Source organism: Rhipicephalus microplus, chromosome 3, assembly GCF_043290135.1.
Source record: "Rhipicephalus microplus isolate Deutch F79 chromosome 3, USDA_Rmic, whole genome shotgun sequence".
Lineage (NCBI taxonomy): Eukaryota > Metazoa > Arthropoda > Arachnida > Ixodida > Ixodidae > Rhipicephalus > Rhipicephalus microplus.
Genome location: NC_134702.1, coordinates 178,367,390 through 178,511,568, shown reverse-complemented (window position 1 = coordinate 178,511,568; position 144,179 = coordinate 178,367,390). Strand labels below are relative to the sequence as shown.

General features: G+C 47.3%; 1 protein-coding gene across 1 annotated transcript; it reads right to left on the bottom strand.

Moving 5' to 3' along the window:
- Positions 1-39,868: 39,868 nt before the first annotated feature.
- LOC119160954 (uncharacterized) lies at positions 39,869-126,357 on the bottom strand. The gene is made up of 3 exons (XM_037413235.2): positions 126,083-126,357; positions 98,405-98,630; positions 39,869-41,702 (listed from the first exon to the last, which is right to left on the bottom strand). The coding sequence occupies exons 1-3, from the start codon at positions 126,191-126,193 to the stop codon at positions 40,531-40,533; spliced, it is 1,509 nt and encodes a 502-aa protein (XP_037269132.2). The 5' UTR covers positions 126,194-126,357; the 3' UTR covers positions 39,869-40,530.
- Positions 126,358-144,179: the final 17,822 nt, after the last annotated feature.

The window sequence follows — 144,179 nt, the reverse complement described above, 5'->3', positions numbered from 1 at the left end:
CCTCATCAAGTAGAGGCTGATCTCGCAGCCAATACCATAGATGTATTTAATTTGACACCAACGAGAATGGTGCATGGGAAACGTTCGCTCAGAACACAAACTCCATTTAAGCTGTACCCCTCGACGTACTTCGTCCAGTGCAAGCGATGACGTGAGAAAGAACGGGTACTGAAATCGAGAAATGAAAGACTGAGCAAAACAGTGGATTCCTTCAGAGAGGAACTGCTCAAGCTAAAGGAAGTCGCACACGTGAGTGCATTTCTAAAAGTCATGTCCGACGCCGAGAAGGGAAATGCCAAGGCACTCCTGATTGTGGATCAGGTGAGAAATTGCAAAAAAAAGCTGCAGTGGTCAGAAACTACGCTGAGGCATAGCATCATCTTGAGAAATTTGTAGACGAAGTCTTACGAATATTTGCGCTCAGAAGACTTCCTGAGATTTCCATGCGATAAGACTGCAAAAGTATGTCGGTGCGGTTTCAGGGAAAATTGGCTTTACTCAGCTAGTTCGTTGCCTCCTTGAAACCAAATTATTGGCCCTTGAAACACCACAGTCAAACGTTCGTTCACTGATAATTGATGAAATGACAATACGCCAGAAGTTACAGTACCATAAACAACGGGACGCATCCATTGGCGACGTGGACTTGGGCGCCGAGTGTCAACATCTTGTTTGACAGCTCTCAGAATGAGTGCCTGGCAAACTCTGTCCTCTGCTTTTTGCTATGTGGCCTCCACGATTGATACAAGATACCCGTAGGGTATTTTTAACGAAGGGGTGTACAGGGGAGCAGTTGGCAGAAGTCACCCGCCATGTGATACAAAAAACATCGGAGGATCGGCTTTGATGTAGTCCGGGTGGTAACGGACAACCACAAGATTAACGTGAGAGTGATGGAAGTTCTATGTGATGAGCCGCGGCACGTACGCGCGCAACACCCTGCGTTTGTAACGAAGAACATCTTCCTTGCTTTTATTCAGAGCCGTATAATGAAAATTTTAGATCCCAGTTCTTGGCAAAAGACATAGGCGGAGAACAAGAAATATCGACAGTGTACCTAAAGAAGATCTGCTAATTTCAAGAGAACTCAGCCAATAAGCTTTCTTTGAAGAAAGCACCTCTACTGTTCAAATATTGAAAATATGAGCGTTCAACTAGCCGTGCAGTTGCTGTCAGACGCGATAATTGCAGCCTTAAAATATTTCAAAGAGTAGGTGAGGCACACTACCGATGTTGAATTCGCATCGGAAGGTCCTACGATTCGATTCCCGGAGATAATGCAAATATTGTTCACTTTAAGGGACGAAGCAATTGCCACCAGTACGTTCACTGCAAAAACACTGATTGCCGTCCATTCACAGATGCAGGCGACGCAAGACTCGATTGGCTGGAACAAGCTTTCATCGCATATGTAGAAAACCTGAGGTATGCAAGCAAAACCGAAAACTTCTTCAGCAAAAAAATCTGCCATGCCCTGCTTTTCACAACGCAATCAAATGTTGCCTGCATATGATACCTGCTGACTGAGAAAAAATTCAAGTTTGTTCTGACCCGGAAAATGTCAAGTGACCCTATTGAAGAAATGTTAAAACTCCTGAGGCGGAGTGCAGGATGTGACGATGTCTTGGTCGTCAGGAGCACAATATGTGGCCTCGAAAAAAACGCTGAAGACAAGAATCATAGCCGCTTCCAGTAACAGCAACGTGCAGAGCTCGGTGACATTCTCGTCGACGCAGCTTCTGTCAATTCAGCAGGCACGCCGCACGAGCTCATCCACCGCAGCTAACCGTATTTTGAACACAGCAGCAATGCGACTAAGGGAACACTTGCTGACAGACAAGCCAATTTTCTCGAACCCCGACGTCGCCAGCCTGGCAATAATCGCAGGTATTGTTCGCATTGCAAGTGAATGCATTGCCTGTGCTGAGTGCATCGCATTGCTTCAAGCACCAAACAGCAGTGCTCCAAATCGTGGCCTCATAAAGCACCTAGAGCGCGGCGGCCTTAATTTACTACCCGACGCAAGAACTTGTCGAAGTCCTTGGAGGTCCGCGGAGATTTGTGGACTGCGTACTTCCGCAACTAAGGTCACTCAAGAAACCTCTTGACGTATGCGTTGAGAGGTCGGTAGAAGAGCTTGTGAGCCGGCCCGTGTTGAGATGCGGCAACACCGATTCGGATCATCACAAAGTTCTGCTGGAGGTGATCACACGGAAGTTCATCAAACCACTTTTTGCTAACTGTGCCCCAAGAAAAAAAACGACATGAACACTACTGGAAAGTTTCTTCAGAGAAGCCCCCTTTCAAGAAAAATTCTCAAATTGTAGCTCGTACAGTCCCCACAGTACTCGGGACATCGTGCCGCAGTGCCGTCCTCCTGTACATAAGTGCATGTCATATCACGCATTGGGATGAGCCGTGTCTCAACAGCGTACGTGACACATGTGAACAATGCTAGCACAGAACCGTTCTAAAAACAGTTTTTTTACTGTGTGCCTAAACTGTATAGTTTTGCTTCGCCTGTTTGGTTTTGTTGTTTCTGTTTCGTTCACCTTATGCCCAATTGAAGTTCTCAGTGTCTATATGTTTAAATCTGCGCCTTTCTTTCTTTCTTTCTCCTTCACCTGGAGGTATTTTGCGGCACTAATGGAATAACTGTACTTCCTAGCACGTGCGAAAGCGGAGAGGCTTAAAAGACATTCACGTGCCTACAAGCAAACAGTTAGGTCCCTTTCTACCAGAAAAATATGTGATACACTCATATTTTCCACGTGCTTTTATATTGTCCATTGACATACAGTATGTTCATCTTCATTGCAATAAGCTAATTCCGCACGTTTGTCGAAAATTCCATGACTTACACCACGTGTGGGAGCTCTCTTGTGAGCAAAAGCAGAAGGCCGAGAAGAGTCGCGAAGAGCTCGAAGCTCAAAGACGCGAACAGTGGGAGGCCGAGGAAAGTCGAAAAAGGAGAGAGCATGCTCTCCAAATGAGAGAGCTTGATCGTAAAATTCCAGCACTTAAGTGGCAGCAAGCGAAACCCCAGCTCCACATTTTTCAGACAGGCGAGAACATTGCGCATTTTCTTGATGATTTCGAAGTTGTCTGCTCTAATGTTTTGTGTTAGCCGCGACCTTTGGGCGGAGAAGCTCACCACGTTGTTGCCGCGCAAGATCGTGCATATTTTGCATTGCTTAAACGCCGAGGAAGAAGAAGATTTTAGTCACGCTAATAAGCTTTGATAAGACTTTTTCTTTTCTTTCAAATCCTGCTGAAAGTCGGAGCGATAGAGAGAGCGCTTAAGCGCGTCGTAAGGCGCCAGAGGTAGACGCCCGGCCGCCGAAAAAAGCGAGAGAATGAGGCGTATCGTAGAGCTATGGAAGATCACGCAAACTGTAAAACGATGGCGGCTGTCGCGTAGCACTTGAAGATGACGCTAGCCGAAAAGCGTTAAATGATAAGGAGCGATGGAAAGCGCAAGAGTCTGAGGCCCGGCGCTATGCGCGCGCCGCTGAAGTGCGTCAGAGAAAGCGGGATGCTGAGAAAAGTCGTGAGGCGTCTGATGTTGAGGCCCGTCACAAGGTGCAGGACATCGAAGAGCGTCAGACATAACCGGACATAGAGGAGCATCACGAAGAGTTAGAGGCAGAGGCCCATCGAAAACCTAGAGACGCAGAGGCGTATCGTAAAGCGCTAGAGATGGGGTCGCTTCGCCGAGCACGTGATCGGGATGTATTGCGTCAAAGAGAGCAGGAGGCCGACTACGAAGGCCTAGGAGCATGGGTTATCTTGGAAAGGGAGAGAGAATCCTTACAGACTGGAGAGACACCATCAGGCGAGTTGATAAGCATCGGGAATCCCGTTCTGTCGCAAGCAGAGACAGCTAGCAACGCGCCCCGGTAAAAGCTAGCTAACCAATCTGGAGCCTCGACTCCACAAAGTGAAGGCAACGTACTTGCGAGTGAGAATTCCAGTGGTGTGAGCACGGCAATCAGTTCTGTTGAGAAGAGTCGCCGGTGAAAACATAAGGTGAATTTGAATAAGGCCAAACACGTGAAAGTGGCTAAAGGCCATGGCTCTCGAGATGCCATATTCATTGTCTGGGCTGACGTCGGGACAAAGCTGAATAAAACAAGGTTGAAGTTCAGGCCGCTGCTGAAATCTGGATGAAACGTGAAGCGCATCGCGAAGAAAGCAACTTCAATGAATTTCCGAAGCCGAAATCTTCGTTTGGTCTCATCTCCAGAGCAGACACCTAACAATGACCACAAAGATAAGTTGGTTCAGCCGCATAGAGTTTTGGCAGAGCCTGTCGAAGGCAGCGCACTTGTGAATAAGTGTGTCAAGGCTTCCAGATTCCTAGTCATTGGAAGAGAAAAAGACCTCGGCAAGAGCGTAGCGCGGAAGAGACGAGAAGCGTCAAACATGTTAAAGCAGATGTTAAGTGCCGTGACGGCTTCATTCGAGACGCCAGGTCCAGAGCTATGCGTAGGATCGCAAAAGAGCCCTGTAGGAATTGTTTGTACCTCAGACCAAAACTGAAATCGAGATTAAGCGGGAAGCACATCAAGAAAGACTGAATTTCAGAGAAATTCGAACGCTGAGATCACTGCCTGGTCTCATCCTTTTCACTGTCGCGTACATGCAAACAAGTTGAGAAACATTGCGAACGCTTGAGCTACAACACAAGCGGTTGTTCCCCACCATGGCGAAAAGGTCACTGGTCGAACGGGCGGGCGAAACAATGCAGTGCAGGTGCCCCCTTGTTCAAGTTAGGCGGCTGCACGTGAGAAGTTGCTGCTACCGAGTTCGGCAAACGCTTGTGTTCGTTATGCCTTTGTCAAGACCGGATCTCTCGAAAGCTATGGTGCGCGACTCCCCAGAGTTCTTCCGAGAAAGACCCGTCTTGCCATTACTAAGAATGAATCGTGTTCAGTTTTGAGAATAACTTTTTCCAGTTTTGTCGTCTGCTGATGAGCAAGAAATGCGTCTCAATCTTTGTAAGTTTTACTTTTCTTGTCATCGGAGAAGCAAACATTGATATACTTGTTTGATTATTTTGTTCTCCTAATATTTCAAAAGTTTTATTTTGACAGAGAAGGCTGAATAAAGGCCCCTGTTTAAGATACTTTCTTTGTTTTCCATTAGCTAGGTGTTAGTATGCACGTCATTGTAGGTTAACTTTGTTGTGTGTAACGCGCGCAAGTTTAATTTTCAGCGTTATTTTCTCACTTTTCAAGCATGTTTTATCTTGTTGGGATGCTCATTGGCTGAGGGCCTTGAGCGAGTGCTTGTCGAAGGACTAACTTTGTTTAACAATCTTACGCTTGCGGGTGACGCCAATGTGCGTGAATCAAAACTGCTTGGTATTCTAAATTGTAGTTTCAAGGTCAATTTGAGTTAACCTAAGCAGCTTTGATCGTCCACAATCTACCTAAGTCACAATTGAGAATCGTTCGGAAAAAAAATTCTGCTTGGTTGAACAGTGGCATGCACTGACACTTAGCTAAAGGTGTGTACACATTAAGTGTTCCTCCTGAGATACGCTGCTGGTGATGCTATTTATTAGCTCAGCTTAATCTCGAGGAAATATTTTCGTTTTTGCTGGTCTGGCGATTTGATCAGCAGTTAGAGGGCACTTGCTTTGGCCAGACTGGTTTGGCTTTGTGTTCGACTCCGACGTTCCAGTGAATCTCTGCAGGGCTGTGGAAGTCTCCACGGGTGGAGAGTGCGGAACGGCTACAGTTTTCGATGGTCAACCAGCATCCCTCCTTGCGAGCTGAGCTAGACGGCTCAAAACTCTGGATGCATTGTCTGGCGGCGGGGGTGCTGTTATGCCACATACATGGTCCTCGCTCGGGAGCGCATCTTCTCACGAGATCGAGCGCTGTTCCAGCGAACTGCCCCCCCCCCCGCCCCAGCGTCACCTTCCACGCAAAAGTCGGCACCGTGCAGTTCCGGGCAAAGCATCGCCTCCTCCGCCGAGCCACCATGCCGTTCCGAGGAAAGCTTCACCTTCTCGGCCAGGCACCGGAAAACTGGTCTCCTTGAAGAGAACAAAACGTTATTTAGGCCGTGTCGGCCCCATGTTTAAAGGGATTTTGCCCCAGCCGACATTGTCGTGCTGGCCGGCTCTCTACGAACTATAACCTGCTATAGTAAACGTTCCTACCTGTTGCTGTTTTCAAAACCGATTGCCTCGCTATTCGGCCTCTGGGTGAAGGCTTCAGCGAAGTCCGTTAGACTGCTCGCTGCTTTCGGCTACCGCTACCATCGCAACAAACAGGAAGTCCTAAATGTGGTGACAGCGGTGGGATGTCATTGAACCCGAATTTATAGCAGTGGTGGTAGCGGTGGGATGTCATCGGACCCGACTTCACAACAACGGACAGAATGTGCTTAGCAGCGGTGTAGATGACAGGCGCACCAGCTGTGCAGTCTCTTTTATAGGTTTCAATAATCTCCTCTATGTTGTTATGAACCCGTAGCTGCGTAAGCCATTCAGTATTTGTCTGCGCTTGCCGTCTACCCAAAATCCTAGTAACTATTGAGGTTGTACAACGAAAGACCGCTTTTCAGCTCGAACAAATATAGACGCACTGACTCCCCTTCGCAGATGTTATCAGAGCTCGGCCGTCAGATATTAGCTAGTCACGCGATGCTGTTTCAACTCGTTTTTTATCTCATCCTGCATAACAAATCTAAAATATATCTAAACGCCAACAACTGTAACAACTCTTGGGGAAAAAGAAGAGTCATATACACCACCTCACAATCCAAGACTACTTTTGCACCAACAATGTGTTTAGATTTTCGTTCTTTCCGTGGGTTGTTTGGGTGTGGAACCCTTTATCGTAAACGGTGGTCACGCGGCCTACTGTTGGCAAACTAGTTAAACTTAATTGCTGGTCAACACATGATATCAGCAACACGTTAGCGAAGCTATCACTATTATTTACCGTTCTCTGCCTTAGCTGTATATTTGACATTTGTGGTGTCATCATCATCATCATCATAATCACCATCATCAGTGGGATGTCATGACTACGCCCAATGCAGGACAAAGGGCTCTCCCATGAATCGGCAATCAACCATGTCTTGAGCTTTCCGCTGCCACGTTATACATGCTTGCTTTTTAATCTCATTGGCTCACCTAACCTTCATGCGTTTCTCTCCCCTTCGTGCGTGTCTTCTCTGGGAATCCAGTGATTTATCCTGCGTACGTGCCCGGCCCATCTCTATTTCTTCTTCCTGATTTTAACTATGATAATCTTAACCCTGGTTTATTTCTTGAACCAATCTGCTCTCTTCTTGTCTCCTATAGGTTACGATGATTAATTTTCTTGCCATTGCTCGTTGCATTATCCTCAAATTAAGTTGAACCCTCCGTAAAGGTAAGTACCGGTAAGATGCAGCTCTTTTATACGTTCCTTTTGAGGGATAGTGGCAATCTACGATTCATGATTTGAGAATGCTTGCCGAATGTGCTCCACCACATTGTTAATCTTCTATAGTTAATTTACTCTCATGGTTCGGCTCCATGGTTACTACCTGTCCTAAGTAGACATAGATTTTTACAACTTCCGCATCTCTCCACCTGTCGCAAAGCGCTGTTTTCTGCTGAGGCTGTTTCACTATAATCTAGTTTTGTGCAAATTAATTTTCAGCCCTACTCTTCTGCTTTCCGTGTCCAGTTCAGTAATCATCAGCTCGTCCCCTGAGTTACTCATCAAGGCTATGTCATCAGTAAACCGCACGTTACTTTGAAGAGATCGTGTCTCCCTGCCTTACACCCTTCTTCATTGAAATTTTGTCGTTTTATGGAGAACTACTGTGTATCTGCTGTACATTTCTTCCAGTGAGCTTATACAGTGTTCGTCGATGCCTTGATTCCGTAGTGCCATGTATCATTACTGATGTCTCAACTGAGTCAAACGCTTTCTAGTGATCTATCTGTGGTGGTTCGGGGCCCTCGGATACAGACAACCAAGACAAGGACAAGAAAAATTTATCGACTTGACACAACGGCCAAACATACAAATATTACTGAAGTCCTACCCCATACACTTCTAAAGGCCGGGTGGTGCCACAGAAAATCGAGGCTAAAAGAAGGCTCTTGTGAGTTTCCTCTGTGTGCTAGGACACTCCGCACGAATGGTTGGACACAGCAAACGTTTAGAATATATTTAGGTTCACCTACAAAGTGTACCTAAACGCTCATTCTGCCGATCGAAGCCCATCGTAAGCGCGTCCAGAACTGTCATAGCTATGTAGGAAGGGAAATTAATGTTGCAGTGACGTCACCCCAGATCTGTAGTGAGTGTAGGCTGGAGCAGGTTTCCCCTTACAAAAACAATAGCTAATAGAATCAACCAAAGGACAAAGCAGGATTTCGTACAGGCTGCAATGGATCGGATTCATACTATCAATGAAGTAATAGAAAAATGCCCGGAATACAACCAACCTCTATAGATATAGCCTTCTTAGATTACGAGAAGGCGTTTGACTCAGTCGAGGCATCAGCAGTATTGCACTATAAAATCAGGGCAACAGAGAACCCTACATAAACATACTGAAAGAAATCTGCAGTGGATCCACAGCCACCATAGTTCCCCATAAAGACGGCGACAGAATCCCAATGAAGAAAAGTGTAAGGCAGGGAGGCAAAATTTCTCCAATGCTATTCACGACGTGTTCACAGGAGGTTTACAGGACCCTATATAGCGAAGAGTTGGGGATAAGAGTTAATCACCTGCGATTCACAGATGACATTGCCGTGATGACTAACTCAGGGGACGAATTACAACTCATATATGATTACAGAACTGGACACGGGAAACAGAAAAGTAGGTCTGAGAATTAATATGCCAAAAACTAATTTAATGTGGAACAGTGCCGGCAGTAAACAGCGCTTGCGATGGGTGTAGAGACGCTGGAATTTGTAAAGGAATATATCTACTTAGGACAGGTAGTAACCACGAAGCCGGACCATGAAAGTGAAATAACGAGGAAAAAAAAGGATGAGTGGATCACATGCAGCAACCATTCTCAAATTATGAATGGCAATCTGCCACTAACCTTCAAGCGGAAGGTATACAACAGCTGCATCTTGCCAGTGCTTATCTGAGCAGAAACCTGGAGGCTTACAAAGAGGGCTCGGCTTAAATTGAAGACAATGCAGCGAGCGGTGGAAAGGAAATTTATAGGGGTAACCTTAAGAGACAAGAAGAGCACCTGGTGGGTCAGGGAACACACCGTAGTTAAAACTATCATAGTTGAAATAAGAAGAAGAAATGGATATGCGCTCGCACGTAGCACGTGTACAGATAACCGCTGGTCATCAAGGGTGACTGACTGAACTCCCAGAGAAGGCAAACGCACAAAGGTGAGATAGAAAGTTAGATGGGTTGTTGAACTTAAACAGTTCGCAGGTATAATGTGGCAACGAAAAAGCACAAGACTGCGTTGATTGGTGGATCATGGAAGAGGCCTTTGCCCTGCAATGGGCGTAGCAAGAAATATAGTGATATGTAAGTGAGACAAAGCGCTCCTGTCATACTTTTTTGCACTCCTTTATAAAAGAGGCCGATAGAATGATTATCATTGCGCACACCATATTGAGCAACCGAATATAAACCAATTTGACTGGGGTTTATATTGCGTTATTATCAATATATTTCATTACCCGGGCATTCAAAACTTTTTCAAATAGCTTAACCAGATTTGATGTGAGTGATATCGGCCATAGATTTTCTAAGGCGAATCTTTTTTCCTGCTTTTTAAGAAGTGCAATCACTTTATACAGCTTCCATTCCGCAGGTATTTAAGCTTTTGTCAAAGAAAAATTCACCAGATTAAGTACTTCAGTTGGAGAAATCTCGAATATTACTTTTATCGTTGCATTTGTAATTGATATTGATATCGTTGCATTTGTAACCCCGTCTGGTCCAGGTGCTGAAGGAGATAAGTGCCTTGTTATCTCTGCCAGCTTATCTAAAGTAACCTCCTCGAAATCCTCGCCCGCCATTGGGTTCACAATGTGCAGTGGTATAGTTGGCTTAAATCTATCTTGGAGCCCTTTCGCAATATTTTCTACTAAATCAGAGAGTTCACGGGGGAAAGAACGGAAGAGTCAATATTTTCAGCGGGTGGTAACATCTTTTGAAATCTTAAAAATCTGAAGAGCGCTTTTTTGTTTTTTGGCCCTAGAAAGAAAATCATGTCGTTTCATATTATAACCATCTTTTGCTGTACTTACTCTGCGTTTGAAGAATTTATAATAACACCAATTTTTCGGGCATTGGATGACCAGCATTTGTTTCTATGCAGCTTTCCGTTTTCTATAGCTCCTCATGCACTCTTCAGTCCACCATGGACTAAAAGAACACGAGCCGGCCTTTTCGGCAACAAGTATTTTCGGAAATTTCCGTACAAAACTAATAGGCAAGTGGTCACTGTTAGTAACACAATCTAAAGTTTGCCACGAACATATATTTAGAGATGAGCTTGAAATTGTAATTCAATTATAGATTTAGAGAGACCTCGGACAAAAGTAGCAGATTGCGAATTTAAACAAGATAAATTCTTGTCAATAGCCCGTTGCCACAAGCGTTTTCCGCTTAAATCTGTTTTAAAACCCCAAGCCACATGATGTGAATTGAAGTCTCCAGTGGTTATTATATCCTTTCTGCAGGCAGAGAATATATCGTCTAGACTTCGTGTGTCTTGCACCCCGGCTGGAAAATATTCATTTACAAGCGAGAAGGGAGAACCGTCGGGTAATATTATGTCTACTATCAAAATTTCACAATCTGGAGTCACACAACGATAAGAGATCGTAGCTTTGTAACTAAACTCAGTTGCTATCAAGACAGCAAGCCCACCAACTCTGCTAGGTCGGTCCAATCGAAATAGCCGATAATTTTGAGGTAAAACTTCTGGCCGGTTGAAGGCCAGGTTTCGTGCAGTTATAAAATATCCGTGGAAAGTTCTGAAGAAAGGTATCATAGGTATGTGGCTGCGGAAAAAATAGATCTGCAATTCCACTGTAATATGTTTAGTGAACCTATTTTGATGATAGAACCGTCACAGAAGCTGCTTGGTCCAAAATGTATTTTCGCAAAAAGTCTTTCTTAGACATGTTCTCAAAGAATTCTTTTTTGGACAAATACTTTTTAGAATTCGAATTATGCGAATAGTTTTTTTGATTGGGGACATCGGGTTCGCTTCATGGTCTTATGAGAGTCCGTATCCATATCTGCACATGCTTCCGAATCATCCGTTAGATCACCCTCTTCCGTTGTTTTGGAAGTCCCTGCCTCAGGAGAAACCGATCGCTGACGTGTTGCCGCACTGTCTATTTCGGTACGCTGCGATACCACTGATGCCTGAGGATCCCAATCGATCGTATATGCTACAACTAGAATTTGAGATAATTGATTCGAAACCAATTGTTCCAAGCTTTCAAAAAGGTTGTTTGCGAGGCGTTCCATTGCCTTTTCCGTAGCCTTCTCTATGGCCTCTGCATTACATGTTGCGAGAAATGCAGCCATGGCGGTGGTACTACGTGCTGCACCACCTGCATATCCTTTGGATCTCTCCTGCATTTCTGCAACGGCTTCTCTCCGAGAGCACCGCTTGCGTTCTACAATATCCAATATGGCAAGCTCCATTTCTTTTGCTGCACAGTCTGCGGAGTCTGCAGGGTGCGCCCCATTACATAAGCAGCACCTCTCTTTCTCAGAGCTGCACTTGCGGTTGTCATGATTTTCACCACACCGATGGCATCTAAGAACTGATCGGCACCCTCTGAAGCTATGTCCATATCGTCAACATTTGAAACACTGCGGGAGTTTGAGGGAATAGTGGCTCTACCTTATAGATCAGTGGCTTTGCCTTAATTTCAGAAGGTCGGACTGTTCCTAAAAAGGTCACTATCACCGATTCTTTTTGGGATTTTATGTTGTCAATTGTACGGGTGCACCTGTATACTGAAATTACGCCCGCCACCGAAAACAAATCGAGCACTTCTGCAGGTGTCAGGCTTGTGTCTACACCGCGGACTATTCCTTTCGAGCATGCGAGGTGTGCTGGAATAAATGGGGTCACCGGATGCGCTGCGATTAGGGAACATTGTAGGAGCTCACGAATGCATTCCTGATCTGCGGAACAGAACAGGATGCCTCCGCGACCAAACTGGCGGACCTCAGTAATCTCCTGGAAATGCGAAGTGGCTTTTCGAAGCTCCACTTGAATCGCCTTTGGTTTCTTCATTGGAATACTGACCCAATCTGTAGGTACAAGCACCACAGGAACACTGCTCGCCCCACTGCGTAACAAATAGTCTATCGGCCAATCCTTGGCGGGAGTGGAAGCTAACCAAGGCGAGTGCCCTGGGCCGGGGGAAGAAAATGACATCAAGGTCGAATGACTTGCTTCAGCTAAGAAAGACCGATACAGTTACCGGAAAATAGCGCACTCTCAAAGAACAGTAAGGATACTGCCGCCCGATCATGAGCCCGGGCAGCTTCCTCACAGTCGAGCTTCACAGTACAGGTCAGACGTTAGGCTTTCCAAGCGCCGGAAGAGAAGCTGCTTTTCTTCGCGCGATGAGCTATGGCTGTGGCAACCAGCGTATCTTCCGTATCTCGCTGCCGTTTGCTCCAGTCTGATGTGCTAACGGTGCCCAGGAAGCCTTCATCTTCCTCTGCTTCCTGACTGACGACATGAAGGAGTGCGCGTGACAGTGTATCAGCGTCTTCATGCTTCCGGCAGGACTCATGGACGATGGTGACGTCAAATTCCTACAGCCACAAGCTCCACCGTGCTAGCCGTCCTGAAGGGTCGCGCAGGCTTGCCAACCAACAGAAGGCATGGTGTTCCGTCACTATCCTGAAAGCACGACCATAAATGTATACGGGTGAAACTTGGTGATTGCCCACACGACTGCGAGGCACTCTTTCTCCGTAGTGGAATAACTCGCCTCGGCACGGAATAGAGAGCGACTGGCGTAAACTATCACTCTTTCGATGTCCTTTTGACGCTGAACGAGCACTGCACCAAAGCCAATGTTACTAGCGTCGGTATATGGTCCTCCGTGTAAGCATCATCGTCGAAATGAGCGAGAACGGGCGCTGATTGCATGCGCCGTCGCAGCTCATGAAAATCTGCTTGTTGCTCGTTTTGCCGGACAAACGGCGTGTCGTAACTTGTGGGACGAGTCAGAGGTTCTGCTATCTGTGAAAAGCCATGAATGAACCGCTGATAGTAGGCGCACAAACCAAGGAAGCGCCGGACAGCTTTCTTATCGACAGGAGCTGGTAATTCGGCAACAACGGGAAGCTTGTCTGGATCGGGCCGGACTCCTTCGACGCTAACTACATGTCCAAGAAACTTTAGTTCTTCATAGCCGAAGTGGCACTTCTGTGGCTTTAGTGTGAGGTCCGCCGATTGTATAGCCTGCAGCACGCTGCGCAGGCGATGAAGGTGCTGCTCGAACGTGGCAGAGAAGACCACCACATCATCAAGGTAGACAAGACTAGTCCGCCACTTGAGCCCTGTGAGGACAGTGTCCATCATTCACTGGAAAGTTGCCGGCGCTGAACGCAAGCCAAAAGAGAGTACTCGAAATCGGTATAGGCCGTCTGGAGTCACGAAGGCTGTTTTCTCGCAGTCTCGCTGATCTACCTCGATTTGCCAGTACCCGCTTTTGAAATCGAGAGAAGTGAAATAATGCGCACGACGAAGTCTATCCAGTGAATCGTCGATACGCGGCAGCGGATACACGTCCTTTTTGGTTACGGTAAGTTTTCGGTAGCCGACGCCGAAGCGTAGGGACCCGTCCTTCTTTTTGACAAGTACGACTGGAGATGACCATGGGCTGTTGGATGGTTCTATAACGCCATCGTCAAGAACCTCGTGGACTTGCGTACGTATCGCTTCACAGCACCCCTACCGACACGCGGTAGGGGTGCTGGTGTATTGGGCGTGCGTCCTCGTACGTGATGATCCTGTGTTGAGTGATGGATGCCTGGCGGATCTTTGAGTAACTTGCGAAGCAAGACCTGAACTCGAACAAGAGCGCTTGTAGCGCAGTATGGTTATCGGTGGACAGATCAGGATTGATGTCAATATTACTCATTGACGTGTCTGCGGTATCCACTAGTTCTGACGAGAGAAAGTTGGTGACGTTTGCTACTTCGTGGGCAAACGCTATCGAAGTGCCACGGAAAAGGAGTCGATGCTCGTTGCTAAAGGTACGAGGAATTCAGATCGGCCATCACGAACGTGTATTACACTTCTGGCTACACAGATGTCTTGCTGTAGGAGGTGTTCTTTCGGCCTCCACATTGCCATTGCTCAAACCACAGCATGTTACGTCGACTAGAACACTTGCTCATCGAGGAAGAGTCACGCTCTGTCCAGAAGTGCGGAGTACGTCGACACGCCTTCCGTTATCCTGCACGTTGGTTGCTCGCTGGGCTGAGAACTTGACGCGGCGCTCTTGCAGATCAACGATAGCTCCATTGTCCTGTAGAAAGTCAACTCCTAGAATGACGTCACGGGAGCATTCGCGTAGAACAAGGCAGCTTGCTACGAATGTATACCCTTGAATCTGTACTCTAGTTGTGCAGGTGCCCGGTGGAGTAACGACGTGGCCACCAGCTGTCCGAATCTGCGAGTTATGCCACGGCGTCATTACTTTCTTCAGCTGCGTTGTCAGTTTCCCGCTCAATATGGAATTGTCTGCGCTGGTGTCCACTAACGCATTAACTGCACAAGCATCAATTGTCACTGCTATGTCGAGTGAAAGTCGTATATCCTTTGCAGCAGCAGGTGATGTCGGACCGATTTCTGTACGGTTCTGCGTCAATATGAGGTCTTCAGCGCTTCGACGTTCAGCGACACCGCCCCCAGACGTCGCTTCGGCTAGTTTTCCTGGCGGTGGCTGGGAGATCGTGCGGTAGAATATCGCTGGGGCGTTGATGAAAATCACCTCGGTGATGGCGACATTAGTGCACGCTGCTGGGAGAGGTAGTTTTCGATGTCGCGTGGTCTCTGGCCGTAACGTGGTGGCGGCGAGTACGCAGAGAAGCCGCGAAGCCCAAGACGACGATATGGGCACTGGCGGTACAAGTGATCAGCTTCTCCGCAGTGGAAGCTTAGAGGTCGGCGATCAGGTGTGCGCCAAACATCAGATTTCCGAGGAGACGTGTGCCGATTGTCGATGTATTGGATTGGTTGCACCGAACGATGGACGGCTGAAGCGCCGGGGACAAAGGGCAAGGGTGGTGGCATGTACGTGCCTTCGTAGTACGATATGTGCTGCACTGACTGGAGTGAAACAGCAGGAACAGGATGCACGAACAATGGCGGCGATGCAGCAGGGCGTTTCAAGGCTTCCGCGTAGGTTCTCTCAGGGTGGTATTCAGCAGGAGGTGGCGCAGCTGTATCAGGAGGCAAGGTATCCCGGAGGGCCTGGTGCAGCTCATCCTTGATCACAGTTGCAATAGAGCTAACCATAGGATGAGGTGTTACACCAGCCTTTTGCGACTCTTCACGTACTATATTACGGATGAGTTCACGTAGAAAGTCATTGCTAGTTCCAGTGGCGGTGAAACGTCGTCAGTGGACATGTTACTGACTTGCCCGTCGTATTGGTTGGATCGCTGCTGCAGCATTTTTCCATTGTCACGGCCTCGGACACGAACTCTGCGACCATCTGCGGAGGGCTTCGTACGAGGCCGGCAGAAAGCTGGTCCTTGACACCGCGCATCAAGTGACGCGACTTCTTGTCCTCCGTCATTCTTGAATTGGCCCGTCGGAAGAGGCGCGTCATGTCTTCGACGCACGTGGTCACAATTTCGTTTGGCAACTGAACGCACGCGAGCCAGAATAGCTCGCTCAGCTCGTTCTTGGCGGTCAGCACTAGCATAAGTCTCCGAAGTCTGCGAGAGAATTCGGGCCACGTCGTCAGCTGCTCCTCTCAATTTTGATACCATGTACGTGCCCCATCTTCCAGATAGAAATTGACACAACCCAGTTTCACCGCGTCGTCTAACTGATTCAAGGTGGCTACGCGCTCGAAGTCTGCCAACCAGCCCTCAACGTCCTCGCGCTCCGTGCCATAACGTCGCTGGTGCCCGTGGGCTTTCCAACGTATAGCGGTTCGACGTCGTGCTTCCCGTGCCGGTTGACGAGGTTAGCACCGAAGCGCTGGTCATATTTGTCGACGTAGTGGGAGCAGTATCGTCGACTTCCGGACGCAATCCCCTGATCCGGCGGCTGGTCCGATGCACGGGAGTATTGACTGGCACTGGACTCGTATTACGGCTTCCTGGGGGGGGGGGGGGGTCCGCAGCATCCGTGAGACTACCCCGCACCTCCACCAGTTTGTCACGATGAGTCACAGCTACTGGGGAATTTATTAAACCATCGAGTAGCTAGTTCTAGGGCGATGCGTCAGTCGTGGCTGGCTCTCGAGCAGAGAAGCACGCGATCTTCTTTTCCCTCCAGATTGAGAGCCGCTCTTGCAGTTGACCTACTACGTGCTGGTGGTAATACAATTTTGTTTTATTGTTTTTATAACGGTCAACTCTGTAAAGTATTAACGCGAGTGAGAGTGGTTTTACGGTCATTTTTCTCCATGCCAGAAGAGAATGAATGCGTGGTACGCCCTCTTGGTCGTCATCAGTGTCCTCGCCCATAATGGCAAAAAGAGAATGTCAGGGAATGGTATGTTTCTTTTTTGCTTTATTAGTTTATTAACAACAATCACATAAACTGTCCAATGAGACGACTAAAAGCAAACATTGCCTGACTGGACCGTGTCCCACATGCTGCAGCAGCAGAAAAAGACATATACGAATAAAAAAGCATACAATAAAATCAAATTCTACACTTGTTGACACAGGTGTATATTATATCAAAATAAATACAATAAGCAAAACAGCCAACAAAATCTATGTTATGCAGTTTGATTGGCATGTAGCACTAAAGAAAGAAAACGAACGGGAAACACAAACACAAATACAGCAAAAATATGCATGCACAACTCTCGAGCAACAAAATATATGAATGAAACGCAACTATAGGAACAACCTGTAGAGCTGACGGGCCACATGTAGAAAGAAAAAAAAGAAAAAACCAAAACAATACTTAACATTGACATGGAACCATATTCTTCTTTGATGATCTTTTGTCATCTAAAAATATTAATTATTTTATTGCTTTTGATATGCTTCATTCATAATTCTGGAATTAAGGAAATCTATGGTTAAGGCATAGTCATTGAGAAGGTTAGAAATTTGAGCAGCAAGTTTTTGTTTCCATATTTCCATATAGCTCGTCGGTTTCATACTGTATTTACTCTAGAAATAATGTATGTCAGATTTAAATTGACGCATAATTTCAAGGAATAGCTTATATTCATGGAGTTTGGACACTTTCAATATTTTACTTCATAAAATATTGTAGCCTGCTCAATAGACCTACAGCGCGGGCAATACTACCTCCGAGAGAGTTCATATGTGGTGACCAGGATATGTTCTCATAGAATATAACTGCCAGGAATTTCGCCGTGCTTGTCTGTTGAATATTTACATTTCAAAACTGCAGCTGGGGATGACAAGCCATGTTCACTCCTTTTGATTTAAAGAGCAAGTATTTTGTTTCACTTACGCTTATGTGAAGTTTGTTTGCATTTTGCCACATATATAATCGTTGTAGCCATGGTGTCGGCTTGTTCAAAATTGTTGTGCGATTCCCTTCCTGCGAAAAACACGTTATGTCATCGGCATATAGTATAACGTTGAAGTAGCCCTGTACCTGTACAATATCATTTATATACAACGAAAAGAGAAGTGGTCCTACAACGAAACCTTGGGATACGCCGTATTTATTAGATTGAATTTCCGTCTATTAAACGTGGAACATGCACGAAACATCTGTAATAATAATGTTTCTATCTATGGCGTAATGAAGTCGTATATACACGTGCGAAAATGCATGCGGCAAAAGCGGGCATAAGAGGGCGGCTCGTTGTTCTAGCACGGTGGTCTAATGCACATGCGTGCACTACATGTGGTTCGACATGGTTATGGGCCAATGGCTGCAGTGAAGCCAACACACCTCCTCGCTGTAACTTTTTCCATCTCGTAAGCAGCACGAAATATACCGCGCATATGGATAATACCATAGATTCTATAATTTTGTGTGCCGATTATGAGAGTTTCAGACTATGCAAGTATGTACAACAATGTGATGAACTTCATATTTTGTTAGTTTTAATTACGATTAAACGTATCAATCGGCCTTGCAACATGAAGGGGATGCTGGAATCTTTCCCGATAGCTCATCGTATTTTCATTCCTACAGGATCTCATCACACGTTCTGGTAAGTTGTTAGTCCCCTTAAAGTCTTTTTAGAACCTTAATATCAATCTGACTTCCTTCACTAACTTTACTAATTTATTACATGTACATCTGAGCTGGCCTATAAATTTGTACCCAATATTATCTTCTAAATAGGCCGTGACATATACCATCGTTTCTTTCTGATGCAACTTTCGCCTTGTAGCGCAGCCGTACAAAATCAAACTGGCCCACATGCTTGTAGAGCCACGTTTTACACCCGCAGCTCCGTTGCTTGTGCACCCACCTCCAGCCCTTGCGCTTCGAACCGCAGTCTAGGCACACTTCTGTACGATTGTTACAGCACAGCGACCAAAAAAATATGATCTATGCCGTTTGTTCTGCGAAGGCCACAGATGAGGAAACACCGCCACCACAAATTAGTTCAAATCTATTAACTTTTCAACTGTTCTATTGTGCTTTTCTTTCGCTGTGAGCAGTTTTCCCTCATGGGCTTCCGATGATATTTCCACCTTTTCCTTTATTATCAATAGACATTTCTCCAACAGTCAAAATAGAGGCGGCACACAGTCACCTGCATCGTGCATCACTTACCACTACTGCATTCACGTCTGAAATCCACACTAGCGTTGAAGTGTGGCGAGTATCTATTTCAAATCAAGATTTCAGTGGACAGAACACGAGGGTACTAATTATAATAGACACCAACCACGAATGTTCACGTAAGAGCAAGACGCTTAAGCCCCTGAAAAAAGCCATCCACACTGAAGAATGAATGCGCAAGCAGTCCATTCCTGTGTGTTGTAATACTTGAAGACGGCAACGTGCACGCACGTCTGGGAAGTCGGCGTCACTAAAATTAACTGGGAGCGTAATTGACCGAATTGTTCGAGTTTCTAGACAAGGCCAGAAGGTCCAGGAAGGCGGGTTCACAGAAGTAAATGTTGTTCGACATGCTTGCCACACAAGGTTTGTCGCCACCTTTCTTGTCACTCGTGAGAACAAAGTTTACGAGAAGGTGGAAGATTTCACTGCTTACATGAAGATCTTTCCCTATGGGGCTGGTGGGGCTGACTTAACTTGTATGGGGATGACCCAAAATGGGAGTGACCACGCTGCTTCTGCACATTCTCACAACACGTGCCGATGGGACATGCTTCTGCACCTCGTCTTTGAAATAAGCAAGGACCTTACACGTGTTCCCCACGATATTCGGCCATTCCAGTCACCCCAATACAGCTACTGCACGTATTAACAAATAAATGGAAGACAAGTGGTAAAAAAGAATTACACCATATCCAGCTAAAGGGAACCATGTGTAGATGCGAAGCAGCGGGCACTAACGCTTACACTGTTGGCAGCGTTGACGCTGGCGCTCATCGCGACGTCGCGCAGTCGAGAAACCTCAGGAGGGGCAAAGCAAACAGTGATTGGACTGGTGTTTTCTATGGGAACATGTCCATCGGTGCTAACGGGCAATGAGAGACAGAAGACGCTGATTGGAGACCCACAGTCCACTTTTAGTTAACACACACGCTATGAATTTCTATGTTTAATAACGCACAAGAGAAATCTTTCACCGATACTACTTTGGAAGTAAATATCCAGCACCTTTATACCTTTATGGCCATGGGTGTCACAAGGGGAAAGCAAAAAGGGCAGTTCCCCTTAAGCCTCACCAGCACTTGCACTCACTCAAGCTACACCAGTGCTTTTGCCCTCCCCTAGCCGTGATGAAACACCGACTTGCACCCCCAAAAGAAAATTTTGACAACAACCGTAGGTATACAGGGGCCAGTGAATGGTTGCGCAGCGCGAGCAGCTGATTTTGACAGCGAAAGTTGTATGTGGCTAGGAGAAAGGAAAAACCGTCCGGCAGCAGTGTCATGAGCAGTCTCCATTGAATGCGTTATCAGTTACGTCATTTGCAGCGCCGTACTCAAGCACGTGCACCATTGGTTGCGTTGCGAGTTAATTAGCGATGTCAAACGCCTGCAACAACGCAGCGTTACGGCGTCAATGTGGTAATTGCGGGATAGCGTTCGCTTGGGCGAACGTTCGCTTTCCATGGGAGTTTCTCGAGCGTCACTTTGGCTTCGGCTGCAACATCTGTGTGGTGAAAAAGGCAAGACAAAGTAGATGGCAGCGAAAAACTTCGGCACGTAGCTCACAAAAGGAGAGTGCATGGTGCTAGACCCGAAGGAAAAGGAACAAGAAGCAGCCAGGCTCGGTAGAACTGTTCAAGAACAAGGGGTAGGCATCTTCTCAAAGACATTGTCTAGGTCATTCTCAGTACTTCTGCCAGATTACACACCTATATTTGAAACAGAGCTTTTAGCAATTGTATCGGCCATTAGAAAACGTTCAATCAATGATTCGGCAGTTGTTATTCTTACTGATTCGCTTTCCGTATGTAGATCCATAACATCATCTTCTTCATTCGAGTGTTCCCCTTGAAATGCTTTCGTTTCTTTAATCCCAAAACACTTAAAGGGCCACTTAAACGGTTTTTTATTATTCTGTTTTTATTAGACCACTACTTGAGCAAATCATTGGCACCAGAGTTCGATCGAAACACCAATTATTAACGGAGTTACGAGCACTCAATAAGGACTCTCCTCATCCACTCGGCCTTTCACCCTCACCTGCCCTCAACTCTTCTTTCGACACTCGGGGCTAAGCTTCGCTTTCACGGCGCCTGCGTCACGATGTGGCGCAATACCGCATACTTGTAAATCGCGTCGCCGAACTGATACCGGCAGTCCATGCTGCGCGTTCCACAACCAATCAAATCAGCTGGAAAAATGACGTCAGTGGGGCAGAGCGTGTCGCTTCGTGTATGGGTGGTTGAAAACGCGTTTGGTCAAGTCGCAGCGATCTGCAGTGATCTAGAGTGATTTGCAGCTTTAAAGCGTTGTAATCAATTACACAGTTTACGCAGGGAGCTCGAATCGGTCTCCAAATTATTCTTTGGACTTGGTCTACCAGCCCATCGTGTTTGTCAGAGATCATCAAAACTGTTTCAGGGTCCCTTTAAGTACAGTGTGGTTGGTGTAGGTTACTGGTCACCGAGGCATATTTTAAAATGAAATGGCTGACACTCTCGCTTAGTGGTCCTTAGATGGTCCTGTAATGTCTAGTGTACCAGTTTTGTCACTGAATCCCGATTTCGGTAAATGTTCTTTACTTCAGGATTCCATTCGAGAATACGGTCATCTTTCTCTTGCTTGCAATATTAAATGGTGTCCCTGCCGTGAATTAGAAGTGTGCATTACAAAATTTTGATGCCGAATTCCACTTCTCAGCTTATATTTATAGAGGTCTAGTCAGGTGCCATCTCCCCTTTCTTTTTACTGTCAAGAGCCAGAAAACATCGATCATGTTTTACTCATTTGGCGACGTTTCACAAGCCACAGGATGAAACATTCAAAAACTATATATAGAAAATTAAATATTACCTTTTATTCTGAAGATATCGTTTCCCTTGAGGCTTCTGAAACACAGCAACAGGAGTGTCTGCGTAGCAGTTTGTGAATTTCTCAGAGACACAAGAAGATTAGCTTGTTAAATTTATTTTAACTAATCACATTCCAGGTCTTTGGAATTACCATCAATTTATTCATTTTATATTATTTATTTACCTTCTTTATTTATAAGACACCTTATGATTATCCACTTTTATATTCCAATGATGACTGAATAATCATTTTTATTCATAAAACTTTGAAATTCATTTTTCCCCATAAAAATAACCACAGGGTAACGACCAATCCCCCGTGGTGGGTATGAACCAAAGCATATAGGAACAAAAGCCCCTTCATTGCGTCTACTGCCGCTTTTATAAGTAGCGCCAACCATTTTTCCACCAACGCCACCTAGTTCCGGTTCCGGAGCTTCCGAAAGGAAGTCATTGAGCCACCTCCTTCTGCTTTTTTTCCTTCCATTTTCTTTCTCAACACGTGAGAAAGTAAATATTTTCTTTTTTGTTCCACGAATGTTGTCTCGAGTTTCATCCCAAGCTCGCGGGGAATGTCACCTCACAGCTGCACGCGAGGCTGCCTTACGGGGTCCACGGCTGAGCGGTGGGACAGCATGAATGAGGAGGGGTGGGTGCGTCAAGTGGTGTGACCTTTCCTTCATCCACCCTATCTGTGGTAGGGCTAGCCGTGAGGTGCGTCATAAACCGGAAAATTATGAATGAATGAATGAGTGATTCTTGAAGGGAGGGAAAAAGACACCCAATTTTTGTCTGCCTCTTGGGCGACAGGCGCAATGCTTTGTAGGAGAGGGGGAAGGGGAATACAGAATATCATTACCAAAATGAAGTAAAGGAAGAGGAAGGACACAATCAGCTGAAAGGCGCGCGAGGTTTTCAATCAGCCACTGTGACTCTTACCTGTGGCTTTTCCTCTGTAAAAGCATTTTGTACTGAAGTCACCGACCCCGTAACATATTGGTGGAGGTGCTGGGTAACCATCAGGCAACAGAGCTCCGCAGCGGACGTCGCATCGGTTTTCCAGCCATGGCCAATGCTGAGCCTCCGCATCAACGTTAGCGTCTCCGACGAACACGGTGTCGCAGCCATATGTTTTCATGCCACTTAAGGATCCCGGTATATTCTGCGGGACTGATGGCGTCGACGTTGACGATTGGCTGGCCATGTTCGAACGGGTGCGTGTGCCGAACAGATGGATCGGATCCCACACTTCAGTTGGCTAATGTGCTGTTTTACTTGAGAGGCACGTCCAAAGTATGGTATGAAAACAACGAAGAAGAACACACAAGCTGGGACCAATGCAAAGAAAAGATGCGAGAGGTGTTTGGCAAAACCGCCAGTCGTAAGATCGCCGCAAAAAGGAATTGGCCTGCCGTGTCAAATCCCCAACGGAATCATGCCTCGCATACATCTAGGACGTGCTGGCCCTCTGTCGAAAGGCCGAAAGCGACATGACAGAAGGTGACAAGGTCGGGCACGTCCTGAAAGGGATTGCCGAGGACGCGTTCAATCTCCTGATGTGGAAGGGCTCTTCCACCGTGGACGCGATCAAGGAATGTCTTCAGTATGAGCAAGTGAAAAGTCGCCGCATTCTGCAAACATTCGTCCGACTACGAAACACCGGTGCGACATCGATTTGCGAGGACCAGTCCGCACCACAACGTCCTTCACCGTCTGGAGACCTGACACGCATTGTTCGTCGCGAATCGGAAACAATGGCGCCCTCGGCGTTCTATTCGCGCAGTACCGATACCACTCCTGTTACTGTTCCTCTTGTTCAAGTCATCGTGCGCCAGGAGCTTGAAAACGTCGGAGTGCATTCCGTGTGCCATGTCACCACGCCCAGAGTCAGCGAACGCCCTTTTGCGATGCCCTCCTCCAACCGGCAGTTTTCTCCACGTACCCGCAACCCGGCTGAGTGGCGAACTGCAGATGGCCGCCCTATATGTTTCAACTGCCACCGCGTTGGACAAATTGCTCGTTACTATCGCAACACATGGTACTCGGCACCTCGTGCAACGACCCATATGACCCGTTTCGACGGTACCGCCTGCACCTTTTCACCTGCCGAAGAGTCCAATGCCTTTGACCAATCTAGGAACGATGGGTACAGCCGCTCGCCTTCACAACGTGGGCACCAGTCGCGTTCGCCGCAAATTCACCGGTCATCATCCCGTTCGCCGCAGCTGTGGCGCTTCTCGTCCCCCGTGGCTTGCGGCCGCATCGCCTCAGAAAACTAAGGCAGCTCCCGGAAGTGGTGCTGCATTGACGACTTCCACAGCAAATCCTCTCTCCGTTCCCACCAGACGAAGTGTAATAGACGTTGAAGTAGGCGGCGTACCAGTACAGGCACTAGTAGACACCTGTGCAAGCATTTCGGTCATGAGTTCAAGCCTACGCACACTTTTAAAGAAAGTTCTTACACCAGCGGCTGCACAAATGCTCCGTGTGGCCTATGGCGGCACGCCATTGGTTCTCGGTCTGTGCACTGCTCGCTTACGTATAAAGGACCACACTACTTCTGTTATTTTAGCCGTGATTGACCACTGCCCTCGTGACTTTATCCTAGGCCTGGACGTCTTGTCGAGTCATTCTGCTCTTATTGATTGTGCTACCGGCGTCCTTCAGCTAGAGCTGCCTCAGATAGTCGCTGAAGCCCACACTGCCCCGCCACGCCTGTGCTCTCTTCAGGATGTGCGACTGTCACCTCAGGCAGCCACCTACGTCATTTTGACCGCACAGCCACAGGTTCCCGGTGGTCGATATACCCTCCTTCCTCTTGCCGACGTCCTTTTGGAGCGCAACATCGCCATTCCCCATCCGCTTGTGACTGACAACTGTACATGGCTACCATGCACTTCTCAATTTCGGCTTGAGCCCTCAAGTGCTTCCTCGTGGCATGTTCTTGGCCAGCGTATCTAATGCTGATGAATTCGAGATAGCGGCTTTCACCATCGATATTGATTTACTTCAGTCTCCCGTAGCTAACAGCACATGTTCTTGCCAAATCGTTTCTCGAAGATGATTGTACCCAACTTCAATCCTGCGCAAGCCAAAGACATCCATCGCTTTCTCGCGTCATATACCGACATTTTTTTTTTATTTCGACGACAGACCTCTAGGGCAAACATCCAGTGTTCAGCACCGTATAAACACTGGTGACGGCGGTCCTATTCACCGACACCCCTATCGTGTCTCCCACACTGAGCGTAGAGTTATCCAAGCGGAAGTTGACAAAATGCTCAACAGAGGTGTAATAGAACCATCAAGTAGTCCTTGGGCCTCCCCTGTCGTCCTCGTGAAGAAAAAAGGACGGTACCTGGCGCTTTTGCATTGACTATCGACACCTCAACAAGATCACGCGAAAAGACGTATACCCGCTACCACGCATCGATGACGCGTTAGACTGCTTGCACAGCACTACATACTTCTCGTCTATTGATCTTCGGTCCAGCTACTGGCACATTTCTGTCGATGAGATGGACCGCGAGAAGAGAAGACGGCCTTCATTACACTGGATGGTTTATACCAGTTTAAAGTCATACCTTTTGGACTATGTAACGCCCCTGCCACATTCGAACGAATGATGGACTCTCTCCAGCGTGGTTATAAGTAGTCTACATCTCTGTTACCTAGACGATGTGATAGTCTTTTCATCTACTTTGAATAGCCACCTGACCCTCTCACTGCAATTCTCACAGTCTTCAGAACAGCTGGGCTACAACTCAACTCCAAGAAATGCCAATTTGGCCGCCATCAGATAACCATTCTGGGCCATCTTGTAAACGCCGATGGCATCCAACCAGATCACGAAAAAATCCGCGCCGTCTGTAGCTTCCCGGTGCCCCGTTCTACATCCGGCGTCCGAAGCTTCATCGGCTTATGTTCCTACTTTCGTCGTTTTGTGAAAAACTTCGCCGACGTTGCCAGGCCACTCACAGATTTGCTGAAGAAAGATATCACATTCTCATGGGGCCCTGAGGAGGCTCAAGCGATCACCGTTCTCATCGGCTACATAACTACGCCCCCAATACTTGCCCACTTTAATCCTTCTGCTACCACAGGAGTTCGCACCGATGCTAGTGGTGGCGGTATTGGCGCCGTTCTCGCTCAGCGGCACCACGGCAGACAGTGCGTGATATGTTACGCCAGTCGCCTGCTTTTTCCCTCTGAGAGGAATTATTCCATCACCGAGAGAGTGTGTTTTGCTTTAGTTTGGCCTATCGCCAAGTTCCGGCCATATTTATATGGTCGAATATTCTCAGTGGATGGATGGATGGATGGATGGATGGATGGATGAATGGATGGATGGATGTGGCTGTATTCTTTAGATCGGGCGGCGGCTAACGCCACCTTGCCGTAATACTTAGTGAACTAACCATTAGATTTATCTTTTTTTCCCTTTAAATAGTGAGGTTTAGGATTCGTACTTTGCAGTGAAGGGTTCAATTTTCACTCGTGCCTTGACTTTAGCCACCAATCAGATAACCTCCTTTTAGATAAATCTACCCGCTTAAAGTCTTTTTCGCCCACCCTGTCCCTAAACCCCAGTGCTTTGAAAAACTCTGCGCCATCATCCTGAACTATAGGGTGAAGCCCTTTACAGAACATTATGTGTTCGGCAGTTTTTTCTTCCTCTCCACACGCACTGCATACTGTCTCTACCCCTTCGTATTTGGCCCGATATGTCTTGGTTCGCAATACTCCCGTCCTGGCCTCAAACAGTAGAGAACTACCCCGAGTATTATCATAGATCCTTTCCTTGACAATTTCCTGCTTAAAAGTTCGATAGATCTCTAGTGCGGACTTCTTAATCATGCCAATTCTCCACATGTCAGTCTCCGTTTCCTTCACTTTCATATTAACCGATAGTTCTTTTTGGTTTTGGCCACCTGCTGTTTTCTAAGTATTTACCAGTCAATTTCCTGGTTCGCTTCCGCCATTTTGTATCGACATTCTTCATGTACAAGTAGCTGAAAACCTTCCCAGCCCAACGCTCCTCCTCCATTTCTTTCAATCAGTTCTCAAATTTTATCTTGATGCTAGCTTCCCTGCCCTCAAATGATGTTCATCCCATATCACCTTGTACTCCCTGATTTGGTGAATTCCCATGAGCTCCTAAAGTAAGCCTGCTTATTCCACGTTGCTTAATTTCTAATCTTGCTTGAACTTCTGATCTCATGCACAAGACCGCATTGCCGAACGTCAGCCCAGGAACCATGACCCCTTTCCATATTCTTCTCACAACATCATACCTATTGTAATTCCACAGTGCCCTATTTTTCATCACAGCTGCATTCCTGTTACCTTTAGTCGTCACGTATATTTTGTGTTCCCTTAGGTACTCGGTCCCATTGCTTATCCATGCGCCCAGATATTTGTATTTGTTATCTCTAGCGTGACCGCCTGTATTCTAAGCTCACTACCTTGATTATTATTAAAAATTATGACTGCTGATTTTTCCTTACTGAACCTAAAATGTAACCTATCTCCCTTATTACCGCAGATGTCCATCAATATCTGCAAATCTTCCTTGTTGTCGGCCATTAGCACTATATCATCTGCGTACATTAATGCTATAGTAGTGCCTGATCAATGAGTTTTCCTTGTTTGACTAAAAAAAGGTTGAAGCCAAGTCCACTTCCCTCTAATTTGGCCTCTAATCCTTATAGGTACATCATGCATAACAATGGTGACAGTGGACACCCCTGCCTAAGTCCCCGTTTCACCTCTGTGGGCTTGGATACCTGTTTTTCACACTTTATAACTACCTTAATTGTTCCTTTTATAGATTTCCTTTGAAAGATTAGTCACTCCATCTTCCACACCCAGTGTGTCTAGTATTCCCCACAAGTCCTCTTGAACCACGCTATCATACGCTCCCTTAATATCCAAAAATGCTACCCACAGGGGCCTGAGTTCCTTTTCTGCTATTTAGATGCACTGCATCAGTGAGAACAGATTGTCCTCCAACCTCCTGTGTTTCCGAAACCCATTCTGCAGTTCCCCCAGCACCCCCTCATCTTCTATCCATGCCTGCAGTCTTTCCTTTATAATCTGCATCGCCAGCCTGTAGACCACTGATGTCACTATTATAGGACGGTAGTTGTTTATGTCATCTTTGTCCCCCTTTCCTTTATAGATCATGCTCACCCTGCTAAGTTTCCATTTATCAGGGACTTCACCATCGATTATTGTTCTGCTCACTGCCTCTCTCAAAGTGTGTTTAGACTTCTGACCCAATGTCTTTATCAGCATAATTGGAATGCCATCTGGGCCTGTTGATGTACTACTTGGAACCCTCTTCTCAGCCCTTTCCCACTCTCGTTGTGAAAATGGAGCCATTGTGCCACTTGATCCATCCCTGTCTATTGTGGTGCATAAGGCAATTTTTTGTTGAAACTTTTCTGTCACCCTTGTTCTTATATATTCAATAGCTTCGTCCCCTTCTAGCATAGCACCTTGAGCTGTAGTTATAAGCCTCTGCTCTAGGTCGTTACGGACTACCAAGCCCTCTGCTGGTTGACTTCTTTGAAGGAACCGACTGGACGTCTGGGTCGCTGGGCTCTGAAGCTCCAAGAATTTTCGTTTAGCGTCAGCTACAAATCTGGCCGTTTGCGCAAGGACGCAGATTGTCTTTCTCGTCATCCGGTAAATCGTCCTGATCACGTTGCGACTGACTTGGAGAGCAGTGTAATGGCGTTCACTGGCATCGGCGATGTGCGCGTTGAACAACGACGGGATGAGTCAGTGCGCACTATGATCGACGTCATCCAGTCTGACAGCCATGACGCTGTACCCAGTATGTTTGTGCTGCATGATGGCATCATCTACCACCGCAACGTGAGCACTGAAGGCCCTGAGCTTCTGCTTGTCATTCCTCGTCATATATGGCCTACCATACTTGATCAACTTCACGACGCACCAACAGCGGGACATCTCGGTGTTTCCCGCACATACGACCGCGTGCGGCGTCGTTTTTTCTGCCCAGGACTGTACCGCAGCGTGCGTCGATATGTCGCCACTTGCGACCTCTGCCAGCGCCGGAAAAGATCTTATTTGCTGCCAGCTGAATATCTTCACCCAATCGAAGTCCCCCCTGAACCATTTTATCGCACGCGACTCGACCTTCTTGACCCTTTTTCGACGACGACACTGGGAAATAAATGGATCGCCGTCGCCACAGATTATGCGACCCGTTACCCAATAACAAATGCCATGCCAACCAGTTGCGCCACTGACGACGCGGATTTTCTTCATGACGTCATCTTACACCACGGTGACCCCGACAGCTGCTTACGGACCGCGGCCGCTCTTTCTTGTCCAACGTTGTCGGCGACCTCCTTCGATCGTGTACGTGCTACAGCGCATAATCTATCTACCGCCTACCATCTACAAACTAATGATCTAACCGAACGTCTCAACCACACGCGCACAGAGATGCTTTCGATGTACGCCTCCGAGGATAGTCGTGACTGGGACACTACGTTGGCCTATGTGACTTTCGCATATAATTCCTCTCGACATGACACCACGGGATTCTCACCTTTTCATCTTTTGTATGGTCGCGACCCCATATTGCCACTTGAAACCACCTTACCCCTCAAGCCATCTGCTTCCGAGTACGCTCGCGAAGCCATTGATCGGGCTCACATATGGCTCATCAAGTTGCGCAGTCTCGTCCCACCTGGTCAAAGGATATTCAAAAAGTCCGCTACAACCACCGTCATCGTAATATAACGCTTGCCCCAGGTGACCGCGTGCTCCTCTGGTCACTGTGTAGGTCTCTCCGAAAAACTTTTGTCCCGATACGTAGGACCCTATTTAGTCTTACGTCAAGTTAGCGAAGTCAACTACAAGATAGCACCATTGCACTCCAATACGTCACAAAGTTCGTCACTTTTTGACATCGTCCATGTTACGCGCATGAAACCCTACTTCTGTCGCACTTCTCCGGACTCGCGCCGTCGGCGCTCCAGCGCCCGGGGGCCCTGTTACCGAAATGAAGAGGAAGGACACAATCAGCTGAGAGGCGCGCGAGGGTGTCAATCAGCTATTGTGACTCTTGCCTGTGGCTTTGTGCCTGGACTTTGACTTGTGCCTGGACTTAGACGCTTTGTTCCCCGAGTTCTCATATTTCACCTTGCTGGTCGGCGAGTTAATTCTTTCACCTCTCGCCTGTTCATGCGCCCGACCGGAGTGTGTCCCGGTGCAATGACGCGATTCTTTGTGGATACTATAGAGGCGTGACCGCCGCCTAAGTGCACGTTACGAGCCTGCACCTGCTTGTTTTTCTGACAACTCTGAGTATTTTTAACGTTATTTCATTACCCCGCTGTCAGGAACTACTTCACTTGTGTGATACTGTGACCACGTGTACCGTGCATTAGCAGTGCCGTGAACACTTGAAATCCCACGGTTTTATGTACTTTATGGATCTTCGATTCGGTGGTGTTTTGTGTTCCACTGTGTTGTGAATGAGTGATCATTAGCACCGGGTGGTACACCACCTCAACCGTCTATTCAACGGGCGACCCTCACTGCTCAGATCACTGTGGCGACGACGGGTAGAATCGACTCCTTCCCACCACCGCTCGCAGCCCCTGCTCAGCGTTCTACTCATGACTAGCACATCGCTGATCAACTTAGTCAGCCCGTCCCGCGTCACTGCTGCGGCCATCCGGGCGCACGATCTTGACCAAAAGTGTGTAGATGACCGCACGAGGCAGTGCATGGCTTGTGATTCCGGGATGGCCACAACAACAGCTCTCTGCCCCACTCGTCGTCGTCGACGTGGCAGGCCAACCCACACAAGCTGAGAACATCGCGGCAGCAGCCCTGGTGTCCGCGGCGCAAGAAGGCATCCCAAAGAACCGGAGGACTTTCCCCTTCCATCTGCTTCCGATGAAGAAGAGGTCATGGATCTATCCCTCTCGCGCAAACAGAACCGCGACGATTGAAGCAGCAATGAAGTAAAGATGGCGCTAAGAAAGCTGCCAACCCATCTGTAGAGTTCGGAGAACGTGGATAAGAACAAGACCAAAAGAATTGACCTCTCAGTGCAATGTGGAGGCACCACGGCCTCCCCACCCACTGCCGGGACCTTACATCGTGCCTCAACTGCAACGACGAGTGAGGCCCACGAGGGCGCTGCTCATACAGTACCTGTAGATTTACTGTATATGCTCCCTCCGGGAGCAGAGTTGCGCATAGGTCCGCCATTATGTTCCACGGCTGTGCTGTAAAGCCAATCGTCACGCACGCAGGAGAAAGATGCGGCGCGATGGTCTGGTGCGGACAGCGTGCCGCAGACTTATTCGCGCGGGCTGAACAAGATTGTACGGCTGCAAAGAGGCGGTATGTTGCTATAGGTAGCGAAAATGCTTGAGGCCCGCGTGCTCAGATTTAAGTGAATGTTAATGAATCCCAGGCGGTCGAAATTTTCGGAGCCCTCCACTATGGCGTCTTTCATTATAATATGGTGGTTTCGGGAAGTAAAACTCAACAATCAACTGAGTGAGGTGAAAATGATTAAAACGTAACTCATTCGCGATAACGCCACAGCACGGTTTTCACAACAGACGTACAATGCACAATGTTTCTGCAAAAACAATTTTGTGATCGCCCGTTTCATTTTGAAACCACTAGATGGCTCCACCTATCCAGTCTGTCGGGGGCTCGCACGTTTGCGGCTCCATGTGCTAGTCGTTTTAGCGTTGGTAATCCAGCTGAAATAATGTAATCGCTATTGGCGCTAGCACTACGGCTTGTTTTGATACAATGCCTGGAGTCTCCACAATGTAGATATCGGGAGTTTCTACGAACAAAGGTGGATATGCGAAACAACGCCGTAAAAAGCCTACCCGGTGGGTTATCTACGTTACGTGAAGGTTTACGTTCTGTAAAGACCCGCGCATGATTAGATTCCATCCAGTAACATGGTACGATTAGGCTGAAGTCTGTGCGGGCAGAGAACGTGTGGGTGCTGCGCCATTGTGCACGTAAAGTTGGCTTCGCCGCGTTAATTGGAGTAATTGACTTTACTATGCACCACGTGGCAGCGCCCACGGAATAGCGGCGCGAGCGGCGGAAGAAAAAAGTATGCGCAACTCTGCTACCTAGAGGTGGCATATGCACCTTCTCTAAGTACCTGCTAAAGCCCCGCCGGTTGAACCAAGTGGCGCAGCTACAGCGGTGGACAACTGCCTCGCTGGCCACATCCACCCTGATCGCTACTCGGGACCTACCTGCGTTCGACTTTGCTGACATGAAGGAGGACAGGGGGGCTGAAGACTGTGCTGCCAAGCAGGAAAGTACCAAGATGGCCCCACCGACAGCGGCGGACTTCCTCAAGGCAGTACAAGCGGAAGCCCCGACTCAAAAGGCTAAAAAGAAGAGTATGAAGGGCAAGAAGGCAAAATTTTCAACATCAGACACCTGTAACGCAAGGTGCTGCTGACAGTCCCCCTTCCCAGCCTACCTGCCCCTCTCCTACCAAGCTGCCAACGGCAGCAAAGCCACAAGTCCTACTTTCCCCGCAGCACCAGCGGAGAAGGACTTCAAGAAAGTCTGCAGCAAGGCAGCCAGCCACATAGCCAGAAAACTCCCGCCTGCTGCACTGCCTGTGGACACGGCAGTTGTGGGTACAGTGCTGCTCAAGCTTTCTGCCCCAAGCGGATCCTTTTAAGGCTCCCCCCGGCTGACCATGGCCCAGGTACTCTCCTCACGACTGGAAGTCGCTGCCATTCGCGTGACCCAATAACGAAACATAGCGGCAGCCGACGTGACCACAAGAGAGTCTCTGAAGCAGCTACTGGCACTCACGGAGCGACGAGGGATAGCAGTGAAGACCAGGCAGCATGCAGATCGCCCGACCGGCATAGGGTATTTCCACAGTGTGGACGGAGAGCCGGACAATGCCTGTCTCCTAAGTGGACTGCAGTCTACACTGCTGGTGGTGTTGGTACCAGGGAGAAGCACAGTCACACGATTTGCAGGACCGGTTCCACCACAACACATGAAGCTGTTTTTGGTCCAGTTCCCCGTGTGACCAACAAGACCCTGCTACATGCAGTGCCGACAGTGCGGGCGCTTCGCCACACCAGGAAGACCTGAAGCTGGCCAGACAGTTGCATCAGATGCGGATGTGTCCCCAAGGGAGGGGAGACATGACAGCGCCTGAGGTGCACTAACTGTGGCGGCTTCCACGCTGCTGACACACCCGCCTGTCTTCGGTGGCAGCAAGAGCGCAAGGTCGCCACCATCATGGCCACGACAACCCTTTCAAAGAGCGCGGTCCGAGCCGTGGTTCGGGAGGACGAGCGTGAATACCCAACCCTCAGACCATTGGTAGGTTCTTATGCAAACCTGGCGCGGAGCCCCGCCAGACCTGCTGCTTCCGGCCACACTGGTCTCCCAACGTCCGCCACCTACTACAGACCCAGCTGGAAGAACTTCTGTGGATACTGCTGCCGTGCATGGTTCAGCAGCCGCTACCATGGTCCTGCCGCCGAACACTGCTGCAGCCGTGGTTTCTGTTATGTCTAAGGCCCCACCTGCAGCAGTGCCTCAGGTACCTGGACCAGCTGTCACTACTCTGGGCCTGAACCCGCTCGACAGCCTGGCCGAAATCTTCCCGATGCCATGAGGTTCGCCTGTGCTACCCTTTCGGAAGGCCACCCTCTTCGTGCCATGTGCTAGCAAGCAGAGGCTCTCAAGCGCTTGTCAGCACAGAAGGGCTGATCAGCTTGCCAGAAGCACCCGTCGCTGCCCCAGCGTTCTGCAATGGAACACACTGTCATTGCAGCCGCGACTGCGGGAGCTATCTATGCACCTCCAGTAGCACGCCTACGATGTCTTAGCACTGCAGGAGGTGAAGGGATCAGCCTTGACCCTGCGACTCCCCGGCTACGTTGGTTACAACGGAGCCACGTCGTGCACCCTGGCCTCATGCCAACACACAACATGCTTGGACGGTACTCACCAACATAACAAACCCCGTGTATGTTTTGCGTGATCTTCCACGTGTTCGTTGACGAGGTGAACGCCACAGTAGGCCCGCTAAAGGGATGCGTAGTGTCGCAGCATCTCCGGGGAGTGGACACAACAGTGTCATCCGCGTACATACTACCGCTGCTGTCCTGGGATGCCACCATCCTCACCAGGCTGACCTCACGACTGGAGCAGGACTACCTGTTGTGTGGACATAACGCTCACCATGCCGCCTAAGGAAGCTGCGGGAACTGCCACCGCAGTAAGCTGATGGACAATGCCCTCCAGCTGAGGCTACAGGTGCTGAACAACGGCTTCTTCACACGCATCCGACGAACAGCCCGGCCTACCTCGTCGGTCACTGACGTCAGCCTGGCCACCTCTGGAGCAAGCTACAGATGAGGCAAAGAACCTGACTCCTGGGGATCTGACCACCTGCCGATTGTCATCCCTCATAAGGATGGAAGTGTCCCAAGGTCCCTATGCGGCACGGATAGTGTCCCAAGGACACTATGCATGATAATCAGCGGTGGCAACAAGGATGGATGGGCATCTGCCAAACTATCAGCAGAGACAAAGGAGGCTCCAAGGCGTGGCAGCTCCTCAGATCACTACTGGTGGGACCAAAAGCACTGCAGCCAGTGCTCTCTCTTGGCCATTCCCTCAACATCTGGGAGGACACCTTGGCCGAGCAGTTTCGGAAGCAGCGGCAGTGCTGTCAACGGCTGCTGTACCTGGTCAAGGCGGCCCACCCAGACCAACAGGTAGCGAGTGGGCACCTCCCCAGGCCACTACAGGAGACCGGTTTCTAGTGGAGAAAGCTGAGGCGACTGCTGCGGCTTTGAACCGGAAGCGCATGGCCTGCTGCACGCAAGTACTAAAAGGGCCGCTGTTTCTCACAGGACTGCAGCAGATGCGGGTCTCCAGAGATGCTGGAACACATTGTTTTTCTGCCCAGCCCAGCTCAGGATGGCCCGCGCGACACAATGGGGTGGTCCTACCACATGCTGGGCCTACCCCACTCCACAGTTGACGACCTTCTTTTCCCGTCCGGTTACCAGTCACCGGCCCTACGAGGTTCCCTGAAGGTTGCGGATGAAGTCGATCTTGAGACCTTGCGAGCCCTGCATAACAGTACTCCTGTCCCCCACGTCTACTCTCGTGGAACTATGACGATCTGCTGCTGAACCGTCTTTCTTCATCTTTAATCGTCACTTCCTCACACCAATAAGGCACTTTGCCATGTCCCCAACGGGCAGACAGAAATAAGTGTCTTTTTCCTTTCCTCGATCAATGACTATATATAGTCTAGAACATCTGCTTTTCCCGTCCCGTCCTCCTCTGCCAGCACTCCGGAGCCTGGTCAAGTTCCTGGACGAGATGGGAATTGCTGCCTGCCGTTGAGCTGGGACCACCTGCCCTTGCACCTGCTGCCGCCTGTTTGCTGTTACGGCCATGACGAACACACCTCGACTTTCTACACATGCACACTTCTATCGCCCCTATCCTCTTTCATTTCCCTTCCCCTACAAGGCACTGCGCCATGTCGCCCAAGAGGCAGACAGAAATCAGGTGCTTTCTTTTCTCCTTTCTAGAATCACTGAATAAATCAAACGCAGCGTTCGAGAGACCATCTGGGTTGGCGAGGACTACCCAGGAAAATCACTGGGCAGCCTCCAGACGGGTTGTGCTTTCGTGAACGCTTCCCTACCAGGCGTCCGGCTCCTGTCCAATTCTCGGACTTGCTGGCGTCCACCTCACCCAGCTGCTTGTCATGATGTCCGGTGTCGTGCCAATGCACTACTAAGGTGCTCATCAAACCACACTGCCCCTTCCCGGTTATCGACCGAGTGGTTCTACCCCTGGCTGGCTGTGCGATGGATGATTAGGCCAACGTGAACAAATCGCTGTTGTGTCTAAGAACTGCGTGTAACATACGTGTACAGTATCTTTTTGTCAGTCTGAGTACCGTTACCAGAGATTAGTTTCTTTCGGTAATATATGTTCGTTTACCGGCCTTTACAAGTTCGAATTCATTTTTCACAGCACTTCACAAGAATTAAATTTGAGTGACATTCCCTGAATCTATTCACTAAAGCCTGTGACTGCCCATTGCTCGAGACCAACCAGTATGATTAAACCATTGTGAAGCGCATCTAACCACTCATTACACGCTTCCAGGACCGTGATCATGTGAGGCACTGTTGGCAGCATGTGGAAATAAACACTGTGGTAAACCCAATCCAAACGTGTGTCTAACCTCCTTAAGAAGAACTAACATCTAACTAATGATTGGCTTTAGTTCAGCATCGAATTAAACACTGCTATACACTGGGGCTGAATGCGCCATCTTTTGCTGGTTAACATTTTCTACGGTGTGCTTGGGTGGTGATTTTTTTTTCAGCCCCGAAACTCGGTAGCAGACGCTGCTTGCGGTGGCGTTACGAGATGAGAGAGAGGGGAGTGCAGAAAAGGAGTGGGAGGGGATGCACATGAACATTGGGGGAGAATTAGAAATCATGGTTAGTTCCAGCACCCATATGTCACAAAGTTGCAATCAAATGTGGGTTACAAGCGAAATGTTATTTTAGGTCAAAATAGCCATGTACACATTCAAATACATATAGTGCCAAGGGAAAGAGGGGTATGGGGTTCGATGCCGTGCCCGTGGCCGCATAACGTTGCTATAGTGTACTAGAAGTAGTACACTGTAACATTGCCACGCGAGCCGCAGGTTGCCAACTCCTGCTGTACAGCATGCTGTGTGCAGACTGCAGTGCAAATTGCATCAGCAAGAGGCAGGCAATTTTCAGCAAATTCCAGCAGCACATGTATGATGTAAAAAAAAATAGTTTCATCGAATGCATCGGCCAAACATGCAGAAGCAACTGACCACTGAATGAAGTGCCGTAAGGTAAAAATAACAGAAAAATGTCAGACCTCGGCTTTGCCGTATGTTGAACTCTGACAATCTAGACAACGGCACGCACCTTTAATGAAACAGCAACTTACTTTACAAGTGTGCACATTGCCTATGTCATATATTAAACATATCTTAAACATACATATTTGTTTACATATATATATATATATATATATATATATATATATATATATATACATGTGCAATAATTTCTCATTGTGAACAAGGCTCCAGTGTGGGACCGAAACGTCTTGTTTTTATGTGAGCGTCAGTGGTCGATGTCTATTTCAAGAATCAGAAGACCTGCTTCGAATTCAAGATGCACCATTATGATTCCGAGTACCTGTGCCCGCTGATCCATTTTGCAGACAGAGTTAACACTAGCAGGCACTCATTCGTACAAATACTCAAGCCTTAGTGGTTTCGAATAAAAAATACGCATATTGCAGCGACACATGAAACATTCAGTATTGTCGAGTGTTGTTGACCAAAGGGGTAATGGCAGTGAAAGAAGAATCCATCTCTGCAGTAACCGAATGCCCAGAGCACTGACCACCGGACTGCTATACCTTCTCTGTCCCTTACGCAAACAGCAGCAGTGGCAATATAACTGAAAGCCTCTAAGAAACTGGCCCCTACTTTCTATTTTTTCTTCCACCCACTTCGCTACCTCTGCATTATGCCATTTTCTTTTTGAGAGTTGGCGAACTAAGCAATTTTCCTAACCTTTCACCAAAGTTTAATTGTCAAAGGAAAATTCAAATTCTTTCGATGTTGCAAACCCAACTCTCCCCCTCGGCACCCGAGACGCATCACCCGAGGTGGTATGGCAAAGTGGGAGGAAGTGACGTACTGTCGCTCTGCAGATAGCAGCGATTGACTTGCTGGTCGCTTAAAGAGGAAGTAAAAATGCTGAAGAAGTTTTCGTAAGGCTGAGAAAAACATATATTTACAGAATGTACAGAGTATAATACATAGTTACAGACATAAAACTTATGAAAAAAAAGCACTTTGGAAATGAACCGTCTGTAGGACGACCCATGGGATTCGGCATAGCAGATGGTGCCTAACATCTTAAGCCCGGTTCAGAACGCTTAGCAGAACACCGGAGCCGCTTCCTATTCCCTCGATTCTACGCACTTACAGAACTCTCCGCAAATCGCCGCCTGTTTGTCCTGGGATATGAAAGTACACTTGGCAAATGAAAAAAACGTGCTATAGAGGAGGCACTTTCATGCACATGTGAGGGCTCATGCACTCGCGCCAAATAACAATACAAATTAAACAAAACTAAACGAAAGTCAGAGGCAAGGGTAAACTCAGTGGGCGTACAACTATCTAATCTTAAAGCTATGCGTAGTGGGATTTGCGGCCATAAGAAAGACATCTCTGGTAACACGTCAACTTATTGCCAATGGTACAGTAATCCTGCTGTCTCCTGTGCCTTGTAAGTTGAACCACTCGCTCTCCGCACGTGGTTCCACTTACGAGCTCACTTGAAAAAATTAGTGCGGAAATAGCCGAGGCCCGAAGGCATGCCAGTGCAAGAGCTTTCATCAAAGATGCCAACGGGCACCCGTTACTATGACGTAAGCCACGTTTTCGCGTGTCGCATGCCTATTAGCTTCCGAGAGCTACCAGAAACAAGCCGGAAAGTGACGAAAGGTCACTGGCGATCCCACGCTTTCACAACGCACGCCGCTTTGTCTTGACACCAACTTGTAGGTGCGCGAAAAATATGAGGGATCCCATTGTGAGGGTTTCCGGAAGAGGCCCATTCATGTGCAGGCCGAAAGTCCTGCGAGGCAATCAGGAGGTCGTCACAATAGGAAGGTTTAAAATAACATTCACAGGTGCGACGAGCATTGGAGATGTCGTATGAGCTTAAGAACAACCTAAGTATACTACGAAGTAGAAAACACAGATGGGAAAAAGACAAAGCCAAGCGCACACTATCACTGAAGGTTTGTTTATCCCCTGCTGCATATATTGATGCATTTGAAGCACAGAGAATGGCTCAGGAACCTGACAACTGCATAAGCAAACCATCGATCGGACCCTAAATAGAGAGCTTCATTATCTCGAAAATAGTGCATGTGTGTAATGAATATATTTTGCCACGTGCTTCAGGTGTATGAAATTAGTCGTTTCTTCAGATGCTAATTTTCGTTTCTTCTTTTTTCCTGATTGTCATATAAATACAGTGTGAAATAAATAAGCCATGAGGTGATAGTCTGCGCTCATCCTCCTCTTTTTCCCATCTGTGTTTTCTACTGTGTAGTATACTTAGATCATGCATCGCCAACTAGCCCAATCGTCCACATTGTTTAGAAAAATGCTTGCTTCTCCTAGAGAAAAATCTAGGGAATTAGCCCCCCCCTGCAAACCCAAATGTGCGAGAGATACACTGAGCCTTGATACCAGCGGTTTGCGGGCCTCGCGGGCTGCACGCTATTTCGGATTTACTGTGGGCAGACTACAAGTGGTTCTGCCCGCAGTGGCAACGACCGCACTGCAAAGGCTTGCGGTGCGTTATTCTAGACCTCCCTAATGACGTTACCATCTCTAACCCTTTGTCGCCCACGTGAGGGTTGGTTTATTTCTTTTGAATAAACAAGAACCAGAAGAGCTCGGTAGTCTAAGACGCCACAGCACTTCACGGGGTGATATTAGGGCACCGCAGTGTCTATGTGGTCAGGGCTGATCCGGTTGTACACTTTGACTGAGTGCCATGAAGTAACGCTGCGTGGCGGAGCAAATGCAGCTCAACGGCTGACATGCCTCCCACAGCTTACTGCATAAAATAAATAAAAGAAAACTAAAACTGCTGCGCAACCACTTCTTGCCGGGGTCCTACAGTCACCTCACCTTTAACTCAAAGCTTTATTTAGCACCTTTGCTCTGCCATTGGGCTCTAGTGGTTATGGCATTCAAGTGCTACACCAAAGGTCACGGAATCGAGTTCCAGCTGGGGCGGCTCCATCTTGAATGGAGGGGAAAATGTTGGAGGCCAGTGTGCTTAGGTTTCGGTGCAGGTTAAAGAACCCCAGGTGGTTGAAATTTCCGGAGCAGCCTACTACGGCGTCTCTCATATACATATGATAATTTTAGAACATTAAGCCCCAAATATTATTCTTAACTTTCACCTTTAACTGGCACTTTGCATTCTGCGGCAAGTGCCCTTTGGGTACCCCTCACATATTTACGGCTTCTATGCAGGGGGACGAGACATGTGGTATGTGAGGCGGTGTTTCTGTGAAATAGATGCATTGCAACTCACAAAAGAGTAGGGACACTCCACTGTGTGAGCACACACGTGTTTCACAAGGCTGGTTCTATACAAAAGAGATGCATTGCAGTGCACACAGCAGAATGGACACTCTTTTGTGTGGTTGCAGATGTTCACGACAAAGTTCTCTTTAGAACAAAAGAGTACATAGCAATAAACACAAAAGAAGTGGCACTTTCCTATGTGAGGACGCATGCGTTGAGTGAGATAGTGTTTAGACAGAAAAATAGACTATCTTGCACGAGTTCGGAGGTGTCTCTTGAGGTGGGATGTCCTCACAAACGATGCATTGCAGTGGACATAGAAAAGCGATGCTCTCTGTGTGAATGCGTATATGCTCAATAAAGAGGCTTTTAGTCATAAACTATTCGTTGCAGTGGACGCAGGTAAACGGATGCTCTCCTGTGCGAGTGCGCTCCAAGAGGTAATTTTTGCGCAAAAAGACGCATTGCAGGTTACTCAAGGGAAGGGATGCTCTTTTGTGTGAAAGCGCATGTGCTGAGTGAGGCGGCGTTTGATCATAAACGATGCATTGCAGTGGACACAAGAAAAGGGACGCTCTCCTGTGTGAGTACGAATGTGCTCCAAGAGGAAATGTTTGCGCGAAAAAGATGCATTGCAGTGTTCACAAGGAAAGGCACGCTCTCCTGTGTGAGAGCGCATGTGCTGGCTGAGGTAGGCTTTAGCTGAAAACGATGCACTGCAGTGTACACAGGAAAATGGACACTCTCCTGCATGACTGCGGCTGTGTTTCACGAGGTGGGCTTTCTGCTTAAAGGATGCATTGCAGCGGTCACAACAAAAGGGTCGCTCGTCTTTGTGAGCTGTGTGAGATCGTATGTGCTCATTGAGGCGGCGTTTGATCATAAACGATGCATTGCAGTGGGCACAGGAAAATGGACGCTCTCCTGTGTGAGTGCGCATGTGCTCTAAGATGTCATTTTTGCGCAAAAATGATTCATTGCAGTGTATACAAGGGAAGGGACGCTCTCCTGTGTGACAGCGCATGTGCTGAGTGAGGTAGGTTTTAGCCGCAAATGATGCACTGCAGTGTACACAGGAATATGGACGCTCTCCTGTGTGACTACGGCTGTGTTTTACGAGGTGGGCTTTCTGCTTAAAGGATGCATTGCAGTGGTCACAAAAAAAGGGTCGCTCTCCTGTGTGAGAGCGTACGTGCTCAATGAGGTGGGCTTTCTGCATAAAAGATGCATTACAGTGGACACAAGAGAAGGGACGCTCTCTTGTATGAGAGCGCATATGACTAACAAGGTTGCGTTTATACAAAAACGCTGAATTGCAGTATATACAAGAAAATGGACGCTCTCTTGTGTGAGTGTGCATGTGGTCACTGAAGGTGCTTTTTCGAGAAAAGTGTGGAGTACAATGACCAGAGGAAAAGGGGCGCCATCGTGTGTGCATGCGCACGTGCAATACAAGCTTGGAGTTGTCATTGAATGCAGCTGGACACAAGTGGCACTGCAAGGGGGGCTGGCTCTTATGGTTCTGAAGGTGTCTGTTCATAGCCGACTTGTCCAAAGTCACATAGGTGCACTGTTGGCAGGACTGTAGTCGACCTCGTACAAATGCCAATAGAGAAGACTGCTTCAGAGGCGCAGATGACAAGGTTCCTGTAAAAAATCGAGATGAAACAAAGGCTATGAAAATTATGCGTCGTACACAACGTAAAACTGGAGCGAAGCAGATGATCATCACGTTACCCCACCAAAACTAGAGCTCCTCTTACAACCACAGTACACCAATTCAGCACATTTCACGAATATTGCAACTTTGGTGCCGATGAATACTGCACTAGGTGTAAAAAAAATTGAATCTAATTTAGAAGACATTCCACTGCTATATCTAAAGGGTACCTTTTATCGTGCACAAATAAACACTAATACATGAAATGACTTATTTTGGTTTATTTTGCATGGAAGTGCTTATAGGTGCACGCTGTACATCTAAACACCTGAAAAATATGAAAAAAGAAATAGAGAATTTCATAAGAATTGAAATTGATAACATAAAAAGTGAATAAAATGATAACACTTACAATAGCATAAAGTTTTTGGTAGTTAGAACTACCTGGAACTTAATGTTCATCACAAAAATTCTGCTTATTTATACTACTGTAATGTCTACACATTTCCCACTATGTTTCCATACTGTTTTAATAAAAATCATCGTTATGACAGGGAATACAATGTCACACATACAACACATGTTAAAGCCACTCGCACAGTCATTTATATATATATATATATATATTATATATATATATATATAATTGCAATGTCAAAGTTCTACTACTGAGGACTGGGGAATTTATATGCATAACTTTTTTTCTTAGCAGGAATATATATGTAGAAACAGAATGACACATGACTAAATACACATTCTGAACTAGTGCTTTGTAAGGAAAACCGAACTTGTGAAAGTTTATGACTCAAATTTAAATAAAGGTGGTAATGAGATTCTTTAAGTTTGTTTAATTATAAAAGACTAAAAGGGCAAAAAGAGCCTATTCAACTTCATGTTTCAATACAATGTAGCAGTCTCTACATGACCAAACCATCGTTGTAAGTTGCAATGGCTTGTTGCAGTGCTCTCCTGGCAATATTCGAAGCACAAAACTTTTTATATAATTAGGAGACAAGAAGAACACATTCGCCACAATACAATGGGCATTTCAAAGCCAGCACAAACGACAGAGCACACTCAACGATACTTATACCTTCTATTCGATATTTCTCAAAGAATTACAACTTTTAGCACAGTAATCAAGCGACCGTGATTTCATTAATGAATCTTAGACAACTAGGTTATTTGTTTTTTCAAGTCAAGTACTCTGTTCCATTAGGACAATACAAAAAATCACTGCATATCCACGGACTGATGATGAGTGGGTCAAAGTGTCCGTCAGTCAGTCAGTCGGCACTTCCGTCTGCCCGTGCAACCGTCCGTGCATCTGTCCATCCATGTCCGTCTGTACATGCGTCTCTGCATTCGTCTGTCCGTCTGTCCATCTAGTGAATATTCCAAGTTACCGCCATCTCACATCTTTTCATCATGTATTCATCATATAGAAGTACCGCCATGCAGTGGACGTTCCAAGGGCTAAACGAAAGGTGGCTACTTACTACTATACTACTACTACTACTACTACTACTACTACTACTACTACTACTACTACTACTACTACTACTACTACTACTTTTACTACAAACATTACAGATGCACGACCCACAGCATAAGAAGCTTCGCCCCTAAAACATAAACAGTTCTATTTGGCAGGAACCCGAGAATTGAACAGCTGTGGTAGTAGTGTGATGCAGAAGGACATTGGATACGAATGTCCAGAGAGCCAAAGCAATCTCTCAGTGTTGCGGCAAAGCGCCTGAGGGGGTCGTCTTGTCGGAGTCTAAATGTTGTCACTATGCATGTCATGTAGTTCAGGTCCATTCATTGGCTATGTACTATTAACCACCAGTCTCCCAACAATCAGGAAGGCAACAGCAGTTAGCGCAACAAATAGTCATTGGCATTCCTGGAGATGAAACAACATTCCCTACGTGCCGTAGGAAACCTGGTATGTAAGGAGAAGAAGTACTTTATGATATCTGCTTTCGAACGCACTTTTCCTGCTTTTCAGTTGGTAGAAAGGAAACACCTTTTCTGCATGCCCGGTCTCAGGCTTGGCACCACTAGCGCCTCATCAAAGCAATCTCTTTCTGAACATGCTGCATCTTTCACTGCTTGAAGCTGAAACGCCATTCCGTTCATGTTTCGCTTATCCCTCGCTTTTTACTCTTGTGCTTTTTCATTGTTTCGGTTTTTCAAGTTCTTCATCACTAAAGTTCAAGTTCATATCACTAAAACCATTCATTTGAGTCCACAAATGCATGAGCGTAAATCATGACAGTAATTGCATGAAGTGCAGAATTTAGACGACCGACGTTATTGTCATGAAGCATTAAAGATAAAAGCCTTAAGTGCTTCAGCGAACGCGAAAATTGACTGACATGTCTTGCTTCTTCGAATTGAACTTCAATTGATCTCGATAAGATGATGATGATGTAATGACGTTTTGTGGTGCAAGGTCCAAGGCTGGCCAAAGAGCGCCATGTCAATTTATGTTGGGATGTCGATGAATCATGAGTAATAATGTGTTAATAATATCATGGCCGTAAAAAGACCTAAAAGAAATATATACAACAAATGGAAGTTAGGTGCGTGTACTGGGTTGGGTGATGAGCTACATTTCTAAAATAGATTAAAGGTAGTTGACAAAAGATTAAAAATTGCAATGGTGTTTCTTGAAAATGGCACTAATGCCTCAACAGGGCCCTTGCTTGACGTCAAAAGCTTGGAGACATGCGCCTCATAAATATACTGCAGCAGCAGCCTCTCTTGAGAAGCTGAGCTACGGAACTGTTTGGGCAATAACATGCAATGTTTGAGCTGTCTGAGCCAAGAAATATCACTGGGTGTAGTGGTATATTCTGTTTATACGCCAGGGGAAAGTACTTTCTTCTTAGTATGTCAAGCCTCCGACATTCCAATAATGTGTGAAGGACTGTGAGTGTCTCGCCACACCACAGACAGGAGGATCATTGCCAAGGAGCAGGTGGGTGTGCGTATCGTATGTATGGCCTGTTCTTAGTCGGCAGAGCGTGACCTCAGTGTGTCACAGTTTACTACTAGGAGGCCATTTCCCTATCTGTGGTTTGATTAGGCGAAGTTTGTTCGAAGCCCTAGCATCCCACAATTGCTGCCAGTAGTCCCTCATTTTTCTACGCACAAATGTTTCAAGATCTAAGGCAGGAAGATCTATAGAAAGGTTTCTACATTCCGTTCCATTCTGTCAGCAACCACACTGCCTTCAATGCCCTTATGGCAAGGAACCCAGCATATTACTACATGTTGTTCTGCTAGATACGCTTTGCACAGAGCTGAAAAGAGTTGGACAAGAATTGATCTTTTGTCTGTTTTTAGTGATTTCAAAGCTTTGACAACACTAAGCGAGTCTGTATAGATAACCGCCTTTTGGAGCTTCATACAATAAATATACCTAACAGCAGAAAGGAGTGCATATGCCTCAGCTGTAAAAATACTCGTCTGTGGGTGCAACCTCTCACATTCTGAGAACAACGAACCCACAGCGGCATCAGAAACGCCCGCGTTGGATTTTGATGCGTTCGTGAAAAATTCAGAGCATGAGTACTTAGACTTAAGTACTCGGTAGTGCATTTGTATGTGTATTTCTGGGACATGCTTAGTACATGTATTTCTGGGACGTGCTTAGTTACCTACACAAAAGATGTGTCACACTCTTATACCTGCCACTGCCATGGTGGCAAGAGCCTCGCAGGGGGCAGTAAAACATGCTGAAGGGGGACATTCATTTCTTCACTTAGGTTTCTCACCCGTAATGAAAACGGCTGTGGCACTGCAGGTCGGTGTGCATACAGCGTGGCTGAGCTGACATCATTTAGAGTGTTGTAAGTGGGATGCTGTGAATCGGATAGTATTTTAAGAAAGTACATAAAGCTTAAATATGACCTTTGCAAGTGAAGCGACCATTCGTCACATTCCACATAAAGGCTCTCTACTAGACTTGTCCTGAATGCTTCGGTAGCCATCCGGATACCAAGATTATGAACTGGATCGAGCATTTTCAAGGCACTTGAAGCGGCAGAATGGTAAATCACAGAGCCATAGCCTAAGCGTGTGTGTATTAGGCTTTTGTGAAGTTTTATGAGGCATTCTCTATCACTGCCCTATGCCGTGTGTGACAGTATTTTAAGAATATTCATGAATTTGTTCCCGTGGAGTTTCCTTCTTCCTTAGAAGAGTTAAGGCAAAGTCAGTGTAGTGCGAAAAGTCCAACCATGGAGCCAGTCTTTCCGGCATTTGGACAACGCTTAGTGCCTGATTCGGTACTTTGTAGTCTAGACATATTTCTTCAAAGCGCAGGAGAAGTGGTCTTATCGTGTGCGGTCTGTTGTTGTATTGTATTCTGGTACCAATGTGAGAGACAATAGTGTGACATATGTGGCTTGGTTTCGATCTGGTTCTTAAAACATAGCATACAGTAAGTAGCGCTCTTCTTTGTTCTAGGCACGGCTCGTTGCTCTCAGCATATAAGCTCTAGACAGGTGAGGTTCTATAAGCTCGAGTCGCCAAGCACAATCCATGATGATGTATTGGGTCAAGACGTTTGAGGTAAGATTTTCAGGCTGAACCGTAAATAACGCTGCCGTAGTCAAGTATGCTGCGCACGATCAAGCGGTATATGCGTAACAGGCAGACTCGATCGGCACCCCAGTGTTTCCACGATAGTATCTTCAGAATGTTGAGCGCTTTGTTTGCTTTCTTTTTTGTGTAATTCATGTGGGAAATGAAGTTTAGTTTCCTGTCAAAGACTAGGCCTAGGAATTGGTGTTCTGACTTGAGTGGCAGTACACTGTTGTTGATATTAGGAATAGGGTCTCGATACAAGCCGCGCTTTTGTGAGAAAAGTAGGATAACGGTTTTCTGGGTAGAAAAGCGAAAGCCATCTTGATCTGCCCATTTAGTCAGTTTGTTGATGGTTAGCTGCAGCTGCCTTTCACATGTGAATATGCTTGAGGCCCGACATGCTATCTGAAGATCGTCAACATATAATGAGTGCATGATGGAGGGTGGGATTACTTCGTTAACTGAATTCATTTTGACTACGAACAGTGTAGTGCTCTACACGCAACCCTGTGGCACACCATTTTCTTGGACAAAAACCTGCGATAGTGTGGAGCCCAACCGTACCTGGAAGTTTCGGTTTGATAGAAAGTCAGAGAGGCAATTAAGCATTCTTCCGCGTATTCCGAGATTTGCCAGGTCTCTCAGTATACCGCACCTCCACGTGGTGTCGTAGGCCTTCTCCAGGTCAAAAAACACTGCTAGGCCGTGTTGCCTATGCAAGAAGGCCTCAGCACTGTGTGTTCGAGACGAACAAGATGATCGATTGTTGAATGGCCTTTCTTATACACACACAGATGATCATCTAGTAGGTTGTCTACTTCAAGGGTGTACGTTAGTCTTCTGTTTATTACGCTTTCGTATGATTTTGCCATACAGCTTGTAAGTGCTATGGGTCTATAGCTACCCGGTAAAGTCGGTGGTTTTCCAGTCTTTATAAATGGTACTATGGTTGCCATTTTCCATTTTGCGGGCATTTCGCCAGTTTACCAAATCACGTTAAAAAACTTTATAATGTTTGCACGGCAGCTTGAGACAGGTGCGCGAGCATTGCGTAATGAATTCTGTCTGTACCGACTGCTGTGTTTTTTCCCGCCGAAAGCACTGCGCTTAACTCTTGGAGTGTCAAGGGAGCATTGTACGGCTCATCTAGGCCACCGGTTATGAGCAGTTTTTGTTTTTAGGTTGTCTGTTTGAATGCCAGGAAGGATGGCGTGTAATTAGCGGAACTGGATATAGTGTAAAAATGTGCACCTAAAATGTTCGCCTGCTCCTCTAGAGATGTCTGTGTGCCTGGGTCTGTAAGTATGGGTATCGCGTATGAGGAATAGTCGGCGCTGAATTTTCTAACCTGGTTCCACATTTTCTTGGGTGTGGTTGTGCTATTTATTGTAGATATGTACTTCTGCCAGGATGATTTTTCTGCATTTCTACGAATATATCGTGCTTTTGCTTTAGCTTGTTTGAATTCATGGAGGTTGTCACATGTGGGGTACCCACGGAAGTTGCACCATTCTTTATTTTGTAGTTTTTTGGCTTTTGCACACTCACTGGTCCACCATGGCTTTAGCTTTGTTCCCACTAGTCCTGAAGACTGGGGAATAGCTTGCTCTGCCACAGACAGTATGCAATCGGTGATCTTGTAATTTATTTCATTTATTGTTAGGTGTTCAGAAAACTCATCCTGTACATTAGCTCTCTGTGAGAACAAAGGCCAGTTAGCTTTGTGAAGCTTCCAACGTTGTGGTCGAGAGCGTATGGTCGGAAGTGGTGATGTTAGTTTCACAATCGACAGTAGATGGTCACTACCGTAAGGATTGTTTATTGTTTCCCATGTAAAGTTAGCAAACAGTGAGCTTGAGCACAGTGCCAAATCCAAGCAACTCTTGACTCCTGTGCCTGGAGAGCAGTATGTTGATGATCCAGTGTTTAAAAGACACACATTGTTAGAAAGAATAAAATCTTCAATTACCTGCCCTCTACTGTCTGTCTTTACACTACCCCATAGTAAGTTGTGCGCATTGAAATTTCCTGCCATTAAAGAAGGTTTAGGTAGCTGTTCTGCGATCAATTCTAGATCTTTTACAGTAAAATGTGTATGAGGTGGAATGTATATGAAACAAATAGTAATAGTTTTACGTGATAAAATGGTGACTGCAGCCGTTTCAATGAAACTTAACTATAACTTCTCTTACCGCAATACCACTTTGGACAACAATGGCGGCGACGCCCGACAGCCGGTTGCTTTGCGAGCGGTCGCGGCGAATAACAGTGTAACCTTTTAGTATTTTGGTGTTTTTTGGTTCCAGATTCGTTTCCTGCAAGCATAATGCTACAGGAGAGAAGCTTGTAAATATGTCCTTAATGTGGCTTAAGTTTCGTGTCATGTCTCTGCAGTTCCAATGGATGATGTATGCCATTACGTGAAATGATGTGTATAAACTTTAGTATTTTGAGTTAGTTGTGCATAAGCTAAAAAGCAACACTATTCGTGTGCTTCGTCACTTCATTTTTTGTCGGGCCGAAATTGTGTTTCTGCTCCCTTTTCCTCCTTGGCAGGGAGAAATGATGGGCTGCCTGATCGCCCTGCTGATTAAAGCAGGGTCTGTCAGGCTTTCAGTGTCCGATGAACTCACGTCCATAGACTCAGCACCACCAGGGTGCTCAACAGTGTTGGTACCTGGCGAGGATGTGGCCTCCTCAAGTGAGGCTGGGACTCGGCACCGTTGTTGAGACCGCTTTTGCCTCGACATTAGGTTGGCTGACACCAACACTGGTCGAGGCTTTGGGCAGAAAAAAGGCACTTGGTGCCTTTTTTCGCTCTTGTCTGGGGGACGGACCGTGGCCACTAGATCCTCGAGTTCGACCTGTGTGCCCACAGAGACCGTCAGTGGTGCCTTCCCCCTTCGCACCGCTTCAGCGTAAGTGCTCTTTTGGGCAAGAACCACTCGCCTGCGCGCTTCTGGATACGGTATGTTTTCTTTGGTTTTCAGTGTAAGTATGTCTTTTTCTTTTTGCCATTCTGGGTAGGAGCGTGAGTACGCTGCATGGCGCCCCTTGCAGTTCACAGAGTTTAAAGCGTTCGTGCACTCGCCATCATCATGTTCATTCTGGCCACATTTCATGCAGGTTGGACTACCACGACATGAATGAGACCCATGCCCAAACCTCTGGCACCGGAAGCACCTGCGAGGATTAGGTATGTAGGGCCTCACATGTAGGTAAAGGTACGCTACCTTAACTGCAGCAGGAAGCGTCGTGCTTGCGAATGTTAGTATTACATTCCTTGTGCGGGTTTTCTTCTTATCTCTACGAATGATGATTGCTTATGCGGCAAGTACACCTTGATCCGCTAAAGCATCCTCAATTTCTGCGTCAGTGCACTTGAGCAGTTCATTGTCCGATATTACACCTCGCGTGTAATTGAGAGATCGGTGAGCTGTTACACGGACTTCATGTTGTCCGATTTGTCCAAGGTGTCTAATTTTGTCACTTTGTTACTTTGCTTTTCACTTCTATGAGAAGATCTCTTGAATTAATTTTTTTGCACTGTAATTGCTTCCAATGCATTTTTTTATTGCTTTTGCAATCGGGAATGGTGATATGTTCTGAATCTTAGTTTCAGTCAATGACATTACAACAAAGAATTACGTGTAATCACTCTCTTTAGTCGGAAGGTTTCTATTTGCTTCGGTGCGACCCCTTTTACGGGACCGATCATTGTGGATAGGGGGGTACTTTTTTTCCATAGAAAACCATGTTCATTCGGTAGCTATGCTGGCCACCCACCATGGAGTCGAACAAGGAGAACGTATACACATGTTAGCCATACATTGCTACTATAACGCTGTGGTTCTGACCAAGGGAGGTCAGTCCCCAAGGTTAACCTTAGCCGCCAAGAAATTTGGAAGTAAACGGAAAAGAGAAGACGACAGGACAGGTAAGAAGTGAGCGACAAAGACGAAGATGTAGGGAGAGAGAAATAGGAAAAGGCGACTGCCGATTTCCCTGGTTGGGTCTGCCCAGGGGTGCCGTCTACATGAAGCGGGGGCCAAAGGGGTGTATTGCCTCTGTCGGGGGGCCTTAAAGGTCCAATCACCCAGCGTCGGCTCAACACCCAGGATCCCCTTTTCCCCAAGACGGCAAAGCCATGCACGGCTAGGCGTGGGAGGGAGCCAAAACTCCCCTATTAGCTCGGGTCCAAGATGTCACTACACACCAAACGCCTACTTGCGCAGGCGCCCCTGCGGGGGGTCCTAGTTTTTATTGGAGGCATTTGGCAACAAGGAAAGGTGAGACACCTCTCGCTGGCTTGTTGGTTCGCTCGCTGTGGATTACATGATACCGGGGAAATTGTCTTTGTATGATGCAAAAAAGCTCGATGTCACTTCGGGAGATCGATCACTTTTGAGAGAGCGATATGAGAGAGCTCGACGTCACTTTTGAGAGAGCGATCAGAAAGTAGAGGGAAGGGAATACCCATGAAATGTTTTATGATTCAGCAGCTATGGTAGCCACCCACCATCGAGCCCAACAAATGGACGCTACAATGCTTGGGTAGCACATGTAGAGGCCAGGCATACATAGCTGCTATAACTCAATGTAATATTATGAAGTCTTGGTTTGGAAGACCTTTATTAGGCCCGAGGAACCGGCAGCCGACAGCGGAGATGCACGAACCAAGATGATGATGATACGTGACAACGATGAGGATGCATAAGCAATACATGATAATGATGATAATGTACAGATGAAGATGATTGGTATACTAAATGCCCACACTGATTCCCCCCCCACGTGAGAGCGGCCAGCCTGGCCGCGGCAAGTCAAGGGGACAAAGAACGTCGCATGAAGGGCTTCATACGGGAGACATGGACGACTTCAGTAGTTCGATAACGGCGATCTGCTGGGGCTACAAGTGGCGTCACGCGATAATTTACTGGTGAAGTTTCTTCAAGAACTGTGTACGGCCCGATAAATTGTGGCTGGAACTTGTCGCACAAACCAGGTGTGCGAATAGGCATCAAAAGGAGCACTTCGTCTCCAGGTTGAAATGATACAGCACGATGCGATTCATCATAAACCAGCTTTCTGTCTTGCTGTCGGGCTTCAGTGTTTATACGAGCACGTTGGCGGCTCTCTGCGAGCCGCAAAACGTATTCCTCTGAAGAGGATGGAGATGAATCCGCATGGCAGGTAAAGAAGGAGACGTCCAGCAAAGAAGTAGGGGAGCGTCCATAAACTAGGTAAAATGGTGAGTAGCCGGTTGTCCGCTGAATAGCCGTATTGTAGGCGAAAGTGACGAATGGTAGAACTACATCCCAGTTCTTGTGGTCTGGTTGAATGTAGGCGGCGATCATGTCAGCAAGAGTGCGGTGGAATCGCTCAGTGAGGCCGTTAGTTTGGGGATGATAACTAGAGGCAGTCTTGTGAGTTGTGCCAGAGGCGCGAAGAAGTTCGTTCACTAGTTGTGAAAGGAAGGCCCTTCCACGGTCGCTGAGCAATACACATGGAGCACCATGACGCAGTATAATGGCTCGGAGGATGAAGTCGGCAATTTCAGAAGCTGAACCGGTAGTGATAGATGCCGTCTCGGCGTAGCGCGTCAAATGGTCAACGGCTGTTACTATCCATCGGTTTCCAGCTGCACTGACTGGCAGGGGGCCATAAAGATCGATGCCTACAACTTCGAATGGTGTGGCTGGGCATGGAAGAGGCTGTAGTGTACCGGCTGGAGCAGATGTCGGTAGTTTTCTACATTGGCAGGTAGTGCAGGACCCAACGTACCGAGCTACACTAGTGGTAATACCTGGCCAATAAAACCGACTTCGAAGGCGATCATAGGTTTTGTGGTAACCAAGGTGACCAGCCGTCGGATGGTCATGAAGTGCTCTGAGGACTTCGGACCGAAGCGATCGGGGTAGAACGGGAACCCAGCGCTGACCGTCAGGATGGTAAATTTTGCGGTACAGCACCGAGTTGTCCAGCTTAAACTGCGAGAGTTGGCGACGGAGCCTCGCATTAGGTGGACGGCAACTGCCAGTGAGGTAGCCTATTATACGTCGACAGTATGGGTCAGCCAGCTGTCGAGAAGAAAAATCGTGCGGGTCGTCCGAAGGCAGCTGGTCCATAGAGGCAAGAGAGGAAACCGCCGTAGACGTGGACTCCGAGGGCGTGTTGTGCGAATTGATTGCGGAAACCCCGAGTGGAGTCGCTGGTAGTGGGCAGCGAGAAAGAGCATCGGCGTCACTATGTTTCCTGCCACACTTGTATACGATGGCAAAATCATACTCTTGTAGGCGTAGAATCCAGCGGCCGAGGCGTCCCGACAATATATCCAAGGCTAGATATAAAACCTATAGTTAACCCAGGCCGCCTACGAAAACTAGGAAGTAACTGAAAGGATTAGAAGACAGGACAGTAAGGAAAGAAGATAGGAAAGAAAAAGGTAGGAAAGGGTGGACAGGAAAAGGCGACCGCCGATTTCCCTTCGGTGGGTCAGCCCAGGGGTGCCGTCTGCGTGAAGTTAGGGCCAAAGAGGTGTGTTGCCTCTGCCGGGGGGCCTTAAAGGTCCAATAACCCGACGTCGGCTTAACCCCCAGGATACCCTTTTCCCCGGACATGGCTCAGCCACGCACGATGTTGATGGGAGCATGCATGACATCAACACAAATGATAAAAAAAAGATCAACACACCAAGAGGTCATAGCGACATCACACGGTGATGACATCACAGCACATCACTGCTTGGTCGAAGGTGGGTCGACCCCAGAGGCAACGCAAAACAAGACGAGGTGTAGAAAGGTTGCAATGCCTCTGATCCAGCATGCAGGAATGGCAAAACCTATAGTTAAGAGCAGAAAGCTGAGACGCTTTTCTTTATGTGGGTGTCCCTCCTCCCGCTTTTTGTACAATTAATCTTTTTTTTTCATTTTATCACATTATATCAAGGCAAACTATAGTGAGTCTTGATGCAAAACATGTAAAGTCAGGAAAGACATCCACATTAGTGGAAATTCATAAATTAGTACGTCACATTGGTGTGCTGCTAATATGCCTAACAAGCTATATTGAATATTTACCTTTTGTTGAGAAAATGAACAGTCGAGAAGAACGCAGGAGCTCTTATGAAAGAAGGGGGGAAGTGTGCACCATTAACTATGTTCGGACTTTTTCTGCAAATAATGAAAATATAGTCTTGTTTCTTCATATGCCGTGACCAATTCTTTCACAAAGGGGTGCCGTAACCCCGTCGGGAAAACTCACCTGGACAAAACATGCTTCTAGTGCTAATTGAGAACTTTCAAATGAAAGACAGCACGTAGTGAGGACAGCGGCAACCTTAGAAGAAAGCCAGACAGGACATCCTGAATGGACATATGCCACTGCTTTTCACCGTGACAGTATAACTGACTAGTCGACTGATGTGAGCACGGTCACGCTTCGTTGAAGCACAAGATGAATCGTGTCAAAGCGCTGAAAAATAAGTGAGCCACGCCACGACAGATGAATACGCATTTCATCTGACAGATGATGGAAAGTGCTGACAGTGCAAAGATTTCATCTTTTATTTAATGGCTACCAGGAAACAACGCCGATTTAAATAAGGTTAATGCTGATCTGGAACAGCTTACTCCAGAAGAGAAGTTTGTCACAGAGTTTGAAGCTGTGTTAATATATCAAGATGCTGTGCTAAGAAGGCTGGGTCAGCTAAAGGCTCGGGAGTGGCAATTCCGTCAAAACCATTGTTCTAAAACAACCCAGCCTCTAGCTCCAAGGCCATCCCAGACGCCCGAGGATCACGCACTGCACAAGGCAATCAAGCTTTCCACACTCCAGCTGCAGACATTTGACGGACAGCTCTGCCACTGGCCTTCCTTTTGGGAGCAGTTCAGGGCCTCTGCTTATGAAAATGAAAACCTGACAAAAGGGCGAAATATTAAATATCTAAAAAATTTTATGAAAGGGAATGCAGCTACCGTGACTTCCGGCCTGCAAGCGACGGCAGAGTGCTACGACGATGCCATCGAGGTTATAAAGAGTCGTTTCAGAGATGACCAGCATATCATACAGGATCATCTGCGCCGAGTGTGTGCACTACCAGCTGTTGATTCATTGGAAGACGTCCACAACCTTCAAAAGCGGTTGGATTATGTGCAGTGTCACATCAGTGGTCTGAAAGGATTAAACCTGAGTCCTGCCAGCTATGCAACTATGATAACGGATATTTTGTTGAAGGCATTGCGAACAGACATTGTCGTTGATTATTACCAGAAAGAAGCCAACTTAAGGTTACCGCAGTCTACGACAGACATTGCAGGCTCTGAACAACAACAGCATGACTCATCATCGACGGCCACAGCCGAGAAACAGTTGCATGAACTCCTCACGTATCTTGGTGTGAAAGTTGGAAGCTGCGAAAGAAGTCAAGTTCATGACTTTAAAGAAAATAAAGGCGCCTGTCCACCTGAAGAGAAAAGAAACTTGCACGCCACTCTACCAAAAGCAGCGGTCTTGCAGTCTTCGTCGAAATCTAAAGATAAAGACTGCCTGTTTTTTTTATGTGCAAAGCACGCAACTCTAGTTTGTGACAGCAGTATTACCTATGAAGAAAAGTTGAAGAAATCGGCTACCAAGAAGCAATGTTATCGATTCACCATAAAAGGACATCTAGCCAAGGACTGATACAAAAAAGTGTGAAACATGTGGAGGTAGACACGTTTCTTCATTGTATGATCACAAGTGGAAACCTAAGAAGAAAGAACAAGAAGGCTTCGTAACTGCAAACAGCCTGCATACCAGCTCTCATTCGTATGTAGATTATAATGTCTTATTGCAAACATTTAAGGCATGGGTCATGGGGAAACTGAAAAAGGCATATATTCATGGCATGGTAGACAACAGAAGCCATCATACATTTATTCGTGAATATGTGTCTATAAGTCACTTGGATTGAAAGAATTTGGATCAGTTTACAGTTAAATATATTTTGACACACAAGTTCCATTCCGAGACAACATCATGTCGTTGAACTGAAACTTCGCAGTCAATATGACACCAAGGAGTAGTACCTGTTAACTGTCATTGAAGTATCGTTCGTCTGCAAGGATATTGTGTAAGCACCAGTGGGCCATATCAGAGACATCGAAACCAACTGCTATCTTCTTGCTGATAAGTTGTTGATACCAAGCATGGCTGCAGTTTCGGGAATCAGCCTTTCAATCGGTGCTGATCAGCTTGGGCAATTCATGTCGGGAGAGACGAAGCAATACCATGGACAGAAAAGATTAGGGGCAATGGGTTCTTCTTTTGGATGGATGTTGCAAAGGCACTTTCTTTATGCACCTCTTTGGAATCAGGTCTGAATGTATACGTCTTGTGACAAAGTACGTCTGCTGACTCTACTGACGAGATTCTATGGAGGTTCTGGGACTTGGAGAGCATCGGAATTATGCCAGCCGACAACACTCCAACCAAAGAGAAAAGAATATGGTACTAAGAATATATGAACAGGAGGTTACCTTCTTAAATGGTACCTGTCAAGTCGTGTTTCCGTGGAAAGAAAGCTGTGGACAACTACATAACTGAATGCAAGCAATGAAGCGACTGAACTATTGGGGAAGAAAATAAAGAGCAATCCAGAGTTTGCCGTGGAATATGATGCCACGATCAGGAAGTATATGAAGATAGGGCATGCCGAGAGCATAACTAATCAAGTTGCGGAGCAATCATCTCGGATTTACTATATGCCGTATCATGCAGTTGTGCGAACCGAGGCCATGACAGCACGAGTAAGAGTAGTTTTTGATGCATCCTTTCAGGATCCTGATTCCTCGTCTCTAAATGAGCATCTCGAGAAGGAACCAAAGCTACTAACTGACTTGGTTACTCTTCTCATACGCTATTGCCTGAACTGTGTTGCTCTGACAGCTGACATAGAGAAAGCCTTTCTTCACATTAGCATGAAATGGAAGACAAAAATGCACAAAGATTACTATGGTTTAAAAAGAATACACTCTGAGAGTAATGCTGAGCCTGAAGTAGAGTAACGGCCCATGACAAAGGTTTCCTATGGCACCGTGTCAAATCCACTGCTGCTCAACGCCACACTACAATCTCACTTGAAGGCAGTGAAAGGTCTAACCGAAAAAAATGGCCAAGCGGTTTGCAGCATCATTCTACGTTGATGACCTTCTCATTGAAGCCAAAAATGTCCATTTAACAAAAAGAACATACAGAGATGCAAATGCTATTATGGAACAAGCGGGAATGCGTTTAACAAAATGGTCATCAAATTCCAAACTGCTTAGCAACATCATTAGTACATTTGAAGGAGATGACGCAAGCGCAGGAGTAGTCAAGATATTGGTGCTCCTGAGGGATCCTCTGACAGACCAGATGACATTAGCAGAAAAATCAGCGTTAAGCTTCTTGGAGAAGGGGCAAAGGCCTTGTAAGAGATATTTGTGCTGCAAGCAGTGTCAAGAATATTCGATTCACAGGGAATGGTCGCACCTTTCAGCATTCAGGCCAAGCAATTGTTTCAGAAGCTGTGGCAACGAAAAGCAGATTGGAACATACATTCGCCTTAAGACATTGCTGTGCAGTGGAAGAAATGGTGCTCAAATCTGCAGTGCCTTCCTTCTATGACTATCGTGCATTGGGTGAACACTGGGCTAACAAGTACAACATGCAACTTCATATATTTCATGATGCTAGTCAGAAGGCATGTGAAACTCGTGCATATTTCAAATTCCTTGATCAAGGAATTCTTTGATCCCCTCATTATGGCAAAGTCACGGGTGGCCCCTCTCCAGAAAGTGACTTTGCCAAGACTGGAATTACTTGGCCCATCGCCTCGAGCAAGCCTAAGGAACTTTCTGAAAAATGTTCTTAATATCTGCAGGTTGGAAACATTCTTTCGGACAGATTCCAAGGTCGCACTAGACTGGATCCCCAAAGAAATGGAAAGCTTTGTGACAAGTACACTGATATTCAAGGATGTTCTCCGAGTTGCCAATGGCGACTCCCCCTGTATGTATAATCCGGCAGATTACCTCACACGTAAGTACCAGTGCAACTTCTGAAGAAAAACACATTGTGATGAACAGTACCACCATGGTTAACGAAAATGGAGGATAGATGGCCCACGAGCAGTCTTCAAAACTTACCTTGTGATCATGTAAACTTAAATGAAGTTGAAGTTGTCGTGCAAGTTCTACGTGTGAGAACATACATGCCTATTTTGGACCTTCAGCATCACTTATGCTTGAAGAAAGTATTACGAATAACTGCCTGGGTATTTCTTTTTATAAATAGTTGCAAGTATGCACGTATCAGTGGCAAAGCGCACTTCACAGCTAAAAAAATCTGCGACATAGAAGATTACTGGGTAAAGGTGGCTCAAGAGGACGCTTATGCGGAAGAAACCTGTCAAATTGGAAAAGAACAACAGTTGCATAACAAGTTCGATATAGCAATGCTTCATCCTTTTCTCGACAAGAAACGACGGTTGTGTGTAAGGGAATGACTGCAATTCTCAGAGAAAGCAGAAGTCAAGCACCCTATTTTGCTGCTTCCACTTTATCAGTTTACAAATATTAAGTAAGAGATATTCATAAGTGAAAACTCCACGAAGGCCTACAAGATACCCTTTCTGAACTTCGAGAAGAATTTTGGGTACTGTGCGGATGACAAATGGTGAAGATTATCAGAGCTTGCAACGCTTGTCTCAAGAGCCACTCAAAGCCAAGCAGGGCACCTGTTGTATTCTTACCAAGAGAATGAGTACGCCGATCAGATCCCTTTTAAGCGGTTGGAATATATTTTGCTGGACCACTTTATGTGAAAGGTAGTTACACCAGACACTACACTCTACTCTTTAATTGTGCCATCACAAAAGCAGTACATCTTGAATTAGCCACCGACCTTTCATTAAAAAGCTCTCACGTTTCACGGATTTATAGCTCGTCGTTCGTGGCTTGCCTGATGTAATCTATACAGAAAACGCATAGACTTTCAAGCAAGCATCAAAGGAAATCTCTTTGGCCAGAGTATTGTTCGGTGAAGAGCTACAGCACTACTACTCTCAAAGAAGAATTTAGTGAGAGTTCATCGTAGAAAGGGGAGCGTGGTGGTGCGGATTCTGGGTGGGCTTGGTGGCTGTGCCGCTAAGCAGGCGTCTCACAAATTTCCACTTGCCATGCCCGTGTTCATCCGAGCAACCATTTTGATGATCCTTCCTGGCCTCTTCTTTTCACAGAGTGCGCAATGCGCGTGTGTGCCTCTATCCTGCAACAGTGCCGTACCTTGAACAAAAATGCTCGTACTATAAGCTCCCTCGATATCAATGAATCCTCGAGCCGAATCTACCATCCCAAGGCTGGCCCGTGGCAATGACAGGTGTGCCCTACGCACAACGCCAGCACTGCTTGGGAGTGGAAAGAGACACCGCAATCGGAGCTTACCATCATCAATTCATCGTGGCAAACACCACTGACATTGACACTACTCGAAACACCGGCTATAGGAGCACCTCACCCTTCTGTATTCCACTGTGGGCCTAGTGGCTGTGCCGCTAAGCAGACGTCTTACAAGTTTCCTCTTGCCATGCAGGTTAGTGAATCATACAGCCTTTTTGCTAAAAAAACAGTAACTACTTTCTCGTGCAGCTGCCAAGCCCGCAGTGTTTGTTGTTGATTGCTTGTGATTGTGTTTTGGTTGTACGCTCTCACTTGCTGCTCGCTGGTGATATCGAGACTAACCCTGGCCCCGACATGGCCACCGCCTTGGCAGAACTAAAAAAGTTGACAGTAGAACAGTCAAAGTTACTTGTAGACGTGCAAGATTTGAAAACACAGTTGAAAGAAATGGCCAACACCCTTTCGGAACTGAGCAAAGACTAACTACAATAGAAACCAACGGTCAGCAGATTAAACCCATGAAACAGCAGCTGCAGAGCGTGCAAGCTGACTATATCGTAACCGCTCGTCGAGTAACTTCTCTAGAACATAGATTGGAAGATGCGGAAAACCGCTCTAGATGTGAAAACATATTGTTCTATGGTATACCAGATATTTATTCAACCGAATTATTCGCACGATCTGAGGAAATAATTATTAGGCACTGCTCAGATCATTTAAACTTCAATGTAAAAACGAAAGACATCAAGCGTGCCCATCCGCTCGGATGCTATAATCCAGGCCACAAACGCCCTATCATTGTGAAATCTGGCACCTTTATAACAAACGAAGCAATTTTGCACAATGGCCGAAAGCTGAAAGGTACTGCATGCAGCATTGGTGAAGACTTTTTAAAACACACTATGACCGCGCGAAAGCATTTTATTTCATTTGCGAAAACGAAATAGGCGCCTTTTTTACTACAGTACAAAAGCTGTGTATCGGTTCCAAGCAATACTTTCTTGACAAATCAAGCCAACAAGTAAAAAAATTATAGCTACCACGTAACAAGCTACGTCCAAATACACTTGCTACACATGATCGTGAACCACCCCTTCTTTTATCAGTTATGTTTTCTAATGTGCGCGGTTTTCTTCTGAAACGTAATATCATGTCAGGTATGTTGTCATCTTCCGAAAGCAACTTTTTTGTGCTCACGCAGACGTGCCTTAGTGATGACATTTCTAACGAGGAGATTGTCACAGACTTTCCAAACTTTGCAGTGTTTCGCAAATATTGACAAGAACCGAGAAGAGGCGCTGTTCTTATCGCTGTAAATAAACGATTATCCTGCACCCTAATAATCATATCCTCCGAATAAGTAATTTTATGGTTAAAATCCAACGTGAGTCCACAGCTGCTATTCCTTGGCGTTTGCTACCGCCCTCCAAACAGTCCGGCCGATTTTCTTTACCAGATTTATGGCATTTTGAGTCAGCTAACTAAAAAGTATCCATATGCCCATATTATACTTTTTGGTGATTTTAATTACCCAAACATCGACCGGTCTTCAGCACTGCCATGCTCTAACCAAGCTGGTTCTAAGGGTTTTTTTTTACGTTTGTCTTAATTTTAACCTAACTCAACTGGTCACGCAACCAACACGTGTAACCGAGGCCACCGAGAACATCTTAGATCTTATACTAACCACTCATCCTGATAGCCTTACTAGCATTGATGCCTTGGTAAAATTAGTGATAATAAAATAATTCACGTAGCGTTCACTATTGCTCCCATTGTACGCTGCCCGTGTAAGAAGACAATTCGTCGATATGATAAAGGCGATTATGACGCAATGACCCGTGAACTGCATGAATTCTATGAAACTTTCGAATCACGATTTCGTCTACAGTCAGTAGATGATAACTGGTCTCTCTTCAAAGATAAACTTAACAGCCTTGCAGATAAGTACATACCGACATGCATCGTTCCATCAAACCGACATCAGCCATGGTATAATAAATCCCTTAATAAACTCAACAATAAAAAGAAATGTTTGTTTCGATACGCAAAAATGAACGGAAAACCGGGCGCATGGGACAGATACTATGAAACAGAACGCGCACATTTCAACGCCATTCGCACAACTAAGCACTTCTATCAAAATGAGAACGCGCACATTTAAACGCCATTCGCACAATTAAGCACTCCTTCTATCATAACGATCTACAACACATGATGTCAGATAACCCCAAAAAATTTTGGCAAACCATAAACCCTCAGTCGCACCAAACAATCACTATTCCAAACGAAACAGGTGACCCTTTACCGGACATCGAGTGTGCTAATATTATCAACTCAACTTTTTCATTAGTCCTCACCCTGGAGACCAACACTCCTCTGCCAGATTTTTCTACCTTAGTCATGCCAGAAATGTCCGACATTTCTTTTTCTGTAGATGATATTTGTTGCCTTATTATTAAGTTCAAATTGTCATCATCCGCTGGTGCCAACAAAATCACATCAGGACTGCTCAAAATACTAAAATCATTCCTGCTTCCTTTCTGGCATTGCTGTCACATATACTTCACAGGTACAATGCCACATATTTCACAGGTAGAATATTTGCGGACACTTGCAAAGTTCTTGGTGTATACCACAAAAGAACGACACTTTACCACGCTCAGGCCAACATTAGTGAGCGTGTCAAGAGAAAGCTCAAAACAATGTTGGTGGTTTTCACTGACCGGCACAGGGACTGGAATGCCCGTGCACAGAAAATGGCATTCATCACTCGAACAACCATGAACCGTTCAACTGGCTTTACTCCAGCAGCCATTCACTTAGGTCACGAGCTGAAATTCCCCATCAAACATACGCTCACCCATGACTCCGAATCACCCCGCTGCAACTACACAGTATTCACACAGAATCTTTCCAGTCGCTTGAGGGAAGCTTTGTGGGAAGCCAGAGAGAACGTAGAACTGGGCCGCCTGGAACACTGCAATGAATACCTATGTAGCGCCTCAATGCGCCGCTCGTCAAGGAAGAAGAAGTTGGCATTTGGGCCGCGCGGCGGGTGCAGCGCGATAATAAAAAAAAAATCAGTTCGAAAACTGAACGTTGTCAGGGCTGGATCTTTCCCGTGTTAGCTCGGACAGTTAATGATGACCCGATAAAGAACACACAGCCCCAATCATCCCGCATGGATCCCGCCGGCTCTGCCACCAATCCTACCGGTCCTGACGCCCAAGAAGATGCCAGACCTAGCGGTGCTGCAGTCGCTGCGATTCAACATGTCAACCTGCCACCATTTTGGCCCAACAGCCCCAGCACATGGTTTCTGCAGGTTGAGGCGCACTTCCGTCTACGACAAATCACCAGCCAACAGACCAGGCACTGGCATCTGGTATCCTGCTTATCTCCGGACGTAGCCGACGACTTAGCTGATATTTTACCGTCGCCGCACCAGAGCCATCCCTACGACACGTTGAAGGCAGCTATCATTTCCCGCAAGTCTGAGTCCGAACACAGCAGACTCCAACAGCTCATCACGGCTACAGAGCTCAATGACCGTCGCCCATCACAGCTCCTGCGATGCATGCGCCAGCTCCTTGGCGGCCCTTCCGCCCCTCAAGAGGAGAAGCTGTTACGTGAGTTGTTTCTCCAGCGCTTACCACAGAGCATGGTCCCGGTCCTCGTAGCTGCAGGAGATGTCCCAGTAGACACACTCGCTGAAATGGCTGACCGAGTAACGGACTACTCGCGGGCACATAGCCTCAACGCCGTTACTACACCGCCACCGGCCACCGCTGTAGACCCGGCGCTCGCGAGCATAGAGAACCGTTTGGACGCCCTTGTCAGGCGCCTCGATGACTTTGTACCTGCGCATCGTGTCGACCGTCATCCAGGTTCCAGATACACAGGCGCTCCTCGACGCCCCCCCGTCCTCCGGAACTTCGGCCACCCCACGTGCCGCGGGACGTCTCATCCTCAACCGTGTGCTGGTACCACCGCCGATTCGGTGCCTCTGCTCGCAAGTGCACTCGCCCGTGCTCCTGGTCGAGAAATGCGACGACCGGCCACTTACGGCGGCAAGTGGTACTGGTCGAAAGTCATGCCACCTTTTCTATGTCTCTGATAAGATCACTGGCGCTTGCTTCCTAGTCAACACAGGAGCCCAGGTTAGCGTCATCCCGGCCTCATGTGCAGATCGCCATCCCAACGAACAGACCTGCCCACTCCAAGCGATCAACAATTCCGCCATTCGCACATACGGCCAACGCTCTCTTACACTTGACCTTGAACTACGCCGTACGTTCCGCTGGATTTTCATCCTCGCTGACGTCTTGCAAGCTGTTCTTGGAGCTGACTTCTTCAGTTTTTTCAACCTTGCTGTGGACATGCATGCTCATCGCCTCATTGATCTCAACACCTGCCTCTCCATCAACGGTGTACTCTGTACTTCCTCGCCAACGGGACTGCGAGCTCTCACACCTGCTTCGCCGTATGCAAAAATACTCGACAACTTTCTCAGCATCACGAAGCCGCACATCAGAGAGTCACCGGTGAAGCATTCCATCACTCACCACATTGTGACCACCGGACCTACCGTTTTTACACAACCCTGTCGACTATCTGGAGAACGCCTTGCCATCGCCCGCCGTGAGTTTGAGCGCATGAGTGAACTCGGCATTGTGCGGCCTTCCTCCAGCAACTGTGCGTCGCCACTCTACATGTGGTGCCGAAGAAAGATCCTGGCGACTGGAGACCATGTGGGGAGTACCGCGCTCTCAGTGCCCACACCTTCCCAGACCGCTATCCACTTCCCCACATACATGATTCCACATCAAATTTGGCTGGGTGCACAATCTTCTCTAAGATTGACTTAGTGAAGGCTTACCATCAAATTCCTGTAGAACCCGCCGACATTCTGAAGACAACCATCACCACCCCATTCGGTCTGTTTGAATATGTGAGGATGCCTTTTGGATTGCGCAACTCTGCACAGACCTTTCAGCGCACTATCAACGCGGTCATGCGAGGTCTCGATTTCGTACTTGCGTACCTTGATGACTTCCTTGTAGCAAGCTCATCCGGCCCTGAGCATGAAGCCCACCTGCGCACCCTGTTCCACCGTCTGGATGATTACGGCCTCGTAATTAATCCCAATAAGTGCCTCTTCGGTGTCGCTACAATAGAGTTCCTAGGCCACCTTGTCACTCCAAAGGGTATTCAACCACTCGCCAGCAAAGCGAAGGCTATTCAAGACTTTCCACCCCCGACTTCACTGAAGAGACTCCGAGAATTTCTGGGCCTACTAAACTTCCATCGCCGTTTTCTTCCAAAGTGTGCCACATTCCTAAAACCCTTGACCGACCTATCGGCTAAAAAGAAAGACCCGGCTGTGCCACTGGAGTGGCCCAAGGACGCTGCATCTGCCTTCGACACTGCCAAGAAGGCTCTGGCAGACGCTACCATGCTCATACATCCCTTCCCTAATGCCCCAATTCGTCTCATCACCGATGCATCAAGCGTGGCAGTTGGCGCCGTTCTCGAGCAGCACGTATCCGGTTGGCAGCCCCTTGGGTTTTTCTCGCAAAAACTGAAGCCACCAGAGACAAAATACAGTACATTTGCCCGAGAACTCCTCGCGGTATACCTCGCCATCAAACATTTTCGTCATTTATTGGAGGGCCGGGACTTTTACGTCGTTACAGTCCACAAGCCCCTGACGTTTGCCTTCCATCACAATCACAGCAATTATACTGCACGGGAGATCCATCAACTATGCTTTATTTCGGAGTTCACTGTGGATCTCAGACACGTACATGGGCCGGAAAATGCTGCTGCTGATGCACTATCCCGCATCGATGCCTTGTCGACCCAGCCACCACTAGACATGGAAGAGCTAGCAGCTGCCCAAAGCAACGATCCTGAGCTGCATCGTCTTCGCTCTTCATCCACGTCTGTATCGTTCGCGGAGTGCCCGCTTCCATTTTCTACCTCATTAATAACATGCGAAACGTCTACTGGTGTCCCTCGGCCCTTCGTGCCTTCAGCTTTTCGTCGTGCAATTTTTGATCAATTGCACAGCATGAGCCATCCTGGTATTTGTGCGACCCAGAAGCTAGTCACATCTCGTTTCCTTTGGCCAAACATCAATGCAGATGTCCGACGCTGGGCACGAACCTGCCTTGAGTGCCAGCGCGTTAAAGTTCACCGTCACACTGTCACGGCAACATACCCGTTTCGGCCTCCAGGCGCAAGGTTTTCTCACGTCCATCTCGACATCGTCGGTCCTCTTCCGTCATCGCAAAGAGCCTGTTACCTGCTGACATGTGTGGATCGCTTCACCAGATGGCCGGAAGCGTTTCCCATTTCCAACATTACAGCATCAACGGTTGCCAAGGCTTTCACAAACGGCTGGGTGTCGCGCTTTGGATGCCCTTCTGTCGTCACCAGTGATCACGGTCGTCAGTTTCAATCGGCCCTTTTCACCGCACTTGCCAATATCCTGGGCATTCGACACATCCACATAACTGCCTACTATCCTTCCGCCAATGGCATGGTCGAACGGCTTCATCGACAACTGAAAGCTGCCCTCACTGCTCACCAGCCAAGGGAACGTTGGCTCGACGACCTCCCCTTCATACTTCTGGGCATCCGATCAGCATTGAAAGTGGATCTCGGCTGCTCATCAGCCAAACTAGTCTATGGCGTTTCCCTGCGTCTTCCAGGAGAATTATTCGAGCCATCATCGCCACCTTCCACTCACGATGCCTCCACGTACATTCGAGAGCTGCACACCACGTTTCGGGACCTTGCTCCTGTGATTCCTGCCGACCGACACCCCCAGTCTGTCTTCGTCAGTCAGGATCTGCATGACTGCAGTCACGTCTTCGTTCGGCGTGACCAAATACGGCCACCACTAACACCAGCCTATGATGGCCCATTCCGCGTACTCCATCGTACACCTAAGACGTTCACGCTGGACATCAATGGCTGTGAAGACGTCGTGGCTGCCGATTGACTGAAACATGCGTATATCACCACTCTCGCAGCCGCGGGGTTTCAATCTAAAGTCTGGATGCCAACATCCAAGCATGTCCACTGGGCGACTCCTCTGGTGATTCCTACGGCTCTCGCTCTACGGGGGGGAGCCCTGTAGCGCCTCAATGCGCCGCTCGTCAAGGAAGAAGTTGGCATGTGGGTCGCGCAGCGGGTGCAGCACGATATGAAAAAAAAGAATCAGTTCGAAAACTGAACGCTGTTAGGGCTGGATCTTTCCCGTGTTAGCTCCAACAAATATAACAAGGGCAGGCGACCTCTCGAGTTCGCGGTCGGTGATGGATGCTCCGCCGCATGCATCCACTCAGTGACGCAGCCAAGGGGTTTCCTGCCTTCCTCGCACCACGATGGTACGGTCCCTACGTGATTGCAAAGTGAATTTCTAGGTTAGCATACCTTTTCAAAAACAAACGCGGTGGTCGAGTAACAGGCCCTGTAAACGTGCGTGACCTCAAAGCTTACTTGAGCGCCCACCAGACGTGTAAACTCATTCCTCCACTATAGTCCACATTGCTACCCGGCATACGTGTTGTTTGCCAATCAGGATGTGGTGCCCTTTTTTTTTTTGTTGTAGTCCTTGTTCTGCTGTAGTAATGTTGCCTTTCGCAGATCACCCGCAGCGTCTTTAGCGCTTCCTACCTAGCCAGCGACAAAGCACAAGGCTGACAAGTCATGGAACTCCAGCCCAGTCCACTGTGAACACCGCCACAAGCTACGTGCGCTTTCCATTCTGTGCAACCAGTGGGACGAAGACAGGTCACCAAGAGTTATGTGATGTGTGCGCAAGCTACGTTCAGTGCAACTCCATGACAAAGACATGCAACGAGTGGTGATGTGTTGTGGTGCCCGACAAACCGCGTCGACACAGACACGCGGCTAATAATGAAGTGTTATGGTGCCCAACGAACTGTGTACACTAATCAGGAACTGTTTCTTAATTTACCATCTTGTATTTTTTAGAGTGTTCATTATTATTTTTTCAGTAGTTGGTGGACTATGACATTCAGGCGAGTGTCCATTCTCGTGTGGGGTGGAGTGTCGGGCCAATGGGCCCTTATCTGTAGCACGCATGGCGGAAGCAGGGCGAGGAGAACAAAGGTGCATTGCACATGCGCTGGACGATAGTCAGGATCCAAAAAGCCACAGGGGGCAGAAAAGTGGTGGGGAGATAAGAAGGGGTGCGAGACAAGCCCAGGGGCTTTTTCGGTGGCAGGCGAGCGTAAAGATGTGGCATCGGCCGCGCTAGGCGTGTTTCCTCCGTGCGTGCTACAGGGGCGAGGCCTCGCGGGTTTTGAGGGCGTGGGTTATAAGGCGAGTCGATAGCCCGTTGATTGATTGATATGTGGGGTTTAACGTCCCAAAACCACTATATGATTATGAGAGACGCCGTAGTGGAGGGCTCCGGAAATTTAGACCACCTGGGGTTCTTTAACGTGCACCCAAATCTGAGCACACGGGCCTACAACATTTCCGCCTCTATCGGTAATGCAGCCGCCGCAGCCGGGATTCGAACCCTCGCCCTGCGGGTCAGCAGCCGAGTACCTTAGCCACTAGACCACCGCGGCGGGGCGAGTCGATAGCCCGTATTTTACGGCGAGTAACGCGTGAGTTTTATTTCTTGCTGTTATATGCTTCGTGCTGCATTTCCTGCCGTTGTTTCACTGTGTATGTTCGATAGACCGCCAGTCTGCGGGGATTGTTCCCTCCGGCTTTTAGTGTGCGCTAGTGCCATGTTGAGCTGGTCCGGAACGCTGTTCGTGATTATTTTGAGTCGCGCATTAAAGGCGGTTCTTGTTCTCAGCATTGTTGGCTCTACCCTGTGAATTTTGGCTCACTGAACCCCCTGAGCGAAGGCGGGGCTTTCAATGTCATCTAATGGAAGCTCCCCTACACAAAAAACTTTTAGCATACACATCGTTCATCATGCCTAAACTTGAATACGCTTCTTCAATCTGGTGTCCATTCGAAGCTTATCTTGCCAATGCCCTTGAAATCTTTCAAAATAGCGCTGCTACATTCATTCACTCCCCATACTCATACGACATCAGTGTATCATCATTAAAAACAGCCTCCCATTTGTCATCTCTTTCGTATTAACGTCGCATTTCTCGCTTATCATTATTTCATAGATTTTTTACAGTTCCCTTGCTATCACACCATAGATCTCGTTACCAGCACGAGTATCACATCATGCCGGTCATTCTTTGAATGTTGCTCACCACAAAGTGCACACTGTCACCTTTTTCTCTTCTTTTTTCCCTCGTGTAGTTGTAGATTGAAACGGCCTTCCCTACGACATCGCTACAATCACCTGCTCATCCTAGTTTATCAAAGAAGTGGCTGCATTTCTGCCACCATAATTTTTTATTTTCCTCTTTTTCTATTTTTGTAACAATTCTTCCTCTCCTCCCCTATGTAATACCCCTTTTTGGGGCCTTTAAAGGGACACTGAAGATGTTTACGATTGGCGACCTTTTACAACATGACTACGAAAGTTTTTTCTAGAGGTTCGACTAAACAATGGCGCTGTGAGCGAGCAAACTTCGACCAAAAAAACACCTCCTCGGCACGCGCACGCGCAGGGGCAGAGCACGGGAGAGATAGACACGTGGGAAGGTGACACCACCTTCAGGGTCGAGCCGCTGCCCGGCAAGCAACTATGCACCGGGCCGCCTGCGTCGCTCAGTCAGCTTAGCTTATTTACTTTGCGGTAGTGTCTTGCTGCGGTGATCTGCTGCCTGGCAAAGCATCAGTTCTGCCAGTTCGTGGGGATTTCTGGTCAGTGTACTGTTCTGTTCTTCTGATTAGAGATTTTCGCCATTTGACATTCACTATTTGTGTTTTTGCAATGTTGAAGGGACTCTCGATGCAGAGTTACTGTACTGCACACGAATGTCGCAGCACTTACGGTCGGGATGAGATCGCTTTTCACAAGTTTCCTCGGGATTAGAAGATGGCAGCAAAATGGGCCACTGCAGTTAAAAGAAAATACTTCAAACCTACGAGATTAAGCGTGCTGTGGCAGTCGCAAATCTGCCGAAATTCGAGGCAGCAGCATCACTCGGATACTCCTCTTTCCCCATTTGCATGCAGTGCGTGCATGGACACCTATAGCGAAAACACCTGTACAAAGATATCAGTACGCATGTTCGAAATAATCTATTCTACAGAACAGTCGCATGCTTCTAGCGCAGCTAATACACCGTTTGCCTTTTTAACACATTATCAATGTAGTACGGGGCAGAATTTAGAAAAGGAGACGGCATTATAAAAAACAGAATTGCAATATATGAGCCAAACTATTCCACAATTTTCAGCGCAGTTCAGAGCACATATCACCACTGCGGCAAGAACAACAGTCATCTGGCTCTTTTTTCTTTTCGGGGTAGCATACTGATCCATCGCGTGGGCCTTGCCCGCTGTGAAGTATGATACTGACTGCATTAAGAACACTGCACTCTGAGCTGTAAAATCCACGAGCAGTTAATGTTTCTGCCCGCTGCCCGCGCATAGCGGGGACCATGCCAATGGGCTAAAAGGGAGCATGAATTACTAGTGCTGATGCTGCTGTTTCTTATCGAATTTGATATCCACTGATAACCTCATAATTTATAACAGTCTAACAGTGAAATTAAGCACTGGCATGCAGCTTATACGTGCCAGTCTATGTTTCTGACGCGGGTGAAGGTGGCTGGTTGGGAATCGTTTTCTTTTGCCGCTTCAGTCGTCGCCCTTAAAGTGGTGACCAGCTCGAACATCTACGGATGTACAGCGAACTTGGTCTGACATTCACAGTTTGCCATACTTAGAGCAACTGCTCGATTTCAACAGATAAGTGGTTAGAAGAGGAAAAGACGCCTAATTTCTGCAGCCCGGTAGCAAGCACGGCGTAGGGCTTCAACAGATAAACACCGCATTGACTGCCGGCGAGCGCCGTCAGCTTTCCTCACCTTCCTGACAGTGACGTCATGAAGCTTCGACCAATCACAGCGGCGGAGAGACTCACGATGGCAGCCGCTGCGCCTGCTGCGGGTTTTCGGCAAAATAAAGTTATTTGCGTTAGTTTATGCGAATTTTCGATTTGATTTTCGAGTTCCCCGCATAAAATTACATATCATGACACCATAATCTCGTTTTTTTTAAGTGTTTCAATGTTCCTTTAAGAATTAAAGAATGAGAATGAGAAAGAGAACCGTCTAGGCCAGCCTCCGGTAAGAATTCAAGAAATACATCGTGGACGTGACCAAAATATAAGAAGCTGTTCGGATAAACTTCCGTCAGGCTCTGTAATACGACGACCTGTCCAGCTTCTATACCCGATGGAACTGTCTTCGCTTTAATGAACTCAAAGTGCGTAGCTTCGCGGCGGGTGGAGGGTATTGAATATTTAACTTTAGTTGAGAAGACGAAAGAGAAGCACTGTGCACTGTTTCATGAGCACTGTGCACTGTTTCATGAGCACTGTGCACGCTGTTAACGTGCACAGTGCTCATAAAACTCATGTAGTAGAGCAGAGCAGTTGGAGCCTCAGCATTCCCCAGATGAAACTCCGCATTTAACAAGGACCCTAAAAGGCGCATAGCGTGGGCCTTACCAACCACTACATTAAAAAACTACGGACCATCTCTCCGAGAAACCCTGATGGAATGCAAAGCAGCAGCGGTGTACACGGCACTGACCCGGTTGAAACGGGCGTTAACGCGGGTGCTGGAAGAATGGTTTCATGCAAAACTCCGTGTAGTGTTTACTCGAGTAGATGTTTGTTTGAAACGCATAGACACAGGAGGCAGGATGGGCTCAAGACGCTTGCACTCGGCTTCCTTGGCTCGCATCTTGTCGGTGTTACCCGCTTGCCGTCTGTATTCTCGAACGGGATCGGTGTTCTTGACTCGTACCTCGTCGGTGTCGCTGGTCTTCCACTGTCGACATTTGCATTCAGCTTCCCTGGCTCGCGCCTTGTCAATGTTGACGTCGCCATTCGCGAACGCGATCGGCTTCGCTAACCCTCGCAAATTACACTCAATAAACTGAAACTGAAAACTGAAAGCCTGCGAAAGCCGGGAAAGGTATGCGCACATTAGTGGGCAGCATGTGTCGACAGCGTCCCGCTCATGAGCACGATCGCGTGGCAAGCAGCAGCGCACTGTCCACATTGCTGGCGCCGTGATATTCTCGAGGCTTCTTCTTGCTGACAGAGAGAGAGGTGGAGCGGGTGAAATGATGCCCACATGAGTAGTGGGCTTGAGCACTGCGAAGTAAAGAGGGTGAAGCGAGAGAGAGCTGACACGTGGCGAGCGCGCGGCTGGCGAGGGAGAGAGACGTCACCAAACCCTACCTGGAAGGCGTGAGCTACTTGGCACCGCTCCTGCAGCTTCGGCAAGGGGAGTGGTGAGGATGGAAGGACAGCCTTACACAGGCTAGTCAAAGAGCTGCTTCGCATCTAAAACTAGATAGCGCAGTTGTCCCTCTTAGACTGATGGGTAAACTAACATCCAAAAATGTTTTGAGCTGTATTGAAGAAAAATTCAAATATGAAGCAGGAAACGGTACATGCCATCTTAATTCATATCTCTGTAATGTTGAATAAGACATGCTGTGCAAGTAGCAGAGTCCACTATGCTATGCAACCTGAATATTAAAAAAAGTGTATTTTAAAAAGTATGGCTACGTAATAAGAAAATATAATTTTACATACAGACACACACGGTATTTGTTGACACAGTTACTGGAAATACTGTACACATTTTTTTATTACTGTCACTGAACATATATAACACGAAAGTGTTGATACTTATATTGACAAATGAACTGCAAAAAATATGCTTTGCATGAAAAAAGAACTAGCAAGAAGAGTAGTGAAAAAACACACAGAATGAAAAGATGTGTTATGGAGAGGCTTTGTTAAAAGAACATAAAACAAGGTGTCTCTGCCCATACCACCAGCTTATAACAGGCTTGCAGTATGAAAAGACAGACAAAAGAAGACAGACTTGTTCACTCATAAAAAAAATGAATGCTTTATATTTTGTGTACTTTTGAAAACGAAATCACTTGTGAGCCACTGCACATGTCTGTCTACTTTTGTCTGTGTCTTTTTATGCCATTTATCACTTCACTGTGCTTCAAAACCAATTAGCCCACAAACCTATTAATCGCAAATGGGTTTCCTAGACTGCGACATATTTTGAAAGAAATGACTATGTAAAAGAAGAGTACATCGCAATGCATGTTATCTAAGAGACATAATGTCATAATCATATTAAAATGACTATTGTTTTCAATCTAACATACCATGTAGCAGCCAAACTTGGATGATATTTTACTTGAAGCAGGATTAGAACACCACAATATATGAAGCACGGTTATATTTTGTAACAAATTGTGTTTTCTAATATCTTGCACAAATGCCTTAAAATTGCACCAGAAGGCCATTCGCCAAAAGATATGTGCTCCTGCTCTTTGCTGAAATAGTGCAAGCAAATGCACAATCCACCCAATGTAGCTTTCTTTACAGTTAATGAGTAGCTTCATTAGTTTTAATCTTTCTCTTAGTGATTTTTCACATGATATCATGTTATTCAACAAGCATGAACTCCCCCTAGAAATTTTTCTTGAACATTATTCTTGCCTTAGAGGTAGCACATGGCTTATGATACCACTTGATAAGCGCAGACTTGTGCCTGAACATCTGGTTTATTTATTCACTCATTCGTTTTTGTTTTCATTTAGTAATCTCGTACGCACTGCCCGTCTGGGTCAGGAGTTTGTTATAGTGTTACTTTATTGGTTTTACTGGCGCAAGGGAGACTTGGGCCAAGCAGTGCCAAACACAAGGTGTTATATAATAACCATTAGCTCTAAAGTTTGTATAAAAGCCGCTTTCTTTCAGAAAATTAAAATTATTACATAGGGGAACAAGTAAATCCTCTCCTAGAATGAGACTCGGTTGTATAGATAGTTGATATTTGTAAAGTTCTCTAAAGCCTTTTGGTCTTTCTGTTTTTATGTATAAACAAGTGATTAGGATATGCATAACTGTTAATGGTTGTTTGCATTTTTCACATTGTGGTATGTCTTCCCCTTTGAGCAAAAAGTTGTGGGTGAGGTGAGTGTGCCCAATGCGGAGTCGGCCAAGGATAACCTCTATGAAGCGTTCCTTATGCCAGTACGATTTCCGTTGGCCCACTACAAGTTTCACCAGATGGAGTTTATTACTTGTGCAGGAGTCCCACTGTTGCTGCCATTTTAATGATGATGCTATGTGAATAGTGCGGAGGCTGTATTTAATGGGAATATTTATTTGCTTAGACATTGTCTGAGCTGCTAAAGACGCACATTCGTCCGCCTTTTGGTTGCCTGGTGGCTTGGTACCCCGCAGAACAAATGGTCGCAATCTCGCTGTTCATATATTACCAACTAACAGTTCTTACTCAGATCTCAAATGTAGTGCCTTTAATGAACTTAATGAGTTGGTGTACATAACTGCTTTTCGGTGTTTCTCTGTGATTATTTTCCATACTGCTTCCCATAAGGCGTACCATACAGCGCTGAAGATAGATATGCACTGACATATTCTAACACTGACCGCGCTTTCTCCAGTCACAATCCTGATGCCTACATGATGTTTTGTTTTGGAGCCATCTGTGTAAACTTCTGTATATCCTTTGTAGTTGTTCCGAAGTGTGCAGAACCCTTGAATTATGTGTTCTGGTGCAGTGTTCTGTTCCTTAAAATGGGTCAGTGAAAAGTTACTTAGCTGCTTCAGATCAGACCATGGCGGTAGTCTCGGAGGTTTGATGGCGACATTTCGTGCGTCATTACAAATATCATATTTGCGGTAATACTCTTCAAAACGTAAAATCAACAGTTTGATGAGGTTTGGCCTGTTAGAATAGAGTAAGCGTAAGTGGCAATGCGTGGTGATGTCGTTGCATATGACCTGATTCTTAATACATATGAGAGGGTTAAAAGTACGCAACGCTGACATAGCAGAGGTTCATTGCAATCAATGTATAATCGGTGATGTTCTATAAGCTCCACTGGACAAATGAAGACCGAGATTGTGTACGCGGTCCAGGCACCGAAAGTGGGATTCTTTGGCGGAGCCGTAAATGACACACCCATAATATAAAATATTGCATACGACGGAAGGATAAACCCTCAGTAGGCATAGCCTATGAGAACCCCAATGCTTATGGGACAGAACTGTTTAATATATTAAGCGCTTTATTTGCCTTGAGCTCTACTATATTTATGTGAGCCAGAAAAATCAATTTTCTGCCGAATCTGATGCCTAAAAAATTTTTTCTTGTTTTATCATCAGGCCATATTGTTTAATGCGAGCACTGGGTCAGAGAATAATATTCTCTTTAATGTAAACACAACAGCAACAGCTTTTTGTGTGAAAAATCGGAAGCCATTTTTGTCAGCCCAATGTGTAAATTTATGGTAATTTGAAGCTGCCTCCTAAAAGTTGATTGGTTAAAGGCACGAGAAGCGATGTGAAGATCGTCAACATATAGAGAGTGCATTATTGTGTGTGATATAACCTTATTCATTGAATTCATATTTACTATGAATAAAGTAGTGCTGAGGATGCAGCCTTGAGATACACGATTTTCCTGGACAAATGTGCCTGAAAGTACAGTGCCCAGACGTACCTGTAATGTTCTATTAGTCATGAAAACGGATATACAGTTTAACATTGTGCCTTTAATGTCTAGATTAGGGAGGTCTTGTAGAATTATGTGTCGCCACGTAGTATCATAGGCCTTCTCTAGATTGAAAAAAATTCCGAGACAGTACTGCTTGTAGCAAAATGCCTCTTGTAGTTCATGCTCCAGATGAACAAGATGGTCAGTGGTTTAAGTGGCTTTTTTATTCTACATTGATGACTATCTATCAAGTTTCTTCAATAAAGGATAAAGGACAGTCTACCATTGATAACACTTTTGTATGTTTTTTTCCAAACAAATGGTGAGAGCGATTGGTCTGTAGTTGCTCGATGATGTTGGAGGTGTAACACATTTTAGAAATGGAACTACCATTACAGTTTTCTACTGTTTCCGCATTTTTACATGTTACTATATTTTATTGAAAAAGGTAAGCAGGACTTTTGTTGATGCTTCAGAAATATGTGCCAGCATTGACTAGTGTAAGTTGTCGGGGCCTACTGCCGTTTTTTCATCATTTGATAGCATGATGTCAAGTTCCTGTAATGTTAGTGATTAGTTGTAAGCTTCGTGTGAAGCACCTGTGAGCGATAGTCCTTGTTTCCCTGCAGTCTGTTTGCGTTTGAGGAAAATATCGGAGTGGTAGAGGAGACGCTAGGCGGTGGAGTGGCTTGCGGACGCGTCTGCATCGGCTCCGCCAACCGACGTTGTCAACTGAGTCCGATGTGCTTTCCCTCCGAGATTGCTACTGGAGCAACTCCGGGAAGTTTCAAAAAACACCTGGATACCCCATTAATCACGGTAGGTCCACTGGAACCTCTTTTGTGGGTCCTTTCTCCGACACCAAAAGTTAGGCCTATTTGTGCTTATACACCGCATCGGGCGCCGCAGCGCGGAAACGCGGAACGCGCGGCCGCTTGTTCAGCCGACCCCTGAAGAGGCCATGCCTCATGAGGCTATGGTAGAAGGAGAGCCAATCTCCAAAGAGGAAGCCGAGTCCAAGGCTGGATTACCGCCCACAGAAAGCGGAATGCGGATAAAACCCGCTTCAAGCACGAGACACACTCGGCTAGGCAAACTGGAGCCCACGTTGGCCCCGCTAAAGACAGTTAGCTGAGAAAGGTTGCCGCAGCCTCCAGGCTGCCACGCCTGCCCACATCGCACTTTCGAGTGGTCGTCTGCCCGGGGGGAGGGCTGTACGTGCGAACATGCAGTCAGTTAAAGGTCACGCAAGCCATTTTAATGGCTGCCAGGCTGCCCCCAGTGGCAGCCGAAAAGGATATCGTGTGTGCGAACGCCATGCAGAATATCTTCGTTATAAGCACACCCTCCGAATCGAATGCCATTGCATACTGCAAAGAGCAGGAAATATTCTTGGCAGATAAAAAGCACTCTATCTCGGCTTACATTACACCTCCGGGAAATACCTGTAGAGGTGTGGTCAGAGGCATCGACACTGATCTGGCCGAAGCTGCGCTGCAAAGCCTTTTTGTCACACCCAGAAACCCGATGATCCTCGGAGTCAGGCGCATAAAGGAGACCGCTACCGTGATTGTACTGTTCAACGACATGAAAGTGCCCAACTATGTTCATTGCGGCCCCAACATGCTACGCTGTACACTGTACAAAAGGCAAATCGACACTTGCCGTAAGTGCGGCCGAATCGGCCACAGACACAATGTCTGCCTTAGACCGACTGAAAAAGTGTGTGAAAAGTGCGGGACTTCAATCATCGCAAACGGACACGAATCTGTGCAACCGAAGTGCGCGCTATGCGGAGACGCTCATCTCACCGGTGACCGTACCTGCAAAAACAGATACCAAGTTCCCTACGTTGTAAGAAGGCGACGTAGAAAGAAAAGGAAAGGCGGTCACAAGACGAATAATGCTACGGGCAACGCTGGAGACCGGGAAATCGCCGCTCCTACCAAGACACCAGCTGCGGCTGCTCCAGGAACGCCGCCACGGAACGCTCTCGGAGTTTCCCAGGGTGGCTTCAACTTGCAACCTACCTGGGCGGACAAGGTAGCCAGAACAGGTGAGGCCCATGCCCCCGCGCAACCAGGGCAACTGTCACAGCAAATGCGAGACAAAATACAATCACTAGCGCGCGAGAATGCGTCTCTTCGACAGGAATTAGCTGATATTAGGTCGATCCTGCAAGAAATGCAGCAGCGAGAGCGCGCGTCTAGCGATCAAGCTACCGCAGCCACAGCGTCTGTCAACAGAGGGGCGAAACGCAGGGCAGGCCCTGAGCCCATGGACGAGGAGGCGCTTAACGTTTCAAGCATCCAAACACTGCTTGAAAAGCTAAGAAATGACGTTATTGCTGAAATTACTCCTATCAGGCTCCAACTGACCGAGCACACTGCGAGGCTTCAAATTTTAGAATCATACAAGCAGCACGCACTGCTTGGTAGACCCCCTTTGAGTCAGTAAAATGGCTAACGCAAGCAATCTAGTAATCTGGCAATGAAATTGCGTCAGCTTCCGCGAAAGGAAAGCAGTACTGCAACACTTTCTTAGCTTAGCTACCGAAAGGCCATCAGTAATTCTCCTCCAGGAAACGCTCGCCGATGTCATCGCTTTTCGTCACTATCGTGCAGAAGCGTATTTCAAAGAGGGCAAGAGGGGTGTAGCGACACTCATCTCAAAGCATCTGGCCTGTTTACCTCATGACGTTAAGCCGGACTTAAAAATTGAACGCATCATGATCGAGCTCATCCCGAACGCTAAACTTAAGCAATCCGTTTTTATTTTAAATGTTTACAGCTCACCAGCCGACAGAAAAGAGACGTTTCATGCTCTTTTCCACAAAGCATGTAAAATTGCCGGTGATCGAACGCTCATCATAGCAGGGGACTTTAACGCACATCATCAAGATTGGGGCTATATCAAGGATACCGCAAAAAGCAAAGCCCTCGCAGCACAGATCATAACTTGTGGTCTCACATTGGTCACCGATCCACGATACCTCACCAGAATAAGCAATTCGGTCAGCAGGGATACCACACCAGATTTGACCATGGTTAGGAATGCAGAGGAACCCATATGGACTAACTTACAAGAGAATCTTAGCAGTGATCACTACATTACCAGCCTCACGACAAGAATCTCGTCACCACCGCTCAGAAAATTTCACGTCACAGATTGGGACCTTTTCAGAGCTATCAGAAAGCAAGACGAGAATAAATACAACTCGTTAAACGAATTAATCACTCGCCTCAAAGAAGACGTTGCTGCTTCCACAAAGGAAGTGAAGACAGAAAGAGAAATAGAGCGCATGGACAGTCAATTAGCCCACCTTCTGGAGGCTAAAAACGCACTGCAGGCTCAATGGAAAATGCAGAAACTAAACCGGCGCCTACGCAAAAATTGCTGAACTTCATAGGCAGATAGATGAGCATAGTGAAATGCTAGCTCGACAGCAATGGGACGAAGTATGCAATGCCGTCGATGGGCAAATGAGGATTGGTGCGAAGTGGAACCTCCTCAAACATCTACTGGGAGATAAACAATCCAAAACCAATCAGCAGCTTACAATTGACAGACTTATTCACAACCTAAAGAACTCTGGTCTGACAGAGACACAAATTATCGATGAGCTCGCCTCGAGATATCTTTGCACAGAACCCCCCTCACACAATGACTACCCTCCTGCTTTGCCAGAGAACGGAACAGACCCTGTTGGTTTCCCCTTCACGTGCGCAGAGGTACGAGAGGTTCTATATGAGCTCATCGGCAGATCAGCTCCGGGTCCCGATGGGATCAGTAACAAACTCTTAAAGAATTTACCTGACGAGAATATCGAGCTTCTAACGTATAAAATCAATGAGGTGTGGGAGACCGGCGAGGTTCCAATAGAGTGGCGCGACGGGACCGTCATCCTCATTCCGAAGCCGCAGAAACCCCGGAGCTTGGCTCGCTCCGGCCGATATCTCTCACTTCATGTGTAGGGAAGGTCGCTGAGCACGTTATCCTCAAGCGGGCCACTCAATTTGCCGAGGAAAGGAATCTCTTTCCATTTAATATAAGTGGATTCAGGCCGTCTATGTCAACGCAGGGTGTAATGTTGCTTTTAAAACACAAGATCATTGACAGGGTCTCCAGAGACACCAGAGCTGTTTTGGCACTTGACCTGGAAAAGGCCTTCGACAAGGTCAAACACTCTCACATACTTCATTCCATTAAAGAAGCGGGTCTAGGAGAACATTTTTACAACTACATCAGCTCATTTTTTAAGAATAGAAAAGCTACCATTCGCCTAGGATCTCTCGGCTCGAAGACGTTTGATCCTGGCAGAGGCACTCCACAAGGGGCAGTGCTATCCCCATTTCTATTTAACTTATCGCTGAGAGCACTTTCCCACAGTCTGGCCGAGATTGACAGTCTCGGTCACGCCTTCTACACTGATGACATCACCGTCTGGTGCGAGGGAGGTAGTGATGGGCAAACTGAAGAGCGATTACAAGCAGCGATCAGGGTTGTCGAAGATTTTCTTCACAAGGCAGGACTCTGCTTGTCGGCTAATAAATCGGAACTGCTCCTTTACCGGCCAACAATCGGTACAAAGAAAGGAAGTTTCCCCAATATCTTGATCACCACAACAAACGGCTCTATTATTCCGATCGTAAAGAAAGTTAGAATTCTCGGTATGTTTTTGGAGGAGGATGGCAGTAATGCCTGCACGTTAGAACGCATCGTAGCCAAAGCCAATTCCATGACAAAATTAATCACGAGGGTGGCCAACAAACGAGGGGGGTTATCCGAGGAGAACCTTCGTAGACTCTTTCACGCCTTCCTAATGAGCCACATCAACTACATCGTCCTGGCCCAAAAGTGGAGCAGGAGGGATGAAGCTTGATTAGAATCAATAATTCGCAAGAACATAAAAAAGGTACTGGGTCTCCCACAGAGCACCAGTACAGAACATCTATTGGCGCTGGGTGTCCACAACACCTTCAGCGAAATAGTAGAGGCACAACAGGTCACCCAAGTTGCAAGACTGGCTTCCACGGAGGCTGGCAGACAGTTACTAGCGCATATTGATACACGGTCTCCCATTGCCAGACAGAGGGAGTGCGCACATCCTATCAAAGTCAGGGAAATGTATACAGTATCTCAGATACCTAGAAACATGCACCCCCAATACAACTGCGGCAGACGCAAAGCAAGGGCCAGAGCCCTTCTTCAAACAGCGGCTACGATTGAGGACAATGTCGCTTTCGTTGACGCAGCGCAATACGCAGCTTCCAATCACTTTGTTTAAGCAGCTACGTCGTTACGGGGAGAGCTGCTAACATCACTTACGCTCAAAAATTCGGATGCCGACAAAGCCGAACAGCTGGCAGTGGCCATCGCCATGACCACAACGAACTGTTCTACTATTTACATGGACTCGCAAGCCGCTCTAGAGCATTTATGAAAGGCTCGGTGTGCACAGAAGCCGTGCGCGTTCTTTCTGCTGCATCTTGGACAGGCAAAAAGCATATAATTTGGTTCCCTGGTCATGTGGGCAGTGATGCTCACGAAACCATCCCAAACGCCAATGAACTTGCACACTCCCAGGCGCGAGGTCTCACACACCGTGCTGGAATGGGCACTCGGAGGCTGAGGGAGGGCAGTGGCGAAGGGACCCTCTTCTCACTTTCAACGAGGTTTGTAAGCACTATAAGCTAGGGCGTAGGAAGTTTAGGCCTTCACACCCACACTTAAACACACCACAGGCAATCACCCTGCAAATGCACCAAACAAACAAGTATCCATGTCCATTTATTTGGTCAAAATTCATATACGGAATAGACCCACGTTGTCCGCGCTGTGGTCATCCGAGGTGCACCCTCCAGCACATGCTGCGGCAGTGTCACGACTTGCACGGGGACTCTGGGTCTCCCTCAACTGAGGAAGACTGGCTCCGGCTTATTACCAGCTCCGCAAAGGACCAGCAGCTAAGGGCTGTCCAGAGAACCCGCAAGGTCGCCGAGAGCTTTAACGTCCCGGTACTATCGTGGGCAGGGCCCCCAGACGGTACCCCCTGACGGGGGCACTCTCGTCTTCTCAGGACCAAATAAAGTTCTTTGACAGACTGACTGACTGATTGGTAGGCTGAACTAGAAATGTTGAAAAAGTGTTTCCCTAATATGTTGGCTTGTTCTTGTGTTGTAGTCTGGATGTCTGGGTTTGTAAGTATGGGGATAGTGTTGGCTGAGTAGTCTACTCTAAATTTCCTCAACTGGTCCCACAATTGTTTAGATGAGACAGTGATATTTATGGAAAATATATAATTGCGCCATGATGTCTTTTTGCGTTGTCTACAAATATATCGCGCCTTCGCTTAAACCTGCTTGAAGTTCACGAGGTTACTATATCTGGGGTACCTCCTCAGGACACCCCAAGCTCTATTTTGCAGTTTCTTTGCTTCGGTGCATTCCTTTTATTTTGGACATGTTTTGATGATTGTGATATCATTTCTTGTGAGGCTGCAGTTATGTCATCTGTGATTTTGTCATTTATGTCATTGATGGTCTGATTTGGCGAGATGGTGTCCTCGAGTTTCGCATTCTCTAAAAAGAGTGGCCAGTCCGCAAGATGAATTAGCCAGCAGCGTGGTTCAGAGGTGATGGTGAATAGTGAGGATGGCAGTTAGATGATTGCAGGTAGGTGATCACTGCTGTTTGAGTGGAGGACTTCCCACTTGAAATCATTCAAAACAGATGGTGATTCTGGATCGAGGCAACTAAACTTGCCTGAACTTGATGAAAAGCATGTTGGTGTGCCGAAGTTTAAAAGACAAATGTCATTCGATAAAATACAATCTTCGATGAGTTTCCCTCTCTCGTCCGTTTCGTCCCTGCCCAATCGTGTACCATGGGCATGAAAATCTCCTAAGAGAACAAACGGTTCTGGAAGTTGGGCAGTCAAGTCCTCGAGTTCTTGTAGTGTCATTTGTTCATTGGGAGAATGTAAATGGTGCAAATGATTATAGTTTTGTGTGCTATAATGGGGATTGCCACAGCCTCGAGAGGGGTGTTTAACGTGATTGCTCAGGTGGAAATGCCGATTTTTATTACAATTGCAACGCCTCCCGATAAAGAGCAACTGTTGCCGGTCCTTACGGATAACTGTATACCCTTTTAGTAAACGAGTCTGCTTTACTCCCATATTTGTTTCCTGGAGACAAAATGCTATCGAGAAAAATTTGTTAAAGATGTCTTTAATGTCACCTAAGTTTTGAAGTAGGCCTCTGGCGTTCCAATGAATAATGAAAGACATGATGGAATTAAAAGGAAGCAAATTTACTAATGATGTAAATTGATTGTTAAAATTATAGTAGGTGACATATGGTAAAAACTTGGTTCATGAAGAGTGATAACCACTCAGGTTATCACTTGGGTTGCAGCATTGGGGTCTTGTCCCGCTTGGCGCGCTCGAGAGAGCACTGGTCTTTCGGTGTCAATGATACCGAGATTTTAGGGTCGACCTCCATTCCCTTGTCAGAGGCGCTGGAGGATCAGTAGCCTCTGACGCCGCGAGACATGCATTTCAGGCTTTGGTGTGCGACTGAGTCGTGGGTCCTGCACAACCGAAGCAGGTAGGGCTGCTTTGGTTGTTGATGGTGGAGCAGCACTGGCTGCTACCACTAAGGGGGCAGGTAGAGCTGCTACGGGACCACTGGCTGCAATCCCCGTAGGCTCCTGAAGCCGTTGCAGTGTTTCCCCCTGCCACACCGCATTGGCATAGCTTTTCTGTGGTGAGAGCCCGAGCCTCTTCCTCGCTTCAAAGAAGGTTAGATTTTCTTTGACTGTTAGAGCAACTATTTCTTTTTCTTTTTTCCAGCAAGGACACAATCTGGAATAGGCCAGGTGGTCGCCTTTGCAGTTCACGCAGCTGGGAGATTCCTGACATTTCTCTAACATGTGGTCATCTGCGCTGCAGTTGGCACAGGTTTCTTTACCTCTACAAGATTGTGAAGCATGGCCGAACCTCTGGCACTTGAAGCAGGACCTCGAGCTCAGTATGTATGGTCTGACATTTATTTTCAGGTATCCTGCTTTGAGGGAGATAGGAAGTGAGCTTGTGCTAAAGGTTAAGGTGATGTGTTTTGTTGGGAGTTGTTCGTTGTTTCGTCTGATTGTTAATAATTGGACTTTTACTAAACATTGATCTTGGAAATCCTCGAAGAGCTCCTCGTCGCTCAGGTTCAGGAAATATTTTTCCGAAATAACGCCCCTACATGTGTTTAGAGATAGGTGAGCAGTGACTTTGATATCGATGTTTCCGATACTGACTATATCACAGAGCTTTGTTACTTGTTCTTTCTTCTTTAGTTCTATCGCAAGGTCCGCGGTGTTCATTTTTGATGCTTTGTATTCTTTTCCTATTGCTTCGGCTAGAGATTTCGCCAGCAAAAAGGGGGACAGTTTGCGCAGAGTTGAACTTCCTTCGCTATGCAAAATATGGAAACGGGGGAAGTTGTTAAGGTCGATTTGGAGGTTTAATTGAAATGGAACTTCAGCGCAACCTTTTTTTGAGGTCGATCAGGAAGTCGCGAGAACGCTTCCGCCATTAGATAGTTTGAAAGTTCGGCAACAGCGCCAACCGATTACCACGGAGCTCTACAGGGGGCATGGCAAAGCTTCATAAGAAAGTCTGCACGACACCAGTCGTCCGCCGCCGCTATAACCTAATGTGGTATACCAAGGTTAGATGACCACACACAGGTTAACCCTTGCTGCCAGGAAAATTGAAAGTAACTAGAAGAGAGGAGAAGACAGGAAAAATGTAAAGTGAGAGGGAAAACGAAAGTGTAGGTAGAGAGAAAGATAGGAAAAGGCAACTGCCGGTTTCCCCTGGGTGGGTGAGCCTAGGGGTGCCATCTACGTGGAGCCAGGGCCAAAGGGGTGTTTTGCCTCTGCCAGGCAGCCTTAAAAATCGAATCAACCGGCGTTGGCTCAACTACCAAAATCCCCTTTTCCACAAACACGACTCGGCCATGCATGGTTAGGCGTTGGAGGAGATTGAAACCCCCCGTTGGCTTGGGTCCGTGGCGTGGCTATACACCAAACGCCTGTTTGTACAGACGCCCCTGCGAGGCTTGGTAAGGAGTGAAATTAAAATGATGTAAAAGTAAATGAAACAAAACGCGAATACATGTGAGAAATCACTGTATACGGAACCTTAGTGCTGCATGCGACAGCACTCGGCACTGCACATGGCAAAGTAATTGTTGAAATAATTAGCTAGTAAATAAAAAGCAAAAGAACGCAATTATACAGCTAATTGATCATAAACAAGGTAAAAAGGTATGAACAGAGAAGTCACAGCAAGCAGTGGGAGATTGCATGTGAAAAATTGACGTTTTTTTTTAATTGACAGCAAGCAGTGTGAGATTGCATGTGAAAAATTGACGTATACAGCATCTTAATGTCTTTGCGTATCACAAGTGCATCTTAATGTCTTTGCGTATCACAAGTAAGGACTGAAAATCACGGCTAGTTAAAACAAAGGAAAACAAATACTGTATATCAAAGATGCACGAAAAGTGTACTGAAGGCCCGAAACGAATTGACATGAACGATCAAGTGAACTCAAGAAGAACAGTGATGAACATGTTGCTCCAATTGTTCCAAAAGAGAAATACTGCTCCATACTGCTTTGAAGTGCAATATTTGCTAGTAACTGCTTCGAACTTGTTGTGAAGTGGCGTTGGGGAAATTAAAAAGCACTGAACTACATCATGTGACCACCCAGCAAGCCCAATATATAAACAAATACAATCTGTACACTGTCTACTAGTATACGACTTGTATAGTAGCTCTATACTATATTATTGACAATGCTTCACATACTAGCACTTTTTGTATATATCTGATATAGTTGTATATTTTTACCTTACAAGCAGACTATTCTGGTGAAATGCATGCCAGACTTTTTGGTCATACTAGCTGCTGTTGTGATGACTTTGATATGTGACTGATTACAATCTGCACGTTCATCAGCTTTGACCTTCTTTACGTCACAAGAACAGCATTTTAAATGTTAGAACAATTCGCCTATTTGATTTTTGAAGTTTTTAATGCTGGATTTTTTGCAAAGTATGAAAATAGGACTTACTTGGTGTTCAATGACCATTCATTTGGCCCATTATGGCTCTGTCAATTCTCAGTGATTATTGCGTGTGCAGCACGGTTAATGGTGGAAAGTATTCTTGGTGGAAAGTATTGTTTCTAATCTGCTCCTAGCTATGTTTCTTATCTACTCAGACTACCGCACTTACTCGCGTAATGAATGTATTTTTTTTCTTTAAAAATCAGAGCAAAGTTGGGGGTGAATGTATTATGCTGGGTAAATTTTATAAAAACTTTTTCGGGAGGAGCAAAAAGTGTGGTAATGCAAAAAAAAAACGTTAGATAGCTTAGCCTTTTCCAATTGACATATGCATACATTGTTTAGAAACAGCTTCTTTGTTGCACTTTACTCATTTTCGGTGATTGATGGCGCTATCTTCTGCAAGCTGTCGCCCGGCTGCCCACACACGCCACAAAAGCGTTTTGCGGCTATCTGGTCAAGCTCGAACAAAATGATAAGCATTGGCATCGGAAAAGGCAACGTTCCGCAGTTGCACGCAGTAGCTGCGTGAAGGAAACCATGAACTGAGCGACTGAGCTTCAGCTTCGAATCGTCTGTGGCTCAAAAGCAAGCCAGTGGCAAAAGCAGAGCAGTCTCATTGCCATCACTATCGAGCAATGGCAGCGCCCATGCTTGCTGAACAGCGGCGGTTTCTGGTGGTGCCAACACGTATTTTAGACTTTGTCGACATATTTTCAGGTTTTCAAAATGGATCAAAATGACAAAGATTGTGTTTACTGTATAGCAATAAATATCTGAGCCTGGAACTGCATCGTGAAGTTTTGTTGAAGCAGGATGCGGAAAACAAGGTGTTCGTTGTGGTGACAATATTTATGCATTGACTCCTATGAACTGCTGATGGGGAACCGTGGAAATTTCTTTGAAGCGGTGTTCGTTGCAGCGGGGCTTGACTAGTGTAATTGTTCCACAACCAAAAATTTAATTTTTTTTCCCGTCTTTTTAAAATACACAACTGCAATCTAGATGAAGATACGCATCTGTGGAATAGTAGCGGCGGCTGCAACCACTTAGACAGCTGATTTGGCAGGAGACAGCAGCTAGCGCCTGAACAGCATGGTTCCAAGTTCAGTGAGCATATATGCCCCGATTCTTCGTAAAAGGAACGTTAAGACGACACAGAAAGTACAATGTTATGTTCTGTGAATGGTGTTAGCCATCTGTGACCGCCAAAGAAGCAAGGTTGAGGCAATCCTGTCAGCCTTTATACGCACTCCTCTGCAGCGATCGTGTCAGGCTTAGAGGTGTAAGGCTTAAAGAATGGCATGTAGTGAAATTCTTTCTTAACAAGACGGTAGAATATTCCAGGCAAGCTCTTGTTCTTCTTGCTGCTAATGAGAGGTGCAAGCTTGGTCGTACAACGCACTGACAATACGAAACCACATTTTGATTACTGACACCGTGGGGTGTTCTAAAGAGAAGCCCCGTATTTGTGGCGCAGTATTCGAGCGCATTGTTCCACTATTCGAGCTATAGTGATAGCATGACATGGTTTGCAAAACTTGTACCACTGCACGCAAAGCTAAATTTGAACACTACCTTTGAATGAGTGACCACGTGGCCTTTTTGCATGCTATGTATAACTTCTACCATTTTTAGGCTCAAAATATTGCTGCATCTGCTGTCAGTGAATCTGCAACATCTGCTGTCAGCATCAGACATGCATTTGCAAGGCCGGTGGGCTGTAATTCCACTGACGGAAAGCCCCATTTTGCGGCAAATTTAGCTCTTTCCAGCGTAGGTCATACTGTTTAAACTACTGTAAACAAAAAAAAAACTAAATAGTTTCCTCTATCTTTTGCTTGGCTGGACTGTCTGTTGGTTTAATTGGTAACAGCAAGGAAACGAGCGTCTCAATCTACTATTTACCTCTTGTCGTACTTATTAGCTTGGAAGCATGTCAAGTTCTTTTTCTAAAATCTCGGAGTCATGCTTGAAAGCCTTGTTTGCTAATCTCATTGTGACTTTTTTGTATTTAATAACTTCCTCGTGTTTTCAGGCTGTCTCATGATAAATCGTGTTAGTGCGTGAATGCAGGGCATCTGCGATGTGAAAAATGGCTGGTCAAAGACCAGGATCAGGAAGGCGGCTGATGGCACAGGCGTCATGGAAATAGTATCCACGAGTCACCATGAGCCTTTGCGTGAAGAATTTGTGTAAATACGAAAATTTTAGGTCCATGTAGCTGTGAGGTGAGCTTCATTGATGCTCCTATAGTTCATGGTATGTACGAACTGCCGCAGCGGCTGCTAGCGTGACCTGCAATTTTATTTGATGGTGGGGGGGGTGCAATCATACTTAAGGGGGGACGCGGCACTTCGGGACCGAAAATCAGCCAAAAAATCGAGTTTTCGCAGACCTTCTTTTCGCGTTCCCGACATCATTGCGCACCTATTTACAAAATTTCATAGCCGAATACCATCAACTTTTATCGTTATTCAACTTTAAAAAACCGAAAACGGGCGTCCTGCCCCTTAAATTGAGGGCGAATAGCGCAGGTTTCGGCTCTACGATACGTGGGAACTACGCGCTCGATCGGCGCCATTTTGGTCTTGTTTGAAAGAACGCGTTTTCAGCTGTTTTTTTTTATTCAGTAAGCAACATTGAGCGTTTCCCCGGCTCGAAAAACGGGGCCTCAAAGACGAAGAGCCGCGCTCACTGCCATTGGCTAAACGGCGCACGTGACTGAAATGGCGCTTTCCGGTTGGCTGGAAGCTCGCGGCTTGCGCCTGCATACGCGACCCGACGCCATTTTGAAAGGGTTACCGCTGTGACGCCTCGAAATCGGCAGAGCACTCTGAAGCTTCTGATCGTATCGCCATGCCTGGAAACGCAAAAAAGTATCGGACCGTGCACGCATTTGGTCGCAGGAAACGCAAAGGTCGTGGGAGAAAGTCTACGAAGTCATCAGAGCCCTTGGTTGACTCCGACGAACGATGTGTCGACGCTCCGCGGCCGTTATGCGATGGTGCGACCGAGCGCGTTGCCTCCGACGACGATGACGGTGAAGCGAACTCGGGACGACTACGAATCGACGCCAAGGTGGTGACAAACGCCGAAGTTGAAGAAAATCATGCCCGAGAGAAAGCGACGCTCGACCGGCTTTCATCGGCGCCAGCAACTGCACGGAAAATTGACTTTTTCACCGCGAGTTGTAGCGAGGCAACCGCACAGGACTCGGACCACGCTGCTCCTTATCTGCTTATGCATCTAGATATCCTAAACGCGATAATGGGTGCCTTGTGTTGCAAAGCCTGCCACGGACCGGCTACGATCGTCAGAGGGGATCGGGACTACGGACTTGCCGTGAAAGTGCTAGTGCAGTGTGAAAGGTGCGGCGAGATCGCGAATGAATGGACTTCGCCCCGCGCGAACGGCCCGAAAACGTGCAATCCGTTTGAAGTAAATCTTCTCGCTTCGAGGGCGATGGTGGCTACCGGCAACGGCCAAACGAAAATGAACGATATTTTCGCAACAATGGGCATCTCACACCGCGGTATGCACCACAAGACGTTTCAGCGGCATTTGAAGATCACGCTGGCACCCGCTGCAACGCGAGCGGCTGAGTCCGCTATGAGCGAATGTGCGGAAAAGGTTAGAACAATTTATGATGACTTGTGCTTCGGCCACCGGGGCAATATTGCCGTTAGCTACGACGGCACGTGGAAGACGCGAGGCCATTCTTCCCACATCGGCGTGGGCACAGTTATCGAATTATTTAGTGGCTACGTGTTGGACTACGTCGTTCTTTCCAACTTTTGCCTAGGCTGCGAGGTGGGCCCAAAGCCTAGTAGTGAGGGCTATCAAGAATGGAAGGCTAACCACAAATGCCAAAAAAATACGAACAGCAAAGCGGGGCAAATGGAAGTGGAGGCGGCTCTAATTCTATTTCAGAGGTCGCTTGAACGCCATGGCCTGCGCTACACAACTATTCTGTCTGATGGAGACTCTAGGACATTTTGCGCCATACAAGACGCCAAGGTGTATGGTTACATTGACGTGCAGAAGGAAGACTGTATTAATCATGTACAGAAACGGATGGGCACCGCATTAAGAAACCTGGTGCACAAACAAAAGTGCGATGGGAAAAGAGGCCTTGGTGGGAAAGGCAGGCTCACAGGTGAGCTGATCACCAGGCTGAGCACATATTATGGCCGGGCTCTGAAATCGCATGAAGGTGACGTGGGCGAGATGCAAAAGGCTGTGATGGCCACATACCGCCACGTCACCTCCACTGATGAATGCTCGGACCACAGTCTGTGCCCAGCTGGTGAAACTTCATGGTGTCGGCACAATGCCGCAAAAGCAAAGGGTGAGCCCGACCCCAGGCATGCCTACAATCTACCGAAAGACGTGGCAGAGGCATTACTACCGGTTTATACCCGGCTTTCGGAAAGAGCCCTGCTTCAGAGGTGCGAACGCGGCAAAACGCAGAACTCCAACGAGAGCCTACATTCGGTAATCTGGAGTTTGGCCCCCAAGGAGCACCATGCGTCCCTGTTCGCTGTTGAAGCAGCTGTTGCAGAAGCAGTGCTGCGCTTCAACACGGGCAATTTGAATTCTGCAACGGCAATCTTAGGTGAAATGGACATGAATGCGACAAGTACTGGTGCCAGGAGAGCGAGAGAAAAAGACCACCGTCGCAGCATTGTCTCCAACAAGAAAAGAACAGCCTCATTGGAACTCCGGAAGCTAGTGAAGAGGAGGCATGAGCACAGAATGCATTCAGACTATGCTTCTGGTGCGTTTTGAGGTTGTCTTGTTGCATCTTCTGCAATAAAAATGTGTGCCCACGTTTTTTCTCGATTTCTCAAAACGACAATTTTCATGTGCTTCCCATTATGCCGGAGCAATATCTCTTGTTCTATCTGGGTTATCATTACGATTTTTTTTTTGTTTCGAAGATAAATGCAGGGGATGTGTCGTAAAGTAAATTTTATTGTAATAATTTTTGGAGAAAATTCTCTAAATGGATCTTTTGTTTCAAGTGTAGATGGGCAAATTTTTCATGTCATATTCAACATCCCACAACTTTGCTTCGAAATAGCCCAGAACAATGATTTATACTTTATTGCACACGGTGAACATACCGAATTGGTTCTATAGGTTGCACATCAATATCCAAGTTACAGTTAATTAGCTAATTAGGCCTTAATTGAAAAAGGTGCTGTTCATTATATCTTTAAAACTAATAGTCACAGCAAAAAAAGAATTAGATTTTTGAAATCAGCAGTAAAATCTACATAGGCTCTCCAAATTTGACTGAGGTACTCGTAAAAATAAAAGAGTTTTTGGAAGGTGTAGCATCCCCCCTTAATGCATTTTCGTGGGTGTTTGTAGGTGTGCCTGCATATGTAGGCCTATACGCTACAGTACACAGGCAAATTATAAAAAATTCAGGAGGTGTTAGAACCCACCTTACCCCCCAGGCTATGCCCTGATAGCTGCCAGCCGGCCACGTACTACTGTATTTCCTTGAATATAATGTGCACCTCCTACGCGCGTCAGCCATTTCTGCCATTGTGTTTCCCCTGTGCGGCACTTCGCATGCGTGCTGAGGAGTTCGTCACCTTGTTATGCTTTCACATCGACAGCATGGAACGGTCGACTCCAATGACTCGACGAGTGCACCACGATGCTGCTTCTAGAAGAACAGTCATCGCGTGTGCAGAAGCGGACGGCAATCAGGCTGCTTCAAGGTCCTTCAGAGTTCCCGAAACGTGCAAGCGAGATTGGCAGAAACAAAAGCAGAAAATTGTCGACAGCAAAGCTTCACATAAAGGCTTCAGTGGACCACAGTAGGAACGGTTTCTGCAAATCGACTAGTTGCTTACCGAGTATGTGCTCGAGCAGCGAGCGGCACAGTGGCCCGTGAAGACAGATCTGCTCCAGGTGCGGCCTATGCTGTTAGCTTTAGAAAAAGGGCTCACGCAGAGCGAGTTCAAAGCGAGCAAGTGCAGGCTAACAAATTTCACACAGAGGAAAGGCTTTTCTCTCCGAAGGCAAACGGGGATATGCCAGAAGTTGCCGGAAGAGTATGAAGAAAAGCTTCACAGTTTTCAGAGGTTCGTCCTAAACTTGTCACACAATAACTACTTCCTTGGGCAAATAGGGGATGACGATCAGATGCCTCTATGATTCGACATGCCTGGGACAACAACTGTCGAGAAGAAGGGGGCAAAGCAAGTGCGCGTGCTGACGTTCGGCGATGACATCTGGCAAAGCTCTGTTGCACGTCAGATGAGCACAAGCTTCCCCCACACCTGATACTTAAATGGAAGATGCTCCCAAAAGGAGTCGTTTTCCCTAATGGTGTCATCGTGCGAGCCAACGAGAAAGGTTGTATGACAACGGACTTGGTACCGGATTGGATTGATCATGTCTGGCGGAAGCAGCCCGGCGCCAGTTTGGGCCTGTGAGCGATGCTCATGTTCGACGCGTTCATGTGCGATCTCAACCAGCGGATCAAGAATAAAAGCTCATCTCGTGCAATACGGACCTTGTAATCATACCTGGCAGCACGATGTCACAACTTCAACTGCTTGATGTACACCGACTGGCTGATCAATGAATGACACGATTTCATGCCAAGCAACAGGATTAAGCGTGCCACTCTGCAAGACTTCGCTGCATGGGTAAAGGATGTGTGGTGTGCAATGCCATCAGCCATGGTCGTTGGGGCATTCAAGAAATGTGTCATCTCAAATGCCATGAAGGATACCGAGGATGAGATGTTTTGGGCCGTTTACAGCGATGAGGAGTTGTCCGACAGTGACGAGGACTGACCCATTACGGGACTCGTAACATCACCATGGTGGTCGCAGTTTTAGCAGCAGGGCCAGCTGTCTGGCTTTGTGTTTTATCTTTCGAAACTTCAGTGCATTAAAACCCAAAATACTTGTTCTTCTGAATGTGCAAAGGCTGAATCCTACTGACTTTATTCTTATCTCTTCTGTCGCGAAAAATGGGTGCGCATTACAATTGATGTTTTACTTCTCTTTTTGTCCTGGAAACCGGGTGCGCGTTACAATCAAAAGCGGGATAGAATCGAATAATTTCGTATATCTCACCGAGCCGAATGTGGCCCTACAGAGGCTGGCACTCGGTCAGGTCAGCTAATAAGGTCGTCCCTACGTCGGTGGCCATAACATCAGCCAACGCGAGGCCGGTGTCATCCCCATTAGTGGGCAAAACTCGGCAGCCAACCTATGCCCAACCTCGGCCACGTTGGCCAGTGACCTTGGGACAGCGTAGTGATGAGCACTTTTGTACTGTTGGGACGCTATCTAAGCTTTCTTTCAAACATGTCGAGTCTGCCACTCACTTGCCAAGAGATGCTGAACATCTACGCAGACTACAGTTAAACCCCTTTATAAGAGGCATGCTCTGGGCAGCCATTCTCGCCTCCTATATCAGATGTCTTTTATAGGTAGGGCACCATGTAGGAATTCTTTTATCAATTCATATTTTACTGTAGGCTACTGGTGTCTTTTTTAGCCATTTGTCTCATATATTAGTTTTTTATAAAGGGTTTAATTGTACTTAAAGACTCCCAAGATGCCTCCCGCATGTGCAAACACACTTGCACAACTACGTGTGCTGTTGAAAAAAATTTTTACATGCTTCGTCTGCAAGAACAAGGGCGTAATGTCCAAATCTAATGGTTCCCAGGACATATGGCTATACCAGGAAATGAGGGCACGCTGTTAATAGCCGCAAACGTAATGCACATTTAAAAAGGGAAAAAAAGAGGCACGATGCATGGCACGTGGACCTTGGGTTCTTTAACTGAAAAAAACTCAGGTGTTTGGACGTGCATCTCGAAGCTCTTCAGGGGTATTGTCCTTGTAGCCAGTTTATTCTTATAACGACATTTTGAGATTTTATAGGATCACTGACGAGTGCATGCCATGCTATCGGTCCAGCTGAAACCACCTGAATACACATTGTGCAACTCACTAAAAGAAACTGAATATAAAGTGACAGCTGTGACACTGTGGATGCAATAATCCGAACACAACCAAGCCGGTTATTGAGCAAAAATATCGCAAAATCTTCTCAGAATTCACAGAAAACAAATAGTGTCCATTTGGCACACGTAGGCTTCGAAACGGATGAACCATTAACAAGCTGTTTTTTGTTTGCGCCACTTCAAATCATCGCACATTTCGAACGCAGTTTCAACATGTACGCCGCAAAAGTTCCTCAAGCACTTTGCATATAGTAGTTATGCGGATAAACTTATTCAATATTAAACATATACGCTTTAAAACTGTTCAGAGTAAAAAAACGATGTGTACATTTAAACGACGAGATGTTTGCATATTAGATATAAATGCTGCAGCTCAACATGAGCATGCCAAGCGTTGAAACCCCCAAAAGTTTGTAAAATAAGCAACTATGCATAAGAAGTCCATCCAGAGGTGAGCTGAAAAATTATTTTAGAGCTTTCCGTAGGTGGCGCCGGTTGAGTCCTAATGACCCCATAGAAAGCACCTCAATGGTGGGTTTTTCATAATTCTTAAGGGGGGAGGCTACGATCAGATACCAACTTTTTTGTTTATTGAGATATCTTAATGAAATTTTCAGGATAGACTTATAGCAAAAGCATTAAAAGAACTACAAAATTTCATCAAGTTATGTTCACTGGTTTTCAAGTTACAGCAGAATATCAGGGTAGTGCACATGGTTCTCTTATTCCAGGCCTGGAGAACTTTCAAAAGGTGCTGGAACTGTGAAATTAACTATGATGATTCCCAGATTGATACTCCAGGGGGTAACAGAGCCCTTTTTTTAAATTTCCTTGCTGAAAAGTTTTAGCAGACCATCAATCTTTGTGTTCGTGATTAGGATATTATCAATCAAATTTTGCTTAAATATAATAAATAACACACACAATATATTGAAAAAATGGGCTTGTCACCCCCTCAGAAATTTATTCATGTACATAATAAAAAAAGACTTATGGAAATCCAATGAGTGGTTCCAGAGATATGGTTGGAATAAGCAGCCTCACTAGCCAAAAAAGTCATTTTGAGAAAACGGCGTTTGAAAGTTTTGAGCACATAGGCAGTTCTAAAATGAACCTGCAGCGTAACTGGAGGTGTCCTTTGGCACTCTCTTTCTTTGCCGCCTTTCCATCTTCTCTAGGGATCGCTTCTTAGCCTTTTTCAAGCGCAGAGAATCTTTCTCGGCTGCCCGTTGAATGGCCAGGTGGCCAGGTGTTAGTCCCACTGATGAAGCTAGCTCTTGGGTGGCCCTGTAGCAGCCAGCATTGTATCTTAGCACTGCATCATGCAGTGCTGTCTCCACAGCAATCAGTGACGCATGCTGCTCTTTGGGCATGAGGGACCACAGCACAGAGTGAAAGGACTCTGATGCATTCTGCGTCTTTGCTCCCAGGCAGCGTTGCAGAAGAGAAGCCTGTGAGAGCCTCTCATAAATGGGTAGAAGTGCATCTGCAACATAGCGTGGCAGCTTGTACGAATGCTTCGGAGGTGGAACACCGGTAATCTTGCTGGCATTGTGACGACACTAGGAGTCTGCACCCTCTGGGCACAAGTCGTGGTGCGGCTCCTCATCCGTCGACGTCACATGGTGGTACGATGCCATCACTGCCCGCCGCATTGCAGCCACATCATCGGAATTGTTCCGTAGGGCCCAGCCATAATAATCTGTCAACTTGTCGATGAAGGCCTTTGTCAGCCTGCCCTTCCCTCCCAAAGCCTTGTCACTTTTCTGCACAAGGTTGCGAAGTGCAGTCCCCATCCTCTTCTGAACGTGGTTCAGGCATTCCTCTTTTGAAATGGGGACCAGTCCATAAACATTTTCTTGTACAAGGGCAGAGAAGGTGGCACTATCTCCATCAGACACGAGTGTTGTGTAACGGAGGTTGTGCTTCGACAGTGAGCGTGAAAAGAGGATGATAGCTGCCTCAACCTCCATTCTCCCTGATTTAGAGTCGGTGTTTTTCTGGCACACATGATTCTCCAGCCAGCATGCATAGTCTGCATCTCCAGGCTTTGGCCCTACTTGGCAACCAAGGCACTGATTAGACAGCACAACGGCGTCCAAGATAAGGCCCGTATGGTATTCCATAATTGCCCCGACTCCCATATGGGATGTGTGCCCACGCTTGTGCCATGTTCCATCATAACAAACTGTTATATCCCTGGTGAAATATTGATCCATTTCTTTGTAAGTGGCTTTTACAGCAGAAGCAGATTCTGCATAGAAATTTTCTATGCATTGTGCCTGCGGTTCCCTGAATTTCTTCAGGTGCTTCTGAAAAGTCTTGTGATGGAGGCCACGATGGGACACGTTCATCGGTGCCCAAAAGTCGTTGAGAGCTGTTTGTCCCTTGCCTATTTGTTTTGTTGCCATAATGGCTCTTACATTCACATCAAAGGCCTTTGTGTCATCCTGACGAGATGAACTCCATGAGCTTGAAACTACTCCACAATTCAAGCATACTAGCTCAAGCTTTGCAGCAAGTGCAAGTTGGGTGCCTTCTCGTACCTTCATCCCAATCGCGGTGCACCGGTGGCACGGGGTCCGAGATAGGTCGTCTAGGGCATCTATTTGCACAAGGAAAAATTTTTCGCCTTCACTTGTAGCGGTGGCAGCTTCATGATCGCGCTCCATTGCCTGAAATTTCTGCTCCGTCGCTGGCATAGCGCCAAGTTCTCTTTGCACAGCAGCGCGTTGTTGATCCGCTCTTTCTCCTCGCACGTCAGGAAACTTGTTCGTAAATGCACAGTTGACGACGCGATCGCACTCGAGGCCGATGAAAGAGAAGATGCGGGAGCCACTGTCGATGAGCACGAGACACCAGGCGCACTTGTAACGACAAATTCTTGCACCGGCGGAGCAGGAGTCCCGTTGCTAGGCGCGTCGATGCGACCACTCTCTTGCGTAGATGAAGCAGAAGCTGCCCCACAGGTACCGTCGGTGCGATCACCGTCGGCGCACGTGCGAGCGGAGAGCCTCGCCGCGCGGACAAGCTTCATAGCTCGCTTCCTTGCACCGAACGATTGTAGCGTCTTCTTTTTCGTTGGGCGCATCGTGAGCGAACACAACAACGGTCTCGTATAGACGGTTGAAAATCGTCTCGTAAAGACGGTTGAAAATCGTTTCGAAGACAGTTGAAACGTGGAGAGTAAGCGAACGGCTGCAACGATACACGGAAGCGAGCGGAACACAAAGACGCCGGACGGAGGAGCAGCAGACGAGCGGCCGCATCGGCCGTATTATGCGCAAGAGCGCTACGTCATCGCGCACAGCAGCCAATGGCAGTCGCGGGCTCCCCCGCGTCCTTGGGGAGCGCGTGCTTCGCCCAATCCCAGCTGCGTGCCTCAGCCGCGGGAAACTTGAAAGCTCTCGCGAGCCCTCCAATCATGAGCGGGTTGCTCCTCTCCTGCGCTGCCGCCGGCGACGCAGGTGGCGGGGAAAGAAAGAACAAGAATTCACAAACAAAACAACACCAAAATGGCGGCGCTCCGTCGAGCGGTCGAGAAACTGCGATCACGCCAAGTTGGGGTATTTTGAGCGCTCGCGCGCCACTCGAGGGCCGCCGCGGCATGTTCTAAACTTTATTTCAAATGGTTTCGCGACGAATTAGACGTTGATATTTACAGAAAAGGTAGTTTATGACACATACTGCCCGAATATGTGGTTTGCCAAAAATCGACTTTTTCGCGATTTTTCGGTTTTCAAAGGCCGCGTCCCCCCTTAAACAGTTCTTGAAGTTCTTCAGTTTCCCCTTGTTGTTGTTGTCCATTGCTGCCATCTCTTTGCAATCTCTAACACATTCGATTTACCTAACACTTCTTCAAATGTCTATACTCGTCAGCAGCATGCACAGCTGCGAGAGCTTTACAGACCTGAACGTTTCTCAATTCCTTTTACATGCACCCTTGCTGCTCAAACTAAGAGCCCTGTGGTCAAGAAATCTCTCAGTAGCATTTGCAGCCCCTACAACACTCGGGCACAGCTAAACCACATCATCGACACTGCCCGCTTGACTCGGGACCACAGGCATTAACCCTTTGTGGCCCGTTGTCGGGTAGTGCCGGACAAATTAGGACAGTTGTAGCGGTCTGCTGTTAGGCACCACTCGACAGGAGCGTTCGTGCTTTTATTTTCGCGGTTTCCTCATTGCAATTCGCGCTCATTTTCTCAAACACATGAAGCACCATATCTTGACTCGACAGGAGTGTTTGTGGTTTTATTTTCGCGGTTTCCTCATTGCGATTCGCGCTCATTTTCTCAAACACATGAAGCACCATATCTTGACGAATAAGTGAGCTTTGTTGAGGTTTACTTTTTTTGCGCTAGGTTGCAGAACTATGTTCAGCACAGAGCCCAGAACGTACTTCCTCGCACCCGGTTCGCTGAAAAGCCTGGCCACGTTTTCACCGCATACGTTTTAACGTGGTGCTTTCAGCAAAAGCTTTAGCCAGGAAGAGTACTACATGTCTCCACCAGAGAGTCAAAACAGTGATTCAAAAGGAGCGAGTGCCGTAGACTACGATGACGGCGGGGGAGTCTACACAGAAAACATGGGTTAGCCATGGGGATCCTTACTGAGTGAGCTATGCATTGTCGCAAGACGATGAAAATGTCGTGAAAGCTTTTTCTCTGGCTTCTGGAGGTTTTTATAGTCAACAGTGTCATTTTGAGGTGCATACAGCTGCGGAATCATGGGCAGAACGAACAGCAACACCTGCAGTACGTGAGGGCTGGAGCCTGAAAGCAAGATTTGTCTGCAAGGAAACGGTGCAAATAAAGACTAGATGGAAGGAGCCACTACATCTACAAGCTCCAAGGTCAAAGCAGCAGGGACTGTGTCATTTGTAGCGATAGGCAAACAAAAGGAGGTAGGAGAGAAACTGTGTTTTTATGCGAAATCTGCAGCAACAACCCTAGCCTGCACCCAGGAGAATGCTTTGAGGGTATCATACGACACCCCAATATCTCTAAAGGAGTTGCCTGTAGAATGCAGGAGCAAATATAAATATCCTGTGAGTTTTTATTTCAGAGTGCGTTTTTCTTCGCGGCGCCAAACACTGGCGAAATACTTTTGAACCGGTAGAGCCGGAAAGTGGGTAAAAGTTTTCGACAGCAAAGGGTTTAGCCATTGCCTCAATCCCCTTCAATGACGACGTCTGCTTTCCAGGACTGGTTACTGCCTAGTACACCATATTGCTATGGCCACTGCTAAGCTACAAGAATCACTACAGAAATGCCCGAACGACTACCAAGGCTTCAGCCACTAGCATGAGGCTTCATATTGGGTGCGATGGCCAGAGCGAGAAATTGTCAAACGTTATCCTGCCTCTCAATTTTACTGTGCACCCCCCGCTCGTTTTCTCTCTCCCATCACTCTGTTGATAATTTACAGCAGTCCCCCAAGAGCAAAGATATGACTAAAGAAAGGCCAACAACTTCCCCTTGTGCAAACATTTTGTAGAGTGATCCCAAATCCTATACTAAAAAAGTGAGCTGCTAGGCTAATAAGGGCACTTGCTAGGTTGATTTGGTAGCTATTCATTGTTACGTTCCAGCGCACTGCTTGAAAGACGAACACTTCAGAGGAAGGACTAGACAGACACAAGTGCAATGTGCTCATGTTCGTCTAATCCTTCTTCTAAAGCGTTCGTCTTTTAAGCAGTGCTCAATAACGTTACCATGCTAGGTTAACTTGGCATACCATTTCAATTTGTACCTGTAGCATTCACTGCTTTACCCATACAGTGAAACTGACTCTTTTAAATTTATGAAACGGCAAATGCAGAGACATACCTGGAGAAGCACCTTGTGGCTCTGTTTGTGTAGCACTTGTTGACAGAAGCTTGTTTTCATCTGCTTGTGATGCTTCTTCATGGCGAGTGGGTAGCCGCACTTGAACGGACTTATTGGTGACACGGCCCAGCTCACATGCTGGCTCTGTTGATGTTGCTACGGGTTTTCCTGACTCAGGAGCCAGGCCCCATGCTTCATCACGTACTGGCTCTGTAGCAATGTCATCCTGAAATAAATTGGCTAGTGTTGTTACGAGTGATCATGCCGACGGTTATTGCTTTGTAATACAATGAAAGCAATCCTACACTATCTGTTTTGCAACAATGGCTTGATCCTGATGTGTGCCTGATGGTTGTGTCTCTAGATAGCAACTGTCTAAGAAGCCGCGACAGTTTATAAAAATTTAAATTACCAATCCATAAAAGAGGAAGTTATGGTAATAACTAAAACAGAACGATATGATAATAACTAAAATGGATATTCTCCAGAAATGTTTAAACAATTTAGTGATACCACTTATACGACTGAAATTGCATGGTCTAGGTTTTTCAGAAACTTTGCCTTTTGCAATTTCCATCAATGCTGCTCAAACTAACACACTACTAGCATTTTATTTTTCTGAGCACCTGATGAATTTGAAAACATCGCGCTTGCGTCATCCAAATTTAAGCCTTTGTGCGCAAGCGTGAATTTTTTCCCACCTGCCAATAGCATCAGTCGCTGGGACACAACGTTTTAGTGAAGAAGTGCGCAGAGGTCTCGTCGGTTTTTCATTGCAAGGAAAATGACGGAGTGACTGGAGCAGCGCTACTGCATCGAAATTTGCCAAAAACTGGGTGACAGCCAAGTAAAAACCATTCAAAAAATCAAGAAGACTTTCGGTGACAACGCTATGAGCCGCAGCCAGATTAAGAAATGCTCCAACCAGTTTAAAGCTGGCCGCACATCGATGGAGAATAAGCCACTCTCCGGTCGGCCACTAATAAGCCGAGGCGACCTGGTCCTTACCGAAGTAGACACTGTGGTGATGTGGGACCGTCGTGTGACTGTCTAGGAAAGTGGGGAAGAAATGGGCATGAATGCCTTCTCTGCACATTCCGTTGTGACCGTGAAGATTTGCCCATGATGGGAGTAGAGGAGAAATTCGTACCGTAACTGCTCACAGAGGAACAAAAGCAACTTCCTGTTGAAGTCTCACAGGACATGCTGTATTTCACAAGCAGTGACCCTAACTTCATAAACACCATTATCAATGATGATTAGTTTTGGGTATACAGGTACAACCCAGAATTCAAATCCCAGTCGTCCCGGTGAAAGAATTTCACGTCACCGCCTTAAGACCAAAGAAGGTCCACCAAGTGCACAGTAACGTCAAAGTGGTGCGGAGTGGTTTTTTTTACTCCTGCGGTGTGGTACACCACGAGTACACACCAAAAAAGTCAAACAATCATCTAAGAGCACTACAGGGATGTCCTCCCTCGTCCATGTTATGCTGCGAGGCACAAGAAACCTGAGCTGTAGTTAACAGGAAACTGGTGAATTCACCACGACAATGCTCCTGCACATTCCTCACATTTGGTTCAGACTTTTTAGAAAAAAAAGCCAGACTCCTGTAGTTGAACAGGCTCAATATTCTCCTGATATGGCCACTTGGCTGTTTCTCAAACTATATGGCTGTTTCTCAAACTCATGAGGACATTGAAATAGAGCCATTTCAGACAAAGGGCATTATGGCTGCAACAACAACAGCGCTAAACTCTATTCCGACAGAGGCCTTCTCAGAATGCTTCCAACAATGGCAGCACAGCTGCGAGAAGTGTGTGGAGTCCCAAGGGGACTACTTTGAGGGGGATTAAGTTTCCAATGCTGTAATTATGCCAGTTCTTTTTCTTTCACCAAAGCTCTAATACTTTTCTAACAGACATAGTCTATTTTTATGTACGTGGATTCAGAATGATTATTAGAATGTTATCAGATACTGAAAATGCTTGTGTGAATCCACATGTGTACGACGCGCACTGAAATGGCGATGATACACTAGAATATTCTAACATGCGGTCATTCTACAAGCGAGCTAGAGTTGACAATATCTTGGCCTCGCGTGTCGTTTCACAACCACTCTGTAGTAACAAATGTGTCATTATCATACTTTCATATTTATTACACTGTAATTTTACTACTGCTTCGACAAAGCTGAGTGAGAGCGTAATCAGTTGCCATGTACTATGCTAGTAGTGCAAAGCTCTTACTCAAAGCACATTTTACAGGCCAATGTATAGAAACTTCAGTCAGTAAAAGCCTAAGAAACAGTGCCAGCTACACTTTCAACCATTGCTGCTCCTCCAAGGGCAAATTTACACAAACATTCTACGGTTCTTAATTCTTTATCTGACGTCAAGCACTTCTTCAGTGCTTCAAGCTATTGACATTCCTATTGTAGTGGGGAATTCACAAGGCAATGATAGTGGGACCATCGCTGAGTGCGAAGCGCGAGCACGAGCTGTAGACACTGGACTGCCCGAGCATTTGTTCCTGTACCGGCTGTCTGCCTATTATCTGGCGTCGCTAATAAACCCCCTTGCAAAGTGGTGGAAGTGTGCTGGGTACGCAAACCTGGAACTTCGAAGCCGGAAGCTGCCCACTACATCAGCAATGCCTGATCAGACGACCGAGCAAGGCACCACCCAGCAAAGCACGGCCCAATCTCAACTGGTCATCGTGCCTACCACCCTGCGCCAACGAGATCCGCCCTTCTTCAGTGGCACCGAGGACCAAGATGTGGAAGACTGGTTGCAGCTGTTTGAGAAGGTGAGCGCCGCCAACAAGTGGGACGACCCCTCGAAATTAGAGTATGTCCCATTTTATATCAAAGACGTCGCCAGCCTGTGGTTCACAAACCACCGCACTGAATTTATCACTTGGGCCGGTTTCAAGACCACCCTCGCAGCTGTGTTCAATCGCCCCGCAGTGCGCAAGCTGCGTGCTGAGCAGCGCCTACGCAGACGTACACAAAGGCAGGGCGAAAACTTCACAAGCTATATTGAAGATGTAATCGATTTATGCCGGCGCTTCAACCCTGAGACGATTGAACATGACAAGATCAGGCATATCTTGAAAGGCATAGACGATGATGCCTATCAAATGTTGCTGGCAAAGAGCCCAAGTACCGTATCCGAACTTGTGACCTTGTGCCAGAGCTTGGAAGAGATTCGGAAACAACGTGCAGCAGTTCGGAGGTCGACGACTGCAGACGACTCTCTCGCTGCCCTGGCCGTCGGTGGTGACAGCTCCCTGCTGGAGCAGATAAAAGAATATGTACGCGAAGAGGTCGCACGACAGCTTTCATGTCTCTCGTATCTGCCGACCACCGAAGCACCAACGAACCGCCTAACGCCGACAATAAGACAGGCTATTCAGGAGCAGGTCTCCGAGGCGTTGCCATTACCTACGCCTGCCTCTCAACCAACGCCTGTTGCCGCGCCACTGACTTATGCGGCCGTCGCGGCAATGCCTCCTGCATCTCGTCTGCCATTGTATACGCCACAACCTGTGCGACCGTCCACCGCGCCGTTTCCACAGCAACACGCCGGAAATCCTTGGCGCACCGCTGACAACCGGCCTATATGTTACTTTTGCGGAATTCCAGGTCACGTTGCACGTCTATGTCGTCGGCGCTTCACAGTTAACGCACCAAGATATCCTGACTATTCGTTTCGACCTCCATACCACGCGCCTCACGTACCACCTGAAGTTCACGAACGCGATGCGCAAACTGCTTCCGGCGCCCGAACATTCGCTTCTAGACGTTCTACTTCCCGCTCGCCTTCACCTTCACCAAGTCGTCATTCCGTGTCGCCTATGCGTCGACGACCCACCTCCATTGAGACGGAAAACTAACTGCCGCAGCTCCGGAGGCACGAGCTGCGTCATCGTCTAATCGTTCAAGTCCTCGCCTGTCTCCCGCCAATCTTATCGATGTAATCGTCGAAGGTGTACGAACACTCGCACTCATCGATACCGGTGCCGCGATATCTGTGATTAGTGAGAGACTCTGCCGCTCTCTTCGTAAAGTGACGATGCTTTCTCCCGTGGTTTCTCTTAGTACTGCGAGCGCCCAACAAATTGAGCCCGTCGCGTCATGTACAGCAAAAGTTGTGATTCGAGACGTGTTGTACACCATTGAATTTCACGTGTTGGCTTCATGTTCCCACGATGTCATCCTAGGATGGGATTTTTTATCACGTCATCACGCCGTCGTGGACTGCGCTCGGGCCGAAGTGGAGCTGTTACCGTTTGGTGATGCGCCTTCTGTTGATGCGGCCGTATCTAGTGTGGCTAACCTTGTCGTCGCGACGGACATAGACCTTCCTCTTTTCAGCACCCAGTTTGTCCCTGCCTGCTGTGCTTCACTTTCTGACGCTACCGTCCTATTCACGCCATCTGACATCTTCGGTAGCCGCCACCACACATCGCTGCCATTCGCCGTTCTTGAGCTTTGTCAAGACACTACCGGGATATTTATTTCCAATCCCAACTCGTGCCCCCTCAGTTTGCGCCGCAACGAGACGCTCGGCCACATTCAGCTCATCGATGAAGGTACTATCGTGCCTGCCGATTTCTTCGACACCAAGCCGAATATGGAGCTGAACGCGTTGGTTCCTCACTTTGCCTTGAACAGCGTGTCTACCGATGCATTTCACCATTCTATTGACAGCCATCTCGCCCCGGCTCAACGAGAGCAGCTTGTTACCCTGCTGCACGAATTCAAGCGTTCGTTTGACTTTTCCCAAGCAGTGCTAGGAAGAACGAACACCGTTGTGCACACAATTGACACAGGAAAGAGTAGTCCTTTGCGCCAGCGCCCTTATCGTGTGTCACCAGCGGAGCGTCGGGTAATTGCAGAACAAGTAGACGACATGCTACAGCGCGGAGTCATCAAGCCTTCTTGTAGTCCTTGGTCTTCCCCAGTTGTACTCGTCAAAAAAAAAGATGGTTCAGTCCGGTTCTGCGTAGACTACAGGCGCCTAAACAACATTACGAGGAAAGATGTTTACCCTCTTCCCCGCATAGATGACGCTCTCGATTGTCTCCAAGGTGCAGAATTCTTTTCCTCGCTTGACCTTCGCTCGGGTTATTGGCAGGCCCCAATGGCTGAGTCTGATCGTCCAAAAACGGCGTTTGTCACACCGGATGGCCTCTATGAATTTACCGTGATGCCATTCGGACTCTGCAATGCGCCTGCCACATTCGAGCGAATGATGGACAGCATTTTACGTGGTCTCAAATGGAACATTTGCTTGTGCTATCTTGATGACGTTGTGGTTTTTTCACCCGATTTCACTTCGCATCTCACTCGTCTGCGCAAGATTCTACAGTGCCTTACAAACGCCAGGCTTCAGCTTAACCTGAAGAAGTGTCACTTCGGGGCTAAACAACTCACCATACTTGGTCATGTCGTCTCGAAAGCCGGCATTCTTCCCGACCCTGACAAGCTTCGTGCTGTTGCCGAATTTCCTAAGCCGACTACTGTTAAAGAACTACGGAGCTTTGTGGGCCTGTGCTCCTATTTTCGTCGCTTTGTCCGGAACTTTGCCTCCATCATCGCTCCACTTACCAAACTCCTTGCTGGCCCTGCAGATCTTTCGCATTGGACAGCAGCCTGTGACGAATCTTTCGCAACACTGCGCCGACTCCTTACCTCACCACCCGTACTGCGCCATTACGACCCTACTGCGCCAACCGAAGTACACACGGATGCAAGTGGTGTTGGCCTTGGTGCAGTACTCGCGCAACGCAAGCCAGGTTTTACGGAGTATGTGGTCGCCTATGCCAGCCGCGCCCTCACTAAGGCAGAAGCCAACTATTCTGTTACGGAAAAAGAGTGCCTCGCGATTGTGTGGGCGTTAAACAAGTTTCGCCCCTATTTGTACGGCCAAACTTTTGATGTGGTAACTGACCATCACGCACTCTGTTGGTTGGCTTCGCTAAAAGATCCTTCCGGCCGCCTCGGACGTTGGGCACTACGCCTCCAGGAATTCGACATACGCGTCGTCTACCGATCGGGGCGAAAGCACTCTGACGCAGATGCGCTTTCACGATCACCCGTGAAATCCGATGATACGGATATATCAGCCCTGGACCTTCCCCTCTCTGCCGTCAGCGTCACAGACATGCCATCCGAACAGCGCAAGGACCCTTGGATCGCCTCGCTATTGAATATGCTTTCTGACGCATCAACTTCCGGTTACCCGCGTGCTCTTCGCCGCCAAGCAACGCATTTCGCCATACGGGATGGCCTGTTATACCGTCGCAACTATCAAGTGACGGGTCGTAAATGGCTGCTAGTCATACCCAGCCATATGCGGTCTGATATCTGCAAATATTTTCATGCTGAACCGCAACACGCACACGCCGGTGCGCTAAAGACGTATGAGCGGATCCGCCAACGTTACTACTGGCGGGGTATGTACACGTTTGTACGCAAACACATTCGCTCATGTTCCCAGTGTCAGCAGCGCAAGACATTCCCTCATTCACCCGGTCAACTGCAGCCTTTGCCATGTCCTGCACGCCCATTCGACCGTGTTGGGATTGACCTATACGGCGCGCTACCGTGCTCTGTTGGTGGCAATCGATGGGTGATTGTGGCTGCCGACCATCTGACAAGGTACGCCGAAACGGCAGCGCTGCCTTCGGCTGGTGCTCGTGACGTTGCAACCTTCATCTTGCACCGGTTTGTTCTTCGTCATGGTGCACCACGGGAGCTCCTGAGTGACAGAGGACGCGTATTTTTGTCCGAAGTTCTGCAGCAGCTCCTACATTCATGCCGTACGGTACACCGCACATCAACAGCCTATCACCCTCAGACAAACGGCCTAACGGAACGTTTCAACAGAACCCTCGGAGACATGCTCGCTATGTATATTGATTCCGACCACTCCTACTGGGACGTTGTTCTTCCTTTCGTGACGTACGCCTACAATACGGCGATTCAATCAACAACAGGCTTTTCTCCATTTTTTTCTTTTATATGGTCGTGACCCATGCAACATACTCGACACAATTTTGCCATACAATCCTGATGCCTCAGAGTTCAGTCCAGTTTCTGAAATGGCTGAACATGCCGAAGAGTGTCGTCAACTTGCACGGTCCTTCACAGCCGATAACCAAGCCCTCCAAAAAGATCGCCACGACCATGATCTTGTTCAGAATACCTTCCCCGTCGGTTCTCTCGTGTGGCTCCGACTGCCTTTCCACTCTCCTGGACTGACTCCCAAGTTTGCACCGAAGTATACGGGCCCTTACCGCGTCATACAACACCCTTCTTCTGTCACCTATGTGATTGAACCACTCAAACCGTCCACGGACAAGCGCCGCCTTGGTCGTGAGACGGTCCACGTCAGTCGCCTCAAGCCCTGTTACGACCCTCCTGTTCTCTCGTCACCTTGAGTCGCCAGGATGGCTCGTCTTCGTCGCCGGGGCATTGTAGTGGGGAATTCACAAGGCAATGATAGTGGGACCATCGCTGAGTGCGAAGCGCGAGCACGAGCTGTAGACACTGGACTGCCCGAGCATTTGTTCCTGTACCGGCTGTCTGCCTATTATCTGGCGTCGCTAATAAACCCCCTTGCACTATACAGATGCACATTTCTGCGAGTGGTTTTACGTCGGAAACTTGAATATCCGCTAAATTGTCGCAAAATGGAGAACACGACAAAAGGACGCGTCCTGCACAAATGATTCTTGAAAACCATGCATTAGACCCCAAGCGAGCAAGACAATGCATGCCGTGGCCAAAAGCTTAGTTGAGCTTTGTATTCAACGCTAGAAGGTGACAGCCCAATCGTGCCCTGCGTCCATTGTCTTATCAATTGGTAGCCTGGCTTCGTTTCTTGGTGAATGCCTCAACCATGCCGAATCAAGTAAATGTTTGTGCAATTCACATCGGTAATTCAAAGCTAACCTGGAATGCCTCCTGCAAGTACAGCAGCACAGTGTCCCCTACCTTAGAATCACTCTTATTGTGAATCAGTGAGGCGCCCCAACTCATCCGTAAGGCAACCGAAGCTTGCGCAGCTGCTCACTTAGTTAATGATGATGATTAGCTATGGCTAAGCGCTTTCTAATGGGTAACCCTTTGAAACACCCACTCAACGCATAATTCATGTGCTTCGATGCCTGGCAAGATTCTACGCTTGTTTCACACAATATAAAATGCCTACAATATAACATGAAGGGATGCCTCCTACTACATGGCACTCATAGTTTTTTTTTTCTACTAGGTAGTTTCCAGCGATTGCGTGGCTCTGGGGTAAAACACCTACTTGTCACGCAAAAGGTCTGTGTTCAATTGTCACTGATAATGATGATCTTTATTTTCTTTGCATCTTTCTCAATTTTGTGGTCATGGACAATGGTGTTTTCTTTTGTTGTTCACAACTAATGAGGTCGACAGCAGAATTTCTGTGAAACGGCCTTTTTAACATTATTGAGACCAGGCATATTTTTAAACGCAAAACTTTAATAGAGCATATGGTAAATTCAAAAAATACTTCTAGTACCTCTGCACCCTTGTGCTACACAACTTCACTGATGATCCGCTGTCACATGGTGAATTGGCTCAATAAATTTTTACTGTATAGCAATTGTGGACACTTCCGATGTGTTTTTGCCGTGACCGTAATGTTCCGTACAATAGTTTAACGAGATGCAGGAATAAATTCTAGATTGGGCAAGGGCATAAGGGAGCGCTATACACGGTAGACTCCTATTTTCCCTCCACAACCACACCCTTCCCTTTTCGTATAAATAAAGCCTTTCTCCTCCTCGAAACCAATAACATTGCTCTGCTAAGAATATGTTCTACCCGAGGGTAAGAGCGCATGAGCGAAGGCGACGAACGCAACTTAAGCAGAGATGAAACAAGCTGCCCAATAGACATCAGACTCTGCCCAGGAGGCGCTGCAAAAAACACTGTGACCATCGCCTCCATCGACGCGCCGGCCATAATTAGGTAGTGCAAAGGGAGCCGTCTGCAAGCGAACGTGCATAGGCCCTCCTCTTTTGTTGGTCTTGAGGTGCGGTTTTCTTAAAATCGAGGACCTTGCAAGCTTCTTCCTTAAATTGAGCCCCAATTCAGAAAAGTAGAAAGGTCATCAAAACAACCTTCGGGTACAATGCGAGAGATGTTCAAGTTATTTCGGCGTATGTACTGCAACTGGCACTTTAAGAGCAAGCGAGCATTGCAGGGCATCGAGTTCGAGGAAAGCAATACGACGCTCATTCTATCATGCCCAAAAGCGTTAAATTAGACATACACACGATGTCAAAGTGATGAAGTGCATACAAGAGCAATCTATCTTGCGATCAATGGTACGAAGCTCACTTTCTCCGGCACCATAGAGTTAATATAAAGAGTCTGTACATTGTCACGATGAATCACAAGTACTGGGGGTTTATTAAACTATCGAGTAGCTAGCTCTAGGACGATGCATCAGTCGTGCCTGGCTCTCGAGTCTAGAAGAAACACGCGATCTTCTTTATCCCTCCAGATTGAGAGCCGCTCTTGCAGTCGACCCACTACGTGTGGGTGGCATTATCCCCCTTTTCGAAAAAAAAAAAGTCCCAAAAGAGGGAAAGAAAAGTACATAGCACCACTCCGATGTTATCACATAGGAACGTGAAAAAAAAAAAAGAAATTGGAAATTTAGATAAAATAAAGTAGAAACTAAAGAGCATGCCCATATAGAAAAAATCAATTAACGAAGAAGCAAGATCTCAAAAAAAATAAATAACACAAAGAGCAATGTATGGCCAAAAAAAAGTTACGAATGACGCGCAATAAATGGTTTTATGCGCAATACATGAACGACGTCCTGCCTCGGTCGTGTCTTGCTTCGTGCCTGCGATGTTGAGTCCCGAACCGCTTCGTAGTTCACGTCACTAACGCGACGTAAGACTTTAAAAGGGCCAAAGTACCGGCTCAGTAACTTGTCACTAAGGCCACGGCGGCGGACGGGCGTCCACACCCAAACTTGGTCTCCGGGGTTGTAAAACACTTCTCTGTGGCGGGTGTTATAGGGCCGTGCGTATGCCTGCTGTTGCTGGCTGATGTGTAGTCGCACGAGCTGCCGGGCTTCCTCAGCACGCTCTGCGAATTCTTCAGTGTCAGTTGCCAACTCGTGTTCAACTTGACACGGTAGCATAGAGTCCAGCATGGTCTGCACTTCACGGCCGTAAAGAAACCGAAATGGCGTGAATCGCGTGGTCCCTCGCACGGCTGTATTATACGCGAAGGTCACGTAAGGTAAGATCCGGTCCCATGCTTTGTGCTGTAGGTCGATGTACATTGAGATCATGTCTGCGATGGTCTTATTCAGTCACTCGGTAAGTCCGATGGTTTGCGGGTGGTACGCAGTTGTCTTTTGGTGTCTCGTGTTGCTCAGTTAGAAAGCTTCGTCCATAAGCTGCGCCGTGAATGCCGTCCCTCTGTCCGTTATTATACTGGAAGGAGCACCGTGTCGTAACACGATGTGGCGCATGAAAAATTGTGCTACTTCAGAAGACGTGGCTCGTGAGATCGCCTGCGTCTCAGCGTAGCGTGTCAAATAGTCTGTCGCGACGATCACCCATTTGTTGCTGTCCGCACACAGGAGAAATGGCCCGAGAATGTCCATGCGACTTTGTCGAACGGCGTGCAAGGTGCTTCAATGGGCTGAAGCAAACCAACTGGCTTAACAGATGGTTGCTTTCGACGCTGGCATTCCCGACAGCTCTTGACTTACTTCTTGACGCTTGCCGAAAGTCCTGGCCAATAGTACCTCTCGCTCACTCTGGCAAGTGTCCGTGAGTAGCCCAGATAAATCATGGCAAGCGAAGAAGACGTCGTCTCGCTTGTCTCAAGGAACCACCAGGAGTAGGCACGGTTGTTCGAACGAGCGTTCTTCTTGTACACCACACTGTCTCGAAGGCAGAACAATGTCAATGAGCAGAAGAAATTACGTGGTATGATTGTGCCCTGGCCCTCTAAATGATCGATGATAGGACGAATCTCTGCGTAATTTCACTACCAAGCTCAAGTCCGATGAGCTAATGGCGCCCAGGAAGCCTTCATCTTCCTCTGCTTCCTGACTGACAACATGAAGAAGTGCGCGTGACAGTGTGTCAGCGTCTTCATGCTTACGGCCGGACTTGTGGACGATGGTGACGTCAAATTCCTAGAGCCGCAAACTCCACCGTGCTAGCCGTCCTGAAGGGTCGCGCAAGCTTGCCAATCAACAGAGGGCGTGGTGGTCCATCACTATCTCGAAGGGACGACCATAAAGATACGGGTGAAACTTGGTGATTGCTCACACGACTGCGAGGCACTCTTTCTCCGTAGTAGAATAATTCGCCTCGGCACAGGATAGAGAGCGGCTGGCGTAGGCTATCACTCTTTCGATGTCCTCTTGACGATGAACGAGCACTGCACCGAGCCCAACGTTACTAACGTCAGTATGGACCTCCGTGTCAGCATCATCGTCGAAATGAGCGAGAACGGGCGCTGATTGCATGCGCTATCGCAGTTCATCAAAAGCTGCTTGTTGCTCGTTTTCCCAGACAAACGGCATATCATCCCTTGTGAGATGAGTCAGAGGTTCTGCTATCTGTGAAAAGCCGTGAATGAGCCAGCGATAGTAGGCGCACAAACCAAGGAAGCGCCGGACAGCTTTCTTATCGACAGGAGCTGGTAATTCGGCAACAACGGGAAGCTTGTCTGGATCGGGCCGGACTCCTTCGACGCTAACTACATGTCCAAGAAACTTCAGTTCTTCATAGCCGAAGTGGCACTTCTGTGGCTTTAGTGTGAGGTCCGCGGATCAGATAGCCTTCAGCACACTGTGCAGGCAGTGAAGGTGCTGCTCGTACGTGGCAGAGAAGACCACCACATCATCAAGGTAAACAAGACAAGTCTGCCACTTGAGCCCTGTGAGGACAGTGACCATCATTCGCTGGAAAGTTGCCGACGCTGAACACAAGCTGAAAGGGAGTACTCGAAATTGATATAAGCTCTCTGGAGTCACGAAGGCTGTCTTTTCGCGGTCTCACTGATCTACCTCGATTTGCCAGTACCCACTTTTGAGATTGAGAGAAGTGAAATAATGGGCACGACGAAGTCTATTTATCGAATCGTCGATACGTCGCGGCGGGTACACATTCTTTTTGGTCACGTTGTTAAGCTTTCGGTAGTCGTCACAGAAGCGTAGCGACCCGTCCTTCTTTTTGACAAGCACGACTGGAGATGACTACAGGGTGTTGAATGGTTCGATAACGCCATCGTCAAGAATCTCGCGGACTTGCGTACGTATCGCTTCACATTCTTTAGCCGACACACGGTAGGGGTGCGGGTGTATTGGGCGTGTAGACTAGTATAGTGAAGTGGTGGTGTCGGTAAAGTGTGGTGGCACCGTGGTGTTATGTACAACGTGCTCAGAGGCGACGGCAGCGGTGCTTCTCAATTGAGCGGCGGAAAGATGATGATGACGTTGGCGCGAAACCTCACGCATGAAACTGCGGCCTGCTGAAAGGAAGAGGAAGTTTGCGCGAAAGTTTGCACTGCCAATGCACGAGAGGAAAGAAGAGGAAGAAGAGTCGGGGGCAGAACGAGATCGAGCTGGGTGGAGTGCAGATCCTGGGTGTCGCGCGACTGCGGTGTCGGGTTCCGGACCCGACCGCGTGAAGTCAGGCAAGGCCAGGACGCTCCAGCTACCCACGGTGTACTCGGAGGTATGCGGCCTTCCAGGATTCCGGCCGTGACTGTCCAAGGTCACGTCCCAGGTGTTCGTTCCCGCCGTGACTATTCAAGGTCACGTCCCAGCTGTCTAGGCTTTGACTCCAATCCCGAACCACCCGTGGAGGGTGAAACCTTCCGCGTGGTGATCAGCTACTCGAAACGAGCCAGCATCGGCAAGCGGCCGCAGTTCTTGCTAAGGGAGGGGCTACCTCGTCTTCTGCCAAGCATCGCCGTGCTGGTCAGCGCGTGACTACAGCTGCTGAGACATCGCCAGCGTCCGCCGCCTCAACTCACCAAGCCACCGCCACCATCAACGCCACCGGTAACTATTGATTTTTATAAACATTATAGCTGGACAACTCACAGGACATGTTTTTATTTGCCAGCTTAGACTGGGTGTCTGTAGATCGCAATTTCATCTCTTTTTTTTGTTAATTAGGCTTAAAGTTTCTGCTTTTCTTCTCACACCTTAAACGGCTTAGTCATTTTTCAGCTCCGAGGCTTTCCCTCCGAGCAAAAATTTATTAAACAGTAAACTTGCATCACGAATTGACGTCCACGGCAGGATAATGTCGTTTGTTTTTTATCTGGATTGTCGGAGACGGTGCGAACCATGACCAGCACGTGGGAGATACTAGAATTGGCTGAACGCATGGGTCTGAAGGGAACGGAGTTCAGACTGTGGTATGAGGAGCGGATGGAGAGAGAGCGTGAGCAACGGGCTGCAGAGCGAAAGGCGGCGAAAGAAAAACTCGAATTAGAGACACTAGAACTCGAGCGGCGACTCGAGCTTGCGATGGCAAAAAGGGGGCAGCTGGGGATACAGAGGAGTGAACCAGTGGCTGAGGTGTGCTCTGACAGCAGTTACATCACGAATGATTTGAATTTGTGTGAGGCTGACACTGTACCTCGTCATGACCTTTCGCTAGAGAATAAAACTAGGGAAGAGTATGACAGAGAGGTGGGTAGCCAAAAAACTAGGAGACACGGGGAGCTTATTGAAGCACGGGAACGCTTCGTGAGCATGAAGCAAGAATGTTCCATTCAAAGTAAAGGGTGTGTTGAAATCTGCGAGAAGTCAAGCAAACTTCATGTAGAAGTAGGATTGTCTCTGAAGAGCTCCATTGAAGGAGCAGTAAAAGGTCTCCTAGCTACGCCGGTGAATGCCGTAATGAAAGCTCCGATCTAGTTTCTTCCTAATGTTTTGGGCCACCGGATGTAGCAACAGGCCCTACGTACACAGCTTTTCACGATGAATATAATTCGCCCATTCAGAGAGAGGGCTTGAGTTCTCGAGAGATTGTAGATGATGCTGCCATGAGTAAACTGGAGCAAAATGCAGAAAAACTTGTTGAAGAACAGAGAGTAGAGATGCAATGTAGGTCAGCTCTAAGGGGTAATGAGGGTAGGCACGATGACCCAGGCAAAGGGGTTGAAAGTTTTGATGAAAGAGCAAGAAAAAAAGCTGAAGTGATGAAAGGTGAACATGAAGGGAGTAATGGTCCAGCAGATCATTGTACGAGGAAGGATGTCAACTGGTGCTCTCTGGCATCTTCGGTTGAAGAGGTCGCTTCTCTAACGGAGTCTAAATGATTGTCAGCTTACGAGCTCAAGCAAGGCGTTCCTGGGAAGGATAAAGTAATTCAGACGTGGTTGTACTGGCGCGCCTGGAGGCAACGCTGCTGACTGGCATACAGCCATTCCAGCGTGTATGCTTGTAATTTAGAGATTGGTCGTCTGGTGATACACAGCTTTAGGTTCAGACGAGCTTATGGTCGACAATTATTCTCCTGGCGTCAAATTCCTCACTCTTGTTGATTGGTTAGGGCCATTGAATGTCATGTTTGGGATGCTATAACTTAAGCGTCAAGTTTGATTTTCTGGTGGTTTCTCTTAAATCTTGATTGTGGACCACGAAAGGGTGTTTCATGTGAACAGTTGAAGAAGTTACATGCAATGTAACATTGACTTGGCATGCAGTTCTTTTTTGACCTATTACGATATATATGAAAAAAGGTGGTGTACTTATCAGGTTAATTTGGGGATTTTCATTATATGCTACAAGAGTTCATAATTTTTTTTGTTTCGTGTATATATAGTGGTTAGTGAATGTGAACCCTTGGACGATGTAGAGAACTGTGTGAGTGTGTGTTTTAAGTGACTTCATCTAAGAACTGAGCAGCTGTTTTTCGTGCAGAAAAACTTTCCCAGAAAGGGGCCTATTGTAGTGTAGTATAGTGAAGTGGTAGTGTCGGTGAAGTGTGGTGGCACTGTGGTGTTATGTACAACGTGCTCGGAGGCGACGGCACCGGTGCTTCTCAATTGAGCGGCAGAAAGATGATGATGACGGCGCGAAACCTCACGCATGAAACTGCGGCCCGCTGAAAGGAAGAGGAAGTTTGCGCGAAAGGTTGCACTGCCAATGCACGAGAGGGGAGAAGAGGAAGACGAGTCGGGGGCAGAACAAGATCGAGCTGGCTGGAGTGCAGATCCTGGGTGTCGCGCGACTGCGGCATCGGGTTCCGGACCCGACCGCGTGAAGTCAGGCAAGGCCAGGACGCTCTACCCACGGTGCACTCGGAGATACGCGGCCTTCCAGAGTTCCGGCCGTGACTGTCCAAGGTCACGTTCCAGGTGTTCGTTCCCGCCCGTGACTGTTCAAGGTCACGTCCAAGGTGTCCGGGCTTCCGTCTCCTATCCCGAACCACCCGTGGAGGGTGGAACCTTCCGCAAGGTGATCAGCTACTCGAAACGAGCCAGCAGGCAAGCGGCCGCAGTTCTTGATAAGGCAAGGGCTACCTCGTCTTCTGCCAAGCATCGCCGTGCTGGTCAGTGCGCGACTCCAGCTGCTGAGACATCGCCAGCGTCCGCCGCCTCAACTCACCAAGCTACCGCCACCTCCAACGCCACCGGTAACTGTTGATTTTTATAAACATTATAGCTGGACAACTTACAGGACGTGTTTTTATTTGCCAGCTTAGACTGGGTGTCTGTACATCGCAACTTCATCTATTTTTTTATTAATTAGGCTTAGGAAGCAAGGAGTGAGTGAGTAAAAACTTTATTGAACATGTCCGGCGTCATTGAGCGGGGTGGGGCTACAAGCACCCCTGCCTAGGTGACGGCCTCGAGTCCTTGGACCCGGGCGGCATCCTGGGCTTGCCGGACGGCCCACAGTTGATCGGCAAGGTCATGGCTGAGCAGAGCCGCCTCCCATCGCGCCTCGCGGTTCGAGACTGCCATGTCTACCGGGTTCGTAGGGGACTGCTGCGCGTTACCGGTACACTTCCACAGCATGTGCTGCAGCGTCGCTCTGGCTCTGCACGCCTTACACGCGTCGGACGTATAAATGCCTGGGTAGCAGAGGCGGAGGATCACCGGATTCGGGTACGTGTGTGTTTGTAGTTGTCTCCAGGCAACCTGCTGTTTCTTGTTTAGTTTGGCGTGGGGTGATGGATATTTGCATCTGTTCAGTCTGTAGTGTTGCGTGATGTCTCTGAAAGAAGATCGCGTCAGAAGATCGCGCTAGACGATATGGAGGCATTTGCAAGCTGCGAATTGGCGACCGCGAGTTCGAAGCGAGTGCCTACAGAGCGGCTCCGGAGAACACGTCCAAAGGCCTCATCAGGGGCATATCGCTAGACGAAAAGCCGGCGGACGTCGTGAGAAGTCTGGTTAACCACCGCAACCCGAGCGTCCTGCATGCCAAGCGCATGGGAAACACGACCAACGTGATAATCCTTTTCGACGGCTACTATGTGCCTCGTTACGTGAACTACGGCGGGATGGTGATAAGGTGCACTCTTTACAAGAAACATATCGATATGTGCTACGAGTGTGGTCGTCTGGGACACAGGGCCGACGTGTGCCCCAACCCGAACGACAAGAAGTGCCGTGGGTGCGGATGCGGCAACCCGCCCGACGATCATCGGTGCGAGCCAGTGTGCCAACTGTGCGGAAAGGGCCACCTCACCGGAGACCGCAAGTGCAAAGCTAAGTACAAGACACCCTACCTAGTCAAGCGCCGACAGTGGGAACGCAGAATGCGCGAGGAGGCTGAGGCCGCCTACAGCAGTAGCAGCACCGTCAACGACGGGGAGGAGGGCTACGGACGACGCCACGCACCGAGACGACGTCGCGGCAACAGTCGATCGGCTTCGAGGGAGACCCGCGCGTGGAGCCGCACTCGCTCCCGTACTCGTTCTCGAGCCCGCTCTCGCAGCGTCTCCCGACCCCGTTCAGCGAAGCCTCGCAGCACGTCGACGGCCCGAGCCAACCACACAGCTGCAGCCAAAGGCGGAGGAGAGGTTGACCTCCATAAATTGAGGTGGGTGGACGTCGCCTCCGGACGCGCCCAGCGCACCGCTAACGCGAACAGAGACTGCCATTGATAGAAACCCAGATGTAGACAGACGCGGTAGCTCTGCTTACAAACGCAACAGCGAGTCGGAAAGTCTAGTGCAGAAACGATTGGATCAATTCGAATCAATAATCCAAGAACTAAAGCAGGAAAATGCAAGGTTAAGAAACGAAATTGCCACGTTGAAGGGGGAGGCCCCGACAGTTCCCTTTCCTCCTCCTCCTCCAATTAAACCCGTCGCAGCCGACGCGGCTGCTAGTACAGCCGAGAGTGGGGAGGAAGTCATGGAGGCTCGAGACGCGCACCCCGCACCCACCAAACGTAAGGCACTTGACCCGGAACAATTCGACGTCAAATCGCAGAAACGCGAGAAGGAACTCCCCGAACGAGTCGATAGACTCGACGACAAGGTAGACGCGATGATGACCCAACACGCGCAGCAAACCACGCAACTTAACAATGCAATTGCTCAGCAAACCGCACAAACCGAACAGTTGAGCATTGCAATATCTCAGCTCACAAAAATGGTCGCGATGCTTCAAACGCGCATAGACAATATCGAAATGCGACTTCCGGGCGCAGTGGGTCGCCCAGTACGAACGACTGGGAAACCGTACTTTAGGCCGTTACCTGACGAAGAGGCGCAGGATCAGCCGGACGGCAAACCATAACACGTACAGTCACCATGGCTCGACACAAAACCACACAAACACAACGCCCACAACAGCATAACACACAGAGCACGTTCACTATCTGGCAGTGGATCTGCAGGGGGTACAGGAGGAAACGGGCGCTTCTCCAACAATTCTTACGTAGCCGGCAACGACCGGACCTAATACTATTGCAGGAAACCAATGACCCGGTCAAGCTGACGGGGTACAAATCTATAGACGAAGCTGTGACCGCGGGAGCCCCACCGGCCGCTGCAACGCTGGTGCGACGCAACCTCAGGAAGCAAGGAAGAAAAAACTTTATTTGCAAGGGTGTGGGACAGGGGTCATGAGCTTGATGGGTGGGGCCCTAAGTCCAGGGCTCCACTGGCTGCCGCCGCCTGCCTGACGTGACGCAGAAGTGCAAGCTGCACCTCTGGGTCAGAGCTGGCGAGCTGTGCCTCCCATTGCTCGAAAGTATTACGAAGCTTGTACTGACCTAAAAAGGTATCTAAATTTGGTGGTCGTTTTAGGCATCCCCACGAAATGTGGTAGAGCGATGGCGAGCTGCCACACCATGGACACGCATGCCCATACAGATTTGGAAAAATTTTGTGTAATCTTTGAAGATTGGGAAAGACTCCCGTTTGAATTCGGCGGAGGTCAATTGCGTCCTCCTCTTCTAATGATTTGTGGGGGGCGGTGTATTTTTGTCGCATGCCTCGCTGGTTAGCAAGAATTTCACGAGGGGCCATTCTGGATGGGTCGTTATCCTCCTCAATAGCTTCCTGCTGGAGTGTTTCAAAGGGTCGAATGCGCTGTCGAAGCTCTGCTCGGTTCGTGAGCCCTCGAGCACAAGCGTCGGCACTTTCGTTCCCCTCCAGGCCTGCGTGTCCTGGACACCAGATCAGCCTGTATTTGTTCTTCAATCTCCCGCCTAAGAATTTGCTTATTTTTATCGGAAGGCGGCCTTTTAAGAATAAATCGCACGCTTCCTGCGAGTCGGAAATTATAGTTGTCAGCGGCTCATCTCTCTGTTCCTGCGCTTTGATTGCAAAGGCAATAGCAAAGCAATCCGCCTTGGCGATCGAGGACGTGTACAGCGATGCACATGTCACCATGCCGTTGTCGTTGCTAAGTACTGATGCAACTGACCGTTTAAAATTGTACCTCGAAGCGTTCACATACAAAACATTTGATTTGTTTTTTAATGTTTTTCGGAGCCATCGCACTCCCTCCTCTCGGCGCTTTCTGTTTGTTTTTACGTCCATGTTCTTGGGCAGCGGTGAGATCGAGACATTGCTGCGGACAGATCCGGGATTTCTACAAGAACCTCGTCCAGGTTCTAGGGGTATGGCAGAAAGCCCACCCTAGCAAGTATCTCTCTCCCCGCTTTCGTTTGACTTAGACGGTATTTCTGCGCAGTCAGTACTGCTGTCTTTAGCTCAGGGTATGTATTATATATACTGAGGTCCAAAAGCTTTTGGGTTGGTGTGCTCACCGGTAGCCCTATGGCCACTTTGTAGGCGCCCCTAATTATAGACTAGATAGTTTCTTCTTCTGATTTGTTTAACATGTGGAAAGGTAGACTATACGTAACCTTACAGAGTACAAGTGCCTGTACTAATCTAGTTGTGTCTCCTTCCTTCATTCCCTGTTTGTGGTATGTTATTCTATAGATCATTCGCGCAACTTGTTTCGTGGCTGATTTTAATATGTTTATTGTATGGTTCGCTCGTCCATTACTTTGAACCCAGTAACCCAGAATACGTGCGACGGTCACCTCACGTACTTTGGCACCTTCAATGTGTATCTCGATGCTTCCGTTACTTTTGTATCTTTTTCCATGTACCCTGATAATTTCAGATTTTTCTGGGGCACAGCTGAGCCCGCTTGCCTTCGCAAAGTTTTCAACTGCTGTTGCAGCCTCTTGAAGTGTCTGCTCTTTGTTAGCCAGGGATCCGCGCGTTGCCCATAGGGTGATATCATCCGCATAGAGAGTGTATCCTAACTGCGGAACTTCATCCAGAGCTCGCGTGAGTCGTAACATGGCGATATTAAAGAGCAGGGGAGAGAGGATGGCTCCTTGAGGGGTACCTTTGTTTGGCATCTCAAAGGCGTCTGACGTGACTTGTGCTACGCTTATCGAAGCCTGCCTTTCTGTGAGGAATGCCTTGATGTAATTGTAGGTGTTTGTCCCACATCCGATGTTGTTTAATTCTGTTAAGATGGCTTTATGCGAGATATTGCCGCATGCTCCTTTTAAATCAAGGGCTAGTATTAGATGTTCTCCTCCTGTAGGTATATAGCTCAAAACTTCCTCTTGTATTAGGAGAAATGCGTCTTGTGTGGAGAGGCCATTGCGGAAACATAGCATAGTGGCTGGAAAAAGGCCGTTGTCCTCTATAAGGTTTTGGAGCAGATTATGAATAACCCTTTCGAAAAGCTTTCCCATGCATGACGTCAAAGATATGGGCCTGAGTGCCTGCAGGGATGGCTTCTTCCCGGGTTTCGGTATCGTAATAATTTTGGCTACTTTCCATTCCTCGGGCATCTTCTCTTTGAGCCAATAGTTGTCATTAAAATGGTTTGTCAGTGCCTCTATAACATTATCGCTGAGGTTCCTTATCATTGCATTTGTGATTTGATATGAACCAGGGGCAGAATTTCTCTTGGCTGCTTGGGCAGCCGCAAAGACCTCTTCCTTGGTGATTGGGGCGTCGAGTCTCTCGTTTTTCGCACCAGTGTACTGCATTTCAATACTGCAACTATCGGTATTCTGTCCTATGTATCTGTTCTTAAGTGCTTGCATCAACTCCTCCTCTGTGCCCGGAAAATCATGCATTATTCGTTCTAGTGTTCTGTTCGTGGCCGATTTTGATTTTTCGGGGTCAAGCATGTTCCTTAGGATGGCCAAAGTTTTTGCAGTGCTCAAAGTGTACTGTAGTGAACTAAAGAACTGGATCCAACCCTCAGTTGCAATTTTGTTAGCGTATTGATTTGCCTCCTCTCCTAAAGCAGCGATTTTGCGGAGAAGGTTTTGGTTGAGTCGCTGGTTTTTCCACCTTTTCAGCATACGCCGCCTGCTCTCCCACAGGTGGAGCAGGTGCCTGTCGACTGCAGGAGTCTCTGCTGTTCTTGCGATACGTTTAGATGTTTGTTTGTGAACTGAGATTATGTACTCTGACCATTCCCCAATCGACTCCGGTACAGAGTCGGGTGGGGGATCACGTCATCTGTATCTTTCCCAGTAAGTGATCACCACGTCTCCTATGACCCTGCGTAGTTTTGGAGTTGAGAGGGAAATACTGATTATGTAGTGATCGCTGCCGAGATTCTCTTCCAGGTTTGTTCAGTTAGCGTCGTTAACATTACGTGTGAATGTCAGATCTGGGAACGTGTCTCGAATAACGTTGCTACCCAGCCTCGTAGGTGTTGTGGGTAGAGTAATTAGGCTCAATCCTAGTTTGGATATGACGTGTTCGAGACGTGTTCCTTTAGGGGAATTTCTCGAATAACCCTATGTGGTGCTGGGTGCGTTAGAGTCGCCCAATACCACAAGTCGATCTTTCGCCCGTGCAATACCGACGACATTTTTAAGCAAAGCACCAAAGTCCTCGTGTTTCTCTTTGGGAGGGCTGTATATATTTAATATTAAAGTTTTCACTTTGCCTCTCTTCAGAGGAAGGACGGTGATTATCTGATGATTTATCTGCAAGCTTTCTATGTGCTCAACCTTAGCTGCAATACTTTTGCTGACCAGCGAGGCTACGCGAGGATAATTTGGATCTTGTAAACAATAATATCCCTGCAGTTTTACCATCTTGGGCCCAACCTCCAGCAGGCATATTACGTCTAGCTGAATTGGTACCGAGTTCATGTAATTTTGGAGTGCTGCGGCGAGCTTGTGAAAAGTGCGACAGTTCCACTGCTGAATCTCTAAATGTTCTACACTTTTTGTATTATTTTTGGCCATGCTGCATGGTCGTATCCATGCTGTCACGGCCCGCTTTGGATAGTTTGCCAATAACTGGGGCGGACAGACAGCGTTTGTTTAGTGCCCTCTGCAAGCCTCCCACAGCATCGTTAACATACTGCCTCTGAATTTTCACTTCTTCTACAACAAACGTTTTCATTTCCGCCACGAAATCAACTAGAAGTTTATGTAAAGTAGCTATGCTTTCCCTGTTCGCTTGAACCTGCGTCTGCACTTGCTTTACTAGTTCACTGCTTTCTGATTGAGTAGCGAACGAGTTTTTGTCTATCGTTTTCTCGTTCGTTTCTCTGCTGTCCTTCATGTCGGCTAGACGCTCTCGCGCCTCTTTATTGCCCTCGGTGGGGTTGCCTACCGACCCTGGGTTTTGTATTTTCTTAATTGCATTTTCTAATTTGCTTTCCATTGAAGAGATGGCCAGTTTATACTCTTTCCGCTCCGCAGCCATTTGATTTCTAAGCTGTTTAATTTCTCGTGTTAATCTTTAGTTCTCCTCTAGAATTATCCTATACTGGGGGCTATCATTTACCGGAACATTGGGAGGCACTGGACTCGCCCAGCTCACCTTGTTTGGTTGGTTGTTTTGTACGTCCTCCATACTAAGGCCAGTGGTTGATGCTGCTGCTTCTTCCTTCCTGGCATGGGCGGAGCTTGTTTCCCAGCTGCTGCTCGGTGTTTTCTTCAAGTTTGGCTTGCCAGGAGCCTCCGCAGGCTTGTTGATGTTTTGCTGTTGTGGGGTCTTTGATGTTGGTCTCGATCTTGATCGTGATCTGGAGCTGGATCTAGATGTCTGCCGCTTCTGGAGCGTCGCTTCTTCTCGGTCTAAGCTGAACCAACGAGGAGGTTTCTGCTGGTGTTGTTCAAGTTGCGGGAAATCCTTCTCGCCGTAGGTACACTCTGTCTTCGAGGCATCTCCACTCGCGATTTTCGGGGAGCCACATTTTTCAGTTTCTTTCTGCACGATTTGTCTCCAGTAGCGTGCTCTTCGCCGCATATGGCGCAGTTCAGGGCACATTCGTGTCCTTGAGTAGGATCACACGTCCCACACTTAGAGCACACGTTGGCGTTCGGAGTCGGGCACACATCAGTTCGGTGTCCAGTTGCTCGACAAATCTTGCAAACCTGTACGGTAGGCTTGTATGGATAGCAGATCGCCTCTGCACGCATAAAATATACACACCTGGGGAGCACGTACCCGTAAAAGCTATTATTGCTGACTTCGAAGAGCCCAGCATCCTGGCTCTCTCTATCTTCACCTCTTGTGTCCGTATTTGTAGGTTTTCCATCAGGTCGGCCTGAGTGGTTCTAGGCGATAGTCCGTGAACCATGCCTCGCACCAGGTCTTCTGGGTCGGCCACGTACGCATTGAAGGGGTGAATCCGTCCTCTGATTTTAAATTGGTTGATCTCTCTCAGCCTGCCCGCCACTTGTTCGTGTGGCGTGGACAATATTATGATGTTCGATCCGGGGTGGACCCGCAGAAAAAAACTTTTTCCTCGAAAGCTGTTCCGGCAGGCCTCTATCACTGCCATAGAGAACTCTAATCCAGAGATTTTTCACTGTGAGGCCCTTGTGCGGTCTCAGGATAACTTTTTTATGTCTTCCTTAGGAAGGGGCATCGGACCTCGGCGTTTTCTGCGCTAGAACTCCCGCTTGACTTGGCTGTCCAGTGCTGCGTCGACAGGCGGATGGGCTGCTGACTTTTCGTTTTTCTTCTCTAGTCCCTTCTCGGGTTCTTTCTGGCTTTGTTTATGGTTCTTTTTTCTTCTGCGGGAAAGGACGGTGTGCCAGCCGTCCCCCGTCCAAGTAAGAGCCACACCCGCATCGTCATCGTTCTTGTTATCGAGAGACGCTGCGCTGGGCGCTCGCGCGTCGCTACTTGGTTCCTCACTTGACAGGACGCTACTCGCTTCGTTCGGTTGATTCTCCGACACCAGAGATGCGCCGGGAGGTTCTTCATCGACGTACATCTAGACAAAGAATTTCTAGGCGTCCTTATGCATGCATGCTCAGTAGATACAGGGGAATGGGCCGACCTCCGTTTTCTCCTGCGCAAGGCGTATAGTCCGAAAGGGAGGTTAAATGGCACTCACCATCGACTTCTAAATCGGTTAGAAAATTTCGGAGAAATTCGGTCGGATGGTGTTGAGCCAGTCGACGCACACACACCCGTCGCCGTCCCAGCGCCGCCGACCAACGCCGGTGATACAGTGAGCTGCGTTCGTGCACGTCGTGTCTTCGAATGTTGATTGTTTCTCGTGAAACTGGTCCAGGTCCCAGAATTTGGTGTCCTTCGAATCCTCGCAACTTCACGAAAAAGATTACGCACACTTCAAGTAGACTTGAATCAAATTTCCGCCTGAAAGCGTTTCATAAAGCGGAGAGCGATGTGAGCACGTCATCACCGCCCTGGGCCACCTAGCGGAATCTATTAGGCTTAAAGTTTCTACTTTTCTTTTCACACCTTAAATGGCTTTGTCATTTCTTAGCTCCCAGGCTTTCCCTCCGAGCAACAATTTATTAAACAGTAAACCTGCATCACAGGATGTGAGTTCTCGTACGTGATGATCCCGTGTTGAATGATGGACGTCTGGCGAATCTTTGAACAATTTGCGAAGCAAGACCTGAACTTGAACAAGAGCGCTCGCAGCACAGTCTGGTTATCGGTGGACAGATCAGGATTGACGTCAATGTGTCTGCGGTATCCACTAGTTCTGACGTGAGACAGTTGGTTACGTTTGCCACTTCGTGGGCAAACGCTATCGAAGTGCCATGGAAAAGGAGTCGATGCTCGTTGCTAAAGGTGCGAGGAATTCAGATCGGCCATCACGAATGTGTATTACACTTCTGGCTACACAGATTCCTTGCTGCAGGAGGTGTTCTAAATTTGTCTCGGCCTCCACATTGCCATTGCTGAAACCACAGCTAGTTACGTCGACTAGAACACTTGCTCATGGAGGAAGAGTCACGCTGTGTTCAGAAATGCGGAGTACGTCGACACGCCTTCCGTCATCCTGCACGTTGATTGCTTGCTAGGCTGAGAATGTAATGCGGCGCTCTTGCAGGTCAATGATAGCTCCATTTTCCTGTAGAAAGTCAACTCCCAGAATGACGTCACGGGAGCATTCACGTAGAACAAGGAAGCTTGCTAAGAATGTATACCGTTGAATCTGTACTCTGTTGTGCAGGCACCCAGTGAAGCAAAGACATGTCCACCAGCTGTCTGAATCTGCGAGTTATGCCACGGCGTGATTACTTTATTCAGCTGCCTTGTCAGTTTCCTGCTCAGTATAGAATAGTCTGCACCGGTTTCCTCTAATGCATTAACTACACAACCATCAATTGTCACTGCTATGTCGAGTGAAAGTCGGCTATCCTTTGCAGCAGCAGGTGACGTCGGACCAATTCCTGTACGGTTCTGGGTCAATAGGAGGTCTTCTGCGCTTCGACGTTCAGCGACACCGCCCCCAGACGTCGCCTCGGCTAGTTTTTTGGCGGTGGCTGGGAGATCGTGCGGTAGAATACCGCTGGGGCGTTGATGAAAATCACCTCGGTGATGGCGACATTAGTGCATGCTGCTGGGAGAGGTAGTTTTCGATGTCGCGTGGTCTCTGGCCGTAACGTGGTGGCGGCGAGTACGCAGAGAAGCCGCGAAGCCCAAGACGACGATATGGGCACTGGCGGTACAAGTGATCAGCTTCTCCGCAGTGGAAGCTTAGAGGTCGGCGATCAGGTGTGCGCCAAACATCAGATTTCCGAGGAGACGTGTGCCGATTGTCGATGTATTGGATTGGTTGCACCGAACGATGGACGGCAGAAGCGCCGGGGACAAAGGGCAAGGGTGGTGGCGTGCACGTGCCTTCGTAGTACGATATGTGCTGCGCTGACTGGAGTGAAACAGCAGGAACAGGATGCACGAACAATGGCGGCGATGCAGCAGGGCGTTTCAAGGCTTCCGCGTAGGTTCTCTCAGGGCGGTATTCAGCAGGAGGTGGCGCAGCTGTATCAGGAGGCAAGGTATCCCGGAGGGCCTGGTGCAGCTCATCCTTGATCACAGTTGCAATAGAGCTAACCATAGGATGAGGTGTTACACCAGCCTTTTGCGACTCTTCACGTACTATATTCACGTCGTGCTTCCCGTGCCGGTTGGCGAGGTTTGCAACGAAGCGCTGGCGATGTTTGTCGACAGGGTGGGAGCAGTATCCTCGACTTCCGGAAGCAACCCCCTAATTCGGCGGCTAGTTGATGCACGGGAGTATTGACTGGTACTGGACTCGTACTACGGCTTTCTGGGGGGGGTCTGCAGCATCCGTGAGACTACCCAGCACCTCCACCAGTTTGTAACGATGAATCACAAGTACTGAAGATTTATTACACCACCGAGTAGCTAGCTCTGGGACGATGCGTCAGTCGTGGCTGGCTCTCGAGTCTAGAAGAAACACACAATGTTTTTTTTCCCTCCAGATTGAGAGCCGCTCTTGCAGTCAACCCACTATGTGTGGGTGGCAATATTAACTCTATGTCTGCCACGAATCACGCTGGAGAATTTCGCCAATGCAGTTACATTATCCATCGATCTCTCGCTTTCTATGCGTTGAACTGTTGCTCGAATGTTATGTTGACGGTTGTCTTTGCTTTGGATCTAGTGCAAATGGGAATACATGCATGTCCACTTTCTCGGTGTACAATGAAAGGCAAAACCGAGGTCTATATAGCTCCAAGATAGCTTCAGCAATCGTAGAGACCAACGGCAAGAAAAAAACTGATTGTGGTCACAATCATTTTACGATTTATCTGTACATTTTCGCATGCCGAAACTTGGAGCCCTCAAAGCCCTAAGGCGCACTGCTGTGCAACTTCAGGTTATCGGTGGTCGAGGCGTGTGCGATGTCTATTGTCCGCGTCACCTAGTTGTCTACAGCTTCACGACGCGCACGTGCGTTCTTGCGAGTGAACCAGCAAGCACTTCACGGCAGTTCAGTGATACGTCCGACTAGCAGAGAGAATTTCGTACCTTTTTTTCTAAGTTTTCAATACACAAAGATACCTATTATTTAGCTCAATTGTTGCTTTGTATTCTGTAGTTGCACCTGATTGCGCAGCAAACTCTGCAATGGAGTCAGGCTTTGCACTACTCAAAATTGCGTCGACAAGTGGCGCTAGGTGTCCGCAAAAATCCCGTGTTTGACGTCTATACCCGTGGCACGGAGGGCGCATGCATTCAGATCCACCCGCCTACTAGGGCTGCCATCGATTGCTTGAGAGGCGGCGAAGAAATGACGCACCCATCTTGAATGAGCATGATGCCACACCGGGGTGTGGGGGTGACTACAGCAGCAACTATGAACTTCGATAAGAAGAGCACGGTCGATCGCGAAGAGACTGCGCGAAAACCACTTTTCTCCTTGGAGCGGCTGTCTTCTCTTGCACCAGCGCTTTATAGAGCTACGCGGTATCGAATCGAAACGAGTTAGCTACTAAATTTACTTTTCTTGTAGTATTGCATTTCGATGTTATCACATTCAGTACTTAATTCACCCTGGCGGTGAAACTCATAACAATCTCTACAAGGAGCATAACAAGCTGCAACACTCGACATCTTATCTCGTAGTTTTGTCTATTCTATAATGCTGCTCACAGCGCCTGCGATTAATTTCATTCGTGAACAAGCATCGATGCCACCACGTTTGAGAAACTTCCCCAGAATTGCAATAACATGCATTGGCAACAAATTCCGATAGTAGTCGCTGTCAAGGAAATCTTTCGAGCAGAGAACTGCGGTTAGCAATGTACTGCCCTTTTAGAAGGGTTGAAGTTACTTCATTTCACAGCAGCCATCTACTGGACAGCTTGTTTTTAGATTTTTCTTGTTTTTTTTTACTGTGCGTGAAACACTACTTACTCGGAGTCGGCCGCCGGTGCTGGCACAGCCGTACGCAGAGCAAGAGCCAGGCATGGTGATACTGCGGGATAAGTTCTCGGTGAAGCAACCGTTCTTTGAAGAGTAAACCATACATGTAGCCTTGGGACGTTGATTATTCAGAGTAAGCCGGGCGACCAGCGCGGAAAACCAGAACACGGTGACGATACGAACGCCCGGGACGTGCCATCTTCGCGACCACGTTCATGACGGCTCGGCGGAGGCACAGCAAAACAAACCACCTCGATCGAAACCAACCAAGCAGAAAACTAACTTTTTCGCGGTCAGTAACAAACAGAAATATGGCAGTGGCGCTACTCGCATAGGGCTGGTTGGCTCTAGCCACGGCCCAAGCGAAGTTTGTTTTTTGCGTTTTCGGGTCTCGTAAAGAATGAAACAGCAAATAAAACTAAAAATTATAAAGCCATGTGAATGCTATACATGTTAATGCAGTAACAATAAAGCATGTTAAAGTGGTTGGCAGAACTGAGGCGCAAACGTGTTCGCCAAACACACCGCGTTAGTAGAGGCGGGTACGGCGCCCAGTGCTGCATCGTCTGCTCAGCTGCACGCGCGGGCGGCGCAGCTGCACACGTTTTGTACCATAGTCATGGTAGCTCCTAAAAAATTGCCTCCAAAATTTTTCTTGCCTGCCAAATGAGCATGAAACGCCTATCATTTATGGCGGCGTCACCTACGTAGGGTGAGGGTCTTTGTACTTAGCTTTTAAAATTGGCAACCATGGCGCTTGCTAATCTCAGAGGCGAATAAACTTACTTAAAATGTACTGATGGGCTTATGATGAGCCATGATTTCTTATGAAGCAGCGCACAAAAAGACACAAAGGCGCACGTGAAAGTGCAAAGACGCGCAAACACAATAATCACCACCAGGCGTGCAAACCAAGGAGGAAAAAAAAAATGCTGGAGTGGAAATGATTGCGCAGAAGTGAAGCCGTTCCTCTGGCAAGATGGCGATTAAAAACGAAGCGTTTCCCTCGAACGCCCAACGAGTTTAATATGGAAACTTTTCTGGGTCACATAAAGCTCCAAGTGTGTCTTACAGTTACTAGTTTTCCTTAGTGAGCCTCTAATTGGAGGCAAAGTTCTTTAAAGATTCAGTTATCCATACTCGTTTCTGTGTGTAATTTCGTCGGGAACAACCATCTTTTAATATAGAACTGACGTAGCATATACATAACATATCAAAACCACTTGATCTTTAAGTAAGCACTATGAGAAAAAAAAGCATGTTTCCGCCATCTTGGCAGAGGCAAAAGCTGGCTTCACTTATGCCGGCAAGGCGTTGCGGGAGCTTCCACTCCAGCAATTTTTTCTTTAATCCTCCTTGGTGCAAACATCACAACTCCTGATCCTGCCACCGCCGGGTCGCTTCAGGAAGGCGGCCAACCAAGCAGCAGCAGAGAACATTATTAGAGTGTACTAGAAGTGTTGAGTGGCGTGACCGCACCTCGCCGCCTGATGCCTTCCGCCTTGCCCGTAGCGGCAGCGATGCAGTCGAATAGTACTGAAATAGCTGCGTGCCGCGCGCAGGAACTGCTATGCACTCCGGCTTCTTCGGTGCGCCTTTTGATGCAGATTTCTCCGTACCTGCCCATCATTCATGTCTAGCACATGATGTGATAACCCTTGAAGTATGACACGCCAATCTACTGAATTTGAGCTCTATGAAAGTTCTTGTGAGAGATTAAAAATTGTTTAGAAAGGGCGTGCCTTATCCTGATTTCTTCTCTCAACACTTTCTTCGTTAAACAGGCATCTACAATACTTAGCATAACTGAGTCGATTTATTGGAAGTTAGCTGCGCTCAGAAAGTTGTGAGATGAAAACAAAAATACCGTGTCAAACACACGCAGAACCAGGAGGCCGTAAGTAAAGGGGTGAGGAAGAGAATCTGAACCCCCTACACTACGAAAGGTTTTCGTAATTAGTACAGTTAGGACAGTATGAGGTCTCAAAATTACTTCAAGTCTTACGTAGTTGGACAAAAAATGCACGGCGTAAAAATATCTGCTGTCCTAAGGGGCATTGCATGGATATTGTTAAGGGGGCGCATATACAAGTTCTATTTATCAAAACAAAAATCACCAACGCCTGCCTGCACTTCTGACACTTCATAAAAAAACTCCACCTATAATACTAAACATCGTCATAAATTTTCTCGCTTGCAATGGCGTTACGCGAATATAATATTAAGAAAGCAGTACAATTTAAGCTGCAGATACAAAATGAGAGCTGGTTACAGTGAATTGACGCATAGTAACAGACAGGCTATGTATACTACATAACTGGGTCTCTTTAATATGCTTAAGATAACCCCTTTCGCATAGAGTTCATGACTAGGAGGTACAGGCGTTCTTTCAGCTCGGCCTCCTGAAGCTTGCATAAAAGAAGCAAAGTGAGCGCGAAAGCACGCGGTTAAAACAAGAAAGCCTTTCAGAAAGCATTATTATTATCTTCCGCAAAACTGGGATGTTCAAACTAAGATATAAATGTGGTGACAACATTACTTATAATTGGGGTTTTTATGAAACAATCGAGCGCGTGTGGGCTTATATGAGGAAGAGTGCTCTGGATATAGAAACTGCCGACAAAACGAGCGTATGATTTATTCACGGTTTTGATACTTCTTTCTTTGTAGATCGCCAGTAGCCACTTATGATGTAGCGCCACTCAAAGCGCTGCTTGAGTGGAAAGCTAGGCGGATCCGTGCAAATTCTGATGGTACGACATATTTTGTGTGTGTGTGTGTGTGTCGGCAGGTTTTTGAAATAGTAAATGCCCAGGCGCACTTTCTGCGCGTCTGCATATTTACTCGTGCACTATTGCGCTTAGCAGGTGTGCATACACTGATAAAGGTTCTGAAGCGCAATAAAAGCACTAAAAACAAGCAAATGCACGCTTTCACGGGCTACTCACGCGCGCTCCCAATGCAGACGCTTCTGAGATCTTCAGTACCATGCGACTTTAGCGCCGCCGCTTCTGTCACCCACCGGAGAATCAGCTGAGATATGGTGCCTACAATTGGAAGGTGACGCCATAGCCCACATATTCGCCGAGCGCGCGCGATCCTCCTTTTCAAGCGCTGTCGCGACGACCACCGCGGCGCTGCCGTCGGCATAGTGATGCAGGCGAAGCGCGCGCTCCGCGTTCTCTCCTCGGCTCGCCTCTTAGCTCGCCGGTTCGCCTCTGAAAGTGTGTCTGGGCGTGTGCAGTTTCTCGCGTTGTTGTCTCGCTTTTGGAAAAATGTATTTAGTTTCTGACACGACAGTGTGGGTGCCGAGCTTAGGATGAACTCCAGAACTATGAAAGCGAGGCAACGCCACTGCTTCACTCCTGGCTGCACGAGCGGCTATATGTCATCGAGGGAGTAAGGTGAGCGTGCTTTTCTCTTCTCTGTTCCCAAAGACCCTGCCCTCTTCGAAGACTGGTGACGAGCCGTACCCCGTGCCGACAAATCGTTGGACGCGAAGTCGGCGCTCTGTGAGCTTCATTTTGACGAGCAGTTGATTGAGCGTTTTTACTCGCACGTGATAAACAGCGAAACTGTTCAGATTCACCGAGGGAAACCGGTGCTGAAATCTGACGCGGTGCTAACCATATTCCCAAATGTTCCTGCGTATCTTTCAGAGAAAGTGCCGAAGAAAAGGACGGCAAGAACATTCACTTGCGGCCTGCCATCGAAAATTCGACGTCAGGAACCAAGCACGTCTGCTTGCGAGGAGACAGCGGGCTCGTACAGCACAAAAAGCGACAGTCACCAAGTACCTGTTCCGATTGTGCCTGCAATTCCTGACGTCCGCAAGTGTGGTCTTTCCAGCACTTACTGGGCTCGACATTTAATTGCTGGAGCCGACAACGCCACGGTGTTTACAGTGTGCGCACTAGATGGTGACAAGTTGACTTTTGACAAGTATGTGCTAATTACATCAAATGAAAACAAACTTCAAGCGACAGCTTTTGTGCAAGCCACAAAATACAAAGACCCTTGACATTACCGACATCGAAATGGCAGAAGAGTTGCTTCGCGACGTCGACTCCATGATACCATGCAGAGGGTTCGGTAAAACTGGTGAATTTGGAGTAAATTTAAAGTCCAAGAGAAGACTTTTGATGACAGAACCTTCAGCCAGTCTTACCGTGGGGTTTCTCCAACGCCAGAAAAAGCCTACCCACAATGCAAGCACCTCCGAAATCTGCTCCTGAATCGAGAGTCCTACAGGTGAAGAAAAGGCAAAAATGTGGCCCGGTCCCAAAAGCTTTCATACAGGCGTAAGCTGCGAACAGCACAAGCGAAAAGGAGTCGCCTGAGTGTCCAGCAGGCTAAACCACTCATCAAACAAATGAAAGAAAAGAATGCACAGAATGGCTCTGCAGCATTTCAAGAAGCGGTGAAGGCCCTACCCATTAAGCAACAGCAACAAGTCAAGGCGTGCTTTGCAGCGGCTAAAAAAATCCACAAAAGGAATGAAGTATGAAAGTAAATGGGCTCTAGAGTGCCTAATTATGTCCATGAAAAGCCCACGCCTCTATGAGCACATATGGAAAAACAACATCATGGCGTTCCCTTCTCGAACATCACTACGTCGATATCTCAAGCGTTCCAGGAGTGGGTTCGGCCTGAGCGAAAAAGTGTTTGCTGCTGTGGTGGAAAAAACAAAATCTATGGACTTGTTGCAGCGCCATGGTGGGCTATTAATTGATGAGATTAAGCTAACCGAACACTTGAGCTTGGGACCCCATGGCACTATCGAAGGTTTTGTGGACCTTGGGAAGTTCACACCAGAGAGTGAGCGCTCCGCAGTATGTGACCATGGCCTTGTAGTATTGTTCGTGCTTTCTACAGGCACGGGGCACCAGATTATTGGGGTGTTCGCATCACGCAGCAATGTAAAGTCCGAGACGTTAAGCAAAATAATCCTCGAACCAGTAGTCATGTGCGAAAACGCCGGTCTGCACGTAGACTTTATCACCCCTGATGGAGCTGCGTGGAACAGAAGCATGCGGCACTCATTCGGCGTACACGGCAGGAAAGGAAACACAGTCTGTAGAAGGCAGCACCCTACAGACCCAGAACGTTTTCTGCACTTCATCTAGGACTTCTTACACCTTTTTAAATGTGTGAGGAACACTTTTGTTCGTACGGGCGTGAAACTGCCAGAAGGCCATGCCAGTGTTGACGCTATTGACTGTGCCCGGAAGCTTGATGAACAGGATGACACGACTCTCAAAGCCGTGCCTCATATTAGCAAATCGGTCGTGCATCCCGAAGGCTTTTAGAAAATGAAGGTAAATTATGCAGTGCGGCTTTACAGTGACGAAGTCCTCAGATGCCTTTTCTTGTACAATGCAACCATCGAAGAAAAGCATGGGAGTACAGCGGTGACAGTCAGCTTTGTGGAAAAAATGAGAATGCTCATTGAGGCCATGACTTCAAGGTGCAGCTCAGGTGCACTTAAGCCTGGAGGGACGCACGAGAAGTGCATTTAAAACTTCTTGACTTACCTGGACGATTGGGAAACAGCTGCTGGATTCGGAGGTTTTCTAAGCCGCAGTACAGCCGAGGGGCTTCGTGTTACTTTATCAAGCACGCTACACCTTCTCCGCTACCTGACGATGGAGTTGAACTTCAGATATATGATGACATGCTGCTTGAGTCAGGACCCCCTGGAGAGGCAGTTTGGAATCGTCCGACAAATGTCTGGATGCAATGATCATCCGACTGCCTCCCAGTTCTTAATCTCAGTCAACACTTTGAGCTTCCAGAATTTGGCAAAACCACCGAAAGGAAGCAATGTGTCCTCTGAACTACTGAGAAGACTGCTGGGAGCTGACAACGGAAAGGAACTCACTCCTCGGAGGAAGTTAGACGAGCTTCTTGACGTAGAAAACCTTGCTGAAGCACATGAAGCGCTCAATGAATACGGCCATGGCACTGAGCATGCAGACATGGTCGTTCAAAGCAGCGATGCCAGACTCATATTCTACATGGCTGGATATGTGGCCAGAAAAAGCGCTGCAAGCACCAAATGTGCAGAGTGCAGCCAGCAGCTCCTACAAGGCAAGAACGATCTATCTCCAGCTGCAGCATCCCTCACGGCTGCTGTTGACGGAGGAGTCAAGCTAAATGAACTTGTGACCACTCTCGAGAACACTTTTACCCACTGCTTCAGTGTGATAGAAGCATAGGTCGGCACATTGACAGACTACTCACTCATACTCACTCACCACAATTTTTTCAGCCGTCACCCTCACTCACGTTCTATCACGTCTACTACCACTCATAGACCCTCACTCACGTTCATACTCGCGCCTACTCGCACTCATGAGTACTCACTAACGTTCATACTCCCTCCTTGTCACACTCATAGTACTCACTCACGTTCATACTCACTCCTTCTCACACTCAAAATACTCGCTCACGTTCATACTCACGCTTACTCACACTCACTCCTACTCACTCATGTTCATACTCACTCCTTCTCACACTCAAAGTACTCACTCACGTTCATACCCACTCCTTGTCACACTCAGAGTACTCACTGCTACTCACACTCATGAGTACTCACTCACGTTCAAACTCACTTCTACTCGCACTGAAAGTACTCATTCATGTTCATACTCACTCTTACTCATACTCACGAGTACTCACTCACGTTCAAACTTACGCCAACTCACACTCTAGGCCCTCACTCACGTTCATACTCACGACTACTCACATTGATGAGTACTCACTCATTTCATACTCATGACTACTCACACTTGTGAGTACTCACTCACGTTCACACTCACGCCAGCTAGCACTCATAGGCCCTCACTCACGTTCATACTCACGCCTACTCACAGTCACTCACGTTCATACTCACGCCTACTCACAGTCACTCACGTTCATACTCCCGCCTACTCAAACTCATTGTTCATGGCTCACGTTCATACTCACGACTACTCATGCTCTTAGAGAAACACGGACTGTTGGGCGAGTTGGTAATTCATATTAACTGAGGTGCGCGAAAAATTGAAGTACAAAAGGAAGGCACCTCGAGATAGCGCGCCGTGTCCAGGTGTCTCCTTTTATTACTTCAATTTTTCGTGCACCTCAATTCAGACTAATAGTTACTCACCTTCATACTCACACCTGCTCAAGATCATAAGCCCTCACTCACCTCCGCACTCACATAAGAAGTCACCTTCATACTTACGCCTACCCATACTCAGGCGCACTCACCCACGTACTTTTACATTCACATACTCATCATCATCACAGCAGGACCAAGGCCTCTCCCCTGTTCCGCCAGTGAACTCGGTCCTTTGCTTGCTGTTACCACTTCATACCCGCAAACTTCCTAATCTCATCTGCGTACCAAACTTTGTCTCCCCTTTTCCCGCTTTCCTTCTCTTGGAATCTACAAAATAACCGACAGAAAACGAAAGTAATTAACAACAACCTCGATAGAAAACAGCACTTCGAGATAGGTGGCAGTGCACTTGAAGTTGGAAAATGTATATACGCCTACTTAGGACAGGTAGTACCTGCGGAACCGAGCCACGAGAGTGAAGTAACTAGAAGAATAAGAGTGGTGTGGAGAAGATTCGGCAAGCATTCTCCGCTCATGGCTGGTAGATTGTCACTATCCCCTCAAGACGAAGGTAAATAACAGCTGAATCTTGCCGGTACTTACCTACTGAGCAGAAACCTGGAGGCTTACGAAAAGGGTTCAGCTTAAATTGAGGACGACGTAGAGAGCGATGGAAAGGAAAATAGTAGTTGTAACATTAATAGCCAAGAAAAGAGTAGAGTGAATCAGGGAACAAACCGGGGTTAAGGATATCATAGTTGAAATCAAGAAGATGAAATGGACATGGGCCGGGCATGTAGCGCGTAGGCAGGATAACAGCTGGTCATTAAGCATAACTGACTGGATTTTCAGAGAAAGCAAGTAGGTTAGGGGGAGACAGTAACTTAGGTGGGCAGATGAGATTAGGAAGTTCGCGAGTTCGCAGCAGCAAGCACAGGACCGAGTTGAGTGGCGGATCATGGGAGAGGCCTTTGTTCTGCAGTGGACGTTGTCAGGCCGATTATCAATATTAACATTGAGGTTGCGTTACGTGTACTCAGCTTACTCAAGAAACAACCGAGCTGAACAATTGTCATTTTCTTTTAGAGTCGGTAGGCTCCACAAACGGGCAATTACGACGACGCACCTGCACATTCATTTGCGTGCCATGACGCGTAGCAGACGCTGAGACATCGTTTAGAATCTCAGTAATGTGTTACAAGCACTCAAAACACGCTTTCGTAGGCTACGACGCACGCGCGCGAAATAGAGACGCTCTCGACAGCTTCAGTATACTACACGGCCGCCGCTATGATTACCCGCCAGAACCCAAGACGTTGCCATGCCATCCGGCTTGGCCGCTTCGTTCGTTCCACTGCCCCTAGCCCCTTCTGACTGCACTAGCGGCACAAGCGGGCGCCGGGGCCTCGCCCGCACGTCGGCACCGCAGCCTCCCGGCCGGCCACTGGTAGGTGTTCTGTGGCCCAGCGCGACCGTCGAGACGGCGCCTCCCCTCTCTGCCTCGCCTTCAGATGGAATGCGTTGCGTACGGCAGTTTTGCATTCGAGAAATTGTGCGCATCTTCGGAGATGTTTTTCTTCCTCTGTGGGTCACGCTCACGCGGAGACTTTGTTGGCTCCGTGCCCGCACTGACGATTGCAGGGGGCCTTATTTATGGATCTGCGGACGCGGTTAAGGTTCATTGGCAGTGTGCGTACGCAGGGTTATCGCGGACAGCCGAATGAAAAGGTAATTAACGAGTTGCGTTATGTGTGTTTTTGTACAAGCCCGCATTATGTGAATGATAGAATAAATTATCAAGGGTGATTGGGCGCTTACTGCACATTTTGTCTGCATTGTTGAATGCATAATAAGCCACCAAAAAGTGAAGCGAGGGTAGAGATTCAAACGGCGATGCGAACAGGGTCCGATTACACTATCGCATACTATACTATTGACGGCGAAGCTCAACTGTCCTCCAAGCTTTCCTTTTTTTTTCTTAATGGGGCACTGAGAAGGCGAAGTTTGCACACAGCTTCGCGCTTGAGAGGTCATGAGATCACTCAAGGTTTTCGTTCAAGGCAACCTTCATTGAGGGACAACGCAGAGGTGGAAACTGCAAAATCGCTGCGCACAATGTGCGTAGCACACACAATGTGCTTTCTCTCGTGGGCCATTTCAGCGTGTTTTTTTTGTCGCTTGCGCAGTGCATTTGTTTTTCTGAACCGGCTCGCGCGGCGATTTTCTTTAAAGGGCTTCTCAAGACCTTGTTATTTTACATGTATTATCAGAGCGTTGCGTAGACTGAAGGCACAAGAGGTAAGTGCAGCAAGAACGGTAGCTATAGAGGCAGGCAGCTCAAAGTTATTCAGCCTAGAAAATTCAAATTACAATAAAATGGACGGCTACTCTCAACTCGAGTTCTGCGCGGTCATCTCCCCCCCCCCCCCTCTGATGTAGGATGACTCCCCCAGTTTCCAAACTAACTGAAGGCTTTTACGTGCAGGAAGCTTGCATGCCATAGTGCCCGTTATTTCCAACGTATTGAGGACGCGGTTGCGATAGTTACAAATATTTATCACACTCATAGTAACTCACTCATGTTCCTACTCGTTGCTACTCACACTCACCGCAACTCACTCACCTTCGCAGTCAAGTCTACTCACACTCATGAGTACTCAGCCACGTTCGTACTTACTTCTACTCACATTCATGAGCTCTCACTCACTCCTAATCACACTCATGAATACTCACTCACGTTCATACTAACGAATACTCACACTCATCAGTACTCACTCATGTTCAAACTCCTACTCTCACTCATGAGTACTCACTCACGGTCATACTCTCTCCTTCTCACACTCAGAGTACTCACTCACGTTCATACTCACTCCTACTCACACTCACAAGCTCTCACTCATTCCTACTCACAATGATGAATACTCACTCACGTTCATACTTACGGATACTCACACTGATGAGTACTCACTCACGTTCAAATTGACATCTACTCACACTGATGAGTACTCACTCACGTTCATACTCACTCATACTCACACTCAAAGTACTCACTCACGTTCATACTAACACTCAAAATACTCACTCACGTTCATACTCCATTCTACTCACGCTCAGAGTACTCACTTACATTCATACTCACTTATACTCACACTCAGAGTAGTCACGTTCATACTCACTCCTATTCACACTCAGAACACTCATTCACGTTCATACTCACTCCTATTCACACTCATGAGCACCCACTCACTTTCATATTCACTTTTACTCACACTGAAAGTACTCATTCACGTCCATACTCACTCTTACTTATACACATGAGTACTCACTCACGTTCTACTCACTCCTACTCATACTCATCAGTACTCACTCATACTCACACTCACCATTTTCAAATGAGTATGAATGAGTGTGAGTGAGTGTAATCATGAGTGAGTATGCCGAGCTATGGATAGAAGTCAAACCTGACAGCATCATGGACTTGGTTTCCTTCTTGCAGCTAAGAAAGCTTACACTTGTTGGCTTCCCTGACCACAGCATGTCCCTCACAAACAAAATTATCAAGTTCTATGTTCTTACTAGGCTCCATTTTCATGTCAAAGCTCAGAACAGCAAGTGAAACGCTAAGCAGGAAAGAATGAATTTGCTGAAGCTTGGACGTGTGCTCTGAGTTTGATATTGTAATCTAACGCTCTATTGTTTTTTTTTTTGGCGAGTGGAAAGTTTTTGTATGCCTCTCATTACTTAGTGCCAAGCGATGCGCTGTCTGTGTGCAATGTTTCAATGTTTTAATTTACTCCCGAGCGTATGTATATGTGCGTATTTTTTAATTATTTAACCCTGTATTCTATAATGTGCAATAGATATTACTAATAATATGATGTGCAATAAATATTTGTTGCATTTTCCTCTCCCAGAACTTGGGTAATATATTTTTTTAAGAAAGCCGTCGCCCTGCAATCCAAAACACTGCAGGGATATGCGAACGAAAGCTTTTAGTTACACAGATTCAACGTCATAGAAGTCTCGCAGTGCCAGCCAATTTCTTTTATTGCTTGAAATGGCGTTCTATGAGCCATCGCCACAGGGGGTTATCTGAATCGCCAATTTATCTGAATCGTGCATCTTTAAAAAGTCCGCACGCTCAAGGCCCAGCGCGCGTAACTAGCATCACCATTCCGCCGACAGCGCCACTGCCGTGCTGCTCGAAACGGAGGAGCGGCTCCGAGCTCCTGCTGGCGTCACCTCCCAATTCTAGGCACCATAGCTGAGATACGGCGAGACCGCCTCATTCCCTCCACTGCCCCCTTCTAGTACACTGTAACTATGTGGTCCGAATGAAAGTTAGGGCAACGTTTCTAGAACTTGGTAAGTTGCAAAACCCCCGCGTCAAACAACCTGTCACACAACGCCACGACAACTCCCGGTTTAATGGCGCTGGCGGCGCAACAAGCTTCCGCTAGCAGACGAAAACGAGCAGTCGTCGTGGCAAGACGCCATGACGGCCGTTCGGAAAGAGCGTTGCCAACAGTATATTGATACACAACAGCCGGCACAGCCTTGCTGCAAGAAAGAGAAAGACGACGTTGGTGGCTGGTTGTTGATGAACTGTGTGTGATAGTGACCTTTTTAGGAACAGTTCGACCTTCCGAAATTAAGGCATGGCCACTATTCCTAAGGTAGAGCTACTTTCCCCCAAACCCCTGCAGTGTTTGAAATGTTGGCGATATGGACATAGCGTCAGAGGGTGCCGATCAGTTCTTAGATGCCGTCAGTGTGGTGAAAATCATGACAGCCGCAAGTGCAGCTCTGAGAAAGAGAGGTGCTGCTTACGTAATGGTGCGCACCCTGCAGACTCCGCAGACTGTTCAGCAAAAGAAAGGGAGCTTGCCATATTGGATATTGTAGAACGCAAGCGGTGCTCTCGGAGAGAAGCCGTTGCAGAAATGCAGGAGAGATCCAAAGGATATGCAGGTGTTGCAGCACGTAATACTACCGCCATGGATGCATATCTCGCAACATCTATCGCAGAGGCCATAGAGAAGGCTAAAGAAAAGGCAATGGAACGCCTCGCAAACAACCTTTTTGAAAGCTTGGCACAATTGGTTTCCAATCAACTATCTCAAATTCTAGGTGTAGCATCTATGAACGATTGGGATCCTCAGGCATCATTAGTATCGCAGCGTACGGAAATAGAAAGTGCGAAAACACGTCAGCGAGCGGTTTTTCCTGAGGCAGGGACTTCAAAACAACGGAAGACGGTGATCTTACGGATGATTCGGAAGCATGTGAAGATATGGATATGAACTCTCATAAGGCTATGAAGCAAACCCGATCTCCCCAATCAAAAAATTCTTCGCATAATTCGAAATCTAAAAAGTATCTATCCAAAAAAGAATTCTTTGAGGCCATGTCTAAGAAAGACTTTTTGCGAAAGGACATTTTGGACCAAGCAGTTTCTGCGACGGTTATGTCGTCGAGATAGGTTCACTAACCATATTACAGTAGAATTGCAGATCTATATTTTCCGCAGCCACAGACCTATCATACCTTTCTTCCCAACTTTCCCCGAATATTATATCACTGCAAGAAACCGGGCTTTGAACCAGCCAGAAGTTTTACCTAAAAATTATCGGCTATTTCGACTGGGCCGACCTAGCAGAGGTGGTGGGCTTGCTGTCTTGATAGCAACTAAGTTTAGTCACAAAGCTACGATCTCTTATCGTTGTGCGACTCCAGATTGTGGAATTTCGATACTAGACATAATATTACCCGACGGTTCTCCCTTGTCGTTTGTAATTGCGTATTTCCCAGCCGGGGTGCAAGACACACGAAGTCTAGACGATATGTTTTCTGCCTGCAGAAAGGATACATTATTCACTGGAGACTTCAATTTGCATTATGTGGCTTGGGGTTTTAAAACAGATTTAAGTGGAAAACGCTTGTGGGAATGGGCTATTGACAAGAATTTATCTTGTTTAAATTCGCAATCTGCTACTTTTGTCCGAGGTCTCTCTAAATTTGTGATTGACTTGACAATTTCAAGCTCATCTCTAAATATATGTTCGTGGCAAACTTTAGACTGTGCTTCTAACAGTGACCACTTGCCTATTAGTTTTGTACTGAACTTTCCAAGAATACATGTCGACGAAGAGGCCCGCTCTTTCCTCAACTATAGAAAATTAGAAAAAAGACTTGAGGGCTACTTTTGATCGCCGCAAGGACATACAAGGTGACATTAGGGCTAGGAGTCTGTGTGCAGTGTGAAAAAGATCAGTAAAAGAAGCAACTTTTAAATTATACTCGGCCACAAGAGGTTATTTTAGTCCATGGTGGACTGAAGAGTGCATGAGGAGCTATAGAAAACGGAAAGCTGCATGGAAACAGCTGCTGGTCAACCAATGTCCACAAAATTGGTGTGATTATAAATTCGCAGCAGCAGACTTCAAACGCACAGTAAATACAGCAAAAGATGGTTATAATATTGCCGCGACAGGTTGGCTACGTTCAAGTAACCCGCCGCAATCATCGTGGCAAGAGCACAAGCAAGACCCGGCTGGCATGCGCCACGCGTTCGTGCGCTCCAGCAACGAGGAAGAACAAGATAGTTGGATCTGTGCCACTAGGCTACTCGGACTTGACGACCATAGTCTTTAGAATCGTGGGAACAAGTTCGCCCTTAATAAATACGCTTGCGATTATCTTTCTAGGGCTAAAAACAAAAAAAAGCGCTCTTCAGATTTTCAAGATCTCCAAAGATGTTACCACCCGCTGAAAATATTGACTCTTCTGTTGTTCCCCCCCCCCCCCCGTGAGCTCTCTGATTTAGTAGAAAATATTGCGAAAGGGCTCCAAGATAGATTTATGTCAACTATACCACTACACATTGTGAACCCAATGGCAGGCGAGGATTTCGAGGAGGTTACTTTAGATGAGCTGGCAGAGATAATAAGGCACTCATCTCCTTCAGCACCTAGACCACACGGTTTAACAAATGCAATGATAAAAGTAATATTCGAGATTTGTCCAACTGAAGTACTTAATCTGGTGAATTTTTCTTTGACAAAAGCTTGGATACCTGCGGAATGGAAGCCGTCTAAAGTGATTCCACTTCCTTAAAAGCAGGAAAAAGGATTCGCCTTGGACAATGTAAGGGCGATATCACTCACGGCAAATCTGGTTAAGCTAATTGAAAGAGTTTTGAATGCCCGGGTATTGAAATATATTAATAATAGCGCAATATTAAAACCCAGTCAAATTGGTTTTAGATCAGGTTGCTCAATATGGTGTGCGCATGTTGATTTAGAGACCCGAATACAACTGGCTCGGCGTCGGCGCCAATACTGTGCATTAGTTACTCTAGATTTGACTAGAGCGTACGATAGGGTTGAGCATTCAATTTTATTAAAACAGATGGAATATCACCACTTTACCAACTACATCACTGCGTGGGTGTCGGAGTTTTTAAGAGGGAGAGAGTATTACTGCTTTAAAGATGGGTACTCGTCGAATAGATATAAGCAGACACGTGACGTACCACAGGGGGCTGTTCTGTCGCCAGTTTTATTTAACATTTTCTTAAGCTCCATTTCATCAACTAAGGATATTCAGTTATATGTGTACGTGGACGATATTGCTTTCTTTGCAAGTAATACCGACCTTCAATCCCTATACCATAGTCTACAAAATTATCTCAATATGATAGAAAGATGGCTTAAAAATATTCATATGACCCTAAACGTAAAGAAAAGTGTGCTTCTCGCATTCTCTTTTCTGCAGCCTATCAACATCTCGTTAATGTACAGTAATGAGCTCATTGCGCAGGTGAATTTCCCTAAATATTTGGGCATCCTATATATAGACACATTAAATTGGAGAAGTCACATTGATGATGTGTACTCCAAGGCAACACGGGCCATGGGATGGCTACGGAAGCGGGTTTAAGAAGAGATGTGCTAATAATGATATATAAACTTTATGTGCGGCCCATTATGAAATTCGGATGTGTATTATTTTCTGGCAGCACAGCTTATAAAATGAGACCCCTAATTCTGCTGGAAAGAGAAGTGTTGCGTTTGTGTCTGGGTCTACCAAAATTTGTTGCAAATAACGTGTTGTATATGGAAGCTCGCCTACCTTCTCTGCTAAATAGGTTTGAAATTCTTACTGTGCAAGCATTCCTAAAGATATACAGTTTACACCAAAAACTCTGATTTTACGCTTTCATTCAAGAACCGGCTTTATTTTTCGAAACCCATTGGTCGCGACTACACACCCCGCAAATAGTATTTGCACAAGTGCTACTAAAGCAACTGAATGTAAAAATTACACATATTTGTCCAATACACAAACTAATGTCAATGCTTTGATGATATATTTCCTCATAACGCGAAACAATTGGCACATAGGTATTTAAATGACCAGTTAGCAGATTATCTAGCTCACCTAGAGATAAGCAATATCATTGCGACTGATGCATCTGTGTCAAAAGAAAAGGCTGGGGTTGGCATCTTCTCTCCTTCTTTGGACTGGTCCTTTTCGATTCGTCTCCCAGATTATACCCCTGTATTCATTGCAGAGTTATTGGCCATTGTTCTTGCCCTACGCAAATTTCCCTAAAGCGAATCATTAGCTGTTATCATTACAGATTCGTTATCAGTTTGTAATGCACTTTCTGCGGCAGTAAATGCAGAGCTGATGAATACGTTTCGGCATTTAGTACCGAAAAACGTAAAAAAAACTGCATTTGCTATGAGTACCGGGCCACCGCGGATTATATTTGAACGAAATGGCGGACTCTTTAGCAGCAGTATCTCTGGGTGGGCCCACCATCCCAGTTTTGCTAGATACGGCTTACGTGACAGCGCTAAGGTTCCGAAATGCTTGCCTGCAATGGGGAAAAAGTAATTTGGATAAATTCGAAGATTTTGAGCATTTGAGCTATTGCTGGAAAAAACAGTGGTGTGTATCTCGCCAGTTAGAGGTCACTTATACCAGATTGCGCTGTGCAGTTCCACAACTAAATTATTACCTTAACAAAGCTCGACTCAAGGCGTCACCGCTATGCATTTGGTGCAATAAAATTGAAACAATTGAACAATTCTTTTTATTCTGTCATAGCGCGCGTAACTAGCATCACCATTCCGCCGACAGCGCCACTGCCGTGCTGCTCGAAACGGAGGAGCGGCTCCGAGCTCCTGCTGGCGTCACCTCCCAATTCTAGGCACCATAGCTGAGATACGGCGAGACCGCCTCATTCCCTCCACTGCCCCCTTCTAGTACACTGTAACTATGTGGTCCGAATGAAAGTTAGGGCAACGTTTCTAGAACTTGGTAAGTTGCAAAACCCCCGCGTCAAACAACCTGTCACACAACGCCACGACAACTCCCGGTTTAATGGCGCTGGCGGCGCAACAAGCTTCCGCTAGCAGACGAAAACGAGCAGTCGTCGTGGCAAGACGCCATGACGGCCGTTCGGAAAGAGCGTTGCCAACAGTATATTGATACACAACAGCCGGCACAGCCTTGCTGCAAGAAAGAGAAAGACGACGTTGGTGGCTGGTTGTTGATGAACTGTGTGTGATAGTGACCTTTTTAGGAACAGTTCGACCTTCCGAAATTAAGGCGTGGCCACTATTCCTAAGGTAGAGCTACTTTCCCCCAAACCCCTGCAGTGTTTGAAATGTTGGCGATATGGACATAGCGTCAGAGGGTGCCGATCAGTTCTTAGATGCCGTCAGTGTGGTGAAAATCATGACAGCCGCAAGTGCAGCTCTGAGAAAGAGAGGTGCTGCTTACGTAATGGTGCGCACCCTGCAGACTCCGCAGACTGTTCAGCAAAAGAAAGGGAGCTTGCCATATTGGATATTGTAGAACGCAAGCGGTGCTCTCGGAGAGAAGCCGTTGCAGAAATGCAGGAGAGATCCAAAGGATATGCAGGTGTTGCAGCACGTAATACTACCGCCATGGATGCATATCTCGCAACATCTATCGCAGAGGCCATAGAGAAGGCTAAAGAAAAGGCAATGGAACGCCTCGCAAACAACCTTTTTGAAAGCTTGGCACAATTGGTTTCCAATCAACTATCTCAAATTCTAGGTGTAGCATCTATGAACGATTGGGATCCTCAGGCATCATTAGTATCGCAGCGTACGGAAATAGAAAGTGCGAAAACACGTCAGCGAGCGGTTTTTCCTGAGGCAGGGACTTCAAAACAACGGAAGACGGTGATCTTACGGATGATTCGGAAGCATGTGAAGATATGGATATGAACTCTCATAAGGCTATGAAGCAAACCCGATCTCCCCAATCAAAAAATTCTTCGCATAATTCGAAATCTAAAAAGTATCTATCCAAAAAAGAATTCTTTGAGGCCATGTCTAAGAAAGACTTTTTGCGAAAGGACATTTTGGACCAAGCAGTTTCTGCGACGGTTATGTCGTCGAGATAGGTTCACTAACCATATTACAGTAGAATTGCAGATCTATATTTTCCGCAGCCACAGACCTATCATACCTTTCTTCCCAACTTTCCCCGAATATTATATCACTGCAAGAAACCGGGCTTTGAACCAGCCAGAAGTTTTACCTAAAAATTATCGGCTATTTCGACTGGGCCGACCTAGCAGAGGTGGTGGGCTTGCTGTCTTGATAGCAACTAAGTTTAGTCACAAAGCTACGATCTCTTATCGTTGTGCGACTCCAGATTGTGGAATTTCGATACTAGACATAATATTACCCGACGGTTCTCCCTTGTCGTTTGTAATTGCGTATTTCCCAGCCGGGGTGCAAGACACACGAAGTCTAGACGATATGTTTTCTGCCTGCAGAAAGGATACATTATTCACTGGAGACTTCAATTTGCATTATGTGGCTTGGGGTTTTAAAACAGATTTAAGTGGAAAACGCTTGTGGGAATGGGCTATTGACAAGAATTTATCTTGTTTAAATTCGCAATCTGCTACTTTTGTCCGAGGTCTCTCTAAAT

What these genes read in the sequence shown, in the direction of transcription:
- LOC119160954 (XM_037413235.2), bottom strand. Translation starts at nt 126,193, where the DNA reads ATGGTTTACTCTTCAAAGAACGGTTGCTTCACCGAGAACTTATCCCGC. An exon ending in GCACCGGCGGCCGACTCCGA is followed by an intron (nt 98,631 to 126,082) that starts GTAAGTAGTGTT and finishes AATTTATTTCAG; the next exon opens with GATGACATTGCTACAGAGCC. An exon ending in GCCACAAGGTGCTTCTCCAG is followed by an intron (nt 41,703 to 98,404) that starts GTATGTCTCTGC and finishes GATTTTTTACAG; the next exon opens with GAACCTTGTCATCTGCGCCT.